The 123,099-nt window shown below is 49.6% G+C and overlaps 9 protein-coding genes, 8 non-coding genes and 1 pseudogene across 17 annotated transcripts; 11 read left to right on the forward strand and 7 right to left on the reverse strand.

Moving 5' to 3' along the window:
• Positions 1–1,109: 1,109 nt before the first annotated feature.
• Positions 1,110–1,193, reverse strand: TRNAL-UAA (transfer RNA leucine (anticodon UAA)). The gene has a single exon. It is a non-coding gene; the product is annotated as a tRNA-Leu (tRNA).
• A 6,319-nt stretch (positions 1,194–7,512) lies between these two features.
• Positions 7,513–8,196, forward strand: LOC149349764 (importin-7-like). Its single transcript, XM_089575481.1, has 2 exons — positions 7,513–7,918; positions 8,051–8,196. Exons 1-2 carry the CDS (start codon positions 7,513–7,515, stop codon positions 8,194–8,196), a joined length of 552 nt encoding a protein of 183 aa, XP_089431607.1.
• A 6,543-nt stretch (positions 8,197–14,739) lies between these two features.
• TRNAL-UAA (transfer RNA leucine (anticodon UAA)) lies at positions 14,740–14,823 on the reverse strand. Its single transcript has one exon. It is a non-coding gene; the product is annotated as a tRNA-Leu (tRNA).
• Positions 14,824–21,305: 6,482 nt separating this feature from the next.
• On the forward strand, positions 21,306–21,389 carry TRNAL-UAA (transfer RNA leucine (anticodon UAA)). The gene has a single exon. It is a non-coding gene; the product is annotated as a tRNA-Leu (tRNA).
• Positions 21,390–38,250: 16,861 nt separating this feature from the next.
• Positions 38,251–38,334, reverse strand: TRNAL-UAA (transfer RNA leucine (anticodon UAA)). Its single transcript has one exon. It is a non-coding gene; the product is annotated as a tRNA-Leu (tRNA).
• Positions 38,335–38,832: 498 nt separating this feature from the next.
• On the forward strand, positions 38,833–39,557 carry LOC149349768 (importin-7-like). Its single transcript, XM_089576823.1, has 2 exons — positions 38,833–39,232; positions 39,363–39,557. Exons 1-2 carry the CDS (start codon positions 38,833–38,835, stop codon positions 39,503–39,505), a joined length of 543 nt encoding a protein of 180 aa, XP_089432949.1. The 3' UTR covers positions 39,506–39,557.
• An 8,004-nt stretch (positions 39,558–47,561) lies between these two features.
• Positions 47,562–48,288, forward strand: LOC149349769 (importin-7-like). The gene has a single exon (XM_089576824.1). It carries the CDS (start codon positions 47,562–47,564, stop codon positions 48,030–48,032), a length of 471 nt encoding a protein of 156 aa, XP_089432950.1. The 3' UTR covers positions 48,033–48,288.
• A 10,396-nt stretch (positions 48,289–58,684) lies between these two features.
• On the reverse strand, positions 58,685–58,768 carry TRNAL-UAA (transfer RNA leucine (anticodon UAA)). The gene has a single exon. It is a non-coding gene; the product is annotated as a tRNA-Leu (tRNA).
• Positions 58,769–59,265: 497 nt separating this feature from the next.
• LOC149349771 (importin-7-like) lies at positions 59,266–59,661 on the forward strand. The gene has a single exon (XM_089575482.1). The coding sequence runs from the start codon at positions 59,266–59,268 to the stop codon at positions 59,659–59,661; it is 396 nt and encodes a 131-aa protein (XP_089431608.1).
• Positions 59,662–66,434: 6,773 nt separating this feature from the next.
• On the forward strand, positions 66,435–67,780 carry LOC149349772 (importin-7-like). Its single transcript, XM_089575483.1, has 2 exons — positions 66,435–66,744; positions 67,713–67,780. The coding sequence occupies exons 1-2, from the start codon at positions 66,435–66,437 to the stop codon at positions 67,778–67,780; spliced, it is 378 nt and encodes a 125-aa protein (XP_089431609.1).
• A 6,858-nt stretch (positions 67,781–74,638) lies between these two features.
• On the reverse strand, positions 74,639–74,722 carry TRNAL-UAA (transfer RNA leucine (anticodon UAA)). The gene has a single exon. It is a non-coding gene; the product is annotated as a tRNA-Leu (tRNA).
• A 500-nt stretch (positions 74,723–75,222) lies between these two features.
• On the forward strand, positions 75,223–77,556 carry LOC149349774 (importin-7-like). Its single transcript, XM_089575484.1, has 2 exons — positions 75,223–75,628; positions 77,528–77,556. Exons 1-2 carry the CDS (start codon positions 75,223–75,225, stop codon positions 77,554–77,556), a joined length of 435 nt encoding a protein of 144 aa, XP_089431610.1.
• A 4,760-nt stretch (positions 77,557–82,316) lies between these two features.
• LOC149349775 (importin-7-like) lies at positions 82,317–97,534 on the forward strand. The gene is made up of 2 exons (XM_089575486.1): positions 82,317–82,626; positions 97,503–97,534. The coding sequence occupies exons 1-2, from the start codon at positions 82,317–82,319 to the stop codon at positions 97,532–97,534; spliced, it is 342 nt and encodes a 113-aa protein (XP_089431612.1).
• On the reverse strand, positions 97,376–97,459 carry TRNAL-UAA (transfer RNA leucine (anticodon UAA)). The gene has a single exon. It is a non-coding gene; the product is annotated as a tRNA-Leu (tRNA).
• Positions 97,535–101,847: 4,313 nt separating the features above from the next.
• LOC149349777 (importin-7-like) lies at positions 101,848–102,227 on the forward strand (annotated as a pseudogene).
• An 8,185-nt stretch (positions 102,228–110,412) lies between these two features.
• LOC149349778 (uncharacterized) lies at positions 110,413–112,947 on the forward strand. The gene is made up of 2 exons (XM_089575487.1): positions 110,413–110,822; positions 112,788–112,947. The coding sequence occupies exons 1-2, from the start codon at positions 110,413–110,415 to the stop codon at positions 112,945–112,947; spliced, it is 570 nt and encodes a 189-aa protein (XP_089431613.1).
• A 6,641-nt stretch (positions 112,948–119,588) lies between these two features.
• Positions 119,589–119,672, reverse strand: TRNAL-UAA (transfer RNA leucine (anticodon UAA)). Its single transcript has one exon. It is a non-coding gene; the product is annotated as a tRNA-Leu (tRNA).
• A 484-nt stretch (positions 119,673–120,156) lies between these two features.
• Positions 120,157–120,759, forward strand: LOC149349780 (importin-7-like). Its single transcript, XM_089575488.1, has 2 exons — positions 120,157–120,574; positions 120,704–120,759. Exons 1-2 carry the CDS (start codon positions 120,157–120,159, stop codon positions 120,757–120,759), a joined length of 474 nt encoding a protein of 157 aa, XP_089431614.1.
• Positions 120,760–123,099: the final 2,340 nt, after the last annotated feature.

Consider the following 123,099-nt stretch of genomic DNA (forward strand, 5'->3'; position numbering starts at 1 on the left):
GACCGACCGACCGACCGACCGACTGACTGACTGACTGACTGACTGACTGACTGACTGACTTCTACATGGCACAGCAACACTGAGCGATATGAAACACGCTGCAGCGGAGAGCTCGAAATCAAGTTCGACCACGTGGGTTTCATTAAAACGCACATAAATCTCTGCGTAAGGGCGCTTTTGCATTTTGCCGCCTTCAAAATGCTGCACCAATTTCTGCACTGCATCGACCCATGCCTCAGATCAAGATTGTTACCCAGACTGCCTCGTGATCCGGAAGATCTTTATCATCGACTTCGCCTAAACACTGTGTTTACAAACGCCTGACATATCTTTCCGTTTAGTTCAAGCGAACTGTCCGTGTTGCGACAACTGCGGCTTAGCATATGCAGTGGAGCATATTTTGTCCGAATACCCACCGTACGCTGAGGAGCGTGCACATTATGGACATCTTATGGAATCACTCACTCAAGTGCCTTTAACACTGGACTGTGTATTAGGACCGTTACCCTTCCATAGACAGGAGAGACACGCTAATGATCAGCCGTGTCATTAGACAGGAGGGAATCTTTATTGAACCTCGCTACAGAGCTCACGATGAGACAATGCTTACGCATTCAAAGCACGCAAGCAGTGTTAAGCGGCCTCCATTTTTGTCGTTCCCTTCACCTCAGCTCAAATATCCGTAGTCGCTTGTGCTGACGCCCTGAGCGAGTTTCCTAATGGCACCAAAGCGATGGCCTGCCGTCGCCATTGAGTGGGTGAGGGCGAGAAGGAGTAAAAGTTTGTCGTTTAACGTCCCAAAGCGACACATATGGACTGTGAGGGACGCCGTATGGCGGAGGGGTCCGGATTAATTTACACCAACTGGGTGTCATTTATTTGGGCTGACATCGCACAGCACGCGGGCGTTCCTGTGTACCGCCCCCATCGAAATAGGGCCGGCGAGGCCGGAAGAGAACCCGCGACCTTGGCATCAGTAACCGAACACCAAAGCCACAGGGAAGAAAAAAATAAACAAGACTGTGCTGCTTAATAAAAATGTGTATTAGCCTTGCGCACGTACAGCGTTCGCAGTAGGTCCAAAAGAAGCACATGCTAGAAAAAAAATATGTCAGAAGTGGGGTTCGAACCCACCCCCTCTTTCGAGGACCAGAGCTTAAATCTGGCGCCTTAGACCGCTCGGCTATCCTGACTTTTTTTTTCTTTATTGCATGAAAAAACTTCCGTAGAAAGGAGGAAAACTTCAATCAGACTGGTTCGCGTCTCAAGTTACCGGGCTGCTTAATAGGAGCCCGCCATAGCCCTAACTCAACACTGCATCCCCATCAAAACATCAAAATTCAGGGAGGCACACACATGCATCTAGGCACGGCAGCCAGCTTGGAGGTTCTTCGCGTGCAGCATATACACTCCTCACCAAAGCACACTGTTCACGAAACACAGATTTGGACGATCTTGGTGGCTCGGCATGTCTGTGTAATGTGTACATGTACCTGTTAAACTGAGCTGAACAGGTACATGTACACATATACACTTGCACAGACTGAATATATAGTCAATAAAACCGCCACTCTGTAGTCAGGATGGCCGGTCTTTGGAAAAGCTCGGCCATCCTGACTACAGAGTGGCGGTTTTAATGACTATATATTCAGTCTGTGCAAGTGTATATGCGTACATGTACCTGTTAAGGTCAGTTTTCACACACTTGGTCAGGTTATATTTTACACTACAGGAATGTATCCGCTTGTCCTCTGACTGCAGCCTTCTCGTCACAACGCTGAGCGCGACCGAGCTTAAAGGGACCTTGAAATGATTTTGGTGGGCATATTCTAGTGCAACAGATCTGTACAGGTGATCTTTGTTAGTACTCGAGTCAAATCTGAAAGCTCTGTGTGCATTCTACAATTTAGAATGAATTTTTAAAAAACGCAGCTCGGAGTAGCTCGCAACCGATTAGGGCGAGACGCCTCACTGCCCATCCCCTACCCCGGAGACGTCAGTTTGCAGACGGGGCGAGCTTGAAGGCTTCCTTTTCTGATCACTGACGTCATCCGGGCAGGGGACGCGCGGTGAGGTGTGTCGGCGTAATCGGTTGCGAGCTACTGCGTGCTGTGATTTTATGCGAAGCATACTACTTTAGCTACCACTTCAGCCCTTCACCGTGGTTATGCACCTCCAAATCACGTGATACATGACGTCACACCACGTGACACGATGACGTCACGACAGTAGAGAAACGGGGGCCCACCTCGCGCCGTCGCTGTGGTTGTGCGCCTCCCAATCACGTGATACATGACGTCACACCACGTGACACGATGACGTCACGACAGTGGAGAAACGGGGGCCCACCTCGCGCCGTCGCTGTGGTTGTGCGCCTCCAAATTACGCGACACGATGATGCTTCGCATTCTCCAGGCTTAACCAAGTTAAGCCTCAGCCATTTTTTAAAATTCATTCTAAATTGCAGGATGGACGCAGAACTTTCAGATTTGACTCGAATACCCATAAAGACCACCTGTAGATATCTGTCGCACTAGAATATGCCCACGGAAATCATTTCAGGGTCCCTTTAAGTAACCGAGGAGCGTTTGATGTGACCGATCTGCGCGCGCGCAAAATCCTAGCGGCGACTAATGAAAACAATCTGCATGACTGTTTTCGACGCCGCGGCCTTAGGAAATTTAACGCATGGAAAGCGATGAAAGCGACGTCACCGCTGCCTTGTGATTGCATGCTTTTATTTATGCAGGAATGCTTTTAGCGCTACATTTTCACCTGTTTTTGCCCACAGATTTTTTTACGTTCGTAGTCCATGCCTGAGACGCATTAGCGGAGACGTATAGCGGTTTTACCGGACGCACGCGCAGTGATATGGATGGAGCTGGGCGGGGTCACTGTTGAATGGTACGACAAAACAGCTCTGACGGACGGGACGAAAGAGGAAGAGACATACACATGCGCTGAACTAACAACCAAATGGTTTATTGCGAAAGAGAGGGTGCAATATAGAGCATAGAACGGAAGAAAGTGCGGGACGAACATGACATGACATACATACGGGAAATCATCTCTGATTAAGAAAGGCGATCTCCTGTGGGAATAGAGCCACCGATGGTTGGCTTACAAATGAGTTGCCTAATGCGTGAATGTGAAAAGCCTCCGATATCAGGTGCTTGGTGTGATCTCTATACTTGGCGATGATAGTGGTCTGGTTCAGAAACGCCTCACATTCATTGCAATCTGAGGAATGAATGACCATGCTATTTCGGCGTGACTGGTTTTCAATGTATTTCGCGTGTTCGCGTAGCCGTTCCGAACCAACCAGCCCGACTCAGCCCTCTCCTCGGGGCCACTGCGTGCGCGCAGGAGGCGTCCGGTAACATCGGTATACGTCTCCGCTAACACGTCTCGGGTATGCTAAAAACGTCTATTGACTACCTCCAACTACGCGGCTATCACTGCCCCGGGCAGATAGAAAGCCATTGAAAGAAATAGATGCGAAAGAAAATACTGAAAAAAAAATAGCCTACGCACTAACCACTTCAGCCCAAGTGACTTCTAAAGCTACAGATGCACTCAATGCTCCCATGTCAACGGGCATGCAGGTCATAGAAGCAAAGGGGCACTTGGTAATGTAATAGTTAGCTCGGAATAAGTGTGAGAATAGCAATGACAGCGTTTCTGAACACTGACTTTAAGGTAGTACGCACTGCACCATTGAAGAAAAGACTGATATAAAATACACCCTACGAGAGGTAAATGAATTAATAATATCCACACGAGATGACCACAGCACACTCCTTGAGTATTTGAAGGCGTTGCAGTTTTTTATGCTCTAGGAACACACAGTTCCTTCCTTTGCAGCATTGAAGTTGCTTGGACGAAACAGCTCACCTAGAGCTCATTTCTGTATTCTGCACTCAGCAATGTGCCACATTCAGTTAGCGAGAAATTTTGCTAAGTTCGATGCAAATCGGCAAAAGTTGCATCAGTGTGTCCGAAATTTTTTTGTTGCTGGGTTGTACTGCGCATGAATGTAGTGTTTGCTGCGTTTGAGTACAGATTGCACTCTGTGACTGCACTATCAGTTGGGCTATTTCTGCATAACGTTCACCCGTCCACCAATTCATACACAGAGACTGCCGTGGATTGCTTCTAAATGAATTTAATTCTGCTTAACTTTTTTTTTAGTAGGCCAACGTCTAAAGGATACTTTTGTTTTCTGGCCATGACTCGCCAGTGACTGCGTGGTGCAAAATTCTTTTGTGCACAGTCGCATGACATATTAAGTTACAGGGAACACTTAGCGCGGCGCTTTGCAAAGTCCTCGGATCCGTCATTAATCGCAGAACCGGCAGCCAATGGAATACGGATTTTTTGCGTGCGGTCTACAAGTGAACGTAATCGGTAATTAATGATCTAATCGGTTAATAGACTGACTTACAGCCTAGTTTCTCGTCCATAGCCCTCATAAATTTCACCCCCCCCCCCCCCCCCAAAAAAAAAAAAAATGCATGAACGGCGAGTTCCTACACTAAGCTTAGGATGCTTACACGGGAACTCGTGATAACTCGTTCTCGCAGTTGGCGTTATCCTTCGGATTTAGCACCAAACTCGTGTTAAATCCACGTAGGTTAGGTTAGGTTAAATTACGAAGAAAGGCGTGCAGTATCTCTCCGGGTGGACAGCTAAACGACGGCGTGAAGGAAAGGCGAGGGAGAGGAGCACATGCCTCTATTCTGGTTTTTATTGGTGGGAAAGCACCGTTAGCATCCTAGCGGGCAAAATCAAGTGGAACCCGGCTGCGGCGGCCGCATTTAGATGGAGGCGAAACGCAAAAGGCGACCGTGTGCTGTGCGATGCGAGTGCACGTTAAAGATCCCCAGTTTGTCGAAATTTTTCCGGAGCTCTCCAGTACAGCAGCTCTTTCTTCCCGACTTCTTTCACTCCCTTCTTTATGCCTTCCCTTACGGCGCGGTTGTCCACCGAGATGGGAGACAGTTACAGCGCCATTTCATTTCCTCAAAAACCAATTCTTACGCGAAGCCTCTGAGAGAGTGGCGAAAGGGAAGGCGAATAACTGGCTTTCTGGGTCAGCGGGAACCTCAGTCGCGCTTTGAGCTGCGTGGCGGCAGTGACAGAGATATGTGCGCCGCTTACCTTAGCTTTGAAAACGCTGTGACAGAAATGCGGAACTGGTGTGGGTTAACCTGCGAAAGTAAGAGGACATTCCTGTGCTGCTCGCCTGCCCAGCGAGAGTAGGGAGGTCAAATTATAGTGAGAGGCTGCTCGGGAAGGGCAACCTGGATCGCAACCCAACACAAGCAACCCAAGTCCCAACGATGACAGCACCTGCCATAGAAGGGTATTGGCGCATCGGTTGACCGCCGCACCACTGCGCCAGGAGTGGTAGGAAGACTCTTAAGGATCTATCAATGTAGAGAATGACCAGTTCCGCATATATCGACATTAACCCATTATCGCTGTTCGAACAACTGCCATCCGTGAACCCTGCATCTGAACACCGGAATCGAAGTGTAAACCGAGCTGCTAGCGCACCGAATTCGCATTTGGCCTAACTACGCAAATCGACCATCATTTTTTAAAAACAGCCTTCGGTAAAAACTGTTTCTCTTTCGATTCACCGATTATCCGAAAAACATTTCAAAACTTGAGAACATACTGGATTCGTTCTCAATAGTTTTGGACATAATTATTTGATTTCTTAGACGAATCGGATAGAAGGGTGTTTGGTTCGCTATTTGAAAATCTCGCGTATTCACACGCACCTATAAAATGTTACGAAAAGCTACGATTGTAGCTTGATAGGCGCCTTGAAAGTGAGTCGGTGCTATGGGCTTCTCAAACTAGTAAAGTAAAGATAACTTGGGAATCGCACCGTTTGTAGGAGGTGCTTCTGGATTGCTTAACATTCGAGATAGGGACATTCCAGACATTGACCGCTATCCACTTGAGGGAGGTCCTCTTACAAAGACGGCGAGCTTTTATGCCACAGCATCTTTGCCACTGTACGCATAGATTGAGCGTTGAATTGCCGCATAGACGACTTTAGGAAGGGCCTTTATTTGCTCCGCACGTTTTGATCTCGATCACTGTGCTTGTTTACTAAGGTGCATCATGCCCACTTTACATAGGTTAAATCAGCCGTTTCAGAATAGATAGTGCAGCTTGGAATTTTTCTGTTCGTACTGGGGCAAGCAATGCCGGTTTTATAACTAACGGTGCCTTTGTTGGAGATACCAAAAGCTGATTTTAAAGCCCCCAATTTTTTGTATGGATCAAACAGGAAGCTTGGCGTCCAAATCCTGCGCGGCTGCGTTAGAAACGCCGCAAGAAAAAAAAAACGAAAATCTTCCTCAATGGAGATACTTGTAACCTAGCAGCGCTGACATGTGGCTTCAGGACTGCTAGCACTTGTGGGCTAATGTTTACGTGCTTTTGCGCTCTTACGCACGCATGCGTAACGCGCCAGCTTGCTACTAGTGCTGCCTCTCTTTCACTCTAGGAACCTTGATGCATTTACGAATAGATAGACTATGTACGCCTCTATGTGGTCATGGTGGGTACGAGGGTACCGGTCGAGTTCCACCGCAAGTACCATTTTATCCCATTCTACGCGAGTTTCTATATCAAGTTAACATTATCAGTTTATACCGGCCATACCCAGCTATTGATTCTGTCAATACAAGACAAGATATTTTATTTCCACTCTGATTACATAACGAACATCGCGAACAGCATGACAGGACTGAAAAGAAAGGGTACGTACGGGAAGCGCTGACCTAGAGCGAAAGCTTATTCCGCTTAACCCGGGAAATGTAAGCAGACGAAAAGGTAACTTGCAGGGAAAGAGACAGCAAAGGAGGAGCGAAATTGGCCAAGAAACACAATATCTTCCGAGCAAGACGGGAAGAGAGAGAGAGAAACAATTATTTATTCATTAATTTTGGCGGAATAAGAGGGGGTCTATAGGTCCACCAGGTGGCCTCGAGCCCTCGGCGCACGGCGACCCCTTGGGCTCGATGCACCGTTCGGAGAGCTGCATATCCATCGGGGGATGTCCGAGGGACAGGCATGGAGGGTGTGATTGAGGCGACCTTGGGAAGATAGAAAACAACTCGCGCGTATCCGTCGTTCTCAGACGTCAAACTCTTTTCTAAAAAGACTGATCAAAAACACGCTTACATCGCCCCAGAGAAAAGTGCGATTCCTGCGGAAATTCGGTTATCGAGGCCGAGGAACGTAGCTGTGTGGTCAGGCCGAGAGCAGGAACCCAGCTTAAGTTCTCGCCGCGCCTTTATTATTCCACGCCTCGGGGATCCGGGGACAGAGGCTGATAGAGGAAGACGACTACCGTCGAAGGACGGAGCTGAAGGCGAGCGTAGAAGACGAAGGCCGGGCTGTTAGATGCACCTGGCCAATCCCCCGCCATGGGTATGTGCCATTAAGCCTGAGGACATCATCATTACCACGTGCTCGATTCGGATCAGGATGACACTGACGCCCAGGGCCAGCAGTGTCCGGCGAGAATTGCGTGGCGCTCCGTTTCCGTCATCCTCAACCTCTATCAGGGAGTCAGAGCAAGGCATGGAGTCGACCACGACGTCCCTCGACGAAGAGGAGCGCCCTGTCGACGAATACCAGGTCTCCAAGGAGGTCATGCGAGGCATCCGGAACACGGACCCGATGTGGTTTGGTGCGCTGACGTCGGGCCCACAGCCCGTCGTGCAGCAGTGGTCCACACGGGAGGTCAACGTGCTGGCCGGCGAGAGGAAGGCCGCTGCAGAGTCGAGCCGGATTAAGAAGAGTGGCGGATACGTGTTCCAGAACCAGACGGTGCCGTCATCGTTCAGCTCTGGTGGCACCCATTTCTGTGGGCCACGCAATATCTACCAGCGTGCGTATATTCTTCGTTTGTATCGCTTTTTCTCGTCCTGCTTGACTGTTCTGCTGTTCACTGTGCCTTTTTTTAGCTTTTCACCTTTCCTTGCGCGCGCTCATTTTCCGGTGGCATTTTTGTTCCATGCAGAGAAGGCCTCCACTTTCGTGCTTGACTATGGAGTCGCCGATTCGACAAGCGGCTGGCGGGACGGACTGAATGGAACTGCCGCGTTCATGCACTTCGGCCCATGTGGAGGCGTTCACGGCCCCACTGCGCATGCTCATTCACTGTAATATCGATTTCCCATCAATAACTAAATAGCGGAGAAGGTGGAGGGAGAACTTTCCTAACATTCATATGACTACTGCACTGTCGTTTGCTGACACTAGCTGCGGTTTATTCTGCAGTGCTCTGCAGTACGACATCGTCCGTTTAGCCGTCTCAGATCACAATGTTTTGATAAAGCTCAGAGTTTTGATAAAGGTCTCTTCCAAATGTTTTGCCTTCAGAGCCATTCACTGTGACGCATTTTATGGGGTGGAGAGACTCACTCGTGCTCAATTTTATATGCCTTCGTTTTTGGAGTTGTTTCTGTTGTCCGCGTTTGCGCACACGCGCCTGTATGTTTGTGCCATTCGTGAAGCTTTATATACATGTCTATGCACCACCCACATCTGGACCTTCCATATTAAAGCTCCCGAGATTCCAGACAAACAGCTTCAAGGGGATTCAGCCCGACGTCGCGACCATCGGCTTGCGGGCCACCTCGGAGGCGCATTCGCCGCGTCGTTCTTGAATTGTATCTCTACGAGGGTCATTCGCAGCCAAGCATTCGCGCGCTGACCTGCCGGCCGAGAAGTCTTGTAGAGGCAATCCGGAAAGCGAGTGCTCTCGAGACGGCAAGGTCACGTGATGCAGGCGGGCCTGGCTCATTGTTTGAGTGTACACTTTCACAGGTGGTTGTCGGGACGAGGTGGGCGTGAACGCTTCGCTCAGTGGTAAAATCGGTAAATGGGTTTCGACACAGCCGTTTTTGTGTATGTCGATGCCGTAAACAAGTGAGCGCCCGCGATTGTAAAACTCAGATGTTAAAAGCCGCGTGTACCCTTTTATATTGCTTGTTCTTGTTGGTCCAGTATCGCAAGATCCAAGGAGGCAGAGCTCGCCATTCCAGAGTGCGAGTTGCATCGGCAGTATGAGGAGCAAGATACACCTTTGGTGTAGAAACGCAGTCAATGCCTCTATTCGCCGACCTCGGTGTGCGTTACATCCACGGTTTTCTGTCCGAGCGCAAAAATAAAGTGTCAGCTAGCTTTTCTTGGAAGAGGGTGATTTCTTCTTTACTGTCTGCTTAACACCGTGCGCCAGACGTGTTCAGGTGATATTGATCATAGTCATTATTAGTGATCATCGTTCAGGTTACGTTTACGGCTGGACAAAGGCGTAGTTCTGGCATTGGTTGTTAATTACCCCTTCGTTGTGCCCTGCTTGGCTTGGTTTATTGGGGTTGAATGCCCCAAAGCAACTCTGGCTATGAGAGACGCCGTAGTTAAGGACTCCGGAAATTTCTACCACTTGGGGTTCTTTAACGGGCACTGACATCGCACAGCACACGGGCCTCTAGAATTTCGCCTTCATCCAAATTCGACCTCTGCGGCTGGGATCGAACCCGCGTCTTTCGGGTCAGCAGCCCAGCGCCATAACCACTGAGCCACCGCGGCGCGGCGACCGCCCTGCATCAAAATTAAAACCTGATTATTCCACTTGAACCTCTGCTGTCCTCGACTACATTTTGGTTCCTCTGGTTTCTTGGTCGTCACGCTAAGGGACCGCCGCTTTTTTTTTTTTATTGTACGTATTACGTGGCCTGGCCAAGGCCATTTTTCCCGTTAAATTTTGTGCCAGGTCAACTCGCATTTGTTCATACTGACTGACTGACTGAACCTAGTGTATGCGTACGACTGGATGCTAATGAGCACATGTGTCATCAGAGAGGAAGGAATCTTTAAAGAGCCTCGCTACAGAGCTCACGATGAGGCAGTGCTTTCGCATTCAAAGCACGCAAGCAGTGTTAAGCGCCCTCCGTTTTTGTCGTTCCTTTTACCTCAGCTGTTATATCCGTGATCGCTTGTGCTGTCGCCCTGAGCGAGATTCCTAATGGCACCAAAGCGATGTTCTGCCCTCGCCATTGAGTGGGTGAGAGCGAGACAGAGTAAAAGTTTGTCGCTTAACGTCCCAAAGTGACACATGTGGACTGTGAGGGACACCGTATAGCGGAGGGCGCCGGATGAATTTAGACCAACCTGGGGTTCATTGATGTGCGCTGACATCGCACGGCACATGGGCGTTTCTGTGTTTCGCCCCCATCGAAATACGGCCGGCGCGGCCGGAATCGACCCCGCGACCTTGGCATCAGTAGCAGAACACCAAAGCCACTGAGCCACCGCTGCAGGCATAAAGTGTGTGAGCCGTGAAAACACTTCACCAGGCGCCACAGCTAGGTGGAATCCTACGACGGCACCACTTGCAGCTGTCAGGGTTGAAAGAAATGTGAATATTCCTCGCCGTGCTTGCGAATTAATCTTTGGCGACAGTTGGGCCAGTGCGTTCTTGACGTATGGCGGTATTACCGACGCGCGAAAAACAAACTATGTAGTAGGATACAACTCAAGAACGAAGCGGCAGATGCCCTTCAAAGGAGGCCCTCAAGCCAGTGGCGTCCACTGATTTTCATGACTTCGCTGTTAATCCCTGGCCACGCTCTAACATGACAGGGGATTGACCACGGATTGACCGCTGCTTTATGAAAATCGGGCAACGCCAATGGCTGTACTAGAGCTCTGGACAGGCCTAATCCTGAGGCCCGAGTCCGGCCCTGGCCCGCGACTTGAAGCCAGGGCCCGCTAATTTATCACTTTACTGTACTTAGCCCGACCCACCAAGCTCGGAGTGGGCTCGGGCCCGTTGCCGCACCAGCTCAAGAGGTAAATTGCTCACTCTATGGGAGGAGGTTCGTATTATACACATGTAATAAAGTGGCCAGAAAATGCGCCGAAATCGCTGAAACGCTTGAAGAAATTCGTTTGATAATTATAAAAAGAAGTGAAGATGAGGCGGGTCCGCCCACTGATCTCCGCCAGGCGGCTGGATGCCGCATTCCCGCTCCCCGAGACGAGCGTGAGTGAAGCCACCGGAAGTTGGACTGCTGTCCCAGAAGTCGGGTAAAATGTCGGGTCTTTCGCCGTTTCGTTCTCAGTTTTTTTGCATTGTTCTCGTCTAATGTCTGCTGTTATATGAAAGCAACAAGCCAGCTGAACGCGAGAAATGTGAGCATTGTGTGCCGAACCCGGAAATTTATGAGAAACCGAAGAAAACAGGCATGCAGGTCTCACCCTGCCGCGGCAAACCTGTACGTGCATTAAACACGAAGTTCTTGTCTGGTTCTTGTGTTCCGAGTGTAGAGGAGAAGTAGTGGAATGGCGATGAGGCTAGGTCATCTGGAAACCGAATTTTCATGTAGCAAAGCAAAGGCGAACGATGGCGCGGAAATCCTTACACTCGAACAGCCGCTCGTTCTAGAGCTGCCGCAATTTCAGTTTCGAGCTGGTAGCGGACGATCACTCTTCTCACCGATGGCGGGTGACATTTATCTCTTCAGGGTGTCATTTACTTTCCAGACGTGCTTTTAACTTAACTCCAAAGCACAGCCACGTTTCAGCTGCACAGCGATAGAGAAACCCCTGACGAGAAAGACGAATGCTGCAGCGCGCCCGAGAAGCGCTGTTAGAAGTCAACTGCACCAAGCATCACGAACAAAAGACCATTCATGCTTAACTTGCTATAGTACGAAACAGTAAATGACACGCTCCGTCGAAAAAGCAATACCACACCTTTCGGAGGCGCTAATGTGAACCAACCGAACACCGTTGACACCTCACCAGATAGTAGCCTAGCCCTCGCTCCGGTTTGGTCTAAAAATAATTCGGGAAAATGGTCACGTTAAAGTCGGCTGTCTGGTGAAGATTCCCACCTATTGTTTCTTAAATTTATCCTCCATTTATAGAATAATTTGGGCTTAGAACGCGGGAACGTGCATCACAGTAAAGAGCAGAGTTGGCTGCGCCAGCGAAACGGGACGACACAGAGCTGAGCAGACGAGGCTCCGTACTTCCTGTATGTAGTGACGTCCTGTCGTCTGCTAGTGTCGTCCCATTGCGATGCAATCACCCCTTATTTTTGAAACGTCTTTTCCGAAGACTTTGATGGTCTCCTCGCGCAGTTGACGGGGCAACAGGTAGGCACCGTCGTGGAAAAAGACGAGAATGGCGAAAAGACGAAATGCTAAGTGGAAAAGCAAAACTGCGACTGAAAAACCGTGCTGAGGTCCGATTTCGTGCACTGCCAAATGCTGCCTTCCGGGACAAGGCCTCCGGTGGCTTCACTTTCTGGCGCTCGATGCGTCATCCACCCCCTAGTGAAGATTAATGGGTCCGCCCGCACGGCTTTTTGAACAGTGATGTCTTCTGTGAGTAGCTCGGGAGTTCCGAGAGTTAAATGCAAAGGGTCGCATACACGCGTAAAAACTACTTCGAGTTACCTTTAGATTTTAAACTGCAGTCATATTTTACGGTGCGCGGTGTCTAAATATTAAAACGTCCTTGCAGCCTCAGCAATAACATTTCTTTTCCTTTAATGAACAGGACTTCACAGGTAGAATTTATAGCAGCCTTTCAGTGGAAATGAAAAGCAAAAACACCTGTTTAGTGCATAGTATGTGTGAAAAGACACGACGTGGGCTAAACCAATATGCTTTTCCCCAGTGGCGTTTCTCAAAGCCTGCCAGTGTGATTTTGGGAACACACACGACGATCTTGGAACCGACAACTGCCGAACAATTCAATGAAGCTCCTTCCGGACCCGCAACTTCCAGCCCGGCCCAGGCCTAGGCTCGACGGGTAAGGGAATTTTCTGTCCTGATCCCGTGCTCTGCTCTGGGGTGCTTCGTTTGAGGGGCATTTGCCGCTCCATTTTTACTGCAGAGTAATGGAAGTCTGGGCGAGTTGGTACTGATTCATAATTTTTGCTGTGGCGCTACACAACGAGGACAGCGAGCAAAGAGTGACAAAAAGACGGCGCTGAACTTCAAACTCAGTTTTATTGGAAAAAAAAAACACGCATCTTTTTATACAGGAATCTACGAACATACGCACCGTCAGTAAAAACGTCACACCCAAACGTGCCTATCACAGATAAAATCACCAAAAATCAAAGGTGCGTTCCCCGAGGCATTATCTACTATGCAGCAGGCTCATTTATTTAGCTGCTATAGCTACAGATGAAGCACTGACGCACCCATTTTTCTTTCTAATGGTGTGGAATGCCTCAGCCAGTTCCGTAGTGCGCATGTCCGTGTGCCGGTACAGCACCTCCGTATCTGCAGAAAAACGGACTGCATTGACACGTGAAGCACTGCTTTGCTAAATTAGTTTTCATCTTTCCTAATGAGTTAGCATGTTCCATTAGCCTCACATTAACACATCGGCCAGTCTGGCCTATGTAGGTGCGGCCACAGGAAAGAGGTGTTTGATAAACCACACACTTGCTACCCGGAACGTATCCCTTTACATGTTTAACGTGACATCTGTTCCTCCTGCGTCCTTCGCATTTCCTTGGAACGGCCGCGCCTATATTTTCTAGTTTGTTAGGGGCTGAAAAAAGGACATCCACACCGCGCTTAGCACCCACTCTCTTTAGTCTGTGTGATAGGGCGTGTATATATAGTAAAAAGCTGTTTAACCATGGCAGTGAAGAGGTCCTCTCCTCACCAAATGGGAATTAGCCTGGCAACACAAGAGGTGCAAAGAAGCGGGCTATCCCGACTGTGTTCTTGTGTCGAGCGCAGACAAAGTTATCCGCACATTGAAGTCATCGGAGCATGGCTTGGACCGGCGAAGTGCGTCAAAAGAACGCAAGCAAGTGGTTGTCATGCGATATGTACCCGCCCTATCACACAGGCTAAAGAGAGTGGGTGCTAAGCACGGTGCAGATGTCCTTTTTTCAGCCCCTCACAAACTAGAAAAGATAGGCGCGGCCGTTCCAAGGAAATGCGAAGGACGCAGGAGGAACAGATGTCACGTTAAACATGTAAAGGGATACGTTCCGTGTAGCAAGGGCGTGGTTTATCAAACACCTCTTTCCTGTGGCCGCACCTACATAGGCCAGACTGGCCAATGTGTTAATGTGAGGCTAATGGAACATGCTAACTAACTAGGAAAGACGGAAACTAATTTAGCCAGCACTGCTTCACGTATCAATGCAATCCGTTCTTTGCAGATACAGAGGTGTATCGGCACACGGACATGCGCACTACGGAACTGGCTGAGGCATTGCACATCATTAGAAAGAAAAATGGGTGTGCCAGTGCTTCATCCAGAGCTATAGCAGCTAAATAAGTGAGCCTGCTGCGTAGCAGATAATGCCTCGGGGAACGCACCTTTGATTTTTGGTGATTTTAGCTGTGATAGGCACGTTTGGGTCTGACGTTTTTACTGACCGTGCGTATGTTCGTAGATTCGTGGACTGTATAGAAAGTTGCGTGTTTTTTCCAATAAATCAGAGTTGTAAGTTCAGCGCAGTCTTTGTGTCACTCTTTGCTCGTGTCCTCGCTGTGTAGCGCCGCTGCAAAAATTATAAAGCCTCCCTTTTTAATTTGTATCCGACACCAGAGGAAAGAAAAGAAAACAGGAAAGTGCTGCTTAATAGAAATGTGTATTAGCGTTGCGCACTTACAACGTTCACAGTACGTCCAAAAGAAGCAAAACCTAAAAGAGAGATATTGTCAGAAGTGGGGTTCGAACCCACGCCCTCTTGCAAGGACCAGAGCTTAAATCTGGCGCCTTAGACCGCTCGGCCATCCTGACCATTTTTTTTTCTTCAACATGGTATTTATTACAGTGATGTAATGTTCTATGTACATGAACTATATACAAGCCATTATGAAAACAGTGGTAAACAATACATATTGAAAAGACCATGCACTAGAAAAGGTGCAATGCAGAGCACATCACTAATAGTGAGTGCCATTCCGGTTCGTACTCAGTCTGGGCATACACGTCTCTTAGATGAACAACCATTCGACTGAAGTGATCCTTTGTAGACACAACAGGTTCACAGTGTCTGTCCATCATGCGGGTTTTCCAGAGGCTGTGCAGTCCAATCAGAAAGAATATGTCTAGGGGTTCATCAACAAATGGCAGCGCAGTGAGATAGCGAACAGAATGTGGAGTCAGATGAATTCTTTTTTTAAATGTGCGTTGCAGGATATCCCAGAAGAGTACTGCATCTTTGCAACTGATGAAACAATGCTCAATTGTTTCTGGTTCATCACAAAGGCGGCAATTAACGGTAGACACAAAAATGCCCTTTTTCTCTAACCATGTTCTAACGGGCAACGTACCGGTGTGTAACTTAAAGAAAAAGGTCTTTGTACACGGCGAGACTGGCATCTTACGTACTCTTTTGAGTACGTCATGCCCCGGTAAACCAAAATACAGAGAGCGGTACATGGGCGGAGGGAAGAGCATACTAATCAAATCCTTATACAACTTTTTCCTCGACACCAAAAAAAAGGAACTCAGGAGAAAAACGAACAAGTAGGAAACGGACAGCCAAATACACCTCTTGCATTATGCCCCACAAACACGGACGGTCACAAACATTGGAAGACACAATGAGGTTCGGTAAAACATGAACTAAATTTGTTTGCAGGAATGAACGTACTATTGGGTGTGTAGTGTTACGGAAAAACATGAAACGTGACACTATCTGTCGGACATACAGGTGAACTAGACCAAGGCCGCCAGCGCTTACAGGCCGAAAAAGATTATCACGCCTCATGGATTCAAAAGACGAATCACACACAAAAGTAGCGAAAACCCTGTGAAAACGCTGGATAGGAAGTCTTGCGCAATGAATAATTTGCAGTACATAATATATTTTAGTGGCGAGAAACAGATTACAGGCGGTCGCCCTGCCAAAAATTGAGAGGCCATGGGGGACAAACGTTTGAGCATAGCGCTGAAGAGTTGACACGCGGTCTTTCCAATAATGTGCGCTATGCTTATAGGCACTCAAAGGGACGCCAAGGTACTTTGGTGGCCTGCATGTCCATGTTATACCAGCATATTCAGCAGGTGTCGAACCCCAGCTACCAAACCAAAGACCGCGCGACTCTTAGAGCGATTAATCCGACTTCCTGACACCGAAACAAAGTCATCCGTTAAACGAATAACCTCATCGATGCTTGGCTTATCAGTACAAAAAAACGCAAGGTCATCTGCATAAGCCTATACCTTCAGTTCGTGGCCCATTATTCGGAAACCATTGACAGCTCTACTGTTTATAACACTTATGCAAAGTGGCTCCAAGTATAATGCGAACAGGAGCGGAGACAGTGGGCACCCTTGTTTCACCGAAGACTGAATTGGGACTGGTCGCGAGAGACAGCCATTAACAATCAAGCGCGTGGTACAGGATTTGTAACAAAGGCGTATGCCAGTAGAAAGTATTGAACTGAGATTGACGTGATTTAAAAGTGCAAAAAGAAATGAATGGCACACTCGATCAAATGCCTTTGCCAGGTCAATTTGCAGCATTGCTAATTGTTCTTGAGCGTCACTGCAATACTGCAACACCGTACGCGCTACATGTAGGTTAGATTGTATTGATCGTCCCCGCAAGCCACATGTTTGATGAGGCCCAATCAAAGTAGACATTGCAAGCTGCAGCCGATTTGACGGTACTTTAGCAAAAATCTTATAATCTACATTAGAAAGCGTGATTGGTCTGTAGCCATCTACAAATCGAAGTTTTTCCTTATCCTCGGTTTTTGGTATAAAGACAATATGACTTTGCGTAAATGACTGAGGCAGAAATTCAACATCAATACTTGTCTCAAAAATTTGGAGCAGGACAGGGGCTAGAACGGATTTAAATGCCTTGTAAAATTCTTCTGAGAGGCCGTCAGGCCCCGGAGTTTTCGAAAGCGGCAATTGATCAATTGCATCTTGCAATTCACCCAAGCTTAAAGAGCCACTTATTGCCTTGCACTCATCCTCATTGAGTGGGTTAATCATGGACACCAATCGCGCTATATGATCATCATCAGCAGTGCTAGACGTGGCAGCAAACAGAGAGCTATATTTTTTTCTTGATTGCATGGAAGAACTTCCGTAAAAAGGGGGAAAACTTCAATCAAACTTGTTCGCGTCTCAAGTTACCGGGCTGCTTAATACGAGCCCGCCATAGCCCTAACTCAACACTGCATCCCCATCAAAACATCAAAAATCAGGGAGACACACACATGCATCTAGGCACGGCACCCAGCTTGGAGGTTCTTCACGTGCAGCATACACACTCCTCACCAAAGCACACTGTTCACGAAACACAGATTTGGACGATCTTGGTGGCTCGGCATGTCTGTCCGTCATACGGCTTTTCCAAAGACCGAATAGTCCCATCAACACAAACAGATCATAAGGCACAACCGAGTTTTTGGCAACAGGCAGAAATCTAATAGTGTATGGTGTAATTTAAATGTCATTCTTAAGAGTTTGTTGTAGTATGTCCCAAAAGAACATGGCATCACGGCACAGGATGAAGCAATGATCAATTGTCTCAGGCACGTTACACAGACGGCAATTCACATTCCAGGGTACAAACATCTCCTTGTCATTAAGAAATGTCTTGACAGGCAGCCTCGCTGTGTGTAGTTTGAAAAAGTACGTTTTAGCGGCTGCCTGAATGCACATCCGCCTAACACGCTTTAGAACACTGATGTCTAAAGACCCCAGATAAGGCTGCCGATACAATGATGTAGGGAACAAAGACTCAGTGAGAACCTGGGTCATCCATTTTCTCGAGAGGCTATGCAGGTAATCTAAAGAGAAGCGAACAGTGAGGAAATTGAAGGTGTCAGCAACCTCCTTAAGGAATCCCCATAAAGTACCCTCACGAGCCTGCACAGTCGGTGCGAATAAGTAAGGCAAATGAAAACTAACCCGCCTAATGAGCACAGCTACCAGAAACGGGTGGTTTGCCGATTTGAAAAAGAAAAAACGGGAAACAAGTTGATGCACGAACAGGTGAACAAAGCCCACTCCACCACCCTCCAAGGGAAGGAACAAGTTGTCACGCCTCATGGGCTCCCATTGAGAGCGCCACACGAATGTTGCAAATACTCTGTGTATTGCTTGCACCTTCCTCCTCGCACAATGCAGGACTTGAAGGACATACGCGAGCTTTGCAAACAAAAATGGCTGAGGCTTAGCTTAGGTTAAGCCTAGTCAGATGCGAAGCATATTGTCGCCGAGTTGCATATCGAGCACGCCGCTTGGCTAGACGTTCTTCACGCTCTTCATCAGTCTCTGTAGCACGCCGCAACTTTTGCTTCTCATTCCAACGAGCAGCCCTGTCTCCAGGAGGCATCTCTATCCCGTGTACGCCTAGCAGAGGCAGGCGCACCCCCTTGTATACCGCCGCTCTAGCATCACGTGTTCACTACAGCGCACCTAGCGGCAGAAGAAGGAAACACATTGGTCGCGACGCCTCGCGCGACGGCGCGAGCTGGGGCCCCGTTTCTCCTATGTCGTTACGTCACGCATCACGTGGTCCTCCTTGGTCGCGACGCCTCGCGCGACGGCGCGAGCTGGGCCCCCGTTTCTCATCTGCTGTGACATCACGCACCACGTGGCCATCCTTGGTCACGACGCCTCGCGCGACGGCGCGAGTTGGGCCCCCGTTTTTCATCTGCTGTGACGTCACGCATCACGTGGTATGCCATGGAGGTCACGAAAGGTCAATGGTAACGACACCGCCGCGATCGAGGAGCTGAGTTGGGCTATTTTAGTATGCTTCGCATAAAATATGTTACAGACCTGTGCCCTCGCAAACACTGAGAGTTCCCTACCCATTCAAGCCTGTGTTTGCCGCCGTGTGTTTGCGGCCATCCCGACCACGATGTAGCGGCATCTATGACCAGATATTCACCCTCCGCAAGTGTATCTGAGTTTTCTCATACTTGGTGAGATTATATTTTGCACTGCAGGAATGAATCCACCGGTCCTCTCCCTGTATCGCCGCCGCGGTGGCTCAGTGGCTATGGTGCTCGGCTGCTGACCCAAAAGACGCGGGTTCGATCCCGGCCGCGGCGGCTAGAATTTCTTTGGAGGAGAAATTCTAGAGGCCCGTGTACTGTGCGATGTCAGTGCACGTTAAAGAACCCCAGGTGGTCGAAATTTCCGGAGCCCTTCACTACGGCGTCTCTCATAGCCTTAAAGGGACACTGAGGAGAAATTGAAGTTGGCTTGTATCGACAGAATACCAGCTCCTGATTACAAAAACGCCACTCATACTGACAACAAAGCTCTTGTAACGTAGAAAAGAGCAAGAACCAAAATACAGGTATCGCCGCCACACGCCAAACTCGCAAGTACAAGCGTGATGAGATCATAGAACAAAACAGTGTTGCTAGAACGAATGGTTCTAGCAACACCAGGAACCGAGAAACCATGCATCACTGAGGCGCAGCCAATGCATGCGCAAATCTCCTTGACGTCGCCAGATGGCGCCACGTGCCCGGCTGCTACGCGCGCTCCTGAAGCATCGGGACAAATCAGCGCCTGTTTTCCGGCGGTAGGCGGGCTCCCGGTATTCCGCTAGCGGTAACAAGGTACACGGTATGCTAAAAGCTGCATTCGATCCAGCCGTGGTTCTCTGCACCGCCGGAACCGGTTCACGGTGCGCTGCACCAAAGCGCTCGATTCACAGCGCCCCCTGCACCACCGTCCGCGATTGATTTTGGTGCAGTCGTGGTGCCGCTTCGGTGCAAGGAAACCGCGGCACCCTCAGAGACGGAGGTGCAGGATAGTGGTGCACGTGTTTGACGGCGTAAGCAGACGACGCGCGCAGCCGACGTTTTGTTTGTTAACATCAATGGCCAACTAAAGGAAGTTTTTCCCGTTTCTCGCGACAGCCTGGACAGCCTCTTGAATTCGAAGCTGAAATTCCTAGCTACTACGCTTTCGTAGTAGTTGGGGATCCTGTTGCGGTCTGTCCGAACTGTGTTGCTGCAAAAGAAAGCACCACGTCGGCTTCCTCATCTGCGCTGTCTTACGACTCAGAAAATTCCATAAAAGTGGATTCGGCGATGCCGTAGTCCATGACTCCACGAGGCACGAAAAACAGACGCGACGCACCGCAACACACGCGCAACACCACGACGGACGAGAACCGGAGAGCAGACGACAAGGCCTGTGCGTGCACGCGCTCGATTGAAAATCTCCGCACCAGTGATTTGTGACGCTGCTGACACGCTGCACCTGCACCAAGAAACTGGAATTGCACCGCGCCGGCACCAACGGAACTTTTGCAGAATTAGTTCAGAGAACCAGTTCTGAATCGAACAGACCTAAAGGTGTCTATTAGCGAGAACTTCGTTGACGACTTCGAGAACGAGATCCATTGTAACGCTGGCAAAACGCCAGTGCAAACGTAATCGAAGCGACTGTAGCGACGGCCGCAATAGCCGATAGATGCCTTCAACGTGCGGCCGGCAGTAGCTTTCTTTTCGGCTGCTGCTAGGCCCCACTGCTGGCAGCCAGAAATCACGGAGTCTGCGTTACGTCATGTGCACGTCATGTTTCACGTCTCTTAGTCCTCTGTCGTCATAGACGAATCCCAAGTTTGAATCAGAGCGGCGGGAAAAACTTTTTCAACTTCGAATCCAAATTTCTTAGAAATAAATGCATTTTTCGCTGCAAGCCAAGTGGCAACAAAGCCATGACATGCCGAACTATCGGATTTTGCTATAAAAAATATATTAATAGTGCTCTCCTCAGTGTCCCTTTAAGCTAGGTTCCTGCTCTCGGCCTGGCCGCACAGCTGTGTTTCTCGGCTTCGATATCCAAATTTCCACAGGAATCGCACTTTTTCCCAAGGCGGGGTGACGTGAGCGTGTTTTTGATCAGTCTTTTTAGCAAAGAGTTTGACCACTGAGAAGGACAGGCGTTTCGGTAGCGAGCTACTGCAAGCAGCGATTTTTGAAAATTCATTCTAAATTCTAGGGTCTACGCGGAGCTTTCAAATTTGACTCGAATACGCACAAATACCACCTCTAAAGATCTGTTGCACTAGAATATGTCCATCGAAATCATTTCAGGGTCCCTTTAAGCTCGGTCGTGCTCAGCGTTGCGACGAGGAGGAGGATACAGGGAGAGGACCGGCAGATTCATTCTGCGGTGCAAAAGTTAACCTCACCAAGTACGATATCTCAGCCGAACAGGTACATGTACGTTCATACACCTGCACAGAGTGAATATATGGTCATAAAAGTCGCTACATCGTAGTCAGTATGGCCGAGCGGTCTAAGGCGCCAGATTTAAGCTCTGGTCCTCGCAAGAGGGCGTGGGTTCGAACCCCACTGCTGACAAAGTTTCTTTTTATTTTTTGCTTTTAGGCCTATTGTTAACGCTCTACTTGCGGAACGCTAATATGCATTTCTATTAAGCAGCACAGTCCTGTTTGCTTTTTTTTTCCCTGCAGTCGGATACAACTAAAGCGCCAAATGCCCCTCAGATGATACACCCCAGAGCACAGCACGGTGTCAGGACGGAAAATTCGCTGCCCCGTCGCGCCTAGGCCTGGGCCGGGCTTGAAGCTACGGGCCCGGAAGGAGCTTCATTCGATTGTTCGGCAGTTGTCGGTTCCCCGACCATTGTGTGTGTTCTTAAAATCACACCTGCAGGCTTTGAGAAACGCCACTGAGGAAAAGCATGTTGGTTTAGCCGACGTCGTGTCTTTTAACACATACTATGCACTAAACAGGCGTTTTTGATTTTCGTCTCCACTGAACAGCAGCCATGAATTCTACTTGTTGCCCCTTGGTGGGAACAGCCGAAATAACAAAACGCAGACACAGAAAGGAACACACAGAACGTAGACGAAGAACGTAGATCAGCTTCGTCTACGTTCTGTGTGTTCCTTTCTGTGTCTGCGTTTTGTTATTTCGGCTGTTCCCACCAAGGAGTATGGACCAACTAGCTCAGTTTTCTACTCTTTTAACATGAATTCTACCTGTGAATTCTTGTTCATTAATGAAAAAGGAATGCTGCGGCTAAAAGGACGTTTTTGTATTTAGACACCACGAGCCGTAAAATATGTCTGCAGATTAGAAACCTAAAGGTAACTCGAAGTAGTTTTTACGCGTGCGTGCGGCCCTCTTCATTTAACTCTCGCAACTCTCAAGCGGCCTCACAGATGACATCACTGTTGAAAAAACGGTGCGGCCGGACCCGCCTCATCCTCACTTGCGCTCAGCGTTGCGACGAGGAGGAGGATACTGGGAGAGGTTTGGTTTTGGTTTTGTGGGGTTTAACGTCCCAAAGCGACTAAAGGCCGGTTCACATGCAAGCGACTGAGCGATTGAGCGGCGCGTCGCAGCGAAAATTTCCAACTTGTTGAAACCTCGCCGCTCGTCGCAGCGACGACTCAAAACAGGTTTTTCCGCCGCGGCGACAGGATTCGCTAGCATTTTCGCTGGCATGTGAAACAGGCTTAATTTTGCCGCACCTCGGGGATTCGGAGACACAGGCTGAGAGAGGAAGACGACGACAACCGTCGAAATGAGGACATCATCATCATCATCATCATCATCATCATCATCGTCAGCCGGAGCCGAAGGGGAGCGTGGAAGACGAAGGCCGGGCTGTCAGATGTGTTCGATGCGGACCAAGATGACACTGACGACAAGGGCCAGCAGTGTCCAGCGAGAATTTCGTGGCGCGGCGTTTTCGTCATCCTCAACCCCTACAAAGGAGTCAGAGGAAAGCATGGAGTCGACCACGACGTCCTTCGACGAAGAGGAGCGCCCTGTCGACGAATACCAGGTCTCCATGGAGATCATGCGAGGCATCCAGAACACGGAACCGATGCGGTTTGGTGCGCTGACGTTGGGCCGGCAGTCCGTCGTGAAGCAGTGGTCCACACAGGAGGTCAACGTGCTGGCCGACCAGAGCAAGGCCGCTGCAGAGTCAAGCCGGATCGAGAAGGGTGGTGGATACGTGTTCCAGAACCAGGCGGTGCCCCCATCGTCCAGCTCTGGTGGCACACCACCCTTCTGTGGGCCGCATGATATGCACCAGCGTGAGTGTATTCTTTGCTTACATCGCTTTTTCTTGTTTTGCTTCATTTTTCTTATTTTCACTGTACTTTTTTTAGCGTTCCGCCTTTCCTTGCGTGCGCTCATGTATCGGTGACATTATTTTCGTGCAGAGAACTCCTCCACACTCCTGCTTGACCATGGAGTCGAGGTTCGACAAGCGGCCGGCGGGACCGACTCTATGGTTAACTGCCGCACCTCACGGACTCCGGCCCCTGTGGTGGTGCCCACGGCGCCACTGCGCATGCTCAAGATTGTAATACCGATCTCCCACTAACAGCTGAAAAACGGAGAAGGTGGAGGAAGAACTTTAATAACTTTCATACGACTACTGCACTGTCGCTTGCTGACACTATCTGCGGTTGATTCTGCCGTGCTCTGCAGTACGGCATTTTCAGTTTCGCTGTCTAAGATCATGATGCGCTCATTGTTTTGATAAAGTTCTGTTCCAAATGTTTTGCCTTCAGAGCCATTCACTGTGACGCACTTTATGCGGTGGAGAGAGCCACGCGTGCTCAGTTTTATGTGTCTTAGTGTTTTGAGTATTTCTGCTGCACGCGGTTGCCCACACACGCCTGTGTGTTTGTGTGATTGATGAAGCTTTATATGCATATGTATACACCATCCGCTTCTAGAAGTTCCTTATGCAAGCTCCCGGGATGTCTCGCAAACAGCTGCAAGGGGATTAATCACGACGTCGGGACCATCGGCCGACGCCGGCTTTGAGGGCCACCTTTGAGAGGCATTCACCGCTTCGTTCTTGAATTGCATCTCTATGAGGGACATTCATAGCAGAACATTCGCGCGCTGACCTGCCGGCCCAGATGACTTGCCTATAGGCGATCCGGAAAGCGGGCGCTCTCGAGACGGTAAGGTCACGTGATGCAGGCGGGCCTGGCTCGTACTTTGAGTGCACACTTTCTGAGATGGATGTCGGGACCACTTCTGCACCCTGGAGCAGGGCGTGAGCGTTTCGCTGATTGGATCGACACACCCACATTTCTGTATGCCGATGCCGTAAACAAGTGACTGCGGGCGATTGCAAAACGCAAAAGGGACAAGCCGCTTGTTCCCTTTTATATTGCTTGTGCCTTTAAGTTCAATATCGCGAAATCCAGGAGGCAGAGCACGGCATTTAACAGAACCAGTTGCATCGGGAGAAGCAAGGTACGCCTTATAATGTATAACGCCTTATAACGCACTCAGTGCGTCTATTCGTGGGCCTCGATGTGCGTTACACCAACGGCTTTCTGTCCGACCGCAAAAATAAAACGTAGATACGGTACAATGTCATATAGCTTTCCTTGGAGCAGTATGAGTTCTTTATTGTGTGCTGGACACCGTGAGCCAGAAGTCACGTGATGTTGATTGCCGTCGTTATTACAGTGATCATCATCCAGGTTACATTGACGGCTGAAAAAGGCGCGTAGTTCTGAAAATGGTTTCTAATTACCCCTGCGTTACGCCAGCCGCGACTGCCCTGCATCAAAATTAGAACCTGATTATTCCACTGAAACATCTGCTGCCCTCGACTACACTTTGGTTCCGTTGGTTTCTGCCCGCCTGCCCGCCTGCCTGCCCGCCCGCCTGCCTGCCCGCCCGCCTGCCCGCCTGCCTGCCCGCCCTCCTGCCCGCCTGCCTGCCTGCCCGCCCGCCTGCCCGCCCGCCTGCCTGCCCGCCCGCCTGCCCGCCTGCCTGCCCGCCTGCCCGCCCGCTCGCCTGCCCGCCCGCCTGCCCGCCCGCCTGCCTGCCCGCCCGCCTGCCCGCTCGCCTGCCCGCCCGCCCGCCCGCCTGCCCGGCTGCCTGCCCGCCCGCCTGCCCGCCCGCCCGCCTGCCCGCCCGCCTGCCCGCCCGCCCGCCTGCCCGCCCGCCTGCCCGCCTGCCCGCCTGCCCGCCTGCCCGCCTGCACGCCTGCCCGCCTGCCTGCCCGCCCGCCCGCCTGCCTGCCCGCCTGCCCGCCCGCCTGCCCGCCCGCCTGCCCGCCTGCCCGCCTGCCCGCCCGCTCGCCTGCCCGCCCGCCTGCCCGCCCGCCTGCCCGCCCGCCTGCCCGCCTGCCTGCCTGCCCGCCTGCCCGCCTGCTTGCCCGCCCGCTCGCCTGCCCGCCCGCCCGCCCGCTCGCCTGCCCGCCCGCCTGCCCGCCCGCCTGCCTGCCCGCCCGCCCGCCTGCCCGCCCGCCTGCCCGCCCGCCTGCCCGCCTTTCCGCCTGCCCGCCCGCCCGCCTGCCCGCCTGCCCGCCTGCCCGCCTGCACGCCTGCCCGACTGCCCGCCTGCCTGCCTGCCCGCCCGCTCGCCTGCCTGCCTGCCCGCCCGCCCGCCCGCCTGCCCGCCCGCCTGCCCGCCTGCCTGCCCGCCCGCCTGCCCGCCTGCCTGCCCGCCCGCCTGCCCGCCTGCCTGCCCGCCCGCCCGCTCGCCCGCCTGCCTGCCCGCCCGCCCGCCTGCCCGCCTGCCCGCCTGCCCGCCCGCCCGCCTGCCCGCCCGCCCGCCTGCCTGCCTGCCTGCCTGTCTGTCTGTCTGTCTGTCTGTCTGCCTGTCTGTCTGCCTGCCTGCCTGCCTGTCTGCCTGTCTGTCTGCCTGTCTGCCTTTCTGTCTGTCTGTCTGTCTGTCTGTCTGTCTGTCTGTCTGTCTGTCTGACTGACTTGTACATGGCACAGCAACACTGAGAGACATGCAGCACGCATGCAGCAGAGAGCTCGAAATAAATTTCGGCCTCTTGGGCTTCATTAACACGCGCATAAATCTCTGCGTAAGGGCGCTTTTGCATTTTGCGGCCTTCAAAATGCTGCACCAATTTCGCAACGGCATCCACCCATGCCTTAGATCAAGATGGTCACCCAGACATCCTCGCCATCTGGAAGATCTTTATTATCGACTTCGTCTAAAAACTGCGTTTACAAACACCTTACAGAACATTCAGTTTAGGTCAAACGAACTGTCCATATTATGACAACTGCGGCTTAGTAGATACAGCGAAGCATATTTTGTACGAATACCCAGCGTACGCTGAGGAGCGTGTCATTATGAACATCTTATGGAATCACTCACTCAAGTGCCTTTAACACTGGACTGTGTATTAGGACCCTTATCTTGCCATAGAGAGGAGAGATGCGCTCATGAGCAGCCGTGTCATTAGACAGGAAGGAATATTTATTGAACTTCGGTACAGAGCTCACGATGAGACAATGCTCACGCATTCAAAGCACGTAAGCAGTCTTAAGCGCCCTCCATTTTTGTCGTTCCCTTCCCCTCAGCTCAAATATCCGTAGTCGCTTGTGCTGACGCCCTGAGCGAGTTTCCTAGTGGCACCAAAGCGATGGCCTGCCGTCGCCATTAAGTGGGTGAGAGCGAGAAGGAGTAAAAGTTTGTCATTTAACTTCGCAAAGCGACACATGTGGACTGTGAGGAACCCCGTATGGCGGAGGGGTCCGGATTAATTTCAACTGGAGTTCATTGATGTGCGCTGACATCGCACGGCACGCGGGCATTCCTGTGCATTGCCCCCATCGAACTAGGGCCGGCGCGTCCGGACGGAAACTCGCGACCTTGGCATCAGTAGCCGAACGCGAAAGTCATAGGGAAGAAAAAAATAAACACGACGGTGCTGCTTATTAAAAATGTGCATTAGCCTTGCGCACGTACAGCGTTTGCAGTAGGTCCAAAAGGAAATCCCAACAAGAAATATTGTCAGAAGTGGGCCCACGCCCTCTTTCGAGGACCAGAGCTTAAATCTGGCGCCTTAGACCGCTCGGCCGTCCTGACCATTTTTATGACTATATATTCGCTCTGTGCAAGTGTATATGCGCACATATCCCTGTTAAGCTCAGTTGTCACATGCTTGGTGAGGTTATATTTTGCACTGCAGGAGTGTATTCGCTTGTCCTCTGCCTGTGGATATTCGAGTGAAATCTGAAAGCTCTGCGTGGACCCTATAATTCGGAATGAATTTTTAAATTTCGCTGCTCGCAGTAGCTCGCCACCGATTAGGGCGACACACCTCACCGCGCATCCCCTGCACGGAGGACGTCAGTGGTCAGAAGAGCAAGCCTTCAAGCTCGCCCCGTCTGCCCACGGACCTGATCGGGGTAGAGGATGGGCGGTGAGGCGTGTCGCCCTAATCGGTTGCGTGCTACTGCGAGCAGCGATTTTTAAATCTTGATTCTAAATCATAGGGCCCACGCAGAGCTTTCAGATTTGACTCGACCATCCACAATGACCACCTCTACTGATCTGTTGCACTAGACTATGCCCACGGAAACTATTTCATGGTCCCTTTAAGTAACCGAGGAGCGTTTCATGTCAGCGATCTGCGCACGCGCAAAATCCTAGCGGCGACTAATGAAAGAAATCTGCACACCGGGTTCCGACGCCGCGGCCCTAGGAAAGTTACCGCATGGAAAGCGATGAAAACGACGTCACCGCTGCCGTGTGATTGCATGCTTTTATTAATGCAGGAATGCTTTTAGCGCTACATTTTCACCTGTCTTTGTCCGCAGATTTTTGTCCGTTCGTCAGTCCATACCTGAGACGTACTAGCGGAGACGTAAAGCGGTTTTGCCGGAAGCACGCGCAGTGATATGGATGGGGCTGGGCGGGGCGACTGTTGAATGGTACGACAAAACAGCGCTGACGGACGGGACGGAAGAAGGAGAGACAGACACATGCGCTGAACTAAGAACCAAATGGTTTATTGCGAAAGAGTGGGGGTAATATAAAGCATAGAAGGGAAGAAAGTGCGGGACGAACATGACATGGCATACATACGGGAAATCATCTCTGATTAAGAAAGGCGATCTCCTGTGGGAATAGAGCCACCGATGGTTGTCTTACACATGAGTTGCCTAATGCGTGGATTTGAAAAGCCTCCGATATATCAGGCGCGAGGTGTGATCTCTATACTTGGCGATGGTAGTGGTCTGGTTCAGAAACGCCTCACATTCATTGCAATCTGTGGAATGAATGGGCATGTTATTTCGGCGTGACTGGTTTGCAATATCTTTCACGTGCTCGCTTAGCCGTTCCGAACCAACCAGCCCAACTCAGCCCTTTCCTTGGGCCTAATTTGCACGCGCAGGAGTCGTCCGGTAACATCGGTATACGTCTCCGCTAACATGTCTCGGGTTGGCTGAAAACGTCTATTGACTACCTACAACTACGCGGCTATCACTGCCCCGTGCAGATAGAAAGCCATTGAAAAAAAAAAAGAGATCTGAAAGAAAATATTGAAAGAAAAAAAATAGCCTACGCACGAACCGCTTCTGCACAAGCGACTGCTACAGCTACAGATACACCCAATGCTCCCATGTCAACCGGCATGGAGGTTATAGAAGCAAAGGGGCACTTGGTAATGTAATAGTTAGCTCGGAATAAATCTGACAATAGCAATGACAGCGTTTCTGAACACTTACTTTAAGGTCGCACGCACCGTACCATTGAAGAAATGTAAATACTGATATAAAATACAGCCTACGAGAGGTAAACTTTATGCACTTATGAAGGCATAGTATCCGTAGAAGGACCAGAGAGACACTCCTTGAATATTTGAAAGCGTTGCATTTTTTATGCTTTAGGAACACACAGTTCCTTCCTTTGCTGCATTTAAGTTCCTGGACGAAACAGCTCACCTACAGCTCATTTGAGTATTCTGCTGTGAGCAATGTGACACATTTAATTAATGAGCAATTGTGCTAAATTCGACGCAAATGGCCAAAAGTTACAGTGTGTGCGAAATTTTTGCGTTGCAGGGCTGTACTGAGCATGAATGCAATGTTTGCTGCGCTAGCTTACAGGCTGCGCTTTTTGACTGCGCTATTAGGTGGGGTATTGCTCCATAACGTTTCCCCGTCCTCCAATTCTGACACAGAGACTGCCGTGGATTGCTGGTAACTGAATTTAATACTGGTTAACTTTTTTTTTTAATAGGCCAACGGCTAAAGGATACTTATGTTTTCTGGCCATGACTCGCCAGTGACCACGCGGTGTAAAATTCTTTTGTATGCAGTCGCTTCAAATTTCAGGGAACATGTAATACATGTTTCATGGAACATGGAACATGTTTCAGGGAACATGTAATAAGGGGTGGGAGGTCCATAGGCTCGCCAGGTGGCTCCTAGCCCTGAGCGCACGGCGACCCGTTGGGCTCGGTTCACTGCTCGGAGCGCTGCAGATCCATCGGGGGATGTCCGAGGGACAGTCATGGAGAATCACATCACATCAATTTAATTTCCTTAAAGACCCCTTTCGGGCTGTTACATAAGGAGTGCTGCATAATGTGATGTAGGTGACCCTTGGAAGATAGCAAACATCTCGCGCGTATCTGTCGTGCTCAGAGGTCAAATTCGTTTCTGAAAAGACTGATAAAAACACGTTGACGTCGCTACGCCGAGGCAAAAAGTGCGATCCCTGCGGAAATTCGGGGCCGAGGAACGTGGCTGTGCGGTCAAGCTGAGAGTAGGAGCACAGCTTAATTCCTCGGCGCGCCTTTATTTTGCCGCACCTCGGGGATTCGGAGACACAGGCTGAGAGAGGAAGACGACGGCGACCGCCGAAATGAGGACATCATCATCATCATCATCGGCAGCCGGAGCCGAAGGGGAGCGTGGAAGGCGAAGGCCGGGCTGTTGGATGTGTTCGATGCGTACCAAGGTGACACTGGCTACCAGGGGCAGCAGTGTCCAGCGAGAATTTCGTTGCGCGCCGTTTCCCGCGGTTTCCGTGAAGCTTTATATAAATATGTGTGCACCATCCACACGTACACCTTTTACGTCGCGACCTTCAGTTTGAGTGCCACCGTTCAGGGACATTCGCGCTGCGTTCTTGAACTGTATCTCTACGAGAGGCATCCACAGACAAACGTTTGCGCATTGACCTGGCGGCTGAGAAGACTTGTCTAGGTGACCCGGAAAGCGGGCGCTCTCGAGACGGTAAGGTCACCTGATGCAGGCAGGCCTATCTCGTACTTATGTAGGTACCACTTTTGCGCCCTGGAAAAGGGCGTGTACGTTTCGCTCAGTGGTAAAATATCTAAATTGGTTCCGACACACCCATTTTTGTGTATGACGTTGCCGTAAACAAGTGAGCGTGCTTAATTGCAAAACGCAAAAGTTACAAGCTGCGTGTTCCCTTTGATATTGCTCTTGCCTGTAGGTTCTATATCGCGAGATTCAAGGAGGCAGAGGTCGCCATTCCACAGAGCCAGTTGCATCGGCAGAATGTGGAGCCAGATACGCCTTTACATGTAGGAAAGCATTCAGTGCCTCTATTCGCGGACGTCGGTGTGCGTTACATCCACGGTTTTCTGTCCGAGCGCAAAAATGAAGTTTAGATACAGTACAATATCACCTAGCTTTGCTTGGAAGAAGATTTTTTCTTTACTGTCTGCTTAACACCGCGAGCCAGAAGTGCTCATGTGACGTTTATAATCGTGGTTAATACAGTGATCATCATTCAGGTTACATTTACGGGTTGACAAAGGCGTAGTTCTAGCGGTGGTTTCTAATCATCTCTGCGTTGCGCTAGCCGCGACAGGCCTGCATAAAAACTCAAACCGTATTATTCCACTTAAACCTCTGCTTCCATCGACTGCACTTTCGTTCCATTGGTTTCTAAGTCGTCACGGCCAAGGCAATTTTTCAGTGTCAATTTTAGAACCCAGGTCAACTCGCATTTGTTCAGACTGACTGACTGACTGACTGGCTGTCTGACTGACTGACCGATTGACTGACTGACCGATTGACTGACTGACTGACTGACTGACTGACTGACCGACCGACCGACCGACCGACCGACCGACCGACCGACCGACCGACCGACTGTCTGTCTGTCTGTCTGTCTGTCTGTCTGTCTGTCTGTCTGTCTGTCTGTCTGTCTGTCTGTCTGTCTGTCCGTCCGTCCGTCCGTCCGTCCGTCCGTCCGTCCGTCCGTCCGTCCGTCCGTCCGTCCGTCCGTCCGCCCGTCTGTCTGTCTGACTGACTGACTGACTGACTGACTGACTGATTTTTACATTGCAGAGCAACACTGAGGGCTATGGAACACGCTGCAGGGGAGAGCTCGAAATTTCGACTACATGAGGTTCATTAGCATGATATTCATTAAAATTGTGCGCCAATTTCTGCACTGCATCGACCCATACCTCAGGTCAAGGTTGTCCCCCAGACATCCTCGCTATCTGGAAGCTCTTCATCATCGACTTCGTCTAAACACTGTATTTACAAACGCCTTACATAACTTTCCGTTTACTGCAAGCGAACTGTCGGTATTGCGACAAATGCGGCTTAGTAGATATAGTGGAACATATTTGATCAGAATACCCAGCGTACGATGAGGAGCGTGCACATTAGGAACATCTTATGTAATCATCACTCAAGTGCCTCTAACACTGGACTGTGTATTAGGACCAGCCTGCCATAGACAGCACAGACACGCTATATGATTGTTATTTGATTATATAGATGAAATCGGCCTTCTAGTCAGACTCCATCTCCACTCCCTTCGTTCAGGGCTCTCACTGCGCATTCCCTGTGCAGCAAACTTCGTCATCCCGTTTCCTACACCTGTCGCATTCCATCTTTCTCTCCCCGAATCCCTTCACCATGCACAGTAGGAAGTCAGCGGATTTAAACGCCGGCTAAATTACCTGTTTTTAAAATAAAGAGCCCACCTATCTCTCTCAAAATTCTGCTGCCACGGCCGATATCGCAACCGCGACCTTGGGCTGAGCAGCCGATCGGCGTGCAGCCGCGGAACCAGCTGGAGCGGATAGCTTTTGCTCTTTTTAATAATCCACGCTACTCTCCCGTTCTTTGTTGCGGTGAGTTCTAATCGCAGCTCGGGAGCATTCCGCCTGCGCCAGAGAGCGCGTGATTTATGCACACGCCGCTAATCTGCACTTGGGGCGTGTGCACAAAACCGAAACAGCGCAGAGAATTCAGTGCAGACGTAACGTCTGGTGGTGTCCTGTTGCATTGTCTGCCGAGCCTAATCCGTACTGCCTGCTCTATTGTACCGGGGCATGGGTTTCTTTTTGCTTCGTCGCCTGGTGCAAGAGAAAGGATAGCAGTGGAGCAAAGGAAAGTGCATGTCATGGTACAAGAACGCGGACGGTTCGAATTGGGTGCTTCGGGCATTGCTACGCGTCATCAAGGAATAGAGTTTGCTCTGAACTTCCGGCGCAACTCATGCGATCTGTTTCAATCCTGGGGGCAAAAAAAAAAAAAAAAGCACCCGATTTCATCGCGATGCAGGGCTTCAGAGAAAGAATTTATGACGTCGTCTGGACCACAGCTACGCACTCGCCAGTGGCCGTAACCACTAGACTGTGCTAAATGAAAAGTTGGTTTGTAAATTTCAGTTAATTAGCTCATAGGTATGCTTTTCAAAATGATTGGCGTCCCGCGCGGCCCACAGCTTGGTCCTGAGAATATGTGCTTTCTCTATTTCGACCATCCTATATTGGGTGTTTTGTAGCGTGAGCTACAGTGGCCGTGGATGAGCAGTTTCGAGTGAGAGTGGATGAGCCAAGCTGCGCATGCGCGAGGAGCGAGTGACGTCACAGCTGCGCAGCTGGTGCGCCGGAGCCGCCGCCGCCGCTGCGCGGGGAGACCCGCCAGGTGGGCATTCCAGAACCGTGACGTCATAGACCTGGCAGACGCGCCGGCGTGCGTTCCAGAGGGTAGCAGACGGCCTATGGCTTGAGCGCCGCGTTTCTGGCACGACGTTTTCAATGCCAACGCAACACCTGCCACTACCGCCACTTAGCTTAAAACATGGTTGAGGTGTCCACTGTTCCAAGAGGGCAGTTATGCGCCTTCCCTCTGGTTCAGGTGTCCACTGAGATGTCGACACCTCGCCCTCACCTCACGCTAAGTATATCCTTGCATAGCAGAGCTAGGCCACTGTCAAATTTTTTTCGAAAGTGTTATCTTAAACACTCGGTATGTACTCCTTTACTACAATTTTTGTCGTGAGCTGGATTCGCCAGACTGCACGCTGTACATTGCACGCTTTAGTTTTCTTCGTAAAAGTTTTTAGCCCCACCATTTTACTTCCTTTTGCGGTCCTCAGCTATCGACTGCAATTCAACCTGTGGGTAACTCTGCAGGATATAATGTCATTAGCATTACCACTTTGTTTTTACCTTTCTCCAGTCCAGTGTTTCGAATACCTCTCGTGGACGTGCGTTGAGTAACAACGGGAAGTTTGGTTATCCCCGCCTTACACCCCTTCTTACTGGTATTTTACTGCTGCTTTTTGAGGACTGCAGTCGCTGTGCAGTCGTCCTCGGTGTTTTCCAGAACGTTCGCTCCTGCTTCCTCCGTGCCTTGATTGCGCAGTGCCAGCGTGACTCCTGATGTTGCACGAAATGAAGTGCTTTGTCATTTAATTTGCATCGTCGTAGTTCGGTGCAACAGAAATTCGAGGGCGCGGGGGGACATGAGTGGACTGCCTCCTTGCCCTCGACTTTAGACCACAAAATGGATGTCCTTGAAGCCAGAGAGCGTGTTGTCACAATGCTTCACACAGTTCATTTAGTTGCCTATATATTTTTTTTTGTACCATGCAAATTTCGTCGTAAGATTTATTACTTGAGTTCGTGAGTGATACCGTATCACACCGCATTAACGGATGTTTTTATATTTTTATTTTTCGGTGGTGTTTTTCGAGTGAAGAGTGCTGGTATGGTGCACGGCGTTGGGCGAGAGAAGTCGTTCCAGTTGGCCGTTGTATGGGCAAAAAGAAATACGGGCGCTTATTCTTTATTTGCGCCGGTTCGTAGCGTATACAGTGGCGAGATTTAAAGGTGCAGGCTCCTTTCTCAAGCCAGCCAGCCACATAGCAAACCCGAGTATTAAAACGGGGGAACTCTGGTACCCGTTTGAGGAAACCGGTGGGCACTACGCTATCACGCAGTTTTTCTGACAGCGACAGCTGATTGTATCAGGGTGCAAACATCGATGTAGTACAGTGATTCGCGCAGTGCAGCTCACCAGCAGAGAAGACGTACAGTCGACAGTCTAGAATATTTCTGCGATGTGATCACTGTTGAACATAACGCAAATGCGTGTCTTTGTGCAACATTCACTTCGAATTGCATATTACATGACAACAATCAATGCCGCGTGATCGCCAAAGCGCAGCGCGATGGCGTATACGACGCTATGACGAGACGCTGACGCTTCTTTGCGGTTTCTTTCGGACGCTTTTGCCTATATTAAAGCGAAAACATGTGTCCCATCAGCACGAAAGCCGGCGTCCGTCGCACGTGCATGGCGCAAAATTCCCCAGTGACGTCACCATGCTCTCGCGTGAAGTCAGCAGTAGAGCATAAGATAGCGACGTCTACGGCAAACAGAAATTTCCTGCGAAGTTGCGGGGAATTGAACTAAAGACGTACGGGTTACGAGGCGAGCACGGAACCCATAGGCCATGAAACCACATTGCTTCTTGGTGAATAAAGGTTAGCCTAATGTATGCGTTTCCTTACGACTGTATGCTGTCATTATAAAGGAAGGAATATTTAATGAGCCTCGCAACAGAGCTTACGATGAGGCAATGCTTTCTCATTCAAAGCACGTAAGCAGTCTTAAAGGGCCACTGATCAGTGGTCTCGACATTTTAGAAAAACAAGCCCACTGCATAGATGAGGCATGGAAGGTGGCCTCTGCGAAATACTAGAGCCATGTGCGCCCTGAAAAGCTGTAAAATTTCAAATCGAAGCCCGTTCGTTCTTTCCTTCGAGGAGCAAGTATCCTCATCCTCCATTCTGCCTCCCGAGCCTTCAAGTCGACATCATTTTGAAAAAATTCGCTAAAGGCACTCCATTGGTGCGTCTTTCTGACTGACGGGCGAAGGGTGGGCGTAGCCGGTTCGTCGCATCGTCTGCTCGTTGCGCGCACGCTTCCCGCAGCGCCTTCCGTTTTCGCATACAAGCCCGCCAACAGGAAAAAAAAAAAAAAACTGAGGAGGAAGCGTCCGGCGACAGCCTTGAAGCCTAGACATAAAAAGTAAAAATATAGTAATATAGTAAAACGGAGAGAGTCGATACATCCCCCTCCCCCCCCCCCTCCCCCTCCCCCGCCGTGATCACGCCACGTGGTAGCGTGCTATGATATCTAGCCCCGCTGCGCGCGCGCTCCCACCTCAGTTTTTTTTTTCCTAATGATTTTTTCCTAATGAGATTCCTAATGATACAAAAGCAATGGCCCACCGGCGTCATTGAGTGGGTGAGAACGTGAAGGAGTGAAAATTTGTGGTTTAACGTACGTCCCAAAGGGACACCTGTGGACTGTGAGGAGCACCGTATAGGGGAGGGCTCCGGATTAATTTAGACCAACTGGGGTTCATTGATGTGCGTTGACATCGAACGGTACGCGGACGTTTCTGCATTTCGCCCCTATCAAAATAAGGCCGGCGCGGCTGGGATCGAGCCCATGACCTTGGCATCAATAGTCGAACACCAAAGCCACTGAGCCACCGCTGCGGGCATAAAGTGTGGGAGGCGTGACGTACTTTCACCAGACGCCAAACCTAGGTTAAATCCAACGGCGGCATCACTGGAATCTGTCACGGTTAAAAGAAATATGAAGATTCCACTCCGTGCTTGCGAATTATCTTTGCCGTCAGGTGAGCCAGCGTGTTTTTGACATATGACGGTATTACCAACGCCCGAAAAACAGAAACCATACGAGGTCTGTTAGAAAAGTATCCGACTTTATTGTTTTTTGCGAACACCTGATGGATATGAAACAAGCGCGCTTGCATCAGGTGAGCTTGAACCTTCGTGCGCATGCACGAATTTTTTCCCGCCTCCCGATGGCGTCAGTCGCTGGGACGCAGCATTTGAGTGAGGCAGTGCGCAGTGCTCTCGTCGGTTTTTTATTGCAAGGAAAATGGCGGAGTGACAGGAGCAGCGCTACTGCATCAAATTTTGCCATAAACTGGGCGACAGCCAAGTGGAAACATTCGGAATATCCAGACGGCTTTCGGTGACGCCTCTATGAGCAGCACACAGATTAAGCAGTGGTACAATTGATTCAAAGATGGCCGCACATCGGTGGAGAGCGAGCCACGCTCCAATCGGCCATCAACATGCCGAAATGACCAGGTCATTGCCGAACTGAACGCTGTGGTGATGCGGGACCGTCGCGTGACAATCCGAGAAATTGAGGAAGAGGTGGACATCAGCAATTTTTCTGCACATTCCATTATCACCGAAGATTTGGCCATGGAGAGAGTTGCGGCGAAATTCGTGCCGAAGCTGCTCACGGTGGAGCAAAAGTAGCTTCGCGTTGAAGTCTCACAGGACATGCTGGATTCCACAAACAGTGACCCCGACTTCATCAACATCATAATCAATGCTGACGAGTCTTTGGTGTACGGGTACGACCCGGAAGCCAGATCCCAGTCCTCACAGTGTAAGCATTTCACGTCACCAAGACCAAAGAAGGCCCGCCAAGTGAGCAGCAATGTGAAAGTGATGCAGACTGCTTTCTTTTACTCCCTCTTTGTGGCAGACCACGAGTACGCACTCCACAGGGTCAAACAATAACCAAAAAGTACTACAGGGATGTCCTCTGTTGCCTACGTGATGCTGTGCGGCGCAAGAAACCGAAGTTGAGGTCAACATGGAAGTGGCGCATCCATCAAGACAATGCTCCTGCACATTCCTCGCACTTGATTCAGACTTTTTTGGCGAAAAACCAGACTCATGTAGTTCAACAGACTCCTTACTCTCCTGATATGGCCCCTGCGATTTCTGGCTGGTTCCCAACATCAAGAAGTCATTGAAAGAAGCGCGATTTCAGACAAGGAAGAACATTATGGCGGCAACGACAGCTGAGCTAAACTCCATTCCGAAAGGGGCCTTTTTGGAATACTTCCCACAATGGCAGCACCGCTGGGAGAAGTGTGTGGAATCCCAAGTAAACTACTTTGAAGGTGACTAGGTTTGCAACGCTCCAGTTATGCAAGTTTTTTTTCTACGGCCAAAGGTCGGATACTTTTCTAACAGACCTCGTATAGTGGGATACAACTCAAGAACGAAGCCACAAAATGCCCTTCAAAGGAGGCTTTCCAGCCAATGGCGTCCACTGATTTTCATGACGTCGCGGTTAATCCCTGGTCACGCTATAGCATGACAGGGGATTGACCACAGATTAATTGCGACTTCATGACAATCGGTCAGCGCCAATTGCTGGAGTAGAGCACCCCGCACAGGCCTAATCCTGAGGCCCGAGCCCGACCAAGGTCTGCGACTTAGAGCCAGGGCCCGCTAAGTTATCGCTTTACTGTACTTGGCCCGGTCCGCCAAGCTCGGAGTGGGCTCGGGCCCGTTGCCGCAGTAGCGAAAGATGTAAATTGCTCACTGCATGGAAGGGGGTCCGTATTATACACAAGTTATAAAGTGGCCAGAAAAGGGGTGAAATCGCTAAAACGCTTGCAAAAATTTCTTTGCTAATTATAAAAAGAAGTGAGGATGAGGCGGGTCCGCCCGTACGGCTTTTTGAACACTGGTGTCACCTGTGAGTAGCTCGGGAGTCCCGAGAGTTCAATGAAAAGGGTAGCATGCACGCGTAAAAATTACTTCGAGATACCTTTAGGCTTTTAATCTGCAGTCATGTTTTACGGCGCGCGGTGTGTAAATATTAAAACGTCCTTGCTGCCGCAGTAATAACTTTTATTTTTCTTTTATGAACAGGATTTCACAGGTAGAATTCATGGCCGCTTTTCAGTGGAGACGGAAAGCAAAACACCTGTTTAGTGCATAGTATATGTTAAAAGACACGACGTGGGCTAAACCAGTATGCATTTCCTCAGTGCCGTTTCTCAAAGCCTGCAGGTGTGATTATGGGAGCACACATAACGATCTTGGGATAGACAACTGCAGAAGAATCGAACGAAGCTCCTTCCGGACCCGCAACTTCGAGCCCGACCAAGGCCTAGAAGCGACGGGTCAGCCAATTTTCCCTCCTGACACCGTGCTGTGCTCTTGGGTGCCTCATCTGGTTGCTCCATTATAAAGTTGTATCCAACTGCAGGGGAAAGAAAAAAAAACAGGGCAGGACAGGGCTGCATAATAGACATGTGTATTAGCGTGCTGCACGTACAGCGTTCACAGTAGGTCAAAAAACAAAAAAGATATTGTCAGAAGTGGGGTTCGAACCCACGCCCTCTTTCGAGGACCAGAGCTTAAATCTGGCGCCTTAGACCGCTCGGCCATCCTGACAACGATGTGGCCGCTTTTATCACCATATATTCACTCTGTGCAGGTGTACATGCGTACATGTACCTGTCCAGCTGAGATTTCACATACTTGGTGAGTTATATTATGCACTGCGGGAATGAATCCGCCTGTGCTCTCCCTGTAGCCTCCTCCTTGTCGCAGCGCTGAGTGCGACCGAGCTTAAATGGACCCTGAAATTATTTCGAAGGGCATATTATAGTGCAACAGATCTTTAAAGATTGTTTTTGTGGGTATTTTCCCGCCGAGGGAAAAAGCGCGATCCCTGCGGAAATTCGGTTATCGAGTCCGAGGAACGCAGCTGTGCTGTCAAGCAGAGAGCAGGAACCCAGCTTAATTATTCGCTGCGCCTTTATTATTCCACGCCTCGGGGATCCGGAGACAGAGGCTGAAAGAGGAAGACGAATACCGTCGAAGCCCGGAGCCCAAGGCGAGCGTAGAAGAGGAAGGCCGGGCTGTTAGACGTGTTCGATGCGGACCAAGATGACACTGACGACCAGGGCCAGGAGTGTCCGGCGAGAATTGCGTGGCGCGCCGTTTCCGCCATCCTCTATCAAGGAGTCAGAGCGTGGCATGGAGTCGACCACAACGTTCCTCGACGAAGAGGAGCGCCCTGTCAATGAATACCAGGTCTCTAAGGAGGTCATGCGAGGCATCCAGAACATGGACCCGATGTTGTTTGGTGCGCTGACGTTGGGCCCGCAGCCCATCGAGCAGCAGCGGTCCACACACGAAGTCAAGGTGCTGGCCGACCCGATGAAGGCCGCTGCAGAGTCGAGCCGGATCGAGAAGAGTGGTGGATACGTGTTCCAGAACCAGACGGTGCCCCCATCGTCCAGCTCTGGTGGCACACCCTTCTGTGGGCCACACGATGTGTACCAGCGTGCGTATATTCTTTGTTTATATCGTTTTTCTTTTTCTTGCTTCATTTTTATTCTGTTCGCTGTAGCTTTTTTTAGCGTTCCGCCTTTCCTTGCGCGGGCTGATGTTCCGATGACATATTTTCCATGCAGAGAAGGCCTCCACACTTGCACGCTGCACCATGGAGTCGCGTTTCGACAAGCGGCTAGCACGACTACATGGAACTGCCGCGTTCACGGACTCCGGCCCCTGTGGTGGCGCCCACGGCGCCACTGCGCATGCTCATTCATTGTAATATGGATTGAAAATCGATTGACTAATGAAAACAATCTGCACGACGCTGTCAAGTATTTGTATGCTCTCGTTTTAATTTAGGAATTGCGTTTAGCGCTACATTTCACCTTTCTTTGCCTACAGGCTTCTGTCCGTTCTTCAGTCCATACCTGAGAGGTATTAGCGGAGACGTATAGGCTCCCAAAGCATCGCCGGGTGGCGCTGCTGCGCCTGATGTGCAGCGCCATCTATGGGAGAAAAGTAAAAACTGGGGCGCTGCTCGCTGCTCGCGCTGCTTTCACCACGCTTCTTTGCACGCGCGCTCTCTTGCACGTGCGCGCGCCCGCGCTGTCGCGATGTGTCGCCTGCATGAGCCACAATAAGATCGTTCAGACTGACGCGCAGTACTGCAATGCAAACTTAATTAAAGGGGGGAAACTGATTAGTCGCGTCTACTGTGTGGAGCAGACGGTCGACGATGAGGAGGCCCATTTGACTGTAAAATGCGTTTCTCGAGTGAGTATTAAGGTCGTACTGTATGACATGTAACTAGAGGTAAGTCCACGGTATAATTATATGCTCGAAATATGCGAAGTACTATCAGCTCTGAGAAATAAAGCGAGACACTTGTTGATCGTAGTTGTCAGTTGTTGCATGCGATGCGCAAGGCGATCCACTTACGTGCGAGTCGAAAGGACATGCGACCAGGCAACAGTTCGTCAACATTCTACTCCACCTTGGGGGAACCCCCTAAACATTTGACCACCATTGTTCACACTTGCAAGTGCGACCTGCGGGTCGCCTTCTTGCTTGAAACGAAAACTCTCCGGAATAACATTGCTTGCGCGCTTTCGAGAATTTCGTCTGCTTTGACCGCGTCTCCTGCACTCGCGCTCGGTGCGATTCTCAATGCACTACGGTGACCAGGAGGATGTCGTGACGGTATTGATGTGCACCGCAGTCGTATAAGCGTCATGATGACAGCGACAGCGGCGCGCTTCTCAGGGCCGGCCTGCCGACCTGTTTGCCTGCCGCCGCCGTCAGAAAAATACGCTAATATTGTTTGTTCGCGTTCATACCAAACCCTGGAGTAGAGCAACGTCAAAAATGAATCATTTTTGAGGATCGTTGGCCAATACCGAGCTGCTGGTAGAAGCGATAACTGCGATACAAGCATATTTCTTTTCCAAAGCCGCTTTGCTGATGCCCTGTGCTGCTCGCCTGTTGTCACCTGGCTCCGCAGTTAAAGGCATCACGGAAATCGATCACGTCTTTGTTTTATTATGTGACGGTGAACATAGTAAAACGGTGACGCGAGTAGCACCTTTATTACAGCGCTGGCCAGTTCCGAAGTGCCCTCAGCTGCAGCATCGATGCGAAATGATTAGGCTTAGCGACGACTACGGCAGCGAGGGAGCAGCGCAGCTCGTCGCCCGGCGTGGCCGCGGGCGACGTCGTTGCCGAAAGCTCTACTGTCCGCGGACGGCGTCATTGCCAAAAGCTCCACTGTCTCGCCGATTAGTTCAGCGGCTTGCGACTCGCAGTCGCAAGGCTGGAAAATCGAGCAGCGAGCGACTTGCCTGCGCGTCGTCTGCCACTTTTTTCGTGCATGGTAGGGACAGACTCACTGGCTCTCCGAAGAGCGCGGCCGCATACTCGCGTGTTCGCGGTAAGAGTGTATCACCGTGTACATACGCTTTGGTTTTTACATTACGGCCTTCGTACTACCTCCTTTTTGCTTCGCCGAGACCGCGTCTGTCAGCGCGAAGATTGCGCCTCGCGCGACTCTCCCGTCGCACGTGCACACAAAGCTAGCAGGGCGTCTGCTACGGCGCCGCCCCGAGTTTCCGCTGCTCGCCGCTGCGGCGCTGGCGTCGCGCTCCCAAACTTGAGCTTGGGTTCCCTATACCGGTTTTCCTGGAGGTCTCCTACGCACGCGGAGTGACTGGGCGGGGCCGCTGCGCGTGCGCAGGAGGCGTCGGGTAAATCTGGTATACGTGAACTGGTTTGGTTTGGTTTATGGGGTTTAACGTCCCAAAGCGACTAAGGCTATGAGAGACGCCGTAGTGGAGGGCTCCGGAAATTTCGACCACCTGGGGTTCTTTAACGTGCACTGACATCGCAAAGTACACGGGCCTCTAGAATTTCTCCTCCAAAGAAATTCCAGCCGCCGCGGCCGGGATCGAACCCGCGTCTTTCGGGTCAGCAGCCGAGCACCATGACCGCTGAGCCACCGCGGCGGCATACGTAAACTAGTATACCTATCCGGTATGCTATTCAATTTGGCGGGCACTTTGACTGTCTAAAGTGCGTAGAGGCGAAAGCGTTCTCCGCACAACTTTGACTGCCCCTGTGCTCTGTGGCACTGGTGAGATCACCGCTGGATGACGTCACACTCATTGGATGACTAATTACTAAGCAATGACAAATTACTAATCAATGGCTAATTACTGATTAATGACTAAATACAAATTAACTGCTAATTAATGACGCTTCAGCTTCGCCTTTAGGAGTGGAACGCGACAGCGTGCTGTGGCGCTGTCAGGGAGTCCGCGGAACGCCACCATCCGTTCGGCGCGATGCCTTGCCGTTTGAACGCAACGCTTTTTGAGGAAAGGAAATGGCGCAGTAATTCTCTGTCATCTCGGTGGACTACTGAACCGCACCATACAGGAAGGGAGGAAGTGGGAGTGAAAGAAGAAAGAGAAAGATGGCCTGTAATGAAGAAAATCAAAATTGTATTTGAGGAAAGCAAATTACGCAGTAACTGTCTCAAATATCGCGGTGGACACTCGTCAATCGTTTGTAGAGGAAGGGACGAAGTGGGAGTGAAAGAAGAAAGAGAAAGATGGGCCGTAATGATGAAAATGAGAATTGTATTTGAGGACAGGAAATTGCGCAGTAACTGTCTCGCATATCTCGGTGGACACCCGTCAAAAGCATGACACCTCTACTGACAAGCTTCTGCTGACAGCCTTTTGTATACAACGTTGAGGCCTTAAAAACGTCTAATGACTACCTCCAACTGCGCCACTATCACTGCCGCGTGCAGATGGAAGGCCATTGAAAGAAATAGATGCGAAAGAAAATATTGAGAAAAATAGGCTTGTCGCAGTAACCACGTCCGCCCGAGCGATTGCTGGTCATAGAAGCTTATGCAAAGGGGAACCTGGTCATATAATGGATAGCTCGCAATAAGTGTGACAGTTGCAGTAGAAGCATTGCTGAACAGTGACTTTATGGACGTACGCACCGAAACAATGCGGTATAGCAAAGATTGATGTAAAATACACCCTATGAGAGATAAATTTTATTTCTTTATGAAGGCATAATATCCTCTCGAGATGACCAAAGAGACACTCCTTGAATCTTTGAAAGCGTGGCAGCTTTTTATGCTTTAGGAACGTGCAGTGTGTCTTTCTTTGTCACTCGTTCTCGAAAGCGCGTTGACGTAAATGTTACGCCCCAAGCGAAACCATAGCAACGAGATGGCGCCAAACTCAAAGCCGTGAACTAGTTTTTCGGGAGTGACCCAGGCCAAATTTTGGCAATTACCCGGGCCACATTTGGAGGTCGCCATCGTGTCAGGCACGCTCAATTATGGTTACACAGATCTTGGTCCAAATCGCCAAATGTCGAATTTCGTGGGTATCCCGCACCAAATTCTTGCTTCTTGGCGTCGCAGTTGCTATGGCAACGAGCAATGCACAAACAAGATGCACAAGCAAGGTTTTTGCTCGGCTCTGACGATTGTATGAGTGCTTTCATATTAAAAGTCCAGAAATATGCTTGTGCCAACAGCGGCGTCTTCGTTCCTTGCATATGCCTGACCGACCCCAAGAAGTACATGAAATTAAAAAGAAATTCTTGCGCCGAGTGGCCGATAACAGCCGATGATTCTAAGCACCCATATTGTACACGCTGTGCCTTCGCTGGGGGCTTGCAAGTGCATCTTGGAAAATTGAGCGCAACAAAGTGACGAGTAGAAAGGAAGAAGAAACAGACAGGCCCTCTCATCTTCCTTTGTACTCGTCCCTTTGTTGCGCGGAATTTTCCAAGATGCTCCTTTCCAACTCGCCCAGCTCAGCGTAATCGGGCTTGCAAGTGACCTTACGAAACCAGCGCCTGCTTGCACGAAGCTAGTTAGTATAGTTACGGGTCTAGTCTTATATAATAGCAGCCAAGAACCGCTCGCTGGATTTGAGGGAAGGAAAGGCGCATAACGGGCGGACTTTGTCGGCGGACACCTCAACCGCACCGTGAGCGAAAAAAAAAGCGACTAAAAGCTTCAGTTGCCACCTAGCGCACGTGTTTGTCATTTTAATCGTTCGAGTTTCTGGGTTGTTGTGATGCAGAAATGAGAACGAGTAAAATGACAAACTCGAGTGCTAGCTGGCAACTGAAGCTTTTGGTCTATGTTTTCTTTTTGAAGCGAAAAGCTTCACTAGGCTCGTGAACACCGCGCTTCGCGTGAGCCGCACTACAGATTTGCCACTGCTGCGCATGCGCGGGAAACCAAGTGACGTCACGCGGAGCGCAGGTGCCGCTCCTGCCGCAGCCGTCGTCACCGCCGCGCGCTAACTCCATCGCCTGACCTTTCACCATGGAGGAAAAAAAACTCCTTTTTTAAAGAGCGCTGCAAGGTGTCCAACGGAAATACTGCATCCTACAGTGGAGGAAAATTTGGCTTACGGTTTCCGGTTTCCGGCATATGAGACAGTCCACTCACCATGGCAAAAAAGCCCTTTTGTCTCTATTATAGGTATACACCTTGCTACTATCATAGGCCCTATGTAAGAGCACATTATCAATCAAATCTTTTTACGCTGCCAATTTCCTTGCAGCTCCAAGTGGGAAAAGTTATTACAAATTGCAAAGGTGGTGAGATAAATGACATTGTTATCTACACGCCTATTTCAATGCCCCGGTATTTTCCAAACTTGTTGAAAAACTATTACACGAACGAATGGGTTCATTGACAACCAAGCATTACATCATGACCCCCTGTCAGTCTGCGTTTACAAAAAAAAAAAAAAAAAAAACGTTCGCAGCAAGCGCTTTGGTAGTGGAAGACGAAATCCTTCTTGGCGCTTTTGAGCATTAACTTAGAATTTTCATCGACTATTCAATAGCGTTTGATAGAACAGGTCACGCCTCATTATTAAAAAAATGGAATATTGTGGTTTCAGGGGTATTTTCCGGTCTGTTTTCAAGTTAATACCGCCACAAAGGGTGCGCATAAAAAACTCTAGCTCCAGCTTCAAACCATTACTACACGGTTTTCCGCAGCGATCCGTTCCCCGGCCGCTGCTTTTAAATTTAAATATGGGTTTGGTTTACGGGCTTTAACGTCCCAAAACGACTCAGGCTGCTTTTCAAGTTATATATTGGTTTTGTTTATGGGGTTTAACGTCCCAAAGCGGCTCAGGCTATGAGGGACGCCGCAGTGGAGTTTTGCAAACTTTCTCTAACAGTGGGTTTTATGGCACGCTTCCGTTACTTTCAACCAAAACAACTTAAATTTCTGTTATACAAATCCCATTTCGAATCCACTTTAGCGTATGGTTATTTTGAATGGGGCACAATGACTGAAACCAGCTTGTCCAAAATCTATTGACTGCGGAAAAAAGCTGTAGGAATCATTTCTATCCAGTGGGCGCCTCAGTCGCGCTTTGAGCTACGTGGCGGTATATGACAGGGAGATGTGCGTTGCGTACATTGGCGTTTAAAACCTTGCGGCAGAAACGCGGCACTTGTGTGGGTTGCCTGCCAAAGCAAGAGGAAATGCCTCTGCTGCTCACCTGCTCAGCGAGGGTGGGCAGGTGGGCAGCAGAGGCATTTCCGAATAGTGAGAGGCTGCTCGGGAAGAAAAACCCGGATCGCAACCCAACACACGCTACTCGAGTAACACCGATGGCAGCACCTGCCATAGACGGGCAGTGGCGCATCGCTTGACCCCTGCACCACTGAGCCAGGGAGTGGTATAGAAAGACTCTTAAGGATCTATCAATGTGCAAAATGACCAGTTCTGCATATATGGGTAATAACCCATTATCGCTATCCGAACAACTGTCATCCGTGAACTTTGGATCTGAACAACGGAACCGAAGTGAAGACCGAGCTGCTTGCGAACCTGATTCGCACTTGGGCTAAGTACGCAAACCGACCATCATTTTTTAAAACCAGTCTTCGGAAAAAAAAAAAACAGTGTCTCTTTCAATTCACCGATTATCCGAGAAACATTCGAAAACTTAAGAACGAATTGGATTCGTTCTCAGTATAGTTTTGAACATGCTTATTTCATTTGTTAGACGAATGAAATAGAGGGGTATTTGATTCGCTATTAAAAAATCTCGCGTATTGACACGCGCCTATCAAATGGCCCTCTGACGAAAAGATATATGTGTTGCTTCAGAGGCGCTTGGGAAGGGAGTCGGCGTTACATGTTTCTCAAACTAGTAAAGTAAAGATAACTTAGGAATCGTACCGTTTGTAGGAGGTCTTTCTGGACTGCCTAACATTAGAGATGAGACACTGCAGACTTTCACCGCTATCCACATCAGGGAGGTAATCTTACGAAGACGGCGAGCTGTTCTGCTGCAGCATCTTTGCCACTGTACGCATAGATGCAGTGTTGATTTGCCGCATTGACGACTTTATAAAGGGGCTTTATTTACTCCGCAAGTTTTGATCTCGATCATTGTGCTAATTTACTGAGGCGCACGCCCACCATTCAAAGATCGAATCAGCCGTTTCAGTGAATTGGTTGTGCGGCTCGGAATTTTTCTGTTCGTACTGGAGCAAGCAATGCCGGTTTTATAACTAATGGCTGTGTTCTCGAAATCGGAGCCTGGAGACACGCCCCAGGTGCGACGGGGCGTGTATTCGATTTTAAAATACCAAAAGCTGATTTTAAAGGACCCAATTTTTTGTTTGCAACCGAAAGCTTGGTGTCCAAATCCAGCGCGGCTGCGTTAGAAACACCGAAAAAAAAACAACAAAAGAAAAACTTCATCACTGGAGATACTTGTAATCTTGCAGTGTTGCAGGACTGCTACATTCCTTGTGTGCTAATGTTTACGTGCTTCTGTGCTCTTTTACGCACGTATGCGTAACGCGCCGGCATGCTACGAGTGCTGCCTCTCTTCCACTCTAGAAACCTTGATGCATTTAACAATAGCTAGACTATGTATACCTCTATGTGGCCATGGTGGGTACGAGGGTACCGGTTTAGTAGGACCGCACAGCATCTTTTTATCTCGTTTTATGCGGGTTTGAGTATAAAGTTAAAATTACCAGTTTTTACCAGCCATACCACGCTATTGATTCTACACGGCAAGATATCTTCATTTCAACCATGATCCCGTAAAGAACATCGCGAACGACATGACAGGATTGAAAAGAAGGGGTGCGCAGGCCAAACGCTGACCAACAGTGAAAGCTCATTCCGCTTAACCCGGGAAATGTAAGCAGACGAAAAGGTGACATGTAGGGAAAGGGACAGCAAAGCAGGAGCGAAATCGGCAAAGGAACACAAGATCTTTCGAGCAAGACGGGAAGAGATAGATGGAAACAATTTTTATTCGTTAATTTGGTGCAAAAAGAGGTGGGGGGGGGGGGGGGGGCTATAGCCCCGCCAGGTGGCCACGAGCCCTTGGCGCACGGCGACCCCTTGGGCTCGGTGCACCGCTCCGAGAGCTACAGATCCATCGAGGGACAGGCATGAAAAATGTGATTGAGGTGACCTTGGGGAGATAGAAAACATCTCGCGCGTATCTGTCATTCTCAGAGATGAACTTCTTTAAAAAAAGACTGATCAAAAATACGCTCACGCCGCCCGACCAAGGGAAAAAGCGCGATCCCTGCGGAAATTCGGTTATCGAGGCCGAGAAACGCAGCTCTGCTGTCAAGCAGAGAGCAGGAACCCAGCTTAATTATTCGCCTCGCCTTTACTATTCCACGCCTCGGGGATTCGGAGACAGGCTGAAAGAGGAAGACGACTACCGTCGAAGCCCGGAGCCCAAGGCGAGCGTAGAAGTCGAAGGCCGGGCTGTTAGGTGTGTTCAATTCGGGCTAGGATGAGACTGACGACCAGGGCCAGGAGTGTCCGGCGACAATTGCGTGGCGCGCCGTTTCCGCCATCCTCTATCAAGGAGTCAGAGCGTGGCATGGAGTCGACCACGACATCCCTCGGCGAAGAGGAGCACCCTGTCGACGAATGCCAGGTCTCCAAGGAGGTCATGCGAGGCATCCAGAACACGAACCCATTGTGGTTTGGTGCGGTGACGTCGGGCACGCAGTCCGTCGTGCACTGGAGGTCCACGCAGGAGGTCAACGTGCTGGCCGGCCAGAGGAAGGCCGCTGCAGAGTCGAGCCGGAGCGAGAAGGGTGGTGGATACGTGTTCCAGAATCAGACGGTGCCCCCATCGTTCAGCTCTGGTGGCACATTCTTCTGTGGGCCACACGATATCTACCTGCGTGAGTGTATTGTTTGTTTTTATGCGAAAGTTTCCCTAAGGGACATCGTGCTTCGATCACCGGGTGCCTAGTTTTCACCTTCAAGTGACCTTGAGCTTCGAAAGCAAAGGATAGTCGTATAACTGGCCGCCTGGCACAGTGGACAGCTTGGTCGTGCTTTAAGCTACGAAACCAACGGAGCGCGAGCTTGGAAAGCAAAATAAAGGCGCATAATTGCCCTCTTGGAGCAGTAGACACCTAAGCCGTGCTTTGAGCTGCGTGGCGGTAGTGAGAGATCTGCGTTGCATGCGTTGGCATTGGCAACGTTGTGACAGAAACGCGGCGCTGAAGCCAGAGACCTCTACTACGCCACCTCTTACTCTGTTTCTTCTTTCACTCCCGCCTTTCCATCGAGATCTGTGAGACAGATACTGCGCCGTTTCCTTTCTTCAAAAACCAATTTACTGAAGCCATAGGCCGTCGGCGTTCATTGCATTCATTGGCGTTGGCGTTGACAACGTTTTACACTCAGGTGACTTTAAGGAAAGGAAGTGCACATAACTTTCTCCCTTGGTAAGTTGACGCCTGAATCGCTTTTATAGTTACGTGGGGGGGGGGGGGGGGGGGGTGAGAGAGAGATGTGGGCTGCATGCGTTAGCGCTGATAACTTTGTGGCAGATACGCGGAACTGCTGGAATAGGCCGCAGCGTTCACTGTGTGAGCAAACTCTCGCGATCAACAATTAACTGCAACCTGCCAGGGTGGCAGGGTAGATGCGCTGCCTATCCAGTGTCTGGAGCGCACTCAACGTTACAGACGCCAAGCCGCTTATAGTTGCCCGATACGCCATAGCTTTCGCTCTCTAATCAGGTTGAGCAGAGTTTAATCGCAGCTAATTTTTTCCTGTCTTGCTTCATTTTTCTTCTGTTCACTGTACCTTTTTTAGCGTTCTGCCTTTTCTTGAGCGCACTCATGTTCCGGTGACATTTTTTCCGTGCAGAGAAGGCCTCCGCACTCCTGCATATCCATGGAATCGCGTTTCGGCAAGCGGCTGGCGGAACCGACTGAATGGAACTGCCGCATTCGCGGACTCCGGCCCTTGTGGTGGCGCCCACGGCGCCACTGCGCATGCTCAACCATTGAAATACCGATTTTCCACCAATAACTAAATAGCGGAGAAGGTGGAGCGAGAACGTTTCTAACTTTCATTTTACTACTACACTGTCGCTTGCTGACACTAGCTGCGCTTGATTCTGCAGTGCTCTGCAGTACAATGTTGCCAGTTTAGCTGCTTAAGATCACAATGCGCTCATAGTTTTGATAAAGTTCTCTTTCAAATGTTCTGTCTGCAGAGTCATTCACTGTGACGCACATTATGTGGTGCAGAGACCCACACGTGCTCAATTTCATGTGCATTCGTGTTCTGAGTCATTTCTGCTGTCCGCGGTTGGCCACACACGCCTGTGTGTCTGCGTGATTCGTGACGATTTATGTACACAAGTACACACCATCCACATCTAGACCTTCCATATGAAAGCTGCCGCGATGTCAGGCAAACAGCTGCAAGGGGAATAAACACGACGTCGCGATCATCGGCTTGAGGGCCACCTTTGAGGGGCATTCGTCGCTTCGTTCTTGAATTGGATCTCTATGAGGGACATCCATAGCCAAATATTCGTGCGATGGCCTGCCGGACTAGAATACTTGTCTGTAGGCGATCCGGAAAGCGGGCGATCTCGAGACGGTAAGGTCCCGTGATGCAGGCGCGGCTGGCTCGTACTTTGAGTGTACACTTTGACAGGTAAATGTCGGGACCACTTTTGCATTGTGGAGGAGGGCGTGAAAGTTTCGCTCAGCGGATCGAGACAACCGTTTTTGTGCATGCCGATGAAGTCAACAAGACAGCGCGCGATTGCAAAACAGAGAGGTCAAAAGCCGCGTGTTCCATTTTATATTGCTTGTAGGTTCAATATCGGGACATCCAAGGAGGCACTTTATAAAAATAAAGCGTAGATACAGTACAATGCCATCTAGCTTTGCTTGGAAGAAGGTGATTTCTTCTTTCTCTGTGTGCTTAACACTGCGAGCCAGAAGTTCTCATTTGATGTCGATCATCATCGTTATTACAGTGATCATCATCCAGATTACATTCACCGGGTTGCCCGCTATCCCTACCCACCAGCCACTTCATTCCCGACTCTGATCATTAGGAAGCTTCAATGCTCAGCCTCCACCCGGAGACAGAGATCAAGCTCCTCCAGCTGGCTGAAGACGCCGCCGCTGCCCAAGGGATAGCGGCCGTCGTTTCACCGGTGTCGTCCCATCTTGCTCAGTCCGTTTCTTAAAGGGACTATGCAGTAAATTAATTGAGATTACGTAAAGCAGAAGAGAGATAGGCAATCCATCACTCGTCACCCCAGCGCAAGAATTTTTGAGCTAGCATCGATAACAACGAAGGTATAGGCGATTGAAAATCACGCTCCTCCACTCCCCCTCAAGTCGTACGCGCGGGGCACCATAAAAAATAAAGAAAACAGCTTCGGGGCTGGGCACCGCCCATGAATAGGTCATTCGCTGACGTTCGGTTTACGACTTCCGGTTGTCGCACTTCCGAGGAGCAGCGTGCGTCGGCAGGCAGCGTCTCTCCGGTCTTTGCGCTTTTTTGGATTGCGGCGCGCGTCGGATTTCTTTGCTAGTTAGCAGAATAGACCCGGACCTCGAGGCGCGATTGCTCGCTGTTACGGCCGCGATGGGCATCTAGCCCTATGCATTCACGTCGAACGAGCGCTGGGTTATAGTAGTAAGCGTCAGGTGCGAAGCGTCGACCGCAAACGCGGAGTCTTCGGCGGGCGTGCGACGCTGGCAGTCCGATGCGCTCCATCCAGGCAGCTCGCTCACGCACGTCTCTAGGAATAACATGCCTGAGTTCAATACCTCGCCAGTCACTGGGTTTGCAGACGACGACACAGCAAGTCGTATTCATCTTGGGCGGTCGACAAAGGCGCTGCAAGTGGCTCCCAAAATCGGGACAGAAAGAGGCGGCAGAGGTAAATTGAAACCATATGCGCGAAGTCAATGCCCTGGCTCGCGCTTGCCCGAGGGGGTCGCGCGGCGGCTCGAGCAGACGATTTTCACCGCTACCGGAAGTGTGCCCGTGACGTCGTAGCTGCCGCGGCTCGAGCGAATGACAGCGTGTGGTTGCCTGACGACGTAATGGGACTAGTGACGTCTGTTTTCCCGACTTTGGTTTTAAAATGGGTCCCTACGAAGACACCAAACGGCCCGCGAATTTTAAAAAACACGATTTTTAAAAATTCGTAATAGATTGCCGGCTCAGTTCCGAAGACTCATACTTGGTGTGAATGCTTCTGACCATCACTTCTAACATTTACAAGCGGTTTTTAATTCTTTGCATAGTCCGTCTAAGGGCCCGCTCTTTTTCCGAATATGAACTACCAACTATAGCCCGTTCTACCACGCTTGCGAGTTTAAGCGGGGGGCGGCTTCGCGTCGCTCCTCTGTATTCTCTAGAAAGTTTTACCACCGCCGGGCTGGACAAAGGCGTAGTTCTGTCAGTGGTTTCTAATTACCCCTGCGTTGCGCCAGCCGTGACTGCCCAGCACCAAAATAAAACCTGATTATTCCACTTAAACCTCTGCTGCCGTCGACTACATTTTGGTTCCGTTGGTTTCTACGTCGTCACGCTAAGAGAACATCGGTTCTTTATTGTGCGTATTACGTGGCCTGGCCAAGGCGATGTTTTCGTGGACTGACTGACTGACTGACATCTCTTTGCATCTTTCTCTCCCCAAATCCCTTCCCCACGCAGAGTAGCAAGTCAGCGGATTTAAACGCCGGCTAAATTAGCTGTTATTCAATTAAAGAAGCCCCCCTCTATATATCTCAAAATGCTGCCGCCACGGCCGAGATCCAAACCGCGACCTTGGGCTGATCAGCCGATCAGCATACAGCCGCGGAGCCAGCTGCTGCAGGCAGCTTTTGCTCTTTCATGCACGCTACTCTCCCGTCTTTCTTGTGGTGGATGCTAATCACAGGTCTGGAGCATTCCGCCTGCGCCCGAGAGCGCCTGATTTATGCACACGCCCCAAATCTGCACTTGGGGCGGGTGCACAAAACAGAAACAGCGGAGGGAATCAGTGCAGACGTAACGTCTGCTGGTGTCGTGTTGCATTGCCTGGGGAGCAAAATTCGAACTGCCTGCTCTCTTGTACCAGGGCATGGGCTTTCTTTTGCTTCGTCGCCTGGTGCAAGAGAAAGGATAGCAGTGGAGCAAAGGGAAGTGCATGTCATGGTACAAGAACGCGGACGGTTCGAATTGGGCGCTTTGGGCATTGCAACACGTCATCAAGGAATAGAGTTTGCTCTGAACTTCCGGCGCAGCTCATGCGCTCTGTTTCAATCTTGGGGGCAAAAAAAAAAAAGCTCCAGATTTTCTCGCGATGGAGGACTTCAGAGAAAGAATTTATGACGCCGTCTGGTCCATAGCTGCGCATTCGGAAATGCCTGTAACCACAAGACTGTGCTAAATAAAAAGTTGTTTTGTAATTTTGAGTTAATTAGCTCATAAGCATGCTTTTCAAAATGATTGGCGTCCGCGACGGCCGTCAGTTTGTTCTCGAGAATATGTGCTTTCTCTATTTTGATCATCCTATCTAGGGGATTTTTCGAAAGTGTTAGCTTAGCACTCTCTCACTGCAATTTTTGTAGAGAGCTAGATTCACCCGACTGCTGGACATTGCACGCTTTAGTTTTCCTCGTACTAGTTTTCAGCACTACCATTCTCACTTTGCCTACTCAGGTCCTCAGCTATCTGCTGCAATTCAAACTGTGGGCAACTCAGCAAGGTATAATGTCATTAGCAAATCTGATATGCTAAGGTATCGCCCATTACCACTTTTTTCTGCCTTTATCCAGTACAGTGTTTCGAATACCTCCCGTGGACGTGCATTGAGCAACAACGGGAAGTTTGAGTATCCCCGCCTTACACCCCTTCTTACTGGTATTTTACTGCTCCGTTTTCAGGACTGCGGTCACTGTGCAGTCGTCCTCGGTGTTTTCCGGAACGTTCGCTCCTGCTTCCCCGTGCCCTGATTGCGCAGTGCTAGCGTGACTCCTGATGTTGCAGGAAATGAAGTGCTCTTTCGTCGTTCATTGTCGTAGTTGGGTGTTACAGAAAGTCGAGGGCGTGGGGGGACATCAGTGGTCCGCACCCTTGCCCTCGACTTTAGACCACAAAATGGACGTCCTCGAAGCCGGAGAGCGTGTTGCCACAATGGTTTCACACAGTTCATTTAGTTACCTATCTATTTTTTTTGTACCGCGCAAATTTCGTCCTAAGATTTATTACTTGAGTTCGTGAGTGATAGTGTATCACACGGCATTAACGGACAATTTTCTTCCGTTATTATTCGATAGTGTTTTTAGAGTGACGAGTGCTGGTATGGAGCACGGCGTCGGGCGAGAGAAGTCATTCCATTTGGCCGTTGTATGGGCGAAAAGAAATATGGGCACTTATTCCTTTTTTTGTCGCCGGTTGGTAGCTTATACAGTGGCGGGATTTGAAGGTTCAGGCTCCTTTCTCAAGCCCGCTACCCAGCAAAGCCGAGTATTAGACCGGGGGAAAGCTGGTACCCGTTTGAGGAAACCGGTGGGCACAATACGCTATCGCGCAATTTGTCTGACAGCGACAGCTGAGTGTATGAGGGTGCAAACATCGATGTAAGTGATTCGCGCAGTGCATCTCACCCGCAGAAAAGACGTACAGTCGACAGTCTAGAATATTTGTACTATGTGATCACTAAGGAAGACAACGCAGATGCCTGTCTTTGTGCAATATTCACTTCGAATTGCATATTACATGACGACAATCAATGCCGCGTGATCGCCAAAGTGCAGCGCGACGGAGTATATGGAACCCAAACTGAAGTTTGCCGTGTCGATTGCAGCGCCGTAACACACTGCATAGCGAGAGGAGCAAGCAGTTTTGGGGGCGCTCTTGGTGCTATTCCGCGCCACCTTCCTGAGCTTATTGGCGTGAGCTTTTGCGCTCTGTCGAAGCCAAAAGTGGTGCCTGTCAGCTATCTGGGTTATGTCTACAGACGCGAGACAAATAGTGCTATCAATCAAACGCGGTCTTCTAATCGTTCAGAATGTGCTCTCGCGTTTGTAGCGGTCCAAGCGACTGACGGCAGCAGTTCTCTAGGCACCTAGTGGAATAACTGCACTGCCTCCTGGGCAGCGCAGGTTCCCTACACGATGCTGCTACGGGACGCTAAACACTTCTCCGCGATTCATTGCGCACGCTTTTGCCTATATCAACGTGAAAAGATATGTCCGATCAGCAGGAAAGCCAGCGTCCGTCGCGCGTGCATGGCGCGAAATTCCCCAGTGACGTCACCATGCTCTCACGTGAAGTCAGGAGTAAACGATAAGATACACGGTCTGTCCTGAAAGTAGTAGGACTGATTTTTTTTTTAATTTTTATTCATGATTAGTATTTTTCAAAAGAGCACCCTTCCGCATCTGCACACTGCTGCCAATGAGTTTTCCAGTTTTCGTACGCCTCCAGGAACTCCTGGACCGGAATTCTGTATAGCTCCCTCGTCACGGCCTGTTGATGCTTCTCCTTGAGCGTCGACTTTATTCTCAGGAATAAAAAAAAGTCTGGCGGGGTCATGTCGGGGCTCTAGGGGGGGGGGGGGGGGGGGGGGCGAGGCAGCGTTGCCACCTTGTGCTAGGCAAGATACTCCATTACGAGGAACCCTGTGTGGCTCGGCGCGTTGTCATGGTGCAGCCGCCATTTGTTGCCGATGGCTGAGCGGACACGAACAATGCGTTTTCGCAGTCTTCTGAGGACTTCCACGTAAAAAACTGCATTAACTGTTTGTCTGGGTGGTACGAACTTTTTGTGGATGACTCCATGTCGATCAAAAAAGCAAATGAGCACGGACTTTTCCTTCGATTTGCTCTATCGCGCTTTCTTGGGGCGTGGGGAAGAAGGAGTGGGCCATTCTGACCTCTGCCGCTTGCTCTCCGTGTCGTATCGGGGTCCTCATTCGGGGTCCTCATTCGGGGTCCTCATTCGGGGTCCTCATTCGGGGTCCTCATTCACGTGATGTAGAAGATCCTGTCAGATCGCTTTCCGGCTGGGCTTTTGCTCCTCTGACAACACTCGCGGCACCAACTTCGCGCACACTTTCGTGATGGCTAAGTTTTCTGTCACGATCTCAAAAACTTGGATTTCAGGAATGCTAAAGTCATTAGCAATCATTCTGATACTCATCCTGCGATCACTGTTAAGTAAATTTTTCAGCAGGACACATTTTCGTTGGTCTTCCTGGTCGATGAGCGTCCGGAGCGGTCGTCGTCTTCCACTCTTTCCCTACCTTCTTAGAACAACTTGAGCCACTCAAAAACACCTGATCTACCCATGGCAGCATCCCCGTAGGCCTCCTTAATCATGTCATGACTCGCTTTGCCCGTTTTACCAAGCTTTACACAAAATTTGATCGCGTATCGCTGATCCAGTAAACACTCCATGATTCTGCGTGACGAGGCGTTTCGACAGGGGTCCACAGTACAAGAGACCTGCTCTCTTCAACGGCCGAGAGCAGTCTGCCGATTTTCCCCAGCGTTGCCAATATCCCCTTTCACCGATCCTGCGCGCTCAGACAACCTTTCGTCCACCCGTTCACCCAGGAAAAAACCAGTCCTACTACTTTCAGAACAGACCCTGTATATCGACGCCTACAGCGAAGGAGAAAATTTCCTGCCAAGGTGCTGGGAATGGAACCAAGTACCGTCAGGTAGCGAGCCGAGCACGCAACCCGTAGGGCTCAACACCGAATGGGTTCCGAAATCGCGACTTGCGACTCGGCGATCATCCTACAGAACCGACTTGCTTCCCGAATAGAGGCGTACCTAGTGTATGCGTTTCCTTGCGAGTATATACTAATCAGTAGGTGTGTGATTAGAAAGGAAGGAATATTTAATTAACCTCGCAACAGAGCTCACGATGAGAAAATGCTTTAGCGTTCAAAGCACGTAAGCAGTCTTAACCGTTTTGATGGCTCCCTTCACCTCAGCTCAAATGTCCGTAATCGCTTCTGCTGACGCCCTGATCGAGTTTGGTAATGGTATCAACGCGATGGTCTACGGGCGCCATTAAGTGGGTGAGAAAGTGAACGAGTAAAAATTTGTTAACGTCTCAAAGCGGCACATGGGGACTGTGCACACTGTAAACAGAAATGTGTAAAAAGGGAGTAAAGTTGTCCTCTACGCACACCCTATAAAGAAGGGCGTGCGCCAGAGGACATCTTTACTCACCCTTTACTCCCAGATAGGTGTATTCGTGTTCAGTGTGCGAGGGACACCGTATAGCGGAGGGCTCTGGATTAATTTCGACCTACTGTGGTTAATGAATTTGCTCTGATAACGCACGGCACGCGGGCCTTTCTGGGTTTCGTCCCCATCGAAATACGGCCGGCACAGCGGGGATCGAACCCCCGACCTTGGCATCAGTAGCCGGACACCAAAACCACTCAGCCATCGCGAGGGGCATAAAGTGCGGGAGCCGTGACGGCATGTCACCAGACGCCGCAGCTAGGTGGAATCCTACGGCGGCATCACTGGCAGCTGTCAGGGTTGAAAGAAATGTGAAGGTTCCTCGCCGTGCTTGCGATTTAATCTTTGCCGACAGTTGGGCCAGTGTGTTTTTCACGTATGACAGTATCACCAACGCGCGAAAAACAGAAACTATACAGTAGGGTACAACTCAAGAACGAAGCAGCAGATGCCCTTCAAGGGAAGCCCTCCAGCCAATGGCGTCGACTTATTTTCATGGCGTCGCGGTTAATCCCTGGTCACGCTATATCATGACAGGGGATTGACCATGGATTAACCGCTACTTTATGAAAATCGGCTAACGCCAATGGCTGGGGCAGAGGTCTGCACAGGCATAATCCAGAGGCCCGAGCCTGGCCCAGGCCCGCGACTTGAATCCAGGGCCCTCTAAGTTATCACTTTATTGTACTTGGCCCGGTCCGCCAAGCTCGGAGTGGGCTCGGGCTCGTTGCCGCAGCAGCACAAGAGGTAAATTGCTCACTGCATGGAAGGGGGTTCGTATTATGCAGAAGTTATAAAGTGGCCAGAAAATGCGCTGAAATCTCCAAAACGCTTGAAGAAATTCGTTTGCTATATATTAAAAGAAGTAAGGATGAGGTGGGTCCGGCCGAACGGTTTTTTCAGTAGTGATATCATCTGTGAGGCCGCTTGGGAGTTCCGAGAGTTAAATGAAAAGGGTAGCATGCACGCGTACAAAATTGCTTCCAGTTACCTTTAGGCTTTTAATCTGCGGTCATGTTTTACGGTGCGCGGTGTGTAAATATTAAAACGTCCTTGCTGCCGCAGTAATAACTTTTCTTTTCCTTTAATGAACAGAATTTTACAGGAAGAATTCATGGGCGCTTTTCAGTGGAGACGAAAAGCAAAACACGTGTTTAGTGCATAGTATAATGTATGTTAAAGGGACACTGAGGAGAAATTGAAGTTGACTTGCATCGACAGAATACCAGCTCCTGATTACAAAAACGCCATTCATACTGACAACAAAGCTCCTGTAACATAGAAAAGAGCAAGAACCAAAATACAGGTATCGCCGCCACAGGCCAAACTCGCAAGTACAAGCTTCATGGCGTCATAGCACAAAACAGTGTTGCTAGAACCAATAGTTCTAGCAACACTAGGACACGAGAAGCTACGAATCACTGAGGCGTAGCAAATGCATGCTCAAATCTCCTTGACGTCGCCAGATGGCGCCACGTACCCGATAGCTACGCGCGCTCCTGCAGCGCCGGGACCAATCAGCGCTTGCTCTCAGCGGTATGGGGGCTCCCGGTATTCCGCTGACGGTAACAAGGTACACGTATGCTAAAGGCGTCTATTTGCGAGAACTTCGTTGACGACTTCGAGAACGGGATCCATTGTAACGCTGGCAAAACGCCGGTGCAAATGTAAACGAAGCGACGGCCGCAATAGCCGATAGATGCCTTCAACGTGCGGCCGGCGGTAGCTTTCTTTTCGGCTGCTGCTGGGCCGCACTGCTGGCCGCAGAAATCATGGAGTCTGCGTTACGTCATGTTTCACGTCACTTAGTTCTGTGTCGTCATAGCAGAACCCAAAGTTTGAATCAGAGTGGCGCGAAAAACTATTTCAACTTCGAATCCAAATTTCTTAGAAATAAATGCATCTTTCGCTGCCGGCCAAGTGGCAACAAAGCCATGAAATGCCGAACTATCGGATTTTGCTATAAAAAAATATTAATAGTGCTCTCCTCAGTGTCCCTTTAAAAGACACGACGTGGGCTAAACCAGTGTGCTTTTCCTCAGTGGCGTTGCTCAAAGCCTGCAGGTGTGATTTTGGCAACACGCACAACGATCTTGGGACAGACAACTGCAGAAAAATCGAACGAAGCTCCTTCCGGACACGCAACTTCAAGCCCGGTCCAGGCCTAGGCGCGACGGGTCAGCGAATTTTCCGTCGTGACACCGTGCTCTGCTCTGGGGCGCCTCATTTGAGGGATATTTGCTGCTCCATTATTAAGTTGTATCCAACTCCAGGGGAAAGAAAAAAAACAGGACAGTGCTGCATAATAGAAATGTGTATTAGCGTGCTGCACATACAGCGTTCTCAGTAGGTCCAAAAGCAAAAATTAAAAAAAAGATGCTGTCAGAAGTGGGGTTCGAACCCACGCCCTCTTTCGAGGACCGGAGCTTAAATCTGGCGCCTTAGACCGCTCGGCCATCCTGACCACAATATGGCTGCTTTTATGAACATATATTCATTCTGTGCAGGTGTACATGCGTACATGTACCTGTCCAGCTGAGATTTCACATACTTGGTGAGTTACATTACGCACTGCAGGAATGAATCCGCCTGCCCTCTCCCTGTAGCCTCCTCCTCGTCGCAGCGCTGAGCGCGACCGAGCTTAAATGGACCCTGAAATTATTTAGAAGGGCATAATATAGTGCAACAGATCTTCAGAGATGGTCTTTGTGGGCCTTTTCCCGCCGATGGAAAAAGCGCGAGCCCTGCGGAAATTTGGTGATCGAGGCCGAGGAACGCAGCTGTGCTGTCAAGCAGAGAGCAGGAACCCAGCTTAATTATTCGCCGCGCCTGTATTATTCCACGCCTCGGGGATCCGGAGACAGAGCTGAAAGAGGAAAACGACTACCGTCGAAGCCCGGAGCCCAAGGCGAGCGTAGAAGAGGAAGGCTGGGCTGTTAGATGTGCTCAACTCGGGCTACGATGAGACTGACGACCAGGGCCAGGAGTGTCCGGCGAGAATTGCGTGGCGTGCCGTTTCCGCCATCCTCTATCACGGAGTCAGAGCGTGGCGTGGAGTCGATCACGACGTTCCTCGACGAAGAGGAGCGCCCTGTCGACGAGTACCAGGTCTGCAAGGACGTCATGCGAGGCATCCAGAACACGGACCCGATGTGGTTTGGTGCGCTGACGTCGGGCCCGCAGTCCGTCGTGCAACAGCGGCCCACACACGAGGTCAACGTGCTGGCTAACCAGAGGAAGGCCGCTGCAGAGTCGAGCCGGATCGAGAAGAGTGGTGGAAATGTGTTCCAGAACCAGACGGTGGCCCCATCGTTCAGCTCTGGTGGCACATTCTTCTGTGGGCCACATGAGATCTAGCAACGTGCGTATATTCTTTATTTTTATCGTTTTTCGTTTTCTTACTTCATTTTTATTCTGTTCGCTGTAGCTTTTTTAGCGTTCCGCATTTCCTTGCGCGGGCTCATGTTCCGATGGCATTTTTTCCATGCAGAGAAGGCCTCCACACTCCCGCTGGACCGTGGAGTCGCGGTCTGACAAGCGGCTAGCGGGACCGACTAAATGGAACTGCAGCGTTCACGGACGCCCCTGTGGTGGCGTTCACGGCGCCACTGCGCATGCTCATTCATCGTAATATCGATTGTAAATCGATTGATCGATTGACTAATTAAAACAATCTGCAAGACGCTGCCAAGTATTTGTATGCTCTCTTTTTAATTTAGGAATTGGGTTTAGCGCTACATTTCACCTGTCTGCCTACAGACTTCTGTCCGTTCGTCATTCCATACCTGAGACGTATTAGGGGAGACGTATACCGGTTTTACTGGAGGTCTCCTACGCACGCGGAGTGACTGAGCGGGGCGCTGCACGTGCGCAGGAGGCGTCCGGTAAAACTGGTGTACGTATACGATAATACCTATCCGGTATTGTGAAAAATTCAGGGGGCACTTAGACTGCCTAAAGTGCTTAGAGGCGAAAGTGTTTTCCGCACTACTTTGCCTTTGTGGCACTGGTGACATCACCACTGCATGACGTCACACGCAATGGATGACTAATTACTAAGCAATGATAAATTACTAATCAATGACTAATTACTGATTAATGACTAAATACTAATTAACCGCTAATGACGCTTAAGCTTCGCCTTTAGGAGTGGAACGCGACAGCGTGCTGTAGCGCTGCAAGGGACTCCGCGGAACGCCACCACCCGTTCGGCGCGATGCCTTGCCCTTTGAACGCAACGCTTTTTGAGGAAAGGAAATGGCGCGGTAATTCTCTGTTATCTCGGTGGACTCCTGAACCGCACCATACCGGAAGGGAGGAAGTGGGAGTGAAAGAAGAAAGCGAAAGATGGCCTGTAATGAAGAAAATCAAAATTGTATTTGAGGAAAGGAAATTACGCAGTAACTGTCTCAAATATCGCGGTGGACACCCGTCAATCGTTTGTAGAGGAAGGGACGAAGTGGGAGTGAAAGAAGAAAGAGAAAGAGCGGCCGTAATGAAGAAAATAAAAATTGTATTTGAGGAAAGGAAATTGCTCACATAATTCGGTGGACACCAGTCAAAATTCGCGCGCAGTGACGTCACGACCATTTCGACCAATCTGAACGCGGAGAAATTTGCTAACGTGCCTTGGTCACGACAGTATGAGCCATTAAAGGCTTTCGCCTTAAAATACGCTTGTCGCAGTAACCACGTCAGCCGAAGCGATTGCTAGAGCAACAGATACACCCAGTGCTCCCATGCCAACGGGTATGCTGGTCATAGAATCTTATGCAAAGGGCCACCTGCTCATATAATTGATAGCTCTCAATAAATGTGACAATTGCAATAAAAGCATTGCTGAACAGCGACTTTAAGGCCGTACGCACCGAAGCAATGAAGTATAGCAAAGATTGATGTAAAATACACCCTATAAGACATGAATTTTATCCACTTATGAATGCATAATGTCCTCAGAAGGGCCAAAGAGACACTCCTTGAATATTTGAAAGCGTTGCAGCTTTTTATGCTTTAGGAACGTGCAGTGTGTCTTTCTTTGTCACTCGTTCTCGAAAGCGCGGTGACGTAAATGTTAAGCCACAAGCGAAACCATAGCAACGAGATGGCGCCAAACTCAAAGCCGTGATCTAAGTTTTCCGGGAGTGACCCGGGCCAAATTTTGGCAATTACCCGGGCCACATTTGGAGATAGCCATCGCGCTGAGCATGCTCAAATATGGTTGGGCACCGATTTTGGTCCAAATGACTAAATGCCGAATTTGGTGGGTATCCCGGACCAAATTCTTGCTCTTGGCGTCGCAGTTGGTATGGCATAGGCCCAAGCAAGATACGCAAGCAAGGTTTTTGCTCGGCTCTGCCGATTGTATGAGTGCTTTCATATTAAAAGTCTAGAAATATGCTTGTGCCTACAGCGGCGTCCTCGTTGCTTGCATCTGCCTGACCGAACTCAAGAAGTAAATGAAATTAAAAAGAAATCCTTGCGCCGAGTGGCCGATAACAGGTGATGATTCTAAGCACACATATTGTACACGCTGTGCCTTTGCTGGTTGCTTACAAGTGCATCTTGGAAAATTCAGGGCAACAAATTGACGAGTAGAAAGGAACAAAAAACAGGCAGGCCCTCTCATCTTCCTTTGTACTCTTCCCTTTGTTGGGCGGAATTTTCCAAGATGCTCCTCCTCAGCTCGCCCAGCTCAGCGTAATCGGGCTTGCAAGTGACCTTACGAAACCAGCGCCTGCTTGCACGAAGCTAGTTAGTATAGTTACGGGTCTAGTCTTGTATAATAGCAGTCAAGAACCGTTCGCTGGATTTGAGGGAAGGAAAGGCGCATTACGGGTGACTTCGTCGGCGGACACCTCAAGCGCGCCGTGAGAGGAAAAAAAAGCGACTAAAAGCTTCAGTTGCCACCTAGCGCACGTGTTTGTCATTTTAATCGTTCGTCTTTCTGGGTTGTGATGCAGAAATGCGAACGAGTAAAATGGCAAACTCGAATGCTAGCTGGCAGCTGAAGCTTTTGGTCTATGCTTTTTTTTTTCTCACGGCGCAGTTGAGGAGACCGCCGACAAAGTCAGCCCGTTATGCGCCTTTACTTCCTTCATATCCTGGGGAGGGTCTAGGCTCCGAATAAGGCTACACTGGTAACTAGACCATCTAATCTGCTTCGTACAAGCGGGCCCAGTGCATAAAGGTTTCTTTAGGGACAGCCTTCCTTATGTTGTTTCTTGTGTATGCATGAGATGAAAAGATTGAACAGCACGCATCCATTCCTGCAGTGGGTAATCTAGGTGTAGCACAGATTAAACTGCTATCTTTTTATTACCTGCTGATTTCAAGGAAACATAATTAATCACAACTCACAAGAAGAATGTAATAACATATAAACGGCAGCCAAACTTTGGCTGTGCTGTGTTTTAAAAACGTTTCAGGTTAGCCAGCTTGTTCAACACAGGCACCCATTCATGGTTTCTCTCTCTCCGTATCGTACACTTACTTTAGATAAACCACACTTTCGATGAACTGCTCCCTCGCTGAGCGTTCATCCTCATCAGCGTGTCTCACAGCCATTCCCGTTTTCCATACACTGTGGAGGCAGAGCAACATAAATTTTATGGCACGCACCCTTCATTCTTGAAAACTGTACCCCATATGGCGTGACGGGAAAGTCTTTTTTTAAAGAGCGCTGCAAGGTGTCCAACGGAAATACTGCATCCTACAGTGGAGGAGAATTTGGTTTATGGTTTCCGGCTTATGGCATATGAGACAGTCCGCTGACCATGGCAAAAAAGCCTTTTTTTCTCTATCATGGGTATATACGCTGTTACTATCATAGGCCCTAGGTTGAAGCACATGATTAATCAAATATTTTCACGCGGCCAATTTCCTCGCCAGCTCCAAGTGTGAAAAATTATTACAAATTGAAAAGGTGGTGAGAAAAAAGAATATTTCCATCTATACGCCTATTTCAATGCCTCGGTATTTTCGAAAGATGTTGAAAAACTGATACAAGAAGGAATGAGTTCATTGACAACCGAGCATTACATCATGACACCCTGTCAGTCTGCGCTTACAAAAAAAAAAAAAGGAAAACGTTTGCAGAAAGTAGTTTGGTAGTGGAAGAAGAAATCCTTCTTGGCGCTTTTGAGCATTAGCTGTATACACTTGGAATTTTCATCGACTATTCAATAGCATTTGATAGGACAGATCACGCATCTTTATTAGCTTTCAGTCTGTTTTTAAGTTAATACCCCAGCAAACGGTGCACATAAAACACTCTAGCTCCAGCTTCAAACGATTACTACACGATTTTCCTCAGTGATCCATTCTCCGGCCGCTGCTTTTCAATTTGTATATTGGTTTGGTTTATGTGGGTTTAACGTCCCAAAGCGGCTCAGGCTATGAGGGACGCCGCAATGGAGGTTCCCGAACTTTCTCTAACAGTGGGTGTTCTTACAATCTTATGTTACTTTCAACCAAAACAAATTAAATTACTGTTATACAAATCCCTTTTCGAATCCACATTAGCGTATGGTTATTTGGAATGGGGCAAAATAACTGAAACAAACTTGTCCAAAATCTGTCGACTGCGGAAAAAAGCTATAAGAATCATTTCTAGTCAGTGGGCGCCTCAATCGCGCTTTCAGCTACGTGGCGGTAGTGATAGGGAGATGTGCGCTGCGTACGTTGGCGTTTAAAACCTTGTGGCAGAAACGCGGCACTTGTGTGGGTTGCCTGCCAAAGCAAGAGGAAATGCCTCTGCTGCTCACCTGCCCAGCGAGGTTGGGCAGGTGGGCAGCCTCGGGAATAGTGAGAGGCTGCTCGGGAAGAAAAACCCGGATCGCGACCAAACACACGCTACCCGAGTCCCACCGATGGCAGCCCCTGCCATAGACGGGCAGTGGCGCATCGCTTGACCGCTCCTCCAATGCGCCATGAATGGTAGGAAGACTCCTAGGGATCTATCGACGTAGAGAATGACCAATTCCGCATATACGGACATTAACCCATTATCGCTATCCGAACAACTGCCATCCGTGAACACTGGATCTGAACACCGGAACCGAAGTTACAATCGAGCTGCTAACGCACCCAATTCGCACTTGGCCTAACTACGCAAATCGGCCATCATTTTTTAAAACCAGTCTTCGGAAAAAACTGTCTCTTTCGATTCACCGATTATCCGAAAAGCATTGGAAAACTTAAGAACGAATTGGATTCGTTCTCAGTATAGTTTTGAACATGCTTATTTGATTCGTTAGACGAATGGAATAGAAGGGTGTTTGATTCGCCATTAAAAAAAATCACGCGTATTCACACACGCCTATAAAATGGGCCTCTGACGAAAAGCTACGAGTGTAGATTGAGAGGCGCCTGGGAAGAAAGTCGGCGTTATATGCTCCTGAAACTATAGTAAACTAAACATAACTTGGAAATCGCACCTTTTGCAGGAGGCGTTTTGGATTGCCTAACATTAGAGATAGAGGAGACACTGCAGACCTTCACCGCTATCCACATCAGGGAGGTAATCTTACGAAGACGGCGAGCTGTTCTGCTGCAGCATCTTTGTTACTGTACGCATAGATGCAGTGTTGATTTGCCGCATTGACGACTTTATAAAGGGGCTTTGTTTACTCCGCAAGTTTTGATCTTGATCATTGTGCTAATTTACTGAGGCGCACGCCCACCATTCAAAGATCGAATCAGCCGTTTCAGTGAATTGGTTGTGCGGCTCGGAATTTTTCTGTTCGTACTGGGGCTTAAGCAATGCCGGTTTTATAACTAATGGCTGTGTTCTCGAAATCGGAGCCTGGAGACACGCCCCAGGTGCGACGGGGCGTGTATTCGATTTTAAAATACCAAAAGCTGATTTTAAAGGAACCAATTTTTTGTTTGCAACCGAATGCTTGCTGTCCAAATCCTGTGCGGATGCATTAGAAACACTGCTAAAAAAGGAAAGCAAACCTTGATCAATGGGGCACTTGTAATCTTGCAGTGTTGTTGCAGGACTGTTACATTACTTGTGTGCTAACGTTTACGCGCTTCTATGCTCTTTTACGCACGCATGCGTAACGCGCTGGCGTGCTACGAGTGCTGCCTCTCTTTCACTCTAGGAACCTTGATGCATTTAAGAATATCTAGACTATGTATACCTCTATGTGGTCATGGTGGGTAGGAGGGTACCGGTTTAGTTCCATTGCAGAGCATCGTTTTATCCCGTTTTAAGCGAGTTTCAGTATCAAGTTATAATTACCAGTTTTTACCAGCCATACCACGCTATGGATTCTACACGGCAAGATATTTTTATTTTCACCCTGATACCGAAAGAACATCGCGAACGACATGACAGGATTGAAAAGAAGGGGTACGCAGGCCAAACGCTGACCTACAGCGAAAGCTTATTCCGCTTAACCCGGGAAATGTAAGCAGACGAAAAGGTGACATGTAGGGAAAGGGACAGCAAAGCAGGAGCGAAATCGGCCAAGGAACACAAGACCTTTCGAGCAAGACGGGAAGAGAGAGATCGAAACAATTTTTATTCATCAACTTTGGCGGAATAAGAAAGGAGGGGGGGGGGGGGCAGGCCCGCCAGGTGGCCACGAGCCTTTGGCGCACGGCGACCCCTTGGGCTCGGTGCACCGCTAGGAGAGCTGCAGATCCATCGAGGGACAGGCATGAAGAATGTGATTGAGGTGACCTTGGGAACATAGAAAGCGTCTCGCGTGTATCTGTAGTTTTCAGAGGTCAAACTCGTTTCAAAAAAAGACTGATCAGAAACACGTTCACGTCACTCCACCTAGGGAAAAAGTGCGATCCCTGCGGAAGTTCGGTTATCGAGGCCGACGAACGTAGCTGTGCGGACACGCTGAAAGCAGGAACCCAGCTTAATTTATCGCCGCGCCTTTATTATTCCGCACCTCGGTGATCAGGAATCAGAGGCTGATAGAGGAAGACGACGACGACCGTCGAAGGCCAGAGCCGAAGGCGGGCGTAGAAGAAGACGAAGGCCGTGCTGTTGGATGTGTTCGATTTGGACCAGGGTGACACTGACGACCAGGGCCAGCAGTGTGCGGCGAAAATTGCGTGGCGCGCCGCTTCCCTCATCCTCAACCGCTACGAAGGAGTCAGAGCAAGGCATGGAGTCGACCACGACGTCCTTCGACGAAGGGCGCCGCCCTGTCGATGAATACCAGGTCTCCAAGGAGGTCATGCGAGGCATCCAGAACACGGACCCGATGTGGTTTGGTACGCTGACGTCGGGCCCGCAGTCCGTCGTGCAGCAGAGGTCCACACACGAGGTCAACGTGCTGGCCGGCCAGAGGAAGGCCGCTGCAGAGACGAGGCGGATCGAGAAGAGTGGCGGATACGTGTTCCAGAACCAGACGGTGCCGCCATCGTTCAGCTCTGGTGGCACACCCTTCTGTGGGCCACACGATAACTGCCTGCGTGAGTATATTCTTTGTTTATATCGGTTTTGAAGCGAATGTTTCACTACGGGACCTCGTGCTTCGATCGCCGGGTGCCTAGTTTTCACCTTCAAGTGACCTTGAGCTTCGAAAGCAAAGGATAGTCATATAACTGGCCCCCTGGTACAGTGGACAGCTTAGGCGTGCTTTAAGCTACGAAACGAGCGGAGCGCGAGCTTGGAAAGCAAAAGAAAGGCGCATAACTGCCCTCTTGGAGCAGTAGACACCTAAGTCGTGCTTTGAGCTACGTGGCGGTAGTGATAGATGTCCGTTACATGCGTTGGCATTGACAACGTTGTGATAGAAACGCGGCGCTGTAGCCATAGACATCCCATACGCCAGCTCTTTCTGCTTTCACTCCCGCCTTTCCAGCGAGATCTGTGAGACAGATACTGTGCTGTTTCCTTTTTTCAAAAACCAATCTACTGAAGCCATAGGCCGTCGGCGTTCATTGCATTCATTGGCGTTGGCGTTGACAGTGTTTTACACTCAGATGATTTTAAGGAAAGGAAGTGCGCATAACTTTCTACCTTGGTAAGTAGACACCTGAATCGCTTTTAGAGGTACGTGGGGTGGTGAGAGAGAGATGTGGGCTGGATGCGTTAGCGCTGACAACGTTGTGGCAGACACGCGGAACTGGTGGAATAGGCCGCAGCGTTTATTGGGTGAGCAAACTCTCGTGATCAGCAATTAACTGCCACCTGCCAGGGTGGCAGGATAGATGCGCTGCCTATCCAGTGTCTGGAGCGCACTCAACGTTGCAGACGCCAAGCCGCTTATAAGTTGCTTGATACGCCATAGTTTTCCCTCTCAAACCAGGTTGAGCAGAGTTTAACCGCAGGTAATTTTTTCTTGTCTTGCTTCATTTTTATCCTGTTCACTGTACCTTTTATTTCCTTCTGCCTTTCCTTGTGCGCGCTCATGTTCGGTGACATTTTTTTCGTGCAGAGAAGGCCGCCGCTCTCCTGCATGGCCAAGGAATCGCGGTTCGACAAGTGGCTGGCGTGACCGACTGAATGGAACTGCCGCAGTCACGGACTCGGGCCTTTGTGGTGGCGCCCACGGCGCCACTGCGCATGCTCAACCATTGAAATACCGATTTTTCACCAATAACTAAATAGCGGAGAAGGTGGAGCGAGAACATTCCTAACTTTCATATGACTACTGCACTGTTGGATGCTGACACTAGCTGCAGTTGATTCGGCAGTGCTGTGCAGTAAGGCGTTGCCAATTTCGCTGTCTACGATCACAATGGGCTCATAGGTTTAATAAAGTTCTCTTCCAAATGTTTTGCCATGAGAGCCATTCACTGTGACGCACTTTATGCGGTGGAGAAACATACACGTGCTCAATTTTATATGCCTTCGTTTTTGGGGTCATTTCTACTGTCCGCGGTTGGCCCCACAGACCTGTGTGTCTGAGTGTTTCGTGTCGCTTTATGTACATAAGTATACAGCCTCCACATCTAGACCTTCCATATGAAAGCTACCGCGATGTCAGGCAGACTGCAAGGGGATTAGGCACGACGTCGAGGCCATCGGCTTGAGGGCCGCCTTTGAGGGGCATTCGTCGCTTCGTTCTTGAATTGGATCTCTCCGAGGGACATCTATGGCCAAACATTCGTGGGATGACCTGCCGGACGAGAATACTTGCCTGTAGACGATCCGGAAAGAGGGAGAAAGAGGGCGATCTCGAGACGGTAAGGTCCCGTGATGCAGGCCTGGCTCGTACTCTGAGTGTACGCTTTCTCAGGTGGATGCCGGGGCCACTTTTGCACTCTTGAGGAGGGCGTGAACGTTTCGCTGAGCGGATCGAGACAACCGTTTTTGTGCATGCCGATGCCGTAAACAAGAGAGGCACGCGATTGCAAAACAGAGGTGAAAAGCCACGTGTTCCGTTTTATATTGCTTGTAGGTTCAGTATCGCGACATCCAAGGAGGCACTTTATAAAAATAAAGCGTAGGTACAGTACAATGCCATCTAGCTTTGCTTGGAAGAGGGTGGTTTCTTCTTTCTCTGTGTGCTTAACACTGCGAGCCAAAAGTTCTCATTTGATGTTGATCATAATCGTTATTACAATGATCATCATAAAGATTACTTACATTCACCGGGTTGCCCGCAGTCCCTACCCGCGAGTCACTTCATTACCGACTCTGATCATTAGGAGGCTGCAATGCTCAGCCTCCGCCCGGAGACAGAGATCAAGCTCCTCCAGCTGGCTGATGACGCCGCCGCTGCCCAAGGGATAGCGGCCGTCGCTTAAGCGGTGTCGTCCTCTCTTGCTCAGCCCGTTTCTTAAGGGTCCACTGTTTTTTGCGATTATGAACTACCACCCGTTCGACCACGCTTGCAAGTTTAAGGGGGGGGGGGGGGGGGCGGCTTCGGGTCGCTCCTCTGTATGCGCTAGAAAGTTTCACCACCACCGTGCTGGACAAAGGCGTAGTTCTGACAGTGGTTTCTAATTACCGCTGCGTTGCGCCAGCCGCGACTGCTCTGCCCCAAAATAAAACCTGATTATTCCACTTAAACTTCTTCTGCCTTCGACTACGTTTTGGTTCCGTTGGTTTCTACGTCGTCACGCTAAGAGAACACCGGTTCTTTATTGTGCGTTTTACGTGGCCTGGCCAACGGCGATTTTTTCGTGGACTGACTGACTGACCGACCGACCGACTGACCGACCGACCGACCGGCCGGCCGACCGACCGACCGACCAACCAACCGACCGACCGACCGACCGACCGACCGACCGACCGACCGACCGACCGACCGACCGACCGACCGACCGACCGACCGACCGACCGACCGACCGACCAACCGACCGACCGACCGACCGACCGACCGACCGACCGACCGACATCTCTTTTCATCTTTCTCTCCCCGAATCCCTTCCCCACGCAGAGTAGCAAGTCAGCGGATTTAAACGCCGGCTAAATTAGCTGTTATTCAATTAAGGAAGCCCCCCACAATCTATCTCAAAATGCTGCCGCCACGGTCTATATCGCAACCGCGACCTTGGGCTGAGCAGCCGATCGGGGTGCAGTCGCGGAACCAGCTGGAGCGGATAGCTTTTGCTCTCTTGTGGTGTTGTGGTGAGTTCTAATCGCAGGTCCGGTGTATTCCGCCTGCGCCCGAGAGCGCGTGATTTATGAACACGCCGCAAATCTGCACTTGGGGCGGGTGCACAAAACCGAAACAGCGCAGAGAATTCAGTGCAGACGTAACGTATGCTGGTGTCGTGTTGCATTGTCTGCCGAGCCTAATTCGTACTGCCTGCTCTATTGTACCGGGGCATGGGTTTCTTTTTGCTTCGTCGCCTGGTGCAAAAGAAAGGATAGCAGTGGAGCAAAGGAAAGTGCATGTCATGGTACAAGAACGCGGACGGTTCGAATTGGGTGCTTTGTACATTGCAAAGCGTTATCAAGGAATAGAGTTTCCTCTGAACTTCCGGCGCAACTCATGCGCTCTGTTTCAATCTTGGGGCAAAAAAACCCCCCAGATTTCCTCGCGATGGAGGACTTTAGAGAAAGAATTTATAACGTCGTCTGGTCCATAGCTGCGCATTCTCAAATGCCTGTAACCACTTGACTGTGCTAAATAAAAAGTTGTTTTGTAATTTTGAGTTAATTAGCTCATAAGCATGCTTTTGAACATGATCGGCGTCCGCGACGGCCGTCAGTTTGTTCCAGACAATATGTGCTTTCTCTATTTCGATCATCCTATCTCGGGGATTTTTCGAAAGTGTTAGCTTAAGCCCTCGGTATGGACTCTCTCACTGCAATTTTTGTAGAGAGCTAGATTCGCCAGACTGTTGGTCATTGCAGGCTTTAGTTTTCCTCGTACTAGTTTTCAGCCCTATCATTCTCACTTTGCCTATCAGGTCCTCAGGTATCTGCTGCAATTCAAACTGTGGGCAACTCAGCAGGGTATAATGTCATTAGCAAACCTGATATCCTAAGGTATCGCCCATTAACACTTTTTTCTAGCTTTCTCCAGTACAGAGTTTCGAATACCTCCCGTGGACGTGCATTGAGTAACAACGGGAAGTTGGTGGATCCCGGCCGCACACCCGTTCTTACCGGTATTTTACTGCTCCTTTTTGAGGACTGCGGTCGCTGTGCAGTCGTCCTCGGTGTTTTTGAGAACGTTCGCACCTGTTTCCCCCGTGCCCTGATTGCGCAGTGCCAGCGTGATTCCTGATGTTGCAGGAAATGAAGTGCTCTGTCGTCGTTCATTGTCGTAGTTCGGTGGAACAGAACGTCGAGGGCGCGGGGGGACATGAGTTGTACGCACCCTTGCCCTCGACTTTAGAGCACAAAATGGACGTCCTTGAATCCGGACAGCGTGTTGTCACAATGGTTTCACACAGTTCATTTAGTTACCTATCTCTTTTTTTTGTACCGCGCAAATTTCGTGCTAAGATTTATTACTTGAGTTCGTGAGTGGTAGTGTATCACACGGCATTAACGGACGTTTTTCTACCGTTATTATTCGATGGTGTTTTTAGAGTGGAGAGTGCTAGTATGGAGCACGGCGTCGGGCGAGAGAAGTCGTTCCAGTTGGCCGTTGTATGGGCGAAAAGAAATACGGGCACTTATTCCTTTTTTTTTTCGCCGGTTGGTAGCTTATACAGCGGCGGGATTTGAAGGTTCAGGCTCCTTTCTCAAGCCCGCGACCCAGCAAAGCCGAGTATTAGATGGGGGAAAGCTGGTACCCGTTCGAGGAAACCGGTGGGCACAATACGCTATCGCGCAATTTGTCTGACAGCGACAGCTGAGTGTATGAGGGTGCAAACATCGATGTAGCTTATACAGTGGCGGGATTTGAAGGTTCAGACTCCTTTCTCAAGCCCGCTACCGAGCAAAGCCGAGTATTAGACCGGGGGAAAGCTGGTACCCGTTTGAGGAAACCGGTGGGCACAAGACGCTATCGCGCAATTTGTCTTACAGCGACAGCTGAGTGTATCAGGGTGCAAGCATCGATGTAGTACGGTGATTCGCGCAGTGCAGCTCACCAGCAGAGAAGACGTACCGTCGACAGTCTAGAATATTTGTACTATGTGATCACTAAGGAAGACAACGCAGATGCGTGTCTTTGTGCAATATTCACTTCGAATTGCATATTACATGACGAGAATCAATGCCGCGTGATCGCCAAAGTGCAGCGCGACGGAGTATATGGAACCCAAACTGAAGTTTGCCGTGTCGATTGCAGCGCCGTAACACACTGCATAGCGAGAGGAGCAAGCAGTTTTGGGGGCGCTCTTGGTGCTATTCCGCGCCACCTTCCTGAGCTTATTGGCGTGAGCTTTTGCGCTCTGTCGAAGCCAAAAGTGGTGCCTGTCAGCTATCTGGGTTATGTCTACAGACGCGAGACAAATAGTGCTATCAATCAAACGCGGTCTTCTAATCGTTCAGAATGTGCTCTCGCGTTTGTAGCGGTCCAAGCGACTGACGGCAGCAGTTCTCTAGGCACCTAGTGGAATAACTGCACTGCCACCTGGGCAGCGCAGGTTCTCTACACGACGCTGCTACGGGACGCTAAACGCTTCTTCGCGATTCATTAGGCACGCTTTTGCCTATATCAACATGAAAACTTATGTCCGATCAGCACGAAAGCCAGCGTCCGTCGCGCGTGCATGGCGCAAAATTCTTCAGTGACGTCACCATGTTCTCACGTGAAGTCAGGAGTAAACCATAAGATATATCGAGGCCTACAGCGAAGGAGAAAAGTTCCTGCTAAGGGGCTGGGAATTGAACCAAGGACCTTGAGATAGCGAGGCGAGCACGCAACCCATAGGCCACAAAACCGAATGTGTTCCGAAATCGCGACTTGCGACTCGGCGATCATCCTACAGAACAGACTTGCTTCCCGAATAGAGGCGTAGCTAGTGTATGCGCTTCCTTGCGACTATATGCTAATGAGTAGGTGTGTGACTAGAAAGGAAGGAATATTTAATTAACCTCGCAACAGAACTCGCGATGAGACAATGCTTTCGCGTTCAAATCACGTAAGCAGTCTTAAGCGCTGTCCGTCTTGATGGTTCCCTTCACCTCAGCTCAAATGTCCGTGGTCGCTTGTGCTGACGCCCTGAGCGAGTTTGGTAATGGTATCAACGCGATGGTCTACCGGCGCTATTAAGAGGGTGAGAAAGTGAAGGAGTAAAAATTTGTTAACGTCCCAAAGCGGCACATGGGGACTGTGCACACTGTAAACAGAAATGTGTAAAAAGGGAGTAAAGTTGTCCTCTACGCGCACCTATAACGAAGGGTGTGCCTTAGAGGACAACATTACTCCCTTTTTACTCCCAGATAGGTGTATTCGTGTTTAGTGTGCGAGGGGCACCGTACAGCGGAGGGCTCCGGATTAATTTAGGCCAACTGGGATTCACTGATGTACGCTGATATCGCACGGCACGCGGGCGTTTCTGGGTTTCGCCCCCATCCAAATACGGCCGGCACAGCGAGGATCGAACCCCCCCGACCTTGGCATCAGTAGCCGGACACCAAAACCACTCAGCCATCGCGGGGGGCATTAAGTGCGGGAGCCGTGATGGCATGTCAACAGACGCCACAGCTAGGTGGAATCATCACTGGCAGCTGTCAGGGTTGAAAGAAATGTGAAGGTTCTTCACCGTGCTTGCGATTTAATCTTTGCCGACAGTTGGGCCAGTGTGTTTTTGACGTACGACAGTATCACGAACGCGCGAAAAACAGAAACTATATAGTAGGATACAACTCAAGAAGGAAGCTGCAGATGCCCTTCAAATGAGGCCCTCCAGCGAATGCCGTCGACTTATTTTCATGGCGTCGCGGTTAATCCCTGGTCACGCTATAACATCACAGGGGATTGACCATGGATTAACCGCTGCTTTATGAAAATCTGCTTACGCCAATGGCTGGGGCAGAGGTCTGCACAGGCCTAATCCTGAGGCCCGAACCCGGCCCAGGCCCGCGACTTGAATCCAGGGCCCTCTAAGTTATCACTTTATTGTACTTGGCCCGGTCCGCCAAGCTCGGAGTGGGCTCGGGCTCGTTGCCGCAGCAGCACAAGAGGTAAATTGCTCACTGCATGGAAGGGGGTTCGTATTATGCAGAAGTTATAAAGTGGCCAGAAAATGCTCTGAAATCTCCAGAACGCTTGAAGAAATTGGTTTGCTATATATTAAAAGAAGTGAGGATGAGGCGGGTCCGGCCGAACGGTTTTTTCAGCAGTGATATCATCTGCTAGGCCGCTTGGGAGTCCCGAGAGTTAAATGAAAAGGGTAGCATGCACGCGTACAAAATTAATTTGTAGCTGTACATGTACATGTACCTTTAGGCTTTTAATCTGCAGTCATGTTTTACGGCGCGCGGTGTGCAAATATTAAAACGTCCTTGCTGCCACAGTAATAACTTTTCTTTTTCTTTAATGAACTGGATTTCACAGGTAGAATTCATGCCCGCTTTTCAGTAGAGACGGAAAGCAAAACACCTGTTTAGTGCATAGTATATGTTAAAAGACACGACGTGGGCTAGTCCAGTATGCATTTCCTCAGTGGCGTTTCTCAAAGCCAGCAGGTGTTATTTTGGGGACACACACAACGATCTTGGGACAGACAACTGCAGAAGAATCGAACGATGCTCCTTCCGGACCCGCAACTTCATGCCCGGCCCATGGCCTAGGCGCGACGGGCGAGATAATTTTTCGTCCTGACACCGTGCTGTGCTCTGGGGTGCTTCATCTGAGGGGCGTTTGCTGCACCATTATTTAAGTTTTATCCGACCGCAGGGGAAAGAAAAAAAATAGGACTGTGCTGCATAATAGAAATGTGTATTAGCGTTGTGCACGTACAGCGCTCACAGCAGGTGAAAAATTAAAAACTAAAAAAGACATATTGTCAGAAGTGGGGTTCGAACCCACGCCCTCTTTCGAGGACCAGAGCTTAAATCTGGCGCCTTAGACCGCTCGGCCATCCTGACTACTACGTGGCGTCGTTTATGACAATATATTCACTCTGTGCAGATGTATATGTGCGTACATGGACCTGTTCAGCTGAGATTTCACATAGTTGGTGAGTTACATTATGCACTGCAGGAATTAATCCACCTGTGCTCTCCCTGCAGCCTCCTCCTCGTCGCAGCGCTGAGCACGACCGAGCTTAAATGGACCCTGAAATTATTTCAAAGGGCATATTATAGTGCAACAGATCTTCAGAGATGGTCTTTGTGGGTATTTTCCCGCCGAGGGAAAAAGCGCGAGCCCTGCGGAAATTTGGTTATCGAGGCCGAGGAACGCAGCTGTGCTGTCAGGCAGAGAGCAGGAACCCAGCTTAATTATTCGCCGCGCCTTTATTATTCCGCGCCTCGGGGATCCGGAGACAGAGGCTGAAAGAGGAAGACGACTACCGTCGAAGCCCGGAGCCCAAGGCGAGCGTAGAAGAGGAAGGCCGGGCTGTTAGATGTGTTCAGGTCGGCCTAGGATGAGACTGACGACCAGGGCCAGTAGTGTGAGGCGAGAATTGCGTGGCGCTCCATTTCCCTCAGCCTCAACCTCTACCAAGGATTCAGAGCATGGCATGGAGTGGACCACGACGTCCCTCGACGAAGAGGAGCGCCCTGTCGACGAATACCAGATCTCCAAGGACGTCATGCGAGGCATCCAGAACACGGACCCGATGTGGTTTGGTGCTATGACGTCGGGCCCGCAGTCCATCGTGCAGCAACGGTCCACACAGGAGGTGAACGTGCTGGCCGGCCAGAGGAAGGCTGCTGCAGAGTCGAGGCGGATCGAGAAGAGTGGCGGATACGTGTTCCAGAACCAGACGGTGCCCCTCTCGTACCGCTCTGGTGGCACATTCTTCTGTGGGCCACATGATATCTACCAGCGTACGTATATTCTTTATTTATATTGTTTTTCTTTATATTGCTTCATTTTTATTCTGTTCGCTGTAGCTTTTTTAGCGTTCCGCCTTTCCTTGCGCGGGCTCATGTTCTGATGACAGTTTTTCTATGCACAGAAGGCCTCCAAACTCCCGCTGGACCATGGAGTCGCGGTTCGACAAGCGACTAGCAGGCGCGACTAAATGGAACTGCAGCGTTCACGGACTCCGGCCCCTTGGGTGTCGTTCACGGCGCCACTGCGCATGCTCATTCATTGTAATATCGATTGAAAATCGATTGACTAATGAAAACAATCTGCACGACGCTGTCAAGTATTTGTATGCTCTCTTTCTAATTTAGGAATTGCGTTTAGCGCTACATTTCACCTTTCGTTGTCTACAGACTTGTGTCCGTTCGTCATTCCATACCTGAGACGTATTAGAGGAGACGTATACCGGTTTTATTGGAGGTCTCCTGCGCACGCGGAGTGACTGCGCAGGGCCGCTGCGCGTGAGCAGGAGGCGTCGGGTAAAACTGGTATACGTATACGATAATAGCTATCCGGTATGCTAAAAAATTCAGGGGGCACTTTGACTGTCTAAAGTGCGTAGAGGCGAAAGCGTTTTCCGCACCACTTTGACTGCCTCTGTGGCACTGGTGACATCACCACTGGATGACGTCACACTCAATGGATGACTAATTACTAAGCAATTACTAATTAATAATGGATAATTACTGATTAGTGACTAAATACAAATTAACTGCTAATTAATGATGCTTAAGCTTCGCCTTTAGGAGTGGAACGCGACAGCATGTTGTAGCGCTGCCAGGGAGTCCACGGAACGCCACCACCCGTTCGGCGCGATGCGTTGCCCTTTGAACGCAACGTTTTTTGAGGAAAGGATATGGCTCTGTAATTCTCTGTCATCTCGGTGGACTCCTGAACCGCACCGTAGAGGAAGGGAGGAAGTGAAGTGAAAGAAGAAAGAGAAAGAGGGGCCGTAATGAAGAAAATGAAAATTGTATTTGAGTAAAGGAAATTGCGCACATAATTCGGTGGACACCAGTCAAAATTCGCGCGCAGTGACGTCACGACCATTTCAACCAATCTGAACGCGGAGAAATTTGCTAACGCGCCTTGGTCACGACAGTATGAGCCATTAAAGGCTTTCGCCTTAAAATACGCTTGTCGCAGTAACCACGTCAGCCGAAGCGATTGCTAGAGCAACAGATACACCCAGTGCTCCCATGTCAACTGCTATGCTGGTCATAGAAGCTTATGCAAAGGGGCACCTGCTCAAATAATTGATAGCTCTCAATAAGTGTGACAATTGCAATAAAAGCATTGCTGAACAGCCACTTTAAGGACGTACGCACCGAAGCAATGAAGTATAGCAAAGATTGATGTAAAATACACCCTATAAGACATGAATTTTATCCACTTATGAATGCATAATGTCCTGAGAAGGGCCAAAGAGACACTCTTTGAATATTTGAAAGCGTTGCAGCTTTTTATGCTTTAGGAACGTGCAGTGTGTCTTTCTTTGTCACTCGTTCTCGAAAGCGCGGTGACGTAAATGTTAAGCCACAACACGATAGCAACGAGATGGCGCCAAACTCAAAGCCGTGAACTAGTTTGCCAAATTTTGGCAATTACCCGGCCTACATTTGGAGATCGCCATCGCGCTGAGCACGCTCAAATATGGTTGGGCACCGATTTTGGTCCAAATCAGCAAATGCCGAATTTGGTGGGTATCCCGGACCAAATTCTTGCTTCTTGGCGTCGCAGTTGGTATGGCAATGAGCTATGCACAAGCAAGATACACAAGCAAGGTTTTTGCTCGGCTCTGCCGATTGTATGAGTGCTTTCATATTAAAAGTCTAGAAATATGCTTGTGCCTACAGCGGCGTCCTCGTTCCTTGCATCTGCCTGACCGAACTCAAGAAGTAAATGAAATTAAAAAATGGCCAGGCTTAGCTTGGTTAAACCAAGAATGCGTTGTATATTGCGCGGTCTTTTTGCGCGAGGTATTGCTTGGCGACACTCGATTTTCTCAGCAGCTTTTCCTCCGTGACGTATCGATGGATGGATGGATGGATAGGAGCGCCCCCTTTGAAACGGTGCGGTGGCAACCGCCACCATGCTCAGCCGTCCTTTTTTTGTTTTTTTTTTTTTATTTTTTTCTGTTTTTTTTTTACGTGGTTAGGTGACGTCACGTCTCGTGGTTTGGTGGCTGCCCGGCCGCGCCCAAGGGCTGAACAGAGTGATTGCAATATGCTACGCATAAAAGAAATCCTTGCGCCGAGTGGCCTATAACAGGTGATGATTCTAAGCACACATATTGTACACGCTGTGCCTCTGCTGGGGGCTTACAAGTGCATCTTGGAAAATTCAGCGCAACAAATTGACGAGTAGAAAGGAACAAAAAACAGACAGGCCCTCTTATCTTCCTTTGTACTCTTCCCTTTGTTGCGCGGAATTTTCCAAGATGCTCCTTTCCAACTCGCCCAGCTCAGCGTAATCGGGCTTACAAGCGACCTTACGAAACCAGCGCCCGCTTGCACGAAGCTAGTTAGACAGCATAGTTACCAGTCTAGTCTTATATAATCGCAGCCAAGAACCGTTCGCTGGATTCGAGGGAAGGAAAGGCGCATAACGGGCTGACTTTGTCGGCGGACACCTCAACCGCACCGTGAGCGAAAAAAGAGCGGCTAAAAGCTTCAGTTGCCACCTAGCGCTCGTGTTTGTCATTTTAATCGTTCGTCTTTCTGGGTTGTGATGCAGAAATGAGAACGAGTAAAATGGCAAACTCAAATGCTAGCTGGCAGCTGAAGCTTTTGGTCTATGCTTTTTTTTTTTTCTCACGGCGCGGTTGGATGAGACCGCCGACAAAGTCAGCCCGTTATGCGCCTTTACTTCCTTCAAATCCTGGGGAGGGTCTAGGCTCCGAATAAGGCTGGACTGGTAACTAGACCATCTAATCTGCTTCGTCCAAGCGGGCCCAGTGCGTAAAGGTTTCTTTAGGGACAGCCTTCCGTATGTTGTTTCTTGTGTATGCATGAGATGAAAAGATTGTACAGCACGCATTAAATCCTGCTGTGGGTAATCTAGGTGTAGCACAGATTAAACTGCTATTTTTCATTACCTGTTGATTTCAAGCAAACATAATTTATCACAATTCTCAAGAAGAATGCAATAAGACTTAAACTGCAGCCAAACCTCGGCTGTGCTGTGTTTTAAAAACGTTCCAGGTTACCCAGCTTGTTCAACACAGGCACCCATTCATGGTTTCTCTCTTTGCGTATCGTACACTTACTTTAGATAAACTACACTTTCGATGAACTGCTCCCTCGCTCAGCGTTCCTCCTCATCAGCGTGTCTCACAGCCATTCCCGTTTTCCATACACTGCGGAGGCAGAGCAACATAAGTTTTATGGCACGCACCCTTCATTCTTGGCAGGTGGAAACCGTTATCCTATATGGCGTGACGGGAAAGTTCTTTTTTAAAGAGCGCTGCAAGGTGTTCCAACGGAAATACTGCATCCTACAGTAGAGGAAAATTTGGTTATTGATTTGTGACTTACGGCATGTGAGACTAGTCCACAGACCATTGCAAAAAAGCCTCTTTTTCTCTATTATGGGTATATACGTTGCTACTGTCATAGGCCCTATGTTAGAGCACATCATTAATCAAATCTTTTGACGCGGCCAATTTCCTCGCCAGCTCCAAGTGGCAGAAGTTATTACAAATTGCAAAGGTAGTGAGAAAAATAACATTTCTATCTACACGCCTATTTCAGTGCCCCGGTATTTTCCAAACTTGTTGAAAAACAAATACACCAATGAATGAGTTCATTGACAACCAAGCATTACATCATGAGACCCTATCAGTCTGCGTTTACAAAAAAAAAAAAAATACGTTCGCAGAAAGCGCCTTGGTAGTAGAAGAAGAAATCCCTCTTGGCACTTTTAAACATTAACTGTATACACTTGGAATTTTCATCGACTATTCAATAGCATTTGATGGAACAGATCACGCCTCATTATTAAAAAGAATGGAATATTGTGGTTTCAGGGGTTGTTTCCGGTCAGTTTTTCTGTTTTTTCGTCTTTCTTTGTTCAATACTCCAAACCTTAAACTGGTCCAAGGAGGGTGGGTAAAATGGCAAACAAAACAATAATATCAAGGTTAGTAAGCATCAATGTGTGGCGAAAGGCAATAAAGAGTTAATACCGCCAGCAAAGGGTGCACATAAACAACTCTCGCTCCAGCTTCAAACCATTACTACATGGTTTTCCGCAGCGATCAGTTCTCCGGCCGCTGCTTTTCAATTTATATATTGGTTTGGTTTATAAAGTTTAACCTCCCAAAACGACTCAGGCTATGAGGGACGCCGCAGTGGAGGTTTCCAAACTTTCTCTAACAATGGGCATTCTTACACGCTTCCGTTACTTTCAACCAAAACAAATTAAGTTACTGTTATACAAATCCCTTTTCGAATCCACATTAGCGTATGGTTACTTGGAATGGGGCACAATGACTGAAACAAATTTGTCCAAAATCTATCGACTGCGGAAAAAAGCTGTAGGAATCATTTCCAGCCAGTGGGCGCCTCAATCGCGCTTTGAGCTAGGTACGTGGCGGTAGTGACAGGGATATGTGCGTTGCGTACGTTGGCGTTTAAAACCATGTGGCAGAAACGCGGCACTTGTGTGGGTTGCCTGCCAAAGTAAGAGGAAATACCTCTGCTCCTCACCTGCTCAGCGAGGGTGGGCAGGTGAGCAGCAGAGGCATTTCCGAATAGTGACCTTGGGACCTTGATTCTAGGGACCTTGATGCATTTAACAACAGCTAGGCTATGTATACCTCTATGTGGTCTGTGGTCATGGTGGGTACGAGGGTACCGGTTTAGTTCCACCGCAGAGCATCGTTTTATCCCGTTTTACGGTAGTTTCAGTATCAAGTTAAAATTACCAGTTTTTGCCGGCCATACCACGCTATTGATTCTACACGGCAAGATATTTTCATTTCCACCCTCACACCTGCGGTTAATCAGGACGTTCCACGTCCGCCGCTTATGAACGTGGGTGGCGCTGATGAACACTCTCAAGGCTAGGTTACTTGTTAACATAAATACCCCCGAAAGCAGAAGGTTTGACAGCCGTCGCCGTAGCTCAGAGGTAGAGCACCGGACGCGTAATTCGGAGGTCGTGGGTTCGGATCCCACCGGCGGCATGTGGTTGTTTTTTCTTCTGCTTTTCCAATCAATTAGCATTAAGCGATAACATATTCAGTAATATTCTAAATTGATCAACACCACAAATTAAATAAATAAATAAAAAAAATGTCCCCTGTGCTCCTTGGTTTCTGTGGCTGTTGGCTTCTGTCTGATCCCATAAAGAACATCGCGAACGACATGACAGGACTGAAAAGAAGGGGTGCGCAGGCCAAACGCTGACCTACAGCGAAAGCTTATTCCGCTTAACCCGGGAAATGTAAGCAGAAGAAAGGTGGCATGTAGGGAAAGGGACAGCAAAGCGGGAGCGAAATCGGCCAAGGAACACAAGATCTTTCGAGCAAGACGGGAAGAGAGAGATCGAAGCAATTTTTATTAATCAATTTTGGTGGAATAAGACGGGGGGGGGGGGGGGGGGTGTTTTCCCACCAGGTGGCCACGAGCCCTTGGCGCACGGCGAACCCTTGGGCGCGGTGCACCTCTCGGAGTGCTGCAGATCCATCGAGGGACAGGCATAAAGAATGTGACTGAGGTGACCTTGGGAAGATAGAAAACATCTCGCGCGTAGTTGTAGTTCTCAGAAGTGAACTCGTTTAAAAAAAAAGACCGATCAGAAACACGCTCATGCCGCCCCACCAAGGGAAAAAATGCTATCCCCGCGGAAATTCGGTTATCGAGGTCGAGGAACGTAGCTGTGCGGTCAGGCTGAGAGCAGGAACCCAGCTTAATTAATCGCGGCGTCTTTATTATTTCGCACCTCGGGGATACGGAGAGAGAGCCTGACAGAGGAGAGGACGCACTTGTATTGTGCATTTTGCCGTGAGCCTGAATGTATGGATCATTTTTGACTCCATTGTCGTCGTTTCACCTCTTTGAGAAGAAGACTGCTGGAGTTGCCCTTACAGTATCTTTGCCTTAGTTTGAGCAGCCCACTCTTGCTATCATATGGCGCCACCACGCTTGAGTTCAGCCACAGGTCTGTTTGTGACGCTGTTCAAAATTTCTTGCCAGAATCTCATCGACTGCCTTGCTAAAGTTTACAGTATTTTTTTATGTTTTATTATATTTCAAATTAATCTCTCACTTTTTATCTTTCTCTCTCCAATGCAAACTCCTACTTTTTTTTTACACTCCCTGCCCTCCTTGTGGTAGACTCCCCCGGTGTTGCTCTCCCGTGTGCTTTTCTTTTGCCTTTACTATCTACAGGTGAATAGCAACCTTTTCCTCCAGATTCTTGGCCGATCCACCAGTGTGGGTATGTGCCATTCTGTCAAAGGCTACAACAACAACAACAACAGCCGAATGCGAGCGTAGAAGACGACGAAGGCCGAGCTGTTGGATGCGTTCGATTTGGAACAGGGTGACACTGACGACCAGGGCCAGCAGTGTGAGGCGAGAATTGCGTGGCACCCCGTTTCCCTCATCCTCAACCTCTACGAAGGAGTCAGAGGAAAGCATGGAGTCGACCGCGACGTCCTTCGACGAGGAGGAGCGCCATGTCGACGAGTACCAGGTCTCCAAGGAGGTCATGCGAGGCATCCAGAATCCGGACCCGATGTGGTTTGGTGCGCTGACGTCGGGCCCGCAGTCCGTCGTGCAGCCGAGGTCCACACAGGAGGTCAACGTGCTGGCCGGCCAGAGGGAGGCCGCTGCAGAGTCGAGCCGGATCGAGAAGGGTGGTGGATACGTGTTCCAGAATCAGACGGTGCCCCCATCGTTCAGGTCTGGTGGCACATTCTTCTGTGGGCCACACGATATCTACCTGCGTGAGTATATTCTTTGTTTATATCGCTTTGGAAGCGAAAGCTTCACTACGGGACCTCGTGCTTCGATCGCCGGGTGCCTAGTTTTCACCTTCAAGTGATCTTGAGCATCGAAATCAAAGGATAGTCGTATAACTGGCCGCCTGGCACAGTGGACTGCTTAGTCGTGCTTTAAGCTAGGAAACCAACGGAGCACGAGATTGGAAAGCAAAAGAAAGGCGCGTAACTGCCCTTTTGGAGCAGTAGATACCTAATTCGTGCTTTAAGCTACGTGGCGGTAGTGATAGATGTGCGTTGCATGCGTTGGCATTGACAACGTTGTGACAGAAACGCGACGCTGATGCCATAGACCTCCACTACGCCACCTCTTTCTCTTTCTTCTTTCACTCCCGCCTTTCCACCGAGATCTGTGAGACAGATACTGCGCCGTTTCCTTTCTTCAAAAACCAATTTACTGAAGCCATAGAGCGTCGGCGTTCATTGCATTCATTGGCGTTGGCGTTGACAGCGTTTTACATTCAGATGATTTCAAGGAAAGGAAGTGCGCATAACTTTCTCCCTTGGCAAGTTAACCTGAATCACTTTTATAGGCACGTGGGGTGGTGAGAGAGAGATGTGGGCTGCATGCGTTAGCGCTGACAACGTTGTGGCAGACACGCGGCACAGCTGCAATAGGCCGCAGCGTTCACTGGGTGAGCAAACTCTCGTGATCAACCATTAACTGCCACCTGCCAGGGTGGCAGGGTGGGTGCGCTGCCTATCCAGTGTCCGGAACGCACTCAACGTTGCAGACGCCAAGCCGCTTATAGTTGCCCGATACGCCATAGCTTTCGCTATCTAACCAGGTTCAGCAGAGTTTCACCGCAGCTATTTTTAAGGCGGAAGCCTTTAATGCCTCATCGTTGTAAGCAGGAGTTGTCGACAGAAATGTCACGCTTTTCAAATTGTCGAAACGGTCGTGACGTCACGGTGCGGGAATTTCCAACGGGGCCAATTGTACTTTGGCTAGCAACCATACAACCAATTAAAGGGATCGTATTGACAAGCGTCAGGCCGTGACGTCACGGAGATGCGGCGGCGCTGGAGTCAGCAGTGACTTTCGTTGTGTAGCCAAAAGCCGGTAGCGTGTGCCTTGGGTATGCTACGCTTGAGCGTTTTTGAACGGATTTTGCAATATTACGGCGAGTTGTGGTGCGGGTGGTTGAACCGCAATGCTGAAGAAAGGCAGCGGCACAAGTTTCCACAAGTTTATCGCATTTAGATATGAGCGAAAGCGATGCGCAGCGGCCGTGCAGCGGCCGTGCAGCGGGAAAAGTTCGGCGACGGATCGGCTGCGCGGCTAGTATTGCATTGCGAACAGTATTGCGAACAGTGCAAGAATCAACGTCTGCAGCTTGTTCGCGTTCTATCGGGCTCTCATTATGAGAAGTCTGGACGCGAAATTCCATGTGGGTGTGACCGTAAATTGAGCGCAGGGGACCGTTTTCAGGTGGCAGTCACCCGGACTACGTCCCAGGCATGCATCTCTTCGCACTAAAAAAAAAAAAAAAACAGCTGCTGCCAGTCGCCTTCAGCATTCATCGGGCCACTAAGCGCGACGTTTGAAGCAGCACTGTAGTCCGGTAGTAGGAATATACGACGCGTAGTTTTTTCTCTATTTTCGCTTCCACGAGCTTCAACATGTACGTTTTTTCACCACCTATCTTAGAAAACGATTAAACGCCGCTAAGGTATCGGCAAAATCATGCAGTGTTATATTTCCCATATTACCTGAATTTTACAATTGCTGGTCAATCAGAACCTGACGAAAACAGCAAATACTGGACCAAAAACCAGTTATCAAGCAGAATAAGGGCTGCAAGCAGAATGACTTCAAATATTTAGCTCTACAGAGCAAACGTAACTTCGTTGTAGCTCGAGGTAAACTTCTATCCATTCGCCTGTGCACCTCTCTTAAAGCCAAGCCATGGCCAAGCGAATAAAGAAGCATTTTTTCACACATTACCAGTGAGGATCGCATTTGCATGACTCATTCAAAGTAACTGCATGGATTCAGTGTCCAGTAGTGTTCGGCGTTCTCCGCACTGAAGCGGCTGTACGAGAGCAGGCACATCACAGAGGTTCGTCATGGGAAATAGCTGCCTCGCGTCGTGCATCCCGTCGTCCTTCTTCTTGCACTTAGCGATCGGGTATGCTATATCGCCCCAAATTTTGAGACTGCAGACCTTTCTCGGTTTCATTTAATAAGTCAACCTAGTCGACCGCCGTAGCCGCGCCGTTGCTGCCAAATATAGGAGCGCAGAAGGAAGCCTATGCAGCGCTTCGCCATATAACTTCGTCTGGCCAACAGGTTGAAAAAGTGCTGAACTGCTCTCCGGTCACCAACAGAAATGTTTCTAACCACAAGCGACACGCACGCTTTGAAATATGCGCGTACGCGAGTTGGTTTCGAAGCCAGCATCGCTTGGCACGGGGTGGGCATGCTACGTTTTTGCCTACACCCCGCGTCGCTGCCGACCGCAGCGCCACCTTTGTTTACAAACATGACGCTTGTCTATAGTGATGCTCCAAGTAAGTGGGACTGAGTTCAGTTAATTGCTTCATTACCTAATTAGCCTAATTAACCTTTCTAGTCAGGCCAGACAAATAAATAAAACCGAGTAGGAAATTGGTCGAGTTCGGGAATCGAACCCCGTTCTCCGGAGTGCGAGACGAGCATGCTAACCACTCCTCCATGCCAGCTCGATGGTTTGGAATGAACAAAGGCGCGTCTAGTGAATACGATGTCTTCGTTCCATCCCATCTTCCTCCCTTCCCGTTACGGCGAGGTTTAGGTGTCCATCGAGATATGCGAGACAGATACATTTCCTTTCCTCAAAAACCAATTTACCGACGAGCAAGGCGAAGAACCAAACGGGCGATGACGTTCTATGGACTCCCTGGCAGCGCTGCAAGACGCTGTCGCGTTTCACTCTTAGAGGCGAAGCCTAACATCTCAACAACGCTTCAGTGACACAAGCAGCAACACCGCGCTTAAGGCTTTCGCCTCACCGCAGGTCAACAAAGTGCCCCCCCCTGAATATTTTTCTTCTTCTCGTGCTTCATTTTTTTTTCTGTTCACTGTACCTTTTTTAGCGTTCTGCCTTTCCTTGCGGGCGCTCATGTTCCGGTGACATTTTTCTCGTGCAGAGAAGGCTTCCGCACTCCGGCATGGCCATGGAGTCGCGGATCGACAAGCGGCCAGAGGGACCTACTGAATGGAACTGCCGCATTCACGGACTCCGGCCCCTGTGGTGGCGCCCACGGCGCCACTGCGCATGCTCAACCATTCAAAATACCGATTTTCTACCAATAATTAAATGACGAAAAAGGTGGAGTGAGAGTGCTCCTAACTTTAATTTGACTACTACACTGTCGCTTGCTGACACTAGCTTCGGTTTATTCCGCTGTGCTCCGCAGTAGGACGTTGCCAGTTTCGCTGCTTAAGATCACAGTGCGCTCATAGTTTTGACAAAGTTCACTTCCAAATGTTTTGCCTTGAGGGACATTCACTGTGATGCACTTTATGCGGTGGAGAAACACACACGTGCTCAATTTTATATGCCTTCGTTTATGGAGTCATTTCTGCTGTCCGCGGTTGGCCACACACGCCTGTGTGTCTGCGCGATTCGTGACGCTTAATATACATAAGTATACACCATCGACATCTAGACCTTCTATATGAAAGCTGCCGCGATGTCAGGCAAACAGCTGCAAGGGGAATAAGCACGACACCGCGATCCTCGGCTTGAGGGCCACCTTTGAGAGGCATTCGTCGCTTCGTTCTTGAATTGGATCTCTATGAGGGTCATCCATGGCCAAACATTCGTGCGATGACCTGCCGGACGAGAATACTTCCCTGTAGGCGATCCGGAAAGCGGGTGCTCTCGAGTCGGTAAGGTCCCGTGATGCAGGCCTGGCTCGTACTTTGAGTGTACACTTTTTGACAGGTTAATGTCGGGACCACTTTTGCACTCTGGAGGAGGGCGTGAACGTTTCGCTGAGCGGATCGAGACAACCGTTTTTGTGCATGCCGATGCCGTAAACAAGAAAGCGCGCGATTGCAACAGAGAAGTGAAAAGCCGTGTGTTCCATTTTATATTGCTTGTAGGTTCCATATCGCGACCTCCAAGGACGTACTTAATAAAAATAAAGCGTAGATACAGTACAATGCCATCTAGCTTTGCTTGGAAGGGGGTGGTTTCTTCTTTCTCTGTGTGCTTAACACTGCGAGCCAGAAATTATCATTTTATGTTCATCATCATCGTTATTACAGTGATCATCATCCAGACTACAATCACCGGGTTGCCCACAATCCCTACCTCCGAGCCACTTCATTACCGACTCTGATCATTAGGAGGCTGCAATGCACAGCCTCCACCCGGGGACACAGGCCAAACTCCTCCATCTGGCTGAAGACGCAGCTGCTGCCCAAGGGATAGCGGCGGTCGTTTAAGCGGTGTCGTCCTCTCTTGCTCAGCCCGATTCTTAAGGGTCCGCTGTTTTTTCCGAATATGAATTACCAACTGTAGCCCGTTCGACCGCGCTTGCAAGCTTAAGCGGGGGGAGGCTTCGGGTCGCTCCTTTGTATCCGCTAGAAAGTCTGGCCACCACCGGGCTGGGCAAAGGCGTAGTTCTGGCAGTGGTTTCTAATTACCCCTGCGTTGCGCCAGCCAGGACTACCCTGCACTAAAATAAAACCTGATTATTCCACTTAAACCTCTGCTGCCCTCGACTACATTTTGGTTCCGTTGGTTTCTACGTCGTCACGCTAAGAGAACATCGGTTCTTTATTGTGCGTATTACGTGGCCTGGCCAAGGTGATTTTTTCGTTTACTGACTGACTGACTGACTGACATCTCTTTTCATCTTTCTCTCCCCGAATCTCTTCACCACGCAGAGTAGCAAGCCGGCGGATTTAAACGCCGGCTAAATTAGCTGTTATTCAATTAAAGACGCCCCCCTCAATCTATCTCAAAATGCTGCCGCCACGGCCGAGATCGCAACCGCGACCTTGGGCTGAGCAGCCGATCGACGTGCAGCCGCGGAGCCAGCTGCTGCAGGCAGCTTTTGCTCTTTCATCCACGCTACTCTCCCATTCTTTCTTGTGGTGAATGCTAATCGCAGTTCCGGTGCATTCCGCCTGCGCCCGAGAGCGCCTGATTTATGCACACGCCCCAAATCTGCACTTGGGGCGGCTGCACAAAACCGAAACAGCGCAGAGAATTCAGTGCAGACGTAACGTCTGGTGGTGTCGAGTTGCACTGCCTGCGGAGCCTAATTCGAACTGCCTGCTCTGTTGAAGCGGGACATGGGCTTTCCTTTGCTTCGTCGCCTGGTGCAAGAGAAAGGATAGCAGTGGAGCAAAGGAAAGTGCATGTCATGGTACAAGAACGCGGACGGTTCGAATTGGGTGCTTCGGGCATTGCAACGCGTCATCAAGGAATAGAGTTTGCTCTGAACTTCCGGCGCAGCTCATTCGCTGTGTTTCAATCTTGGGGGCAAAAAAAAAAAAAAAAATGAAGCTCTAGATTTCCTCGCGATGGAGGACTTTAGAGAAAGAATTTATGACGTCCTCTGGTCCATAGCTGCGCATTCGCCAATGGCCGTAACCACTAGACTGTGCTGAGTAAAAAGTTTTGTAAATTTGAGTTAATTAGAAAATGATTGGCATCCGCCGCGGCTGACAGTTTGTTCCCGAGAATATGTGCTTTCTCTATTTTGATCATCCTATCTAGGGGATTTTTCGAAAGTGTTAGCTGTAGAGCTAGAACTGCAATTTTTGTAGAGCTAGATTCGCCAGACTGCTGCGCATTCCACGCTTTAGTTTTCTTCGTACTAGTTTTCACCCCTACCATTCTGAGTTTGCCTACTGAGGTCGTCAGCTATCTGCTGCAATTCAAACTGTGGGCTACTCAGCAGGGTATAATGTCATTAGCAAATCTGATATGCTAAGGTATCTCCCATTAAAACTTTTTTCTACCTTTCTCGAGTACAGTGTTTCGAATACCCTCCGTGGACGTGCATTGAGTAACAACGGGAAGTTTCCCTATCCCGGCCATACACCCCTTGCTACCAGTATTTTACTGCTCCTTTTTGAGGACTACGGTCGCTGTGCAGTCGTCCTCGGTGTTTTCCAGAACGTTGGCACCGCTTACCCAGTGCCTTGATTGCGCAGTGCCAGCGTGACTCATGATGTTGCAGGAAATGAAGTGCTCTGTCGTCGTTCATTGTCGTAGTTCGGTGGAACAGAAAGTCGAGGGCGCCGGGGGACATCAGTGGTCCGCCTCCTTGCCCTCCCCTTTAGCCCCCAAAATGGACGTCCTTGAAGCCGGAGAGCGTGTTGTCGCAATGTTTTCAAACAGTTCATATAGTTGCCTGTGTATTTTTTTTTTGTACCACGCAAATCTCGTCATCAGATTTATTACTTGAGTTCGTGAGTGATACTGTATCACACCGCATTAACGGATGTTTTTCTACCTTTATTATTCGATGGTGTTTTTAGAGTGAAGAGTGCTGGTATGGCGCTCGGCGTTGGGCGAGAGAAGTCGTTCCAGTTGGCCGTTGTATGGGGGAAAAGAAATACGGGCATTTATTCATTTTTTGTTTTTTGCGCCGGTTAGTAGCTCATACAGTGGCGGGATTTGAAGGCACAGGCTCCTTTCTCAAGCCCGCAACCCAGCAAAGCCGAGTATTAGATGGGGGAAAGCTGGTACCCGTTTGAGGAAACCGGTGGGCACAATACGCTATCGCGCAATTTGTCTTACAGCGACAGCTGAGTGTATCAGGGTGCAAACATCGATGTAGTACGGTGATTCGCGCAGTGCAGCTCACCAGCAGAGAAGACGTACCGTCGACAGTCTAGAATATTTGTACTATGTGATCACTAAGGAAGACAACGCAGATGCGTGTCTTTGTGCAATATTCGCTTCGAATTGCATATTACATGACGAGAATCAATGCCGCGTGATCGCCAAAGTGCAGCGCGACAGCGTATACGACGCTGTGACGGGACGCTAAACGCTTCTTCGCGATTTATTGCGCACGCTTTTGCGTATATTAACGCGAAAACTTATGTCCGATCAGCACGAAAGCCAGCGTCCGTCGCGCGTGCATGGCGCAAAATTCCCCAATGACGTCACCATGCTCTCGCGTGAAGTCAGCACTAAACCATATATCGATGCCTATAGCGAAGGAAAAAATTTCCTGCCAAGGTGCTGGGAATGGAACCAAGGACCTTCAGGTAGCGAGGCGAGCACGCAACCCATAGGGCATAAAACCGAATGGATTCCGAAATCGCGACTTGCGACTCCGTGATCATCCTATAGAATCGACTTGCCTCGCGAACAGAGGCGTACCTAGTGTATGCGCTTCCTTGCGACTATATGCTAATGAGTAGGTGTAGCATTAGAAAGGAAGGAATATTTAATTAACCTCGCAACAGAGCTCACGATGAGACAATGCTTTCGCGTTCAAAGCACGTAAGCAGTGTTAAGCGCCCTCTGTTTCGATCGTTCCCTTCACCTCAGCTCAAATGTCCGTGCTCGTTTGTGCTGACGCCATGAGCGAGATTCTTAATGGCACGAAAGCGATGGTCTACCGGCTCCATTAAGTGGGTGAGAAAGTGAAGGAGGAAAAATTTGTTAACGTCCCAAAGCGACACATGGGGAATGTGCACACTGTAAACGGCAAGGTGTAAAAAGGGAGTAAAGTTGTCCTCTAAGCACACCTTATAAATAAGGGCGTGCGCTAGAGGACAACTTTACTCCCTTTTTTACTCCCAGATAGGTGTATTGGCGTTTAGTGTGCGAGGGACACCGTATAGCGGAGGGCTCTGGATTAATTTCGACCAACTGTGGTTGATGGATTCGCTCTGATATCGCACGGCACGCGGGCGTTTCCGGGTTTTGCCCCCATCGAAATGCGACCGGCACAGCGGGGATCGAACCCGCGACCTTGGCATCAGTAGCGGGACACCAAAGCCAATGGGCCATCCCTCGGGGTATGAAGTGCGGGAGCGGTGACGTCATGTCACCACAGGCCACAGCTAGTTGGAATCCTACGGCGGCATCACTGGCAGCTGTCACGGTTGAAAGAAGGTTCCTCGCCGTGCTTGCGATTTAATCTTTGGCGACAGTTGGGCCAGTGTGTTTTCGGCGTATGACGGTATTACCAACGCGCGAAAAACGGAAACTATATAGTAGTAGGGTACAACTCAAGAACGAAGCGGCAGATGTCCTTCAAAGGAGGCCCGCCCGCCAATGGCTTCGACTGATTTTCATGGAGTCGCGGTTAGTCCCTGGTCACGCTATAAGATGGCAGGGGATTGACCGCGGATTAACCGCTACTTTATGAAAATCGACCAACGTCAATGGCTGAAGTAGAGGACTGTAGAGGCTTAATCCTGAGGCCCGAGCCCAGCCCAGGCCCGCGACTTGAATCCAGGGCCCTCTAAGTCATCACTTTGCTGTACTTGGTCCGGTCCGCCAAGCTCGGAGTGCGCTCGGGACCGTTTCCGCAGCAGCCCAAGAGGTAAATTGCTCACTGTATGGGAGGAGATTCGTATTATAGGCAAGTTATAAAGGGTTCAGAAAATGCGCTGAAATCGCTAAAAAGCTTAAAGAAATTCGTTTGCTAAATATAAAAAGAAGTGAGGATGAGGCGGGTCCGGCCGCACGGTGTTTTCAACTGGGATGTCATCTTTGAGGCCGCTTGAAAGTTTCGAGAATTAAATGAAGAGGGCCAGACGCACGCGTAAAAACTACTTCTAGTTACCTTTAGGTTTCTAATATGCAGTCATATTTTACGGCGCGTGGTGTCTAAATACTAAAACGTCCTTTAAGCCGGAGCATTTGTTTTTCTTTAATGAACATGATTTCAGAGGTAGAATTCATGGCTGCTGTTCAGTGGAGACGAAAATCAAAAAAGGGCTGTTTAGTGCATAGTATGTGCGAAAAGGCACGACGTCGGCTAAATCAATATTCTTTACCTCAGTGGCGTTTCTCAAAGCCTGCAGGTGTGATTTTGGGAACACACACAACGATCTTGGAACCGACAACTGCCGAACAATCGAATGAAGCTCCTTCCGGACCCGCAACTTCAAGCCCGGTATTAAGATCGACGTCAACAAGTCTCGCCGGGTGGCCGCCAGCACGCCTGCTTCTGTGTATGGCTGCGAGCAGCTTGAGTGTGATTGCTTTCGGGCCTGCCGCCATGGGCCGCACGCACTGAGAGGACCCAGGTGACAGCTGGCTTCAATTACGGAGTTTGCCCGGTTGGAGTGCAGGATCAAAACCAGACCCCCTTCACAAAGTGCCTGCACGTGTAGAACGCCGCCGCCGCCTCGGGGAGACGAACGTTATCTTCCCCATTTGCCGTGGCCATGCCGGGGAACAAAGGGCCACGTTTCGTGTGGCTCTGTGGCGTGCCAAGCACCGCGACAGGCCGGCGGGCATCATCTCCGACCCAAGCACGAGGAACCACTTTCGGCTTTTTCGTGACCTCGCTTTCCGTCCTCGAGCGGCGGGTGTCTTTGATTATCAGCAGATGTCGGTGACCCGCAGAAACCTTCGACTGGCCGGAGGCCATCACCTACCGCAGTCAACGCTACCTCGACAACCTTCTTTCCCTCAGACTCCACATGTGACGGGGGCGTGGCCCTAAGTGCAGTGGTGTGTTTGTGCGCACAAGTTTGTGTTGTTTGTGATCTGGGCCCCTCCCACCCCGGCGTGGGCGTCCTCAACCTAGGGAATTTAGGGAAGGCGAACAGTATAAATGTCGAGAACGAATGCGGCAGAGCAGCTCACTTCAAGCCTCCCACTACAGAGCTCACTTCAAGCCTCTCTTCAAGCCTCCCATAGAGCCTCACTAGAGCTCTCACTTCAACCTCAGTTCAGTCTCTTATGCTTGTAAAAAGATGTAAATAAACGATCTTGTAATCTTCCTCCCATCCCCTTAACTCTTTGACTTGGCGACACTCCTGTCCTGGTGGTGGTGGTGGGAACGGGTGTCGAAGCTTGACCATGGTTCCGTCAAGCGAGCAGCAGCAGCAACGAGCTAGCAACGGCTCCGAACTGTCCCATCTTCGCCAACAACGGGTGGCAGACCCAACAACTGGTTGGCAGCGGTGTGATGAACCTGGTGACATGGTGCTGCATCTGCGGGTGAGTGTTTGGTTTTTGCTTTGGGTCCTCCAGGGTTCAAATTCTGGGTTAATAATTTGAACTGCTGGTTGATCGGTGTTTGTATGTCTGTAGCACAGGGGTAGTTGCTCAGGTTAACCATGAGCGAGCAAAGCCAATATTTAAAAGCAGCGACCGTGGACCTGACGAGGTTGTCGAGGACAGAATTGTTGTTCTTGTGCGATGAGTTAAGTGTGGATGTGGAGGAAAGAGCGAAAGATTCGGATATTATCCAGGCAATCAAAAGTTTTGAAACGGAAGAAGAAGATGATTTTGAAATTGCTTGGGATAATACGCACAGGTGGGCAAAAGAACAGGAGCGTAAAAGAGCTGAGGAAGCGGAAAGAGAGGAACGAGAGGCACAGCACCAGGAGCGTATGGAGAAGCTAGCAGCGGAGCTAGAAGAGCTTAAACTCGAGGCTGAGAAAAGGCGGCTCGCAATGCTCAGTGGTCTTAATGGGAACGAAGTAGCAATGAGTGACGCTATCTCCGTCCAGGTATGGCCTTCAATGTTCCAGTCCATCGCCGAGTTAGAGAGACATGACGCCATAATACAGAATTGCGAAATGGTGCAAAACCGGCATGGATGGCACACGACAGAGCACGGCCAAAATAGAGAGGCTACAGAGACCGTCTCCGAGTTAGCTAAGTGTAACTCCGCGAGAGCTCGTTCAGAAAACGAGTGGAGAGGGCATGGATGGCGTCGGACAAAGCCGAGCCAAGAGAGACTTCCCAAGCTAGCTAAACAGACCGTCGCCCAGTCAGGTAGTCGCAAACCTGCGAATAAGGGCCGAGAAACGGAGTCTAACCGGCACCCGCGGTTTAGAATAGAGAGAGCTCCGAAGAGAGGCTGTGCAGTGAGAGTAGAAACCGTGGCCGATTTGGTTAAGCGTGAGGACGCTAGAAAGGGGCCTGTACAGGCGATTAACCGGCACGGGTGTGAAAGGGGTAATTTCCCCAAAGGCAGAGGTTTCGACATGGAAACAAAGGGGAACCCTTTAGGAATTGTGAATCGTGGCAACTCCGATTTGAGGCGTCACTGCGGTGACAGTGACGAAGCCAGGGTTGTGGCTACCTCGGCGAAGCTGGCGTATCAAGAGTGTGAAGCTGCTGTTGGGTTAGAACGCAGTATTGAACGCCATGCTGAGACAAAGGACGAGAGCCCGATTATAGATGAGCAGTGCGTTTCAGAGGAAAGCACTGAGAGCGATAAGCCAGCTGCAGAGGACTACCTTCAGGGGAGCGAACTGCTCATTTCCGGGGCAGCTGAAGGTCCGTCTGTCAGTTCTTTAGAGATGACCATCTGTTGCGAAGGCAAAGAGGTCAATTTGCCGCCTAAGGAAGGATCAGGCAAGTCATGTCAAGGGCTGGAGGAAACAGTCTTGGTTCATGCGGTGCACGCGGAAAGTTCAAAGGGAAAAAGGAAAAGGGCAAGAACCAAAAAGAAACGGTTGAAATGTCAGGCCCTAAATTCAGGCGCGCGGACAGGTGATAATGTTATCACAGGTGGAAATGCGGCAGAAGGGAAAGAAAAGCCTTCCCGCATTAGAGCTCGCAAGTTTGGGGCTAAAGTTACTGGTCAGGCGACCCGCGGGGATTGTTGTAAACCGGACCGCAGTAACAGAAAGGGAAGACCGCATCTTCCAAGCAGAGCAAAAGGGGTGTTTTTCAAAGGGCATCGGCCTGCGGGAAAACCTAGACAACCAGTACCTGACAAGAAGGCGGCAAGGGAAAAGGTAAAGCGGCCCAAGAGACCGGAATGCGCTAGATTGCGCGACCGTCAGCGCATGCGAGCACAGGGATTAAAAAACAGAGACCCCGCACGCAGGCATGTTCACCGCGCGCAATTGAAAATAAGGATGCGTCCTTCACTTGCGGCTCTGGATTCCGGGAAGCGCGCAGGGCGAAAGGGTAGCCGAGCTTCGTGCTGGGGGCGAGAACAAAGAACAGCTTCTCGCACTGGTCGCTGTGCGTCGCCAAGAGCCGGTTCTCGACTTTGCAGGCGCTACCGAGGCTTTCTGAGGGTGTCGAGGGGGCGCGGAGACGACAGAGGGAGTCGTAGATGGCTTTTTTCGGTGGCCTTTTGTCACGAAATGACAGCAGTACTATCAGTTAGGGCGCGACCCCAGCGGGCGCGTCTGAAGGGCTAATCACTTCAACGCGGCGGAGGTGAGTCAGCTTTCACCTCCGCGTAGCCATTCGAAGTAGCTGTGTTTTTTGTTACTTTTCTGTGTGTGCGAAATCAAAAAAGGAAAGGCTACTTTGTTTTGAGCTAGACTGATCGGAAGTTACAGTGTTTTCACTTAAAATTTAGAAAGATTAAAGTCTGAGTTAGAAATGAGAGTTCAATTTGCCATGCTACCGAGAAATAAGGGCACTTAAAGGAGTCTAGCGAAGATTCCCGAGTAGACGATGTGCTGTTTGCATAGTTGGAACCGTTCAGAGCATTGAAGTTTTGCTGTGTTTGAAGGTTGGCACAGGTTTCTGTTGTATCGATAGTAGACTCAGACGTGTCAGACTTGGTTGAGATACCAAGATGTTGCTGCTATATTAACGGAAGTGTAGCTAATGCCTTGCGAAGGCAAAGAAAGTGCGCATGTTGTGCATATCTGTGTACTCTTGTTTACTGGCGCGTGGTTAGTTATCCGATTGCGGTGTTCGGAGATTAACAGAATGAAGTGAAGGTGCAGAATTTTGTGGAGAACGCTTGTAGCAGCTTGTGTATAGGTTATGGTGCCTGACACAATGAGTTTAAGAGAAATTCTGCGCCAGTACTGGAAGGAGTACCGATTTTGATGAGCAGTCGCATTTTTGTGAGTTTAACTGGAGCAGTTGACTCTCTGTCTCGAGCGATCAAGGATCTTTGAGAAGAGCCAGAGGATTAAACTGAGCGTGGGCCAAAATTTTAAGCAGACTTTCGATATTCGGGTGGTATAGGGGATCAGAGCTTGATTGATAAGGAATGGAGTTTCTATTCAAAATTTGTAGGCTTTGACACACCACCGCTTATCGTACAACGTGGCAGTCTGTCTTTGGCGACCTCAGATGTGACGCGGACGCTCGCTTTGACCCTAAATTCGGGCAAAATTCAGGGGTCAGTATTCTGGAGCAGGATTTTGTTTGGAATTAAAAGGAAGCCTGGTGGGTCTTGTGTGAATTCCAAGCGCTTGCGCGTGGAGCGGTGCTTTGTTGTTTGGAACGTCCCATCTGTGCTTTCCTTTGTTGGTGGTTTGGTGTTTTGGGTTTGCCTTGGGAGTTGATGTTGCAAGCCAAGATATCAACGTGGACGCGAGCCCATCTCTTCCTGCCCAGCGGTGGGGAACGCTGGCCATTCGAGATTTTCCGGGCCGCGGAGGAGCTATTAAGATCGACGTCAACAAGTCTCGCCGGGTGGCCGCCAGCACGCCTGTTTCTGTGTATGGCTGCGAGCAGCTTGAGTGTGATTGCTTTCGGGCCTGCCGCCATGGACCGCACGCACTGAGAGGACCCAGGTGACAGCTGGCTTCAATTACGGAGTTTGCCCGGTTGGAGTGCAGGATCAAAACCAGACCCCCTTCACAAAGTGCCTGCACGTGTAGAACGCCGCCGCCGCCTCGGGGAGACGAACGTTATCTTCCCCATTTGCCGTGGCCATGCCTGGGAACAAAGGGCCACGTTTCGTGTGGCTCTGTGGCGTGCCAAGCACCGCAACAGGCCGGCGGGCATCATCTCCGACCCAAGCACGAGGAACCACTTTCGGCTTTTTCGTGACCTCGCTTTCCGGCCTCGAGCGGCGGGTGTCTTTGATTATCAGCAGATGTCGGTGACCCGCAGAAACCTTCGACTGGCCGGAGGCCATCACCTACCGCAGTCAACGCTACCTCGACAACCTTCTTTCCCTCAGACTCCACATGTGATGGGGGCGTGGCCCTAAGTGCAGTGGTGTGTGCGCACAAGTTTGTGTTGTTTGTGATCTGGGCCCCTCCCACCCCGGCGTGGGCGTCCTCAACCCAGGGAATTTAGGGAAAGCGAACAGTATAAATGTCGAGAACGAATGCGGCAGAGCAGCTCACTTCAAGCCTCCCACTACAGAGCTCACTTCAAGCCTCCCATAGAGCCTCACTAGAGCTCTCACTTCAACCTCAGTTCAGTCTCTTATGCTTGTAAAAAGATGTAAATAAACGCTCTTGTAATCTTCCTCCCATCACCTTAACTCTTTGACTTGGCGGCACTCCTGTCCTGGTGGTGGTGGTGGGAACGGGTGTCGAAGCTTGACCACGGTTCCGTCAAGCGAGCAGCAGCAGCAACGAGCTAGCAACGGCTCCGAACCGTCCCATCTTCGCCAACAACTGGTGGCAGCGCCAACACCGGCCCAGGCCTAGGCGCGACGGGTCAGCGAATTTTCCGTCCTGACACCGTGCTGTGCTCTGGGGTGCCTCATCTGGCTGCTCCATTATTAAGTTGTATCCAACTGTAGGGGAAAGAAAAAAAAACAGGACAGGGCTGCATAATAGAAACGTGTATTAGCATGCTGCACGTACAAAAAGAGATATTGTCAGAAGTGGGGTTCGAACCCACGCCCTCTTTCGAGGACCAGAGCTTAAATCTGGCGCCTTAGACCGCTCGGCCATCCTGACAACGATGTGTCGGCTTTTATGACCATATATTCACTCTGTGCAGGTGTACATGGGTACATGTACCTGTCCAGCTGAGATTTCACATACTTGGTGAGTTACATTGTGCACTGCGGGAATGGATCCGCCTGTCCTCTCCCTGCTGCCTCCTCCTCGTCGAAGCGCTGAGCGCGACCGAGCTTAAATGGACCCTGATATTATTTCGAAGGGCATATTATAGTGCAACAGATCTTTAGAGATGGTCTTTTTCGGTATTTTCGCGCCGAGGGAAAAAGCGCGAGCCCTGCGGAAATGTGGCTATCGAGGCCGAGGAATGCAGCTGTGCTGTCAAGCAGAGAGCAGGAACCCAGCTTGATTATTCGCCGCACCTTTATTATTCCACGCCTCGGGGATCCGGAGACAGAGGCTGAAAGAGGAAGACGACTACCGTCGAAGCCCGGAGCCCAAGGCGAGCGTAGAAGACGACGAAGGCCGGGCTGTTAGGTGTGTGTTAGATTTTATTGAGGAAAGATGCAGGTAAAGGGTGCGTCTTAGATAATATTCGGACAATTGCGCTAACTTCCAATTTAGTCAAATTAATTGAAAGGGTAGTGCACAGTCGTCTCACAAAACATGTTCAGGATGTTGATGGCCTTAGCTCTGCACAGGTTGGCTTTCGTCGCGGATGCTCTATATGGACCGCGCATGTGGATCTAGAGAGTAGAATCCGGCTCTCGATACGCAGAAGAGAAGTTTCAGCTTTGGTGACTCTTGATGTTGCAAAAGCCTATGATAGTGTAGAACATACTATTTTACTTAACAGACTTGCGCAGTTACATCCTCCAACCTACATTTATGCATGGATATCTGAATTTCTAAAGGACAGATACTTTTACTGCGCAGAGGGTACCTTATGTTCTAATACTTATCATCAATCAAGAGGAGTGCCGCAAAGTTCGGTACTATCACCGCTGCTTTTTAATATTTTGGTCAGTGACATCGCCATCCGTCCTGATATAACAGCTTTTGTGTATGCAGATGACATAGCTTTTTACGCCTCGGCCACGGATATCCATTCCCTTTACCAGATTCTGCAGGGATATTTGGATGCTCTTGGAGTTTGGTTGCACCGTATTAATTCATCCCTGAATGTTAACAAATGTGGCATACTGGTATTTCCTCCAGACACGCCTTTGCACATTTAATTAGGCCATCACTCTAATCTGATTCCACAAGTGGAATCTGTTACATATCTAGGTGTTACTTACCATCCAACCTTAGATTGGAGCCTTCATATAAAGAACAACGTGCGTAAAGGAGAACGCGCTCTAGGCCGGCTGACACGAATCGGCAATAAAAGGTTTGGGATGCGCCGCGACACATTATTGTTACTATACAAAGCTTATGTAAGACCTATACTTGAATTCGGTTGCATTTTGTTCTCTGGTAACGCAAACTTCAAGGTTCAACCCTTAATCTTACTGGAAAGGCGTGCTCTACGTCTCTGCCTTGGTCTCCCAAAACCGGTTTCAAACGCCCTGCTTTATTTCGAAGCCAGTATGCCCGATTTAATTTCCCGCTTTCAAATACTCACGGTGCGAACGTTCCTCAGGTCGTTGGACCCGATGACTAATGTCAGTACTCCTATTTTTGTGTCTCAGCAGGCCTTATTTTTTTACCATCATTGGCCACGATATCAAATGCCACAAATTACCTTAACGCAGAAACTTTTAACACCGATTGGTGTTGATCTCAGTTCTTTGCAGTGGGTTGACGACACACCGGCAGCAGTGGAATTCCATTTTGACCACATCTTCCCATCTCATCCGAAACACATGCCCACAAACATTTTAAACGGCATTCTTTCTGGTCATATAGCGGAATTCCTCCATCAATTAAATTCAATTCAGTTCATTTTATTTCGGACAACAATACATGGTGTCCGCGGGGAGAGGCTAAAGGAGACTACAGTGTCTCCTGACGAGGCCTAACACCCGCTTTACACGTCGGTGCAGATGGTGCAGAGTGACATATCAGTGAGAACAGTGGTACATAAAACACAGTGGGACAGGAATTCAACATAAGCAATTACACAAACACTGATCAGGCAGAAAATAATACTCAAGAAGTCACCAACAATGAGCGATAGTAATTGGAGTAGAAAAGAATAACACATTCGCACAGAACAAAAAAGAACAGTACAAAACAGTAGGTGTAAAAATGAATGCAGCAGGTATGCATAACAAAATTTCACACGTGGTGCTTTCTACTGATGCCTCCGTCAGCTGCCAAAAAGCTGCAGTTGGCATCTTTTCGCAGGATTTGGCATGGAGCTATTCTGTCCGCATCCCAGATTATATCCCTATATTCTTTGCGGAATTTTAAGGCGGAAGCCTTTAATGCCTCATCGTTGTAAGCAGGAGCTGTCGACAGAAATGTCAAGCTTTTCAATTGGTCGAAACGGTCGTGACGTCACAGTGCGCGAATTTCAAACGGGGCCAATTGTACTTTGGCTACTAACCATGCAACTAATTAAAGGGATCGTATAGTGATTCTCCAAGTAAGTTTGACTGTGTTTAGTTATTGCTTAATTAACCAATTAGTCTAATTAATCTTTCCAGCCAGACCAGATAAATAAATAAAACTCAGTAAGAAATTGGCTGAGCTTGGGAATCGAACCCCGGTCTCCGGAGTGCGAGTCGAGCACGCTACCACTCCGCCATGCCAGCTCGATGGTGTGAAATGAACAAAGGCGCGTCTAGTGAATACGGTGTCTTCGTTCACTCCCATCTTCCTCCCTTCCCGTTACGGCGAGGTTCAGGCGTTCACCGAGATATGAGAGACAGATACTCGTACATTTCCTTTCCTCAAAAACCAATTTACCGACGAACAAGGCGTATTTGTCCGCGTTTCTGATTGGTCCAAATTGTCGTACGTCGCCGCGCGCGCATTTTGACGGGTGTCCACCGAAATATGTGAGACAGTTACTGCGCAACTTCCTTTCCTCAAATACAATTTTCGACTAATGCCTACTGAGATATGTGAGACAGTTAATGCGTAATTTCCTTTCCTCAAATACAACTTTCATTTTCTTCATTACGGCCCCTCTTTCTTCTTTCACTCACACTTCCTCCCTTCCTGTACGGCGCGGCTCAGGTGTCCACCGAGATGACAGAGAGTTACAGCCCCATTTCCTTTGCTCAAAAAGCGTTGCGTTCAAAGGGCAACGCATCGCGCCGAACGGGTGGTGGTGTTCCTTGGACTCCGTGGCAGCGCTACAAAACGCTGTCGCGTTCCACTCCTAAAGGCGAAGCTTAAGCGTCATTAATTGGCAGTTAACTAATGCACCAACAAAATGTGAAGTGAACAATCGCGTAGCAGAATGCAGCACTCAGGCTTTCGCCTTTCACCACTTTAGCCGCTAAAGTTCCTCGTAATTTTTTGGCTCTTGGAATGGCCCTGCACAAAATTCCGTGTCATGTGTCTCACGTTATCATCCTGGCTGATTGTTTGTCAGTTTTAGCCTCCCTTGAAACTTCCCAAAAAGATTTTTTGTGCCGCTTCCTGCGATTTTTTGTCCCGTCCACTTTAAAGGAGGTCCGTTTTGACTAGGTTCCTGGTCATGCAGGCATTCATTCCAACGAGGTGGCTGATTATTTAGCAAGGTCAGCTCTTGACGGGTCAGTAACGCATCCCGTCCCGAATTTCAGTCTGCTGGCCATCTCCAGGTTTCAGCGGTTCCAACACATATCAGCCAGGTTACGCGATCCCTTACTAAATACTACTGATTATCAGCCCTTAGCGTATAAATGGAACATCCGTTCGTGTAAAACCAGGCAGTGTGAGGTATCAATGACGCGACTGCGGTGCAGGATTCCCAGTTTGAATTTATACCTATGCAGATGTGGGTGGTCTCCGACAAACCTATCTGACTCATGCGGGGACGTTGAATCTGTGGACCATTTCCTGCTCTCCTGTCCAAAGTTCGCACTTCAGAGAAAGATTTACCTGGAGGTCCCTCTCTCCAGGTTAGGGCTCCCGTTATCTCTGCCAGTGTTGTTATCGTTCGGAGCGAGCGCCAAAGGATTTGCATTGGGTTCAATTTGTGGGAATCTCCATGATTACATAATTGCAACTGCTAGGTTGATTTGCTAACACCTTTAAAAGTCTCGGAGTTTTTTTTTTATATTATCATCATTCTCGCCAAAATGTTCTTTGTTAATTCACTTCAAATATTCTTCTGTCGTTTTTCATGAATACATTTTCAAAATTCACGCTTGGCTCCGATATTTTGTCGTAATCCTATGAAAATTTCCTTATGTATACCACTATACCTTGGCCAATCCCCCCACGTGGGTATGTGCCATTATAAAGAGGTGAAGAAGAAGAAGATGTGTTCAATTCGGGCTAGGATGAGTCTGACGACCAGGGCCAGCAGTGTCCGGGAAGAATTGCGTGGCGCGCCGTTTCCGCCACCCTCTGTCAAGGAGTCAGAGCGTGGCACGGAGTTTACCACGACGTTCCTCGACGAAGAGGAGCGCCTTGTCGAAGAACACCAGGTATCCAAGGAGGTCATGCAAGGCATCCAGAACACGGACCCGATGTGGTTTGGTGCGCTGTCGTCGGGCCCGCAGCCCATCGAGCAGCAGCGGTCCACACACGAGGTCAACGTGCTGGCCGGCCAGAGCAAGGCCGCTGCAGAGTCGAGCCGGATCGAGAAGAGTGGTGGATACGTGTTCCAGAACCAGACGGTGCCCCCATCGTCCAGCTCTGGTGGCACAACCTTCTGTGAGCCCCACTATATGTACCAGCGTGCGTATATTCTTTGTTTATATCATTTTTCTTTTTCTTGCTTCATTTTTATTCTGTTCGCTGTAGCTTTTTTTAGCGTTCCGCCTTTCCTTGCGCGGGCTCATGTTCCGATGACATATTTTCCATGCAGAGAAGGCCTCCACACTCCCGCTGGACCATGGTGTCGCGGTTCGACAAGCGGCTAGCAGGCGCGACTACATGGAACTGCCGCGTTCACGGACTCCGGCCCCTGTGGTGGCGTTCACGGTGCCACTGCGCATGCTCATTCATTGTAATATCGATTGAATAATGAACACAATCTGCACGACGCTGCCAAGTATTTGTATGCTCTCTTTTTAATTTAGGAATTGTGTTTTGTGCTACATTTCACCTTTCTTTGCCTACAGACTTCTGTCCGTTCTTCAGTGCGTACCTGAGAGGTATTAGCGGAGACGTACACCGGTTTTCCTGGAGGTCTCCTACGCACGCGGAGTTAACTGGGCGGGGCCATTGCGCGTGCGCAGGAGGCGTCGGCTAAAACTGGTATATGTATACGAGAATACCTATTCGGTATGCTAACCAATTTGGCGGGCACTTTGACTGTCTAAAGTGCGTAGAGGCGAAAGCGTTCTCCGCACCACTTTGACTGCCTCTGTGGCACTGGTGAGATCACCGCTGGATGACGTCACACTCAATGGATGACTAATTACTAAGCAATGACAAATTGCTAATCAATGGTCAATTACTGATTAATAACTAAATACAAATTAGCTGCTAATTAATGACGCTTAAGCTTCGCCTTTAGGAGTGGAACGCGACAGCGTGTTGTAGCGCTGCCAGGGAGTCCACGGAACGCCACCACCCGTTCGGCGCGATTCCTTGCTCTTGGAACGCAACGTTTCTTGAGGAAAGGAAATAGAGCAGTAATTATCTTTCATCTCGGTGGACACCTGAACCGCACCGTAGAGGAAGGAAGGAAGTGGGAGTGAAAGAAGAAAGAGAAAGAGGGCCTGTAATGAAGAAAATCAAAATTGTATTTGAGGAAAGCAAATTACGCAGTAACTGCCTCAAATATCGCGGTGGACACCCGTCAATCGTTTATAGAGGAAGGGACGAAGTGGGAGTGAAAGAAGAAAGAGAAAGAGGGGCCGTAATGATGAAAATGAAAATTGTATTTGAGGACAGGAAATTGCGCAGTAACTGTCTCACATATCTCGGTGGATACCCGTCAAAAGCATGACACCTCAACTGACAAGCTTCTGCTCACAGCGTTTTGTAGACAACGATGAGGCAATAAATTCTTTCGCCTTAAAAACGTCTAATGACTACCTCCAACTGCGCCACTATCACTGCCGCGTGGATATGGAAGGCCATTGAAAGAAATAGATGCGAAAGAAAATATTGAGAAAAATAGGCTTGTCGCAGTAACCACGTCCGCCCGAGCGATTGCTACAGCAACAGATACACCCAGTGCTGCCATGCCAACGGGTATCCTGGTCATAAAAGCTTATGCAAAGGGGCACCTGCTCATATAATCGATAGCTCGCAATAAGTGTGACAGTTGCAGTAGAAGCATTGCTGAACAGTGACTTTAAGGACGTACGCACCGAAGAAATGCGGTATAGCAAAGATTGATGGAAAATACACCCTATGAGAGATAAATTTTATCCATTTATGAAGGCATAATGTCCTCACGAGATGACCAAAGAAACATTCCTTGAATCTTTGAAAGCGTGGCAGCTTTTTATGCCTTACGAACGTGCAGTGTGTCTTTCTTTGCCACTCGTTCTCGAAAGCGCGGTGACGTAAATGTTACGGCACAAGCGAAACCATAGCAACGAGATGGCGCCAAACTCAAAGCCGTGAACTAGATTTTCGGGAGTGACCCGGGCCAAATTTTGGCAATTGCCCGGGCCACATTTGGAGGTCGCCATCGTGTCAGGCACGCTCAAATGTGGTTGGATACCGAGTTTCGTCCAAATTGGCCGAGGTCAAATTTCGGTAGTGGGCCGGGCCCAATTTTGTCAATTGCCCGGGCCAAATTTGAAGGTCGCCATCGTGCCGGGCACGCTCAATTATGGTTACACAGATTTTGGTCCAAATCGGCAAATGCCGAATTTCGTAGGTATCCCGCACCAAATTCTTGCTTCTTGGAGTCGCAGTTGCTATGGCAACGAGAAATGCACAAGCCAGATACACAAGCAAGGTTTTTGCTCGGCTCTGACGATTGTATGAGTGCTTTCACATTAAAAGTCTAGAAATATGCTTGTGCCAACAGCGGCGTCTTCGTTCATTGCATATGCCTGACCGACCTCAATAAGTAGATGACATTAAAAAGAAATCCTTGCGCCGAGTGGCCGATAACAGGTGGTGATTCTAAGCACACATATTGTACACGCTGTGCCTTTGCTGGTTGCTTACAAGTGCATCTTGGAAAATTCAGCGCAACAAATTGACGAGTAGAAAGGAACAAGAAGCAGACAGGCCCTCTCATCTTCCTTTGTACTCGTCCCTTTGTTGCGCGGAATTTTCCAAGGTGCTCCTTGCCAACTCGAACAGCTCAGCATAATCGGGCTTACAAGTGAACTTAGGAAACCAGCGCTCGCTTGCACGAAGCTAGTTAGACAGTATAGTTACCAGTCTAGTCTTATATAACCGCAGCCAAGAACCGTTCGCTGGATTTGAGGGAAGGAAAGGAGCATAACGGGCTGACTTTGTCGGCGGACACCTCAACCGCGCCGTGAGAGAAAAAAAAGCGACTAAAAGCTTCAGTTGCCACCTAGCGCTCGTGTTTGTCATTTTAACCGTTCGTGTTTATGGGTTGTGATGCAGAAATGAGAACGAGTAAAATGGCAAACTCGAGTGCTAGCTGGCAACCGAAGCTTTTGGTCTATGTTTTCTTTTTGAAGCGAAAAGCTTCACTAGGCTCGTCAACACCGCGCTTCGCGTGACCCGCACTACAGATTTGCCACTGCTGCGCGGACCGCAGCCGTGCGCAGTGCGCATTTGAAAGGAGGTGTATATAAAGCGCGCTTGCCCATAGAACAGGCACAGACACTCGCCATGGAAGGAGAAGAAGCAACAGGCGGACGGCGCAGAAACACCGATCCGGAAGTGGTAGCTTAGGAGTTGGCTGAAAAGCAGCGAGAGCTTTTCGCTTCGAGATATCCAGGCTTAACCTTAGCTAAGCCACAGGCAATTTTTCTCACGGCGCGGTAGAGGAGTCTGGCTCTCACTCACACACGCTGGCCGAGCGGTACTGCAGCAAGTTGGGATCTCCCCGCCGAGAGCGGCCCCAAGTTATGCTGAACTTACCCCGGGATATCGCCAAAATCTCCGCATCCCTCCCATTCCCAAACGGATGCACCCGGAACACCATGCCGAGAGACGGGCCGACCGTGCACGTCAATTCGAGAAACGCTTCAGCGGACGTCCGGACGTCACGTATACGGACGCCTCTTACCATCCCTCGAAGCCAGCGACGGTGGCGGTAGCTCTCGCCCCTCACCGCAGCTGGTACACAGCCTGCAGCATTCGCAATACAGAAACAGTCACCACAGCAGAGGAGGTTGCCATTGCGCTAGCGCTAGCTGACCCAAATATCGAAGTCGTCATTAGTGATTCTCAACAGGCTATCCGCAACTGCGATGCTGGCCGTATCTCTTGCCAGGCGTTACACATTCTACTTTCTACTGCACCCTCTTCCAACTCTCGCTTACTTCTTTGGGCCCCAGCCCACGAGTCGCTCAGCGGAAACGCCCAGGCGCACACTCTCGCCCGAGATCTCAGCTGCCGAGCAGAGTGTATGATCAGCCTTCGTGCTTCCTCTGACACTAATATCTCACGCGCTTCTCTACTCACCACTTACATGGACATACTACAGCACTACCGGCTCGAAAGATGTCTCTATGCTTCCGCACACCGTGATCTAACAAGACGCCAGGCCGTCCAATGGCGCAAACTACAAACTGGCAGTTTTCCATACCCCCTCTTATACAGCAAGATCTTTCCGCAACAGATAGACCCCATGTGCAAACACTGCCCAACTCCAGCCACTCTCATACACATGGTGTGGACTTGTACACATTACAACACAAACAACCCAAACACCCCAGATACGTGGGAGTCTCTCCTGCGTACTTCCGAGCCGGCAGACCAACGCCGGCTTATCCAGCGCGCGGTGGAGGCCGCGACATCCCAAGGGATCCCCGCCGACCTCCTCTAAGCCAGCGCAACCGGTCCTTAGACTGGTCCCCTGTTTTGGGAGTAATAAAAGAGATCACCACCACCACCGACAAGGTCAGCCCGTTATGCGCCTTTCCTTCCTCCAAATCTTGCGAAGAGCCTAGGCTGCGAATAAGGCTACACTGGTAACTAGACTATCTAATCTGCTTCGTACAAGCGGGCCCAGTGCATAAAGGTTTCTCTAGGGACAGCCTCCCTTATGTTGTTTCTTGTGTATGCATGAGATGAAAAAATTGGACAGCACGCATCCATTTCTGCAGTGGGTAATCTAGGTGTAGCACAGATTAAACTGCTATTTTTTTATAACCTGCTGATTTCAAGCAAACATAATTAATCACAATTACAAGAAGATTGTAATAACATATAAACGGCAGCCAAACTTTGGCTGCGCTGTGTGTTAAAAGCGTTTCAGGTTAGCCAGCTTGTTCAACACAGGCACCCATTCATGGTTTCTCACTATCTGTATCGTACACTTACTTTAGACAAACCACACTTTCGATGAACTGCTCCCTCGCTGAGCGAGCATCCACATCAGCGTGTCTCAAAGCCGTTCCTGTTTTCCATACACTGTGGATGCAGAGCAACGTAAGTTTTATGGCACGCACCCTCCATTCTTGACAGGTGGAAACCGTATCCCATATGGCGTGACGAGAAAGTCCTTTTTTAAAGAGCGCTGCAAGGTGTCCAAAGGAAATACTGCATCCTATAGTGGAGGAAAATTACGGCTTACGGTTTCGGTTTACGGCGTATGAGACAGTCCACTGACCATGGCAAAAAAGCCCTTTTGTCTCTATTATGGGTATATACCTTGCTACTATCATAGGCCCTATGTAAGAGCACATCATTAATCAAATCTCTTCACGCTGCCAATTTGCTCCCCAGCTCCAAGAGGCAGAAGTTATTAAAATTTGTAAAGGTGGTGAGAAAAATAACATTTCTATCTATACGCCTATTTCAATGCCTCGGTATTTTCCAAACTTGTTGAAAAACTAATACACGAACGAATGAGTTCATTTACAACCAAGCATTACATTATGACACGCTGTCAGTCTGCGTTTACAAAAAAAAAAAAAAAACGTTCGCAGAAAGCGCTTTAGTAGTGGAAGAAGAAATCCTTCTTGGCGTTTTTGAGCATTAACTGTATACACTTAAAATTTTCATCGACTATTCAATAGCATTTGATAGAACAGATCACGCCTCATTATTAAAAAAAAATGGAATACTGTGGTTTCAGGGGTTGTTTTCGGTCTGTTTTGAAGTTAATACCGCCAGCAAAGGGTGCACATAAACTACTATCACTCCAGCTTCAAACCATTACTACACGGTTTTGCGCAGCGATCCATTCTCCGGGCGCTGCTTTTCAAGTTATATATTGGTTCGGTTTATGTGGTTTTACGTCCCAAAGAGGCACAGGCTATGAGGGACGCCGCAGTGGAGGTTTCCAAACTTTCTCTAACAGCGAGTATTCTTACACGCTTGCATTACTTTCAACCATAACAAATTAAGTTACTGTTATACAAATCTCTTTTCGAGTCTACATTAGCGTATGGTTATTTGGAATGGGGCACAATGACTGGAACAAACTTGTACAAAATCTATCGATTGCGGAAGAAAGCTGTAAGAATCATTTCTAGTCAGTGGGCTCCTCAATCGCGCTTTGAGCTACGTGGCGGTAGTGATAGGGAGATGTGCGTTGCGTACGTTGGCGTTGAAAACGTTGTGGCAGAAACGCGGCAGTTTGTGTGGGTTGCCTGCCAAAGTAAGAGGAAATGCTGCTCACCTGCGCAGCGAGGGTGGGCAGGTGAGCAGCCTCGGGAGTAGTGAGATGCTGCTCGGGAAGAAAACCCGGATCGCAGCCCAACACACGCTACCCGAGTCACACTGATGGCAGCACCCGCCATAGATGTGCAATGGCGCATCTCTGGACCGCTGCAGCACTGCGCCAGGAGTGGTGGAAAGACTGTTAAGGATCTATTTAAGTGTAGATAATGACCTGTTCTGTATAGGTGTACATTAACCCATTATCGCTATCCGAACAGCTGCCATCCGTGAACACTGGATCTGAACATCGGAACCGAAGTGAAAACCAAGCTGCTAGCGCACCCAATTCGCACTTGGCCTAACTACCCAAATCGGTCATCATTTTTTAAAACCAGTCTTCGGAAAAAACAGTGTCTCTTTCGATTACCGATTATCCGAAAAACATTCGAAAAGTTAATAACGAATCTCAGTATAGTTTTGAACATGCTTATTTGATTCGTTAGACGAATCGGATAGAAGGGTGTTTGATTCGCTATTAAAAATTATCGCGTATTCAGGAATCGCATCTTTTGTGGGAGGCGTTTCTGGATTGCCTAACATTAGAGATAGAGACACTGCAGAACTTCACCGCTATCCTCATGAGGGAGGTAATCTTACGAAGACAGCGAGCTGTTCTGCTGCAGCATCTTTGCCACTGTACGCATATATGGAGCGTTGATTTGCCGCATAGAAGACTTTACGAAGGGGCTTTATTTACTCCGCATGTTTTGATCTCGATCATTGTGCTCATTTACTGACGCGCATGCCCACCGTTCCAAAATTAAATCAGCCGTTTAAGTGAATGGGTTGTGCGGCTCGGAATTTTTCTGCTCGTACTGGTGCAAGCAATGTCGGTTTTATAACTAACGGGTGTGTTCTCGAAATCGGAGCCAAGAGACACGCCCCAGGTGCGATGGGGCGTGTATCCGATTTTAAAATACCAAAAGGTGATTTTAAAGGACCAAAATTTTTTGTTTACAACACAAACCTTGCTGTCCAAATCCTGCGCGGATGCATTAAAACACCGCAAAAAAAAAGAAAAGAAAACCTTGATCAATAGAGACACTTGTTATCTTGCAGTGTTGTTGCAGGACTGTTACATTACTTGTGTGCTAACGTTTACGCGCTTCTACGCTCTTTTACGCACGCCTGCGTGACGAGCTGGCATGCTACGAGTGCTGCCTCTCTTCCACTCTAGGAACCTTGATGCATTTAATAATATCTAGACTACGTATACCTCTATGTGGTCATGGTGGTTGCGAGGGTATTGATTTAGTTCCACCGCAGAGCATCTTTTTATCCCGTTTTACGCGAGTTTGAGTGTCAAGTTAAAATTACCACTTTTTACCGGCCATACCACGCTATTGATTCTACACAGCAAGATATTTTCATTTCCACCCTGATCTCGTAAAGAACATCGCGAACGACATGGCAGGACTGAAAAGAAGGGGTACGCAGGCTAATTGATGACCTACAGCGAAGGTTTATTGAGCTTCACCCGGGAAATGGAAGCAGACGAAAACGTGACTTGCAGGGAAAGGGACAGCAAAGCAGGCGCGAAATCTGCCAAGGAACACAATATCTTTCGAGCAAGACGGGAAGAGAGAGATAGAAACAATTTTTATTCATCAATTTTGGTGGAATAAGAGAGAAGGGGGTGAAGGGGGGGGGGGGGGGGGTGTAGGCCCGCCAGGCGACCACGAGCCGTAGGCGCACGGCGAACCCTTGGGCTCGGTGCAGCGATCGGAGAGCTGCAGATCCATCGAGGGACACGCATGAAGAATGTGATTGAGGTGACCTTGGGAAGATAGAAAACTTCTCGCGCGTATCTGTAGTTCTCAGAGGTCGAACTCGTTTCAAAAAAGACTGATCAGAAACACGCTCACGTCGCCCCGCCAAGGGAAAAAGTGCGATCCCTGCGGAAATTCGGTTATCGAGGCCGATGAACTTAGCTGTGCGGTCAAGCTGAGAGCAGGAACCCAGCTTAATTTATCGCCGCGCCTTTATTTTGCCGCACCTCGGGGATCTGGAGGGAGAGGCTGACAGACGAAGGCGACGACGACCGTCGAAGGCCGGCGCCGAAGGCGAGCGTAGAAGAAGACAAAGACCGTGCTGTTGGATGTGTTCGATTTGGGACCAGGATGACGCTGACGACCAGGGCCAGCAGTGTGCGGCGAGAATTGCGTGGGGCGCCGTTTCCCTCAACCTCAAGCTCTACGAAGGAGTCAGAGGAAAGCATGGAGTGGACCACGGCCTCCCTCGACGAAGAGGAGCGCCCTGTCGACGAGTACCAGGCCTCCAAGGAGGTCATGTGCGGCATCCGGAACCCGGACCCGATGTGGTTTGGAGCGCTGTCGTCGGGCCCGCTGTCGGTCTTGCAGGAGAGGTCCGCACGGAAGGTCAACATGCTGGCCGGCCAGAGGAAGGCCGCTGCAGAGTCGAGCCGGATCGAGGAGAGTGGTGGATACGTGTTCCAGAACCAGACGGTGCCCCCATCGTACAGCTCTGGTGGCACACCCTTCTGTGGGCCACAGGATATCTACCTGCGTGAGTATATTCTTTGTTTATATCGCTTTTGAAGCGAAAGCTTCACTACGGGACCTCGTGCTTCGATCGCCGGGTGCCTAGTTCTCACCTTCAAGTGACCTTGAGCTTCGAAAGCAAAAGATAGTCGTGTAACTGGCCCCCTGGCACAGTGGACAGCTTAGTCGTGCTTTAAGCTACGAAACCAACGGAGCACGAGCTTGGAAAGGAAAAGAAAGGCGCGTACCTGCTCTTTTGGAGCAGAAGACACCTAAGTCGTGTTTTTTATACGTGGCGGTAGTGATAGATGTGCGTTGCATGCTTTGGCATTGACAACGTTTTGACAGAAACGCTGCGCTGAAGATATAGACCTCCACTCCGCCACCTCTTTCTCTTTCTTCGTTCACTCCCGCCTTTCCTCCGAGATCTGTGAGACAGGTAGTGCGCCGTTTCCATACTTCAAAAACCAGTTTACTGAAGCCATAGGCCATCGGCGTTCATTGCATTCATTGGCGTTGGCGTTGACAGCGTTTTACACTCAGATGATTTTAAGGAAAAGAAGTGCGCATAACTTTCTCCCTTGGTAAGTGGACGCCTGAATCGCTTTTATAGGTACGTGGGGTGGTGAGAGAGAGATGTTGGCTGCATGCATTAGCGCTGACAACGTTGTTGCAGACACGCGGAACTGCTGGAATAGGCCGCAGCGTTCATTGGGTGAGCAAACTCTCGCGATCAACAGTTAACAGCAACCTGCCAGGGTGGCAGGGTGGGTGCGCTGCCTACCCAGTGTCTGGAGCGCACTCAACGTTACCAACGCCAAGCCGCTTTTAGTTGCCGTATACGCCATAGCTTTCGCTCTCTATCCAGGTTGAGCAGAGTTGAACCGCAGCTAATTTTTTCTTGTCTTGCTTCATTTTTAAGGCGGAAGCCTTTAATGCCTCATCGTTGTAAGCAGGAGTTGTCGGCAGAAAATGTCACGCTTTTCAATTGGTCGAAATGCTCGTGACGTCACAGTGCGCGAATTTCAAATGGGGCCAATTGTATTTTGGCTAGTAACCATGCAACCAATCAAAGGGATCGTATAGTGATGCTACAACTAAGTGGGAATGAGTTTAGTTAATTGCTTAATTAATCAATTAGCCTAATTAAGATAGAGGAGAATGAAGAGGTCAGAAGAAAGAGGGAGAGAACAGAAAGACGCGCGTCGCAGCAAGTACGCAGATAAGTACGAAGCCGCGTTCGCTCCACCACCACGCACTTCGACATTGCTCGTTTCGTATACGTTGTGTCGAACATCCTAGACAGTTCCAACATTTGACAGGTGAATGACAGAACACGATGGACAGAATTACAATAATATAAATATGAAATAGCCTAATTAACCTTTCTAGTTAGCCCGCATAAATCAACAAAACCGAGAACGAAATTGGTCGAGTTGGGGAATCGAACCAGGGTCTCCGGAGTGCGACACGAGCACGCTAGCCACTCCGTAATGCCAGCTGAATGGTTTGGAATGAACAAAGGCGCGTCTAGCTAATACGGCGTCTTCGTTCACTCCCATCTTCCCCCTTTCCCTTACGGCGAGGTGCAGGTGTCCACCCAGATATGCGAGAGAGATACATTTCCTTTCCTCAAAAAATAAATTTACCGTCCAGCAAGGCGTACAGCCGAACTGGCGATGGCGTTCTGTAGACTCCCTGGCAGCGTTGCAAGACACTGTCGCGTTCCACTCTTACAGGCGAAGCTTAACATCTTAACCACACATCAGTGACACAAGCAGACAGCCAATGGACGCGTCATTCGCTGGCAGCACTTGAATCATCATTCACAACCACATTCGTGGCAGAATGCTGTACTCAGGCTTTCGCCTTGCACCACTTTAGTCGCCAAAGTGACTCCAAATTTTTTTCTTCTGCTCACTGTACCTTTTTTAGCGTTCTGCCTTTTCTTGAGAGCACTCATGTTCCGGTGACATTTTTTCCGTGCAGAGAAGGCCTCCACGCTCCTGCATATCCATGGAATCGCGGTCCGACAAGCGGCTAGCAGGACCGACTGAATGGAACTGCCGCATTCCCGGACTCCGGCCCCTGTGGTGGCGCCCACGGCGCCACTGCGCATGCTCAACCATTGAAATACCGATTTTCCACCAATAACTAAATAGCGGAGAAGGTGGAGCGAGAACGTTCCTAACTTTCATTTGACTACTACACTGCCGCTTGCTGACACTAGCTGCGGTTGATTCTGCAATGCTCTGCAGTACGACGTTGCCAGTTTCGCTGCTTAAGATCACAATGCGCTCATAGCTTCGATAAACTTCTCTTCCAAATGTTTTGCCTTGAGAGCCATTCACTGTGACGCACTTTATGCGGTGGAGAGACACACACGTGCTCAATTTGGTATGCCTTCGTTTTTGGAGTCATTTCTGCTGTCCGCGGTTGGCCACACACGCCTGTGTGTCTGCGTGATTCGTGACGCTTTATATACACAAGTACACACAACCCACGTCTAGACCTTCCATATGAAAGCTGCCGCGATGTCAGGCAAATAGCTACAAGGAGAATAAGCACGACGTCGCGATCATCGGCTTGAGGGCCACCTTTGAGGGGCATTCGTCCCTTCGTTCTTGAATTGGATCTCTAAGAGGGACATCCACGGCCAAATATTCGTGCGATGACCTGCCGGACTAGAATACTTGTCTGTAGGCGATCCGGAAAGCGGGCGATCTCGAGACGGTAAGGTCCCGTGATGCAGGCGGGCCTGGCTCGTACTTTGAGGGTAGACTTTGACAGGTTAGTGTCGGGACCATTTTTGCACTCTGGAGGAGGGCGTGAAAGTTTCGCTGAGCGGATCGAGACAAACGTTTTGTGCATGCCGATGTAGTGAACAACACAGCGCGCGATTGCAAAACAGAGAGGTTAAAAGCCGCGTGTTCCATATTATATTGCTTGTAGGTTCAATATCGTGACATCCAAGGAGGCACTTTAAATATAAAGCGTAGATACAGTACAATGCCATCGAGCTTTGCTTGGAAGAAGGTGATTTCTTCTTTCTGTATGGGCTTAACACTGCGAGCCAGAAGTTCTCATTTGATGTTGGTCATCATCGTTATTACAGTGATCATCATCTAGATTACATTCACAGGATTGCCCGCAATCCCTACCCGCGAGTCACTTCATTACCGACTCTGATTAGGAGGCTTCAATGCTCAGCCTCCACCCGGAGTCAGAGATCAAGCTCCTCCAGCTGGCTGAAGACGCCGCTGCTGCCCAAGAGATAGTGGCCGGCGTTTAAGCGGCGTCGTCCTCTCTTGCACAGTCCGTTTCTTAAGGGTCCGCTGTTTTTTCCGAATATGAACTACCAACTATAGCCCGTTTGACGACGGTTGCGAGTTTAAGCGGGGGGCGGCTTCGGGTCGCTCCTCTGTATACGCTAGAAAGTTTCACCACCGCCGGGCTGGACAAAGGCGCAGTTCTGCCAGTGGTTTCTAACTACCCCTCCGTTGCGCCAGCCGCGACTGCCCTGCACTAAAATAAAACCTTATTATTCCACTTAAATGTCTGCTGCCCTCGACTACATTTTGGTTCTTTTGGTTTCTACGTCGTCACGCTAAGAGAACACCGGTTTTTTATTGTGCGTATTACGTGGCCTGGCGAAGGCGATTTTTTCCTTTACTGACTGACTGACTGACTGACTGACCGACTGACTGACTGACTGACTGACTGACTGACTGACTGACTGACTGACTGACTGACTGACTGACTGACTGACTTGACCTGACTTGACCTGACTTGACTTGACTTGACTTGACTGACTTGCCTTGACTTACTGACTGACTGACTGACTGACTGACTTGACTTGACTTGACTTGACTGACTGACTGACTGACTGATTGACTGACTGACTGACTGACTGACTGACCGACTGACCGACTGACTGACTGACTGACTGACTGACTGACTGACTGACTGACTGACTGACTGACTGACTGACTGACTGACTGAAATCTCTTCCCCACGCAGAGTAGCAAGTCAGCGGATTTAAACGCCGGCTAAATTACCTGTTTTCAATTAAAGAAGCCCCCATTTCTATCTCAAAATGCTGCCGCCACGGCCGGTATCGCAACGGCGACCTTTCGGCTGAGCAGCCGATCGGCATACAGCCGCGGAGCCAGCTGCTGCAGGCAGCTTTTGCTCTTTCATCCACGCTACTCTCCCATTCTTTCTTGTGGTGAATGCTAATATCAGTTCCGGAGCATTCCGCCTGCGCCCGAGAGCACCTGATTTATGCACACGCCCCGAATCTGCACTTGGGGCGGGTGCACAAAACAGGAACAGCACAGAGATTTCAGTGCAGGCGTAACGTCTGGTGGTGTCGTGTTGCATTGCCTGTGGAGCCTAATTCGAACTGCCTGCTCTGTTGTAGCAGGGCATGGGCTTTCTTTTGCTTCGTCGCCTGGTGCATGAAAAATGATACCAGTGGAGCAAAAGAAAGTGCATGTCATGGTACATGACGCAACGCGGACGGTTCGAATTGGGCGCTTTGGGCATTGCAACACGTCATCAAGGAATAGAGTTTGCTCTGAACTTCCGGCTCAGCTCATGCGCTCTGTTTCAATCTTGGGTGCCAAAAAATCAAAGCCCCAGATTTCCTCGCGATGGAGGACTTTAGAGAAAGAATTTATAACGTCGTCTGGTCCATAGCTGCGCATTCGCCAATGGCCGTAACCACTAGACTGTGCTGAGTAAAAAGTTGTTTTGTAAATTTGAGTTATTTACCTCATAAGCATGTTTTTGAAAATGATTGGCATCCGCCGCGGCTGACAGTTTGTTCCCGAGAATATGTGCTTTCTCTATTTCGATAATCCTATCTAGGAGATTTTTCGAAGGTGTTAGCTTAAACACTCGGTATGTACTCTTTCACTGCAATTTTTGTAGAGCTAGATTCGCCAGACTGCTGCACATTGCACGCTTTAGTTTTCTTCGTACTATTTTTCACCCCTACCATTCTGACTTTGCCTACTGAGGTCCTCAGCTATCTGCTGCAATTCAAACTGTGGGCTACTCAGCAGGGTATAATGTCATTAGCAAATCTGATATGCTAAGGTATCTCCCATTACCACTTTTTTCTACCTTTCTCGAGCACAGTGTTTCGAATACCCTCCGTGGACGTGCATTGAGTAACAACGGGAAGTTTGCGTATCCCCGCCTTATACCCCTTGCTACCAATATTTTACTGCTCCTTTTTGAGGACTGTGGTCGCTGTGCAGTCGTCCTCGGTGTTTTCCAGAACGTTCGCCCCTGCTTCCCCCGTGCCCTGATTGCGCAGTGCCAGCGTGACTCCTGATGTTGCACGAAAGGAAGTGTTCTGTCGTCGTTCATTGTCGTAGTTGGGTGGAACAGAAAGTCGAGGGCGCGGGGCGACATCAGTGGTCCGCTTCCTTGCCCTCCCCTTTAGCCCCCAAAATGGACGTCCTTGAAGCCGGAGAGCGTGTTGTCGCAATGTTTTCACACAGTTCATATAGTTGCGTATATATTTCTTTTGTACCGCGCAAATCTCGTCATAAGATTTATTACTTGAGTTCTTGAGTGATACTGTATCACACAGCATTAACGGATGTTTTTCTACTTTTATTATTCGATGGTGTTTTTAGAGTGAAGAGTGCTGGTATGGAGCACGGCGTTGGGCGAGAGAAGTCGTTCCAGTTGGCCATTGTATGGGGGAAAAGAAATACGGGCACTTATTCCTTTTTTGTTTTTTGCGCCGCTTAGTAGCTCATACAGTGGCGGGATTTGAAGGTACAGGCTCCGTTCTCAAGGCCGCTACCCAGCAAGGCCGAGTATTAGATCGGGGGAAAGCTGGTATCCGTTTGAGGAAACCGGTGGGCACAATACGCTATCGCGCAATTTGTCTTACAGCGACAGCTTAGTGTATCAGGGTGCAAACATCGATGTAGTACGGTGATTCGCGCAGTGCAGCTCACCAGCAAAGAAGACGTACAGTCGACAGTCTAGAATATTTGTACTATGTGATCACTAAGGAAGACAACGCAGATGCGTGTCTTTGTGCAATATTCACTTCGAATTGCATATTACATGACAACAATCAATGCCGCGTGATCGCCAAAGTGCAGCGCGACGGCGTATATGGAACTCAAGCTGAAGTTTGCCGTGTCGATTGCAGCGCCGTAACACACAGCATAGCGAGAGGAGCAAGCAATTTTGGGGGCGCTCTTGGTGCTATTCCACGCCACCTTCCTGAGCTTATTGGCGTGAGCTTCTGCGCTCTGTCGAAGCCACGCGTGGTGCGTGTCAGTTATCTGGATTATGTCTACAGAAGCGAGAAAAATAGTGCTATCAATCAAACGCGGTCTTCTAATCGTTCAGAATGTACACTCGTGTTTGTAGCGGTCCAAGCGACTGACGGCAGCAGTTCTAGGCACCTAGTGGAATAACTGCACTACCACCTGGGCAGCGCAGGTTCCCTACACGACGCTGCTACGGGACGCTAAACGCTTCTTCGCGATTCATTGCGCACGCTTTTGCCTATATTAACGTGAAAAGATATGTCCGGTCAGCAGGAAAGCCAGCGTCCGTCACGCGTGCATGGCGCAAAATTCCTCAGTGACGTCACCATGCTCTCGCGTGAAGTCAGCACTAAACCATAAAGTATATCGACGCCTGCAGCCAAGGAGAAAATTTCCTGCCAAGGTGCTGGGAATTAAATCAAGGACCGTCAGATAGCGAGGCGAGCACGCAACCCATAGGCCACAAAACCGAATGTGTTCCGAAATCGCGACTTGCGACTCGGCGATCATCCTACGGAACCGACTTGCTTCCCGAATAGAGGCGTACCTAGTGTATGCGTTTCCTTGCGAGTATATACTAATCTGTAGGTGTGTGATTAGAAAGGAATGAATATTTAATTAACCTCGCTACAGAGCTCACGATGAGACAATGCTTTCGCGTTCAAAGCACGTAAGCAGTCTTAACCGTTTTGATGGTTCCCTTCACCTCAGCTCAAATGTCCGTAATCGCTTCTGCTGATGCCCTGAGCGAGTTTGGTAATGGTATCAACGCGATGGTCTACGGGCGCCATTAAGTGGGCGAGAAAGTGAAGGAGTAAAAATTTGTTAACGTCCCAAAGCGACACATGGGGGCTGTGCACACTGTAAACAGAAATGTGTAAAAAGGGAGTAAAGTTGTCCTCTACGCACACCCTATAAAGAAGGGCGTGCGCCTGAGGACATCTTTAGTCACTCTTTACTCCCAGATAGGTTTATTCGTGTTCAGTGTGCAAGGGACACCGTATAGCGGAGGGCTCTGGATTAATTTTGACCAACTGTGGTTAATGAATTTGCTCTGATATCGCACGGCACGCGGGCCTTTCTGGGTTTCGTCCCCATCGAAATACGGCAGGCACAGCAGGGATCGAAACCCCGACCTTGGCATCAGTAGCCGGACACCAAAACCCCTGAGCCATCGCGGGGGGCATTAAGTGCCGGAGCCGTGACGGGATGTCATCAGACGCCACAGCTAGGTGGAATCATCACTGGCAGCTGTCAGGGTTGAAAGAAATGTGAAGGTTCCTCGCCGTGCTTGCGATTTAATCTTTGCCGACAGTTGGGCCAGTGTGTTTTTGATGTACGACAGTATCACCAACGCGCGAAAAACAGAAACTATATAGTAGGATAGAACTCAAGAACGAAGCGGCAGATGCCCTTCAAGGGAGGCCCTCCAGCCAATGGCGTCGACTTATTTTCATGGCGTCGCGGTTAATCCCTGGTCACGCTATATCATGACAGGGGATTTACCATGGATTAACTGATACTTTATGAAAATCGGCTAACGCCAATGGCTGGAGCAGAGGTCTGCACAGGCCTAATCCTGAGGCCCGAGCCCGGCCCAGGCCCGCGACTTGTATCCAGTGCCCTCTAAGTTATCACTTTATTGTACTTGGCGGAGTGGGCTCGGGCTCGTTGCCGCAGCAGCACAAGAGCTAAAATGCTCACTGCATGGAAGGGGGTTCGTATTATGCAGAAGTTATAAAGCCAGAAAATGCGCTGAAATCTCCAAAACGCTTGAAGAAATTCGTTTGCTATATATTAAAAGAAGTAAGGATGAGGCGGGTCCGGCCGAACGGTTTTTTCAGCAGTGATATCATATGTGAGGCCGCTTGGGATTCCCGAGTGTTAAATGAAAAGGGTAGCATGCACGCGTACAAAATTACTTCGAGTTACCATTAGGCTTTTAATCTGCAGTCATGTTTTACGGCGCGCGGTGTGTAAATATTAAAACGTCCTTGCTGCCGCAGTAATAACTTTTCGTTTAATGAACAATATTTTAGAGGAAGAATTCATGGCCGCTTTTCAGTGGAGACAAAAAGCAAAACACCTGTTTAGTGCATAGTATGTTAAAAGACACGACGTGGGCTAAACCAGTATGCTTATCCTCAGTGGCGTTTCTCAAAGCCTGCAGGTGTGATTTTGGCAACACACACAACGATCTTGGGACAGACAACTGCAGAAAAATCGAACGAAGCTCCTTCCGGACCCGGAACTTCAAGCCCGGTCCATGGCCTAGGCGCGACGGGTGAGAGAATTTTCCGTCCTGGCACCGTGCTGTGCTCTGGGGTGCTTCATCTGAGGGGCATTTGCTGCTCCATTATTTGAGTTGTATCCGACTGCAGGGGAAAGAAAAAAAAATAGGACTGTGCTGCATAATAGAAATGTGTATTAGCGTGCTGCACGTACAGCGTTCTCAGTAGGTCAAAAAGGAAAAACTAAAAAAAAAGACACTGTCAGAAGTGGGGTTCGAACCCACGCCCTCTTTCGAGGACCAGAGCTTAAATCTGGCGCCTTAGACCGCTCGGCCATCCTGACCACAACGTGGCTGCTTTTATCAATATATATTCACTCTGTGCAGGTGTACATGCGTACATGTACCTGTCCAGCTGAGATTTCACATACTTGGTGAGTTACATTACGCGCTGCAGGAATGAATCCGCCTGTCCTCTCCCTGCTGCCTCTTCCTCGTCGCAGCGCTGATCGCGGCCAAGTTTAAATGGACCCTGAAATTATTTCGAAGGACATATTATAGTGCAACAGATCTTTAGAGGTGGTCTTTGCGGGTATTTTCCCGCCGAGGGAAAAGCGCGAGCCCTGCGGAAATGTGGTTATCGAGGCCGAGGAACGCAGCTGTGCTGTCAAGCAGAGAGCAGGAACCCAGATTGATTATTCGCCGCACCTTTATTATTCCACGCCTCGGGGATCCGGAGACAGACCTGAAAGAGGAAGACGACTACCGTCGAAGCCCGGAGCCCAAGGCGAGCGTAGAAGAGGAAGGCCGGGCTGTTAGACGTGTTCGATGCGGACCAAGATGACACTGACGACCAGGGCCAGGAGTGTCCGGCGAGAATTGCGTGGCGCGCCGTTTCCGCCATCCTCAACGTCTATCAAGGATTCAGAGCGTGACGTGGAGTGGACCACGACGTTCCTCGACGAAGAGGAGCGCCCTGTCGACGAGTACCAGGTATCCACGGAGGTCATGCGAAGCATCCAGAACACGGACGCGATGTGGTTTGGTGCGCTGACGTCGGGCCCGCAGTCCGTCGTGCAACAGCGGCCCACACACGAGGTCAACGTGCTGGCAGGCCAGAGGAAGGCCGCTGCAGAGTCGAGCCGGATCGAGAAGAGTGGTGGAAATGTGTTCCAGAACCTGACGGTGGCCCCATCGTTCAGCTCTGGTGGCACATTCTTCTGTGGGCCACATGAGATCTACCAACGTGCGTATATTCTTTATTTATATCGTTTTTCGTTTTCTTACTTCATTTTTATTCTCTTCGCTGTAGATTTTTTAGCGTTTCGCATTTCCTTGTGTGGGCTCATTTTCCGATTGCATTTTTTACATGCAGAGAAGGCCTCTACACTCCCGCTGGACCATGGAGCCGCCCATTCGACAAGCGGCTAGCGGGACCGACTGAATGGAACTGCGGCGTTCACGGACTCCGGCCCCTGTGGTGGCGTTCACGGCGCCACTGCGCATGCTCATTCATTGTAATATCGATTGTAAATCGATTGATTGATTGACTAATGAAAACAATCTGCATGACGCTGCCACGTATTTGTATGCTCTCTTTTCAATTTAGGAATTGCGTGTAGCGCTACATTTCACCTGTCTTTGCCTACAGACATCTGTCCTTTCGTCATTCCATACCTGAGACGTATTAGCGGAGACGTATACCGGTTTTACTGGAGGTCTCCTACGCACGCGGAGTGACTGAGCGGGCGCTGCACGTGCGCAGGAGGCGTCCGGTAAAACTGGTATACGTATACGATAATACCTATCCGGTATTCTGAAAAATTTAGGGGGCACTTAGACTGTCTAAAGTGCGTAGAGGCGAAAGCGTTTTCCGCACCACTTAGACTGCCTCTGTGGCACTGGTGACATCACCAGTGCATGACGTCACACGCAATGGATGACTAATTACTAAGCAATGACAAATTACTAATCAATGGCTAACTACTGATTAACGAGTAAATACTAATTAAACGCTAATTAATGTCGCTTAAGCTTCGCGTCTAGGAGTGGAACGCGACAGCGTGTTGTAGCGCTGCCAGGGGGTCCACGGCACGCCACCACCCATTCGGCGCGATGTCTTCCCCTTTGAATGCAACGCTTTTTGAAGAAAGGAAATGGCGCAGTAATTCTCTGTCATCTCGGTGGACACCTGAACAGCACCATACAGGAAGGGAGGAAGTTGAACCGCACCGTACAGGAAGGGAGGAAGTGGGAGTGAAAGAAGAAAGAGAAAGAGGGGCCGTAATGAAGAAAATGAAAATTGTATTTGAGGACAGGAAATTGCGCAGTAACTGTCTCACATATCTCGGTGGACATCCGTCAAAATCGTGACACCTCTACTGACAAGCTTCTGCTGACACCCTTCTGTAGACAACGATGAGGCACTAAAGTCTTTCGCCTTAAAAACGTCTAATGACTACCTCGAACTGCGCCACTATCAATGACGCGTGCAGATAGAAGGCCTTTGGAAGAAAAAGATGCGAAAGAAAATATTGAGAAAAAATTACGAGGAACTTTAGCGGCTAAAGTGGGAAAGGCGAATGCCTGAGTGCTGCTTTCCGCTACGCGATTGTTCACTTCACGTTCTGTTGGTGGATTAATTAACAGCCAATTAATGACGCTTAACCTTTGCCTATAAGAGTGGAACGCGACAGCGTGTTGTAGCGCTGCCAGGGAGTCCACGGAACGCCACCACCCGTTCGGTGCGATGCGTTGCCCTTAGAACGCAACGCTTTTTGAGGAAAGGAAATGGCTCTGTAATTGTCGATCATCTCGGTGGACTCTTGAACCGCACCGTACAGGAAGGGAGGAAGTGAAGTGAAAGAAGAAAGAGAAAGAGGGGCCGTAATGAAGAAAATGAAAATTGTATTTGAGGAAAGGAAATTGCGCACATAATTCGGTGGACACCAGTCAAAATTCGAGCGCAGTGACGTCACGACCATTTCGACCAATCTGAAACGCGGAGAAATTTGCTCACGCGTCTTGGTCACGACAGTATGAGCCATTAAAGGCTTTCGCCTTAAAATACGCTTGTCGCAGTAACCACGTCAACCGAAGTGATTGCTAGAGCAACAGATACACCCAGTGCTCCCGTGTTAACGGGTATGGTCGTCATAGAAGCTTATGCAAAGGGGCACCTGCTCATATAATTGATAGCTCTCAATAAGTGTGACAATTGCAATAAAAGCATTGCTGAACAGCGACTTTAAGGACGTACACACCAAAGCAATGAAGTATAGGAAAGATTGATGTAAAATACACCTTATAAGACATGAATTTTATCCACTTATGAATGCATAATGTCCTCAGAAGGGCCAAACAGACACTCCTTGAATATTTGAAAACGTTGGAGCCTTTTACGCTCTAGGAACATGCAATATGCCTTTCTTTGTCACTCGTTCTCGAAAGCGCGGTGACGTAAATGTTAAGCCACAAGCGACACCATAGCAACGAGATGGCGCCAAACTCAAAGCCGTGAACTAGTTTTCTGGGAGTGACCCGGGCCAAATTTTGGCAATTACGCGGGCCACATTTGGAGATAGCCATCGCGCTGAGCACGCTCAAATATGGTTGGGCACCGATTTTGGTCCAAATGAGCAAATGCCGAATTTGGTGGGTATCCCGGACGAAATTCTTGCTTCTTGGCGTCGCAGTTGGTATGGCAAAGAGCTATGCACAAGCAAGATACACAAGCAAGGTTTTTGCTCGGCTCTGCCGATTGTATGAGTG

Source organism: Amblyomma mixtum, chromosome 3, assembly GCF_055824585.1.
Source record: "Amblyomma mixtum isolate Tamu chromosome 3, ASM5582458v1, whole genome shotgun sequence".
Taxonomy (NCBI): domain Eukaryota; kingdom Metazoa; phylum Arthropoda; class Arachnida; order Ixodida; family Ixodidae; genus Amblyomma; species Amblyomma mixtum.

Bases quoted from the DNA above. Each gene is read 5' to 3' on its own strand.
- LOC149349764 (XM_089575481.1), top strand. From the start codon at position 7,513: ATGACACTGACGCCCAGGGCCAGCAGTGTCCGGCGAGAATTGCGTGGC. The intron at 7,919-8,050 runs GTGCGTATATTC...TGTTCCATGCAG, and splicing joins GCCACGCAATATCTACCAGC to AGAAGGCCTCCACTTTCGTG.
- LOC149349768 (XM_089576823.1), top strand. From the start codon at position 38,833: ATGACACTGACGACCAGGGCCAGGAGTGTCCGGCGAGAATTGCGTGGC. The intron at 39,233-39,362 runs GTGCGTATATTC...TTTTCCATGCAG, and splicing joins GCCACACGATGTGTACCAGC to AGAAGGCCTCCACACTTGCA.
- LOC149349769 (XM_089576824.1), top strand. From the start codon at position 47,562: ATGAGACTGACGACCAGGGCCAGGAGTGTCCGGCGACAATTGCGTGGC.
- LOC149349771 (XM_089575482.1), top strand. From the start codon at position 59,266: ATGAGACTGACGACCAGGGCCAGGAGTGTCCGGCGAGAATTGCGTGGC.
- LOC149349772 (XM_089575483.1), top strand. From the start codon at position 66,435: ATGGAGTCGACCACGACGTCCTTCGACGAAGGGCGCCGCCCTGTCGAT. The intron at 66,745-67,712 runs GTGAGTATATTC...TTTTTCGTGCAG, and splicing joins GCCACACGATAACTGCCTGC to AGAAGGCCGCCGCTCTCCTG.
- LOC149349774 (XM_089575484.1), top strand. From the start codon at position 75,223: ATGAGACTGACGACCAGGGCCAGTAGTGTGAGGCGAGAATTGCGTGGC. The intron at 75,629-77,527 runs GTACGTATATTC...TTGTGCCTACAG, and splicing joins GCCACATGATATCTACCAGC to CGGCGTCCTCGTTCCTTGCA.
- LOC149349775 (XM_089575486.1), top strand. From the start codon at position 82,317: ATGGAGTCGACCGCGACGTCCTTCGACGAGGAGGAGCGCCATGTCGAC. The intron at 82,627-97,502 runs GTGAGTATATTC...CACTCTGTGCAG, and splicing joins GCCACACGATATCTACCTGC to GTGTACATGGGTACATGTAC.
- LOC149349778 (XM_089575487.1), top strand. From the start codon at position 110,413: ATGACGCTGACGACCAGGGCCAGCAGTGTGCGGCGAGAATTGCGTGGG. The intron at 110,823-112,787 runs GTATATTCTTTG...CGTGCAGAGAAG, and splicing joins CAGGATATCTACCTGCGTGA to GCCTCCACGCTCCTGCATAT.
- LOC149349780 (XM_089575488.1), top strand. From the start codon at position 120,157: ATGCGGACCAAGATGACACTGACGACCAGGGCCAGGAGTGTCCGGCGA. The intron at 120,575-120,703 runs GTGCGTATATTC...TTTTACATGCAG, and splicing joins GCCACATGAGATCTACCAAC to AGAAGGCCTCTACACTCCCG.